The sequence below is a fragment of the Plodia interpunctella genome, chromosome 17 (genome assembly GCF_027563975.2).
Source record: "Plodia interpunctella isolate USDA-ARS_2022_Savannah chromosome 17, ilPloInte3.2, whole genome shotgun sequence".
Classification (NCBI taxonomy): domain Eukaryota; kingdom Metazoa; phylum Arthropoda; class Insecta; order Lepidoptera; family Pyralidae; genus Plodia; species Plodia interpunctella.
The window spans coordinates 4,737,043-4,881,221 of NC_071310.1; the positions used below are offsets into that span (position 1 = coordinate 4,737,043).

Below are 144,179 nucleotides of genomic sequence, written 5' to 3' on the forward strand. Positions count from 1 at the left end.
AGGTGTACTGTGAAGATTGTTTTACATGGTAGACACATTCTCAGTGTGATATTACTCGTCTCGGAAGTAAAAACGAACTTTAGGTGTGTGATGCGTTCTGTCGTTCATGGTTCTCGTGATGAGTGCAAAATATTAGATTGACGTAATGCCGGCTACACATTCTCGCGAATTAGTTCGACGAATTTTGGCGGATTGGGCATACATTGCTAGTTTTCATGGCGGTAAATAAAAGCTCTCACACAAACTACGCAATGTTCGTGCACTCGCGTCGGCACCTGTCCGAGTTACTAGTGCCTAACTTAGTATACTTATTTATATAGATAATTAAAGATTTTATTAGATAGTACTTACTTATTTTTAGTTTTTCATTATCTTACAAAATATAGTTATCGCATGTTGCAATTTACTAGTGTGTTTGAGGGTTGTTCAGGTGAAAACCTGCAATCAATTTTGAATCAATCTTCAACCAATTGAACTGAATTTTTTTATACACATATAGTTTGGATTATTATGCATTAATACGATATGCATCATGACATGCAAAAAAATATTCACTTTCTTATTTATTGATTCCGGTTTCAGTACAGCGTCCATGAAATGTTAGAAGGAAGAACCTTAAGAAGAACCGTAATACTTCATTGTAAGTATAGCTACTCTTCGAGTTTATTTCGTGATATTTGGAAATTATGACCTCCCTTCCAGCAGCATACATCTTCGTGGAAGCTATTGGCTATCTGGACATCTGTTGGCGCACACTGTTTGCTTTTCATCTCTCGTAGCAACAAACGCGCACAGGAGGCTGCGCGCGCACCGATCACGCGCAAGATAACTTTGAGCCGATCTTATCATGCGCTTGTGTGAAACCGCTTCGCTATGCACTCTTCAAGAACCCTCGCCAATGATTTTGAATGATATTCTCACGCTGGACTGAATACTCAGTCATATATACGCATAATTTGATATTGCAATAGTTTACTAGCTGTGACGTCATACGAGCCCTTCAGCATCATAGATAAATATTTCTTTTATCTATATTCAGCATGCAGGTGTAGGGCAAGCACGGCAAGAGAATATTGGGTGCCATTGTTATAACCTAATAGCAATATAGCTAAGATTTACAGCGCATCCTCTTTTTTGGAATGAGTAGGTCAATGTATTAACGTATTCAAACATATTTTCCAATAAAATATATGTAGAGATATGCGGTTTCGTTCGCATACACAAAATGACAGTAGGTGATAATTTTGAAGAAGAACCCAGATCAATCTTAAATTAAAATTAAATCAATTCTTAAATCTATCTAATCCAGCTAACAGTATAATAAAATGTAATAACTTGGATGTTTATCTATATATGTATTTGTTATAAAATATAGTATCATTGAGTTAGTATCCCATAACACAAGTCTCGAACTTACTTTGGGGCTAGCTCAATCTGTGTGATTTGTCCTAATATATTTATATTTATTTATATCTTTATTATAACTTATATTAAAATATTCACGATTTGATAGGAATTATAAGAATTGCTGGAATATGTTATGTTTAACAACACTATATTTTAATTACTACGTACTATTTATTTGTACCTATCTTATAAAAATGCTTGTATGAGAAATTATGGGTTTATGTCTATATTGTATACCAATTTATTGATAAGTTAGCGCATTTAAACTGGGAAAATATTAGATGTAAATCCATCTCTAGTCATATGTAATTTAGGTCTCATATGTCCATTCTATACAAGTCAGTAAAACCGGTGCATACTACACTAAACAGCATGAAGTGACCGTTGCAAGCACGCATGCATTTTATAAGGATACTTACCAAGGGCCTTATTTTAATGTCGTTATATTAAATGACAATAACTATGATGAATCCTAAAGTATTTTCGATATGTAGCGATTTTCTGTGTCGTTGATTTTGAGTTAACCTGACCAAATTAAATATTTGAAATTATTAAGTAAGTTATTAAATAATTTACTTAACCGAATTGTTTAAATAGGTATGTAACTAAGTGCTTACATTATAGTTTTTCATATACTATTTACATATAGATAGGATATCATGGAATCCTTAAAACTGAAACTACCAGTTAAAATTATACATTTTTTGTACATTCAGTTCACATGTTTTTTATACATTATTACTTAGCACCTGTCTTGACTGTCTGTTATCAATCTGGCAAGTTAATTTAAAGTCAAATAGAGGCGAAATTTGTAACGTTGATTATATTTCAATGCATTATTATGATAAGCACGACCTGATGATGCTTCCAGCATTGGCAGCGACGAGAGAACGTCTCAATTTCCTTGACCTAAAAAAGCCATTTTTTTTTTTGTAAAAAGAAATTTATTTTAAGGAATGAAGAAGAAGTGAAGAAATAAAAAAACATTAACAGAATCGGTAGCTATATAATATCATTACTTATATATCGAAAAGTTATTTTTATTTATACAACACAAACAAAACCAAACTATCGCTAACACCTCCCTCACATATAGCATGAGATTCTGTAGACATTAAATTATTTTATGGAACTTATTATCAGGACTTCAACAATTTTTTTCAAAATGTCGTTAGGGTTTTCTTTATATTTGTTTTTTGTAAATATAACTTTATTAAACCAACCGGAGAGGCATTTTAAGCATACCCTAGACGAACAAATTGCTCATTATAACGTATTTTGCACGATTTTATAATTTTAGGTTCATATTGAAAAGACTGCACAATTAATGTACCATATATACTCTTTCAAACAGCAACAATATATCATATCGGACACAAATACGAGACGTGAAAATAATAAAACAATCGCATGATATATTATTTTCACTTCAATAATAAATGGAAAAACTGGAATTCTATTTTAACTTATTAAAATGGAACTAACTCAAATGGAAAATGGTTCAAAAATATTGCACAATTTATATTATTAACCATTTGTATTTAATCGTTTGTATTCAAACTACCTATTTCAATCTTATTATGGAAAAAAATATGTACAATAAATTGTACGTCTACGGATAGCCTTACACACATTATTAGAGACTGTTGGACTTATTTTAAGAGTTGTGAATGTGTGCATAATATAAAAAATGTGTTATGCATTATTTGTGTGCGTGTGTATATATAATAATATTGTTAAACAATGCATTCATAGTTCAAATTGCGTGTTAATATTACTCAACAACGCATTAATAGTTCAATTGTATTGCCCCGCACTGTAAGTGACAGAGGTTTTGCATAAGAATCTGCGCTCGCGACCCATCCGGTTGGATTAATACTTCAAATTTATACTAATTTATTTACTTCATTTCTTTTATACATTTTGTTAGAACCTTTAAAGTATTTTCATTTGCATCTTTACCAAACATCCTATGGACACAATCTTTGACATGACTCTGATAAATATGGGAACAAAGAGTTTCTTTTTCTTCGGGTCTGCCATAACTGTTCACCCTCTGATTGTTATTGACAGGGAAATGTTGGTAGTGACGTGTCGGGTGCACCGGGTATGCTATGCCATTGTTATTTCCATAAGGCGGTTGGTATCCATTTCTATCAGTGTAAAGTTCACTTCTTCTATTTTCATTCTTATGTTCACATCTCAGTAGAGGTGCTTTTAATAATTCAACAATTTTCAATTTATCATAAATATTTTTATCTAAATCATTACCACTGTCTTTTCTTGCGCTTCCAGGGTATATTTGGTTCGCGTGTAATTTGTTATGTTTAGATTTTGTATCGATCACAGCATTACTAATTTGGTTAAAAAACGAGGATTCTTTCAAAAACTTTTCAATATAACTTTGAAAAGGTTTTTTAATAAATTCTTGATTGTAATCATCGAGACCTTTCTGATGAGACTTTCCGAGGCCGTCGTGTGCACCGTGGACCACATTTATGATAGGAGTTCTGTGTTTTTGTTTCAAATACACAAATGACCTTTCATTGACATTGCTCTGGCCTGGGGTCACATCTTTCAGCACCAAATCATTGATTGAATCTTTTTTACTTTTGAGGTCATTAGCAAGTTTTTCAGTTAATTGAGTATTTAATGATCTGGTGTGAATGTTTCCCGTATGAGTCGACATTCCTTCAGATTTGTCAACAATACCATCGATTATGTAGGCGTTATCTTGACAGGACAACTGTAGATAAAAATTTACTATACATTTTATAAAAATCTATAAAAGTTTGAACTAATATCTTGAACTGCTGGAGCAAATAAAAGAAATAAATACTTATTTATAGTTACGTAAAAATATTTACATACCCACGCTTACAAATGCGGACTTCTGACTCCCGAAATGAATTAAATATTTTCAATAATGACGCAACAACCACATCATTTACTCACGTCAAAAAATTACTCATATATATATATATATGTATATAGCTAAGTAGGTATATAGATTGGTAGTGAATAAGGGACCTACTCGTAAACTTTAAATTATCACAAATGTTTTTAAATACAATATAAACTAAATAACTCACCTTCAATAATCCGGCAGGCACGAAAAATCCACAAGCTATACTAAAATATGTTAGGAATAAAATAATTAAACTTTTCATTTTTCCCATCACAAATGTCTGCTTCGACGTCTAGTTTCATTTATTATACGAACGCAATGCGGGCTTCTGCATTCAGACGAAAGATAGGAATGCAAAAATATTGTTGATATATTTCTGTTTATCATCAATATAAACAAGTAATTGAATGCGTATTGAAGTATGATTATGAACAATAGATGATGAGACGCTATACTATTTATGACTAAGACTAATAAAACACGCAAGCTGCTTGTTAAGCATACTGGAAATTATGTATTTAGGTACAAGATATATATGAACAATCCAGTCCGACATTACCGTGGCTCCAATCCGCTCCTATAGCCATATTCATCTTAGCTGAGGTCGTGGCTGTTATGCGCAATGTACATCTTCCTAAATGATATTTAATGGAGTGGTATGCCTTTTCCGATACTAGCTGATCATCAATTAGAAGTGGTTTCCTCACGATGTTTTCCTTCATTGAAAGCAAGTGGTCTATTTCAATTAGAATACATACTTACATACATAAAGGTACATGAATTATATTTACCAATCTCAAATGTGGCAAGAGTTGGAATCGAACCTGGGATCTTTCGGTTCAGTTTTACTTGATTTTGATCAGTCTTTACTAAAGACCCATGTTAGATTATTTTAAATACAAAAGTCTCACTGTAAGTCGATAAGCTCAAAAATGTTCATGGCTAAACCGTTGAAGTAGGTTTGTTCATGATGTGGGTGCCCATAACGGCATCGTACATAGATCAATGTTTTATGAAAAATACATGTACTTTGGAAGCCGACTTCCAATCCTGAAGAAGAATAAGAAGAGAATACAGATTCACGTCGAATTTATGATGAACCAGCGCACTACAATGAATCGTAAGAAAGTTTCAGATGGTAATTAACTTTGTATCCGTGTAGCATTACAGTTTCATGGCTCGTCAACTGAACAGTGCCCACTTGGCGACACTTCCTCGGGAGAAATTAATAAAGTATTCGACAATTCGAGGAACTTTGTCTCGCGAACTTTTGGGTCACAAGTCTAATGAAGAAATGAATATTCTATTATCTACCAATTATGTTATTTATCAACTTTTTATCTTTAAATTACTTTCGTCAGTCATATGCACAATTGAGAAAATTATTAACTACTTAATAGATTTTTCGTTTTTGAAATCCAAAGCATTTACAGATCATCAGGGCTGCGATGCTGTGAAGCCCGGAACAATCATATTTTTTACTAAATCAATCTTTTTCAGTCTCATATCATTCATGGAAGAGCAGTTCCCGCGCGGGCAACAACTACTTAGTCAGTATTTACAAAATTAAAAGAAAACGCGTTTCAATAATTACAAAACTTTACTCGTCACAAACAAGTTAGTTCTGTCCGAAGACAGCTATCAACTCGTTGAGTAGAGCGTGGATATGGATGCCATGTTGACCCAGTGTGGCGATTTCGGCTTGGAAGACCGAGCTCTTCCACAGGGCATCGTAAATGGCGAACCATTCTTCACTGTTCAGGTTCTCGATAGCAGTCCTGAATTCCTCGTCTTCATTCAACTTTTGTTCAAAGAGCGCTGCCAGTTTGTCTTTGGGGAAAAATTCTACGCAGTCGTTGATGAAAGCGCTGAAGTCCTCGCCACTGAGCTGGTGGCGGGTCTTCTTCACACCTTCAAGACCGCTTTCTGAAATAATACGAGTACATACATATTATACGAGACACACCTGCAATCAATCGTTATGCATGCATACATATTTATCACACCTATGTCCCATGGCAGAGACTAGTGATTTCTACTTTCCATGATCCTCATATCCTCGCTATACCTACTCATCTCTCTCTTCGTGCATGTGTATGTATGCCTGTTTTTTAAACTAAAAAGTAATGATTCGAGTTCTTTTTCATAAATATAACTAACTTCAACTAACTTTTTTATAAATATAAGTAATACTGTCGAATTATGAAAAAATATTATTGTAGTAGCAACCTGACACGGCTTTGCACGGGGTCATTTATAAAACCTTCAGGAGTATCGAGATCCGATGCGTTGTGCTTAGAAAGAGATGCGGAGGGCGACTTTATTTATACTATGTAGTGATTAGTGTAAATTATGTCATTCGACGTTATTTGAGTTTGGGTACTCACCGATGACGGAGTTGAAAAGATCGATGAAGTACAAGATATCGATGTTGTCTTTCTCCAAGAAATCGATCACCTGAAACACAAAACACCATGATGCTATAAGAATTTTCTGAAGCAACGAGAGAGACTCATCCTCGCGTGTACCTGATAGATTTATCGACTGTGAGTCTATAAATTTGGAAAATCCGGCCGCCTGCCTGACTTCAAACCTCTTTAGGGATGCTGTTGTTGCCTCTCTGTTGTTGTCAAGGCTTTGTTATATTAAAGTACTCACTTTAAAAATATATATACTTACAGCTCTAAACTCGGGCAGCGATTCCATTTCATAGATGAGGTTCCTGAAGTCAGCAGTCCTCAAATAGTCGAGAGCCACCCAGAAGGCATCGAACTCAATGTAGTGCTCAAACAGCTCTTCCAAGTCTTGTCCAGCCTCCTCATTGATGAGCTCCAGGAAATCTTCAACATGCTCGTGGAAGAGCTTCCTCGGCTGAGGAGCCGCGAAGCCCACAGCTATGAGAGCCAAAAATACCACTGCGACTTTCATGGTTTTAGGAATAGATACCAGAGTTATGTGATACTCGTCTCAATTTCACTTTACATTTTATACCAAACATATATCAATGATAAGATAGATCCCATCAACTTATTACTCATATGTCATACAGAATAAAGATTATTCGGTTTCTTGCGAAAATACTTTTTTTATTATCTAATACAGATGTCTCTGCGAGCGTATTCAAGGCAACAAGATTACCGTATCTCCCCGTAAATTCACGGTAATATCGTTCATAAGTCGTACGTGCACGAGTTATTATCGTATAAACAGAAATGAAGGGTTCGTTAGACACTTATGTTATAGTACGCGTATTTTATATCTCCTGGTATAACCCGATTATCACATGGAATATGTGACGTAACGTTTAGGTACAATGTCCGATGTTATTCCGTACATATTTTATTACTAAAATCCTTCTTAAATAATAAACGCAAACGAAAATTAATAGATTAAAAAAATAATAGTATTTGTGCGAGAGATAAAGTCTTGAAAACTATTCATTGAAAGCATTCATACTAGCTAGAAGGGTAAGTACTTAACTACTAATGTATAAGAAACTAGACCTACGAATTGATACTAGATAGGCTCGAATTCGAAAATTTAATCAGAAGGAAACTAGCATTTGTTCCGAAATCTGTGTCAATGAATAATCTCGGAAAATCCAACTATACTTATCTATAACGAAGGCGGGGGCGTCGTTATGAAAAGAATATTCTGATAAATAAAACCGGAGAAATAATACAAAGGAAAATATTAAACCTAACAAAATATGTCGAATGACTAACAATTATTCATTTTGACAAATTTAAGTCACAAATTTACAATTCGAATAGCTGTTTATGAAGGTAGGCGACGAAAAATAATTGACACTTTTAACGTAATCTTGATCTAAACGTTGAATTAAGAAGTGTTATTGTCAATTGGTGCACAATATTAGCAATAAATAGTGAACAAAAATAAACTTAGACGCATTGTAAGTGAAACTGTTACAACATATGAAAAAGAAAAATGGATTCTCAGAAAAATATTACGGATTCGGACAAAGACAGCAATACTTCAAGTGCGCCAAACGAAGCAAGCACTTCGCAATTCTTCATAGACGATTATTCGCATCTCAGGCTTTCCTATCATCGAGTACAGTCGAATGAGGAAACAAGTGATCTATCCACATCGATGCCGGATACTTGTGAGACATTCGAGACCGTCTTGAGTGACGTCGAAGATGAAAGGGAAAAAATGCGGCAATATTATATATCTCAGATCCCAGATCTACCCCATCCAGCTTTCACTGTGGCATCGATAATCGCAAACGCGAGCAGGAATATGGGAACGCAGTTTAGGTACAATGACAGAATCGAACAAAGCGGAATCGGTAAAGATTTGGAGTTTTCGCCGAAAAGAAGATCCACGTTGAACGGCAAACGGCTTCCTTGAGTTTTAATTACTTCCCAAAAATGTTCTTAGTATATTATTATGTGTAATTTCTTTTTAATAATTTATAGATCTTATTAAACAATTGCTCTGGTTTTCAAACAAATGTTTTTTTTATAAGATCTGTTAATGTTACATAGACTGCACTGAGATCGATTTTGCCTTACGAAGTATGCCACACAATTGAAGTTCAAATTTCGTCAATTGTTTTCAAGTTATAAAACATAATAATATAATAGTATCGAAGAATCTTTAACTATAATCGTATTTATCTTTTTTGCTTTCTACAGACATCGGGCAAAAATCCCCAAGGAAATGAATTCAATAACTAAATTTGCGTTCTCGGCACATTTCCTGATCCATGCGATTTTCTACCTCTGCGGGTACCCCGGGAATTGTCATTCATCAAGGCGTTCCATAGACAAGATTAAAAAAAACGTAATTAACACTGCTATTTATTTCCCGCGAGGCGTTGCGAGGCACTAATGATTTCCGCGTCATCTGTGGTGGGAAAAGGCAGCCTCCTTGTTTTTGTTTCAAACACGGCTTAATATTTTCCTATACCTAGGTGCATATTATTAGCTACTTAGAGCATATAAAAATATTGGAAATATTTTGGATGCGCTAACCGAACTAGGAACTACCGAGATATATATACTACTATACGTATACTTAGTTACATAATGCATATAAAAATACTTAGTTTAAGTTTTTTGGCCGCATTAACGAGAGCAGCAAAATTACTATGTTCATAATAGCCATATTTTTTTATACGCTAATCTCGAAATATGTCATGTCCGGTGCTAGGAGTTTGTCAAATAAATACAGTAATTACATAAGTACATACGTAGATTTAGTATGAATAGCTTTCACAGAAGTAGGTATAAATTCTTATTTTTGGTTTTGGCTGTTTGAGACTACCACTTCTGGAAATAAATTCTTCAACACTATAGTAATAACATTTGACATGTTATTATAGTGTTAAAGAATTTAAAGTACAGTTATATATGTATAATGTATATACAACAGATTTGGGTAAAATGTATATGACAAAACCATCGGAAAGAGAGACATATAACTGGGATTTTTATTTAAAAGGTCTTCGACAAAGTTATATAATTGCATGTTAGCATGCATGTAGCTGCGTAGAAATAGATAAACCCAAACCCATACCTACTATGTGTCACAAGACGCGGCACTCGAGTGGCACACTCGAGATGTCACGTTGTAAGACTCAGATAAGCTGAACTGTAACGCCGCAAAGCCTTCAGGTAACGACTCGTTACATTTAGCTAGACATCTGTTGTGTGTTTTCTCTTATTTCCAAGTCGGCCAAAATGAATGATGCCAGTGATAAGATAGCGAGTATCTGCTAGCATGTTTTTGTCATAGAACTAGTAATTCACCATTAGACCACAAACAAATTTTCGAACGAAAATCCATCTTCGGTAACTTAATATTACTACTAGTAATTTAATATTTGAGATTGATTTGACAGAAATGATAGAATAGATTGACTGGTAGTAAAAGCCATAAGCCCTAAAGAAAATGGAAATCCTTGACAAAACACTACTTTCTCCAGACAAAAAAATTGTCTCACGATGGACATGGCAAAAATATATAAGCTATTATAATCTACTATGGTATCATAAAATCAAGTTGATTTACTTCAGGAATTAGGGCGTAGTACAGTCCACCGCATGTCAAGCTACCCGAATTCATTGCAAACTCACCTTTATTATCACCGCATAGTGTCATGCAGGGTAACTTGACATGCAGTCGACAAGAATAACGACGCAACACGCTTTGGGGCCCCGCGTGAATTAATAGGACCCTACGAGTACATGACAGCGAAAATAAAATGACCCTACTCGAGACCTCTATGAGCACCAATTTCACCTACACTTCAAAAGAATATTAGAAGACTTGCATCCAGCGTGATTAGATTGACAAGAGATTTGCTCTTTCAGATAACTGTGGCATGGCTCATGCAGACACTCACGCACCAACTCCAAGGTTATATGTTTATTATTATATTATATATTATTATATACGTATGTTTATTGTTATATTATATACTCATTTATTAGTAGCTGTTGCATTATAAGTAACTGCTGCATTAAAAATAAAAATACTGTGCAATTTCGTCTGAAAATATTCATACGAATTAGTTTACTAATCTAAAACTAATTTCATCCAATTATATACCTCACCTCAATTTTCACATCTGAAAATAACTGTAGGTACATTAAAATGTCCATTGGGATCTCTATTTATAAGTCCAACTTAAAACTAAAACAAACTGTCAAACTAGTTCCAGAACGAAGTTCCGCGTGGTTGCTAACTTTGTAACATGTCTTTATTTATCTGATTTTAACTGGACGCCCCGCCATTACGACCACTGTGCAGTGTCCACTGCGAATGCAAAAAGAGGAATTAAATACTGTTGTTATGACAGAGAACTGAAATAAAAAGTGTAGTGCAATAAATTTAAAGATAAATTTTATTTCGCATAACCCATCATGTATTGGATCAACTATGGTGCAATATTAGTGAACAGTCGACTGCAAACCAACCTATCCAAATTCACTACAAAGAGAACATACATGCTAGGTATCTTGACAAGCTGAATGTACCCACATAATCCATAATATATTTCTAACCCAGCGTCCTCACTGAGCGACTGAGCGCTGCAGAACGCTACACTACGCGTCTCTCTCTCTCTCACCTCAGCGCTGTCGCGGTTTTCTCCAGTCATTGAGCGTCACGTCTAAGGTTCGCTTTCCTACAATTTCTTCTTCACTTCGCACGGACATCGACTTCCTTAGTTGTAACTTTATTTACGTATGCAACGCTACGCGAGTACAGAAGGATTACGGCCATAACACAGGTCACACGTATATAATTATACTACATAATATAAAATACATTCATTTGATATTGTCGAATTAGGTACAATGCTTCTCTGCCTTACCGCATTTGTAGCTCAGCTGGGACGCCCCGGTTATAGTTTGTCGACGCCGCCGTCAAAGCTGGCAATATTACGGCATATTAATTGATGCTCGTCGTGCGTTACTTACGATCCGATGGACGCCGAGTTGAACTATTTTAATTAGGCACCCACCTAATTACTTGCCTATAGCTACAGATGAAGCCTCCACTGGCGTCATTTCAGAATCCTGAGTTCCTGTGAATTGTGATCCGCACCGTCACCGCAATATTTTTAAATTTAAGCACCTAAAACTATCCCCTCAAATTAGCTTTTCCATGGTTACTTCTGCAGCCATAGAGCGTCGGAGCACAAGGTCCGCTGTCATATTTTTTTCTCTCCACTTCTCACGTTCGGTAGGTATTATAGTTGTCAGTCAGTAGGTACAGTCATGTAAGTAGATAAAACACTAATCCCACCCACCTATCATTAGCTTCATACACATACAAAACAAAATAGATACTTGTATGCGTAAACTAAAACAAGTAATACCAGTATGAAATCTCATGTTAAATTTATCCATCAATAAGACGAGTACACGTGGAGCGGTAAATTTAAACAATATTGCACTCCAAGCGTACAGGTGTACCGCTTCAGAACCCGCGAAATTAACATCTGGCAGATGTGAAATTTAATAAAGGAGGTTTATATGCAATCCAATAATATATCAGTAATGTGACTCGGTCGACTGATTATTATGAGTATAATCAAGTATCCTAGCGTCTTGACCGTGCCCTCTCTCCAGCATTTTGATGTCTCGTGAAAGGATCAAGAGCCACTTTACTTAATTTTTCCTCAATATCGTGTGTCGTATCTTTGTATTGATGTTTGCCTTGATCTACGTTTTATTTATAAGTAGGTAACTACCTGTGGTAGGTACTTGTAGGTACCTACCACAGGTAGGTAAGTTTTCTAAATAGGAGAACAAGATTTTCAGTTTCTGGGGTTTTGATTACTACTAATAAACGACTAGGTACCTACTACAAATCGTAGTAAATAATATTTAAACACTATGCGAAAAAAAAAGGTTTTTGTAAGAGTTCATAAATCTATTCAGTTACTTTTGATCAGTTTGCACGAAGGAGTTCTGATTAATTTATAAATCAATAAATCGCAATATGCATGCGTAGGCGAAACTCGTAAACTGTGGAGAATTTACACGCGCCCGCATTTCCCAATTTGTTCCCAATTTGTTGCTCACCCGTTCCCGCCAAAACAAGAGCAACCCGCCAACGCTCCATTGCTTCCCGACACGATCCGTCGGCTTCCTAGCTATCCCAACAGCCCAAATTAACACCTCGATTGCTACACGCACATTTCATGCCGGTTATACACTATCGTAAAACGTTCGGCAACCGTTAGTGGAATCGGCATACATTGCTGGTTTTTCATTGGGGTGAATAAAATCTCTCACACAAACCACGTATTTCAAACTGTTCATTCATTCGCGTTGGCGTCTGTTTTAGTACGCCGATAGTTTAGCTACCTACTTTGCTGGAAGCAGGAAGCTAATTCAGCTGCATTATAAGACATAGATATCACGAGAAGGATATCATAGACCACCACTTGCTTCCTGTGAAAGAAAACATCGTGAGGAAACCTACACGCTGGTTGATAGTTTACGTGCACTAGCATGTATTCGACTACACGCCACTAGACACGGTAGGGCGTCGTGAAAGACATGTTAGACGACTTGAATAAAATCAGACAGCAATGTCCCACTGGAAAAAAAAAGAAAGAAAGAAAGCTATCGTGAATAGATTAAAGGAACCGCTGGTTTAGTTCAGCTATAATTTCAAAGCCGCCAGTGTGCAGTGCGCCCTACGTATGTAATTACACATACGCGCCCCATTCGAATTAAACGGTTAACTCGGAGGCAAGACGAGCGTTTCAGGTAATATCTAGTCGTTCGACGACGAGTGCGAATTATTGCCTAGTGATTACAGCTGGGTGTATTCTGCTAATGTTAATCCAAAGTCGTGTCTCGCAGGTCTATATGTTTATCTTATTGAAGAAAAGGCAGCGGTGTTGCGACGCTTTTAAGACCCGTCCGTCCATACCATCAATACTATTCAATTTCATTATTCCATACCAATCATATTCTGTAGTACCAACGAGCGCATGTTAATGAGCGGGCTTACTTTCAGCTAAAGTGCACATATTAATTTCGGCGGATTTCGAACAATTTCGACGCAAATTGCCGGTTCTGTAGCACGCCGTCGAAACATTTTAATCCGCGGCACTTTGTGGCAGGTTGATTAAATGAAACTACTAAATTAAAGCTCAAGCCATTTTTTAATACTTTAAAAAAATATATATATACTTCGTTTTGAATTTGTGTTACAATACAATTCTCACTAACAATTACTATAGTAAAAACTATTGTATAAGAAAATGTGATTAACGAAATAAAACGCCGGCTACACACTATCGCTGAGCTCACATTGCGTAGTTTGTATGAGAACTTTTATTTACCGAAAGGAAAAACCAATGAAATTAAATAAAATACTCGGATACCGAATCTGGCATTCGGTATACGAGTATATTACGCGAACTAAGTTACGCGAACTGTTTCGTGATAATAAAAGGCACACTTTTACCAATTTATTGTGCTTATTGGTGAAAAATAAAATCTTAAATAACTATGCTACACTAAAAACCAACTGTGACTCATCATACTCAACATATAACACATCAACTCAGTCTATTATTTCTAATCTTATCAATAATAGGCGAAACTTTAAAACTGTCTCTTATCATCTGTGACTATGACTACATTGTGTAATGAAAAACTATAATACTTTCTAAGAAAATCCCTAGTGTAGCATAATTTATTAAGATTATTTTTCACTAATAGATAAAGAAAGTGATCAAAATATGTATAATGGTGGCGCTAGTGCGTATGTAGCCTCTTAAATCGAGCACCTATCATATCACAACATATTAATATTTAAAAAATTAATGAAAACTTTACTTGTATTTATCAAGTATGTAAATTAATACTTAGATAACAGGTAGGTGATAAAAGTCATGACTATTGTTTATAAAAAGAAAATAAATAAATTAATCTATGGTAAAGTTATTTAATGATACATGGCACACAGATGAAATGGACTAGACACACAAATGAAATTGGAATATGAGTAGTTCTTAGTTATGTTGCCAAAAATGTAACAAAAATACATAGGGTGAGTTGAACCGTCAATTTTGACGTTGATTTTAACCGGCGCGCTGCTGACGTAAAGATAAAATAACGTACTTAACGTTTTTCTGCGTAGGTTAAAGTTAACGTCAAAATTGACTCTCTTAGTAATAATCTATAGTTGACAGATGGGAATCATATTTAATAATACTATCATAGTACATGTTACTATCCTTGATCGCCAGAGCCCTTTGCCACTGTGTCTCTTGTTTCGGTCAGCAGTGCTTGCAATTCTGAATATATCACCTCCAGCATCACCAGCCGGGGTTTTGTGTACTGGAATAGATTAAATACAGTTTGTAAGCACTGTGTGAAACAGTAAATATATGTTTGATTTTAACAGTTAAAATAAATGGTCTTCTTCAACCCTAATGTCATTTGACTTGGGGTCGGTTCTCTTTATACTTCACCTGCCATGTGCCAGTATCACTGACTTCAAAATAAATTGTGATTTATTTTATTTCTAATTTAGTCACCCTGTGAAATCTGTTTACTTAGAAATCAAATGACACCTGCATAACATACTAGACTTCACTTTTTGAGTTTGTCCTTTTCACTAGAACTAGGAAGAAACAGCACAGGTTAAGCCCCCTGATACCTACACAGATATACAGGAAGAATTACAAGACACCAATATAAACAGGAAAGAATTACATGAATTCAACTGTTAGTTCAGTGCCTTCAAACTACCAACCAAACATTATTTATAGCTATGTTAGTTAACTTAAAACTCACCTTGAATAATGGTATTAATTTGATTGGCTCCGAATGCTCGGAATTTTGAGTGTTTGGTTTAACTAATACTGTGAGGTAGTACAGCACACGATGCTGAAATTGAAAACATAACAATTATTATTTATTTAATGTACCTTTCTTATATTAAATAATATACCAAATATAAACTTGAAACTATTTCTATCAATTTGAAAATTACATAGAATAGAAGCAGATTTTTCTTACTAATTTTATAACTTCATTTATAACAACATCATCCACACTCGACCAGGGTATAAAGTTGTCTTCTCTTCCATATACATATTTGACTGAACTTTGTATGCCCACAGTAGGAATAACTAATAAACTCTCTGAAAAATAGGAAGATGGCAGTAATGAATCTTCAATAGAATTAGATGAGTATTTTTTGGGCACAGAATCAGGGCCCCAAGGGCACAGTCGTACGGCCTAAGGATATATTTTACTGTATATGACTAATATAAAACTTTTTTAAAACAACCTTTCATACAGAAAAGTCACTTACCTGATTGAACACTATGAGTTACCCAAAAGAAAAGTAGGAACGATAACACAATAAAAATAACAGAAATTGCAGTAAAACTTATCCTAGTATAAAAGAGAGCTAAAATATTTAACAAAATAGCCATAAACAGCGAGGCTTTTGGCCAAGACCTCTTGTTTTCTTTATTTTTGTAAGAGATTGTGAAGAGTCGCGAATTTGGCGACCCACTTCTTGTATCTATCGAAAGCACCAAACCAATTCCATTAACATTGTCGTGTTCGATAATTCTATCGGTACAAGTCATGGTAGATTTTAATTTTATTAACTTTAATTCAATTTCATTCAAAATTATTATGTAGGTAGCTACACAATCGATGATACTCTACACAAGTAGGTATTACTATTTTGTTTGTCAGTGTCATATCTGTCACTGTCAGTGACTATTTTTATGGGTGAAGCAAAGATAGCACCTAGGTACCAAAAAATATAACGAATGCCCTTTTTGCATATACAGACATATAGGTACAATACAGTTGTAAAAAATATTACTTAAATTTATCGTTTAAGTTATTGCTAAACACTGGTGTTAGATTGTTTTCAAATAACAATAAGCATCATGACTTTTTGACTACATGTCGTCTTCGACTGTGTACCGCCATCTAGTAGCTTATAGTCACATACATAGTTGTGTGAGTCAACCAGGTTCCCTGTTACCTACATTATTTTACACTTTGTAACCAGGTTTCCTCGCGATGGTTACGAATGAACGGCATCAACGAGTTGGCTCTTGCCGTCCTCTTAATTCGCCGAAGTCAGACACTATTATAAAGTGTACCAACTAGTAGTACCTACTATCTACTACTACTAGAAGTATAGTTAGTATCCTAGTATTATAACATTATTATCCTAAACTCATTTACCTATAGAAAACAAAGGAGATGTGGAAAAATGTGTACTTACGCTTATTAGTTAGTTGCCATAACAACCTGAGGCGCAAATAGACGTCAGATAGATACTCTTCTGTGGACGTCAGACAGGAATCGGTTTTGTTTACAGTTTAGGGCTGCTAAGTAACTCTCAGCAGTCAATAAAAGTGGATTATCTATTCGTTAATATCTTGTTTCATCTCTGAGCACAATGGATAATTTGGACGGTAACGCCTGGGTGTTTGACTCCCTTGTGGGTTTCCTCCACGGGCCCGTGTGGAACGTGCCTCTGCAAACCTTCATTGAAGAAAAATCACTTCGTATGTAAAATCTATTTAGATCTATTTCGTGAATTGTTAATAATAGCTACCTAACCTATGGAAACCCAGTATTTAGGTACGTAGCGTACTATATGATTCAGAATGATACATTCCATTCACGTCACTTCCACTTCTAACATTTTAGTACAATCTCATGGCGAAAGCAATCTTCGGATTCACGACACGAACTTTGTTGGTTCAGTGAGTAAAACGCCCGTCTGTGATCAACAAATTCGAGGTTCGAATTTTTCTCGTGCCACATGTAGGATTCGTATTGTTCACTATTAAGAATTGTATATACCTATACGACTACTTGCTTCTAATGGCGATAGTAGCTTAAGAGTAAAGAGGTCAGATGGCTTTAGGTGACGACTTGAATGAAATCTGAAAAGACAGGGGTGTGAGCAATAACACATTCAAAAGACTGTTCTAATTTTTACTAAAATTCTTTCTTGCTGTTATTTAGCGTTTGAACCCACGGAAAATGGAGATGTTCCTGATAGGCCAGAATACAAGAAGATTCACGACGAATATCGCAACTTGGTAAGTCAGCGATTCGACTTTTGCATACTTCGTGGTGGTGCTTACACTTACTGCAGTCTAACACTATCAATAATAGTATCCATTCATATATTGAAATCACCGAATATGTGACACATCTGAATTATTTTTATTTCCACTCGGTAGTGTAGGTACCTACTTGGTTATTATATTTTCCCTAGTTTCTATGTCATAATTTCTGTTTTTGCTGATCGGATCTATCTACCTAAACTTACCGATTTCTTACTCCATTAGGTGGATGTAATGTTGGGCTCGTTCATGGAAGACATTGGAATATCAGCAGACCAATTCGAAGCAGCATGCAGACTGTCGGCGCGCGACTTGGCAGGACTGCCCGCGCATTTTCACAGGAGACTTTTTGAACAAATCTGGGCGGCAAATGACTACGAAATGTTTGTCAAGATGATGACCCATAAGAACGTGGAACTACAGCTACAGGTATACATAATGCCATCTCTTTCAGTCTGTCCAAAAAGTGAAGAAATAAAATGAAGAGGGCGCGGGCGCTGTCTCCTGTTGGCTGGAAACATTTGGTGTTTATCAACCAATCTTGACCGTTATATTTGATATAGGAATGGCAAAAAAGGACTTTTTGGACACAGTCTACTACCAGATTCTCGTGAAGAAAAACGTTTCTTGGCTGATTATTCAGTTATCTAGTATGTATGATACTGCCACTAGATGGCGCTAGAAGTCATCTGAGATAACGTAACGTACAAAATATAATTGTAATTAAAAAATATTTCAGGCTTTGGAACTGATTGAAAGGCGTTTTGGGACTATGCCATTATTTTCTTCGGACGTAGAGGATTTAGACTCGTCAAGAAGTGACGAAAGTGAAGGATGGCCCGATACTGATGATGTGATGACTGAAATAAAGAAGTAAGATTCGTCTTGTACTCTTATATAAGCACTGCAGTAATAATAATAGGTATACTTATTCTTTTTTTTGTTATAGGCTGCAACTAGAAGATTTCCAAGGTGGTGACAGTAATGTGAGCGTGCCTCCAGAAGAGGTAGTGACTGAAAAGCAGACTCTACTTTCCAAACTGCACAGTTTTGATAAGAAGGAAAAGATAGAGAAGATAGAGAAAATTGAAGAAAAAAAAACACCGGCACCGCCCGTTGAACTGCCGAAACCACCTCCAAAGAAACCAGAGGTAAGCACAAACCTTCGTAATATTAATCACTTGTGTAGAAAATATCCTTGTTTATTGCCTATAAAGAAAAGAACTAAAGAGCTTTTGTGAACGATTTAGGGGTGGTTCGCAGAGCGTTTCGACAACTGCGGCTGTGCGGTCATTACAATCCGTCAATTTTCTTGAGGAAGGAATCATTTCCAAAATCAATCATTCATAAAATTGACATTACTTATGTACCTAGTTTCTGTACTGTAGTTACTAGCTGTGTATTACTCTGGTAATTAATGTAAAAACTCATTCTTGTCTATGCTAAAATTTAAAAAATTGTAATGACAGCGCGACCGCAGCAGTCGAAACGCTCTGCGAACCACCTTTAAGGGTCGCAAACAATGTTAAGTCCCATCAGTTTGTGAAAAAACTGAAACGGCCGGATGATTTATGCAATACTTTAGTCACGAAATTTAAAATTATTTCTGCAAGTATCTAGTTAAGAATATATAGTTATATAATATATGTATATATTAACCATAGATTATTTAATACTTCCAGTAATATTTATTTACTTAAGTTATTTTAGGTAAGCGATGAAGAAGTGAAGGCTCGCCAGGAATACTTGAAGCAACAGAGGGACAAATTGCTGGCCCTGAAGAAGCAGGTCCGTGAGCGCAGACTGGACGCTGCTGAAAACAGTGTTGAAACTGAAGGTAACCATCCCAAAAAATATTATATTTGAGTCTCTTATGCTATTTTTCTACCAAAACAACGCGAATAAGACTTGGAAATGTGCGGGAGATTACTAATAGGATAAAGCTATCCTATTGGTTAATCTTTCCGTATCTACTCTGTCCAGACAAAAATCAACATAACATTAGAGTGATAAACGACATTGCGCTACCAAAGGAATTTCGAGTTTCGGAAAATATTTCTATAAACGCAGAATTTCTTAAATCGTATCAATATGTTCAGTCCAAAGGGTCCAGATTTCGTTCAAACTTTTCAGCTTTATTTAAATTAGTATTATAATTATTCAACAAACAGACGCAAGACCGGGCAAACCAAGAACCAGATACCGCAAAAACTGAACAACTACAACACAGGACAATGGAAATAGAGGGAGGGTTTTGCCCTGCAGTGGGACATCTGATGGCTCTAAATAATTAATATGTTTTCAGATGGGGAAGGCACCAAAAAAGCTCTTAGTAGGCCTCGTTCGGCGCGTGTGGCGCAAGCAGCACTCGCCGGCGCCCCTCCCCCGCCGCCCCCCGACGCAATGCAACTCCGCCGAGCTCTCGCCTCCAAACTGAAGACTGAAGTCGTTGATACTCAACTGTGAATGGCTTGATAAGATAATAGTGTATTGGCACCTTTATTTGTTCATATTTACTGCATATTATATGTCTCTCGTATTACGATAAATTTGTGTTATTGTTACTACAAATCTACATGTCACTTTTTTTTTGCTATAACGACCAATATTTTTATTTTTCTTACTAGATTATTTCATTTTACGGCTCTAACAAGAGTATCGAAATTTGAAACTGTTATGATATTGAAATTATCTCCAAAAAAATAATTATAAATTTGTTGTAAAAAAATGTAAAGACTAAGACCGACGATCTCAAAATTCCCACGGGAGCGAAGCCCCAGGCAACATCTAGTAATAAATATTGCAATAGCGACGTATTTTGTAGCAGCGATCCTTTCTAAAACTAATAAAAATATCCAAGGGGTTGACAAAAATAATTGAAAAACAATGATTTTCGTATTACCTTATATTTATATTGCTTACTTAACTAGTGACATCATAATAATAGCATTATAGTAAACTTATTTATTTTACACAACTTGCCAATAGGTAATCTATTTTAATTTTAATCTGTGTATAAATTAGTTTATGATGGTCATCCACCTAGACAGATAAAAAATAGTCGTCATTACAGTCTACTTTTACCTAGAACGTATTTAATTAACGGGGAAGTTATTTCAAGGAATATATGTATGTATCGTATAAATCTAATTGACAGCTCGATGCTATTATATACGTGGATGTTGGCAGATTTAAAAATAAAATTATTACATAAAACGGTGTATATTTACAATATATTCTGACAAATTCATCGCACGTATGTAATAATTCGCCTCGCCAATGACTGAACTTACGGATGCCCAAAATAATAAAAAAGTTAGCTAGACGTGTGCGTGATGTGACCACTGACCATCATTGAAAATGTGGCGGGATGGTTATCAAACGATAAACGACAGAGGTGTCCACTGTGTCATGTGCCTGATTCAGCCATGGGGAGTGAGACTGAGTCTGACTACACAAGTGTTAAGACTACGCGTAACACAGTGGACACCCTGAAAGAGATCAAATGTTTCATCGTCAGATTTACGCGATAGCTGATATGTATTTTTAACAATAGCTATTAAATAGTTAACTCAGTTCCAGAACATGAACGAACTCGCAAAAGATCTGTGCAATTCCGCAAATAAAACACTGCTAATGGTATATCATAGAAACAAAAACAAATTATTTAGGCCTGAAAATAAGGAGATGATTTTATCAAAAACATATTTTGGAGTTTTTGTAACGAAAGAAAATTTCCAAGTTAAAATTTTAACCCTGTTAATTTATATGGCAGAAATTCGTCCCGATGTGATTGCTCTTTTCATTTCGTCAATCGTATATTTTTAATAATATGACAGATCGTATATAAACGAAGTCGCGAAAAGTCACCGATATCGAGCAGTTTATACTAGAGTAGTTTTTAGGATTAAATAGATAATACAGAAAGTACGTAATTACTACAATATTCAATTTGAAAAAAGGTAATTTCTACATATATACTATATTTGCATCAATTGCAGTTAAAAAAAGAAAAAAATTATCAGTTGGGCTAAAATATTCCTAAAACCACAAAAAAAAAATTATAAAGTTATTTTTTAAAGATCACATGGAAAATATTATACTGCTGAATATTAATTCAATAAGAAAGTACTTCTTTAAAACTACATACACAACGAAACATGTTTTTCCATATAATCCAATTTCTTAGCTATAATACGCTCCGCATTTACCTACTCTGCATGTTTCGGTCCTGATACTGACAGACTTGCATATCTGATAACAACTATATATGACATTCGCTATTGAATAAGGAAACATCATAATATTTATATTATGTTTTGTATTGTGTAAATGCAAACACAAACCTATAATACGACAAATACGCTGACACGACACCTATTAGGAAGAGCGAAATAAAGGGCCACTTTAAGTCTATTGAATACCACATATCTGGTGACAAGAGGAATTTAATTTTATTTTGTCCATACAAGAAATATATGGAAAATATGTTGAAATATAAGCGCGTAAATAATTATTTAAATGTAATTTCTTTAAAATCGTCACAGTCTTTATATGTGCCTGTGGTTTCAAACATAACCAAGTAGATTTTAGAAAAAGCGTTCAGATATTGTCATATTGTTCCATATATTTCTTTCTTTGGGAATATACAGATTTGTGTACTTAACATCACCAGATTAAATATACTTTATAAAATCTAATATTATTTACAAAGTACGAACGATAAAACTAGGGTTAACAGTAATAAAATAAAATGGATCTTACTCAGATACGTTTATCACATACACATTACTTTGCAGTAAAAAGCCACATTCATAAGCAGTCGACGAATCTTTGATTTGTTGAAAGTAAAGGAATACCTAATACGGACTTAAGACATGTTGAAATAAACCTGATGGTTTAATCTTCATAACATTGAATAGCTCTCATCCTATGACAGCCCTATCGCAATGCTTGTGGCCCTAAACGACGACGTATTCGTTCTAGTGAATGTTTTGCACGAAATGTCACGTGGTTCTCTTATTTTAAAAGATTTTCACAGCGGATAAATGAACATTGCGCGTTACACGAAATATTCGTACGAACCGTTATACGCAATAGCGTGGTCCGAGTGTTATACGACATACCACCATAAAACCAATAATAAAGAATCATCTTACGCATGCAATAAAAATGTCTTACTTAAATGATTCACTAAACACATCGGGGTATTTTCCGATCTTTGAATAAAATGGCATTACGTTTATGAATAAACATTATACGAGAACTCAACACCTGCGAGAGGTCATGCATGGCAGGAGAATATGTATTTACATAATTTACTTAAAATCCCATTATGATTTATTCTCTACTTTCAACAAAACTTAAACAGCAGATTACTCTATTTAAAATAAATAAAACATGTATTGTTATATTCTGCATTAATAAACAAGACAAGTATTGTCTTGTGTCGTGTCATCATGTACAACTTTAGTTGTGTCGATAACGCGGTCGACAGAAGCCACGACAAATGCCGAATAACTAATAATTTCTACATATTCGTATGACATAAATACAGGGTGGCATAGTGTAGACAGTTGATACGTATACCACCAATAATTATCACAATTAATATTCAACTGATATTGATGATTTTTTTCATAATCAATTTTTAAGCCCCGATTGGCCGGTGCGGCACTGTTCGTCACTCGGACAGCTGATAATGTAAAAATTGAAATATACCAGGACTTTTTAATAAAAAAATATATAATATGTATTTTCAGACTCTACTAATCATCTGATTTCAAGGATAAACACTGTTTACCCTATCACCCTGTATATGTGACGTTCCCCGAAAAAAGTGACTTTATGACGGAAGGGAAGTCGCTTATGACGTTTCACTTGTTCATATTATAGATGCGCACAATACATCGTAAGAAACTGCCTTCCATACGGTACCTTTTCTCGTTGAACATCACATATTTATATTTAATTGTTATCAAATGAACCAGACGAAATGTTCGAATAAAAACTTTGTACTAAGACCAAAAATACATACTTTGCTGATCCCTATAAAATTAGGATGGTAACGGAAATGAAAATAATAACAAATGAAAAAATATCTCGAGAGATCTTTAGACTAAGATACCGTTTGAGAAAACTACTATTTAAATAAAGTATTTAAATTTTTAAGTTCCATTTTATTGCATAAAAACAGATTATCAAGTATTTTGCGACAAAATTCAAATTGATAAATTAAACTATAGCCTAGGATATTTATCCTTTAGTTTATAAATTTGCTTTAAGTTTAATCGGGGCATTTTCAGGTGAAACTGTACACCTACTCACGTAATGATTAACTAAAAAACTCTATTCAAATGTACCATCATGGATATGTAATATAAAGCAACAGTTCTATTAACATGAATAATTTAAAATGAGAAGAGTTGTTGCAGGACAAATTATAAAATATAGAACAATAATTTTCATTTTTCAAGTAGTCCAAGGAATTATTCATATTAATAGAATTAGATCGGCAACAGATAAATAATATTCCCACGAAATTAAAGTCAGTATACAATTTTCTTTGTTTTTAATAAACTTGTGAAGAAATTCTTATACAATATTTACACTTTGTTTTGTGAACGGTTTCACAAAAAGCGAGGTAAATCAAAAGAAACCAATAAGACAAGGACGGGAAATTCTCGTTCGTCGTCTCCTTTCCATATAGCTTCTTCGCGAAAGTTATCAAATAATTATCATCGATTACATACATCACTTGTTAATATTTCCGACAAAGCATTGTTCGTAAAATAATACGAATCTCAATGAATTAATATATGAAATAATATACACAATTGCGAATTGTGTATCAAATAACTTTCCTATGACAGCTTGTAGACAAGGTTGATCCTTCTATTTTTCAACTATTTGTTTATTGCATAAATTTCCTGCTAATGTCTATTTATTTATTAATATTTAATTCCCATTCAAATCTTTGTACTTTCGCTATTACAAACCGCCAGCAAAGTAAACCTAGCCGTTAAAAATATTTCATATTAAATACACCTCATATCCAAAATTTGTTCTATATTCTGATACCATTGAAATTAACATTAAGCTACATTACGAAGCACTTTATACGCTTATTGAAGGAGAGTATACACTGAGTGTCGCCATTTATATTATTTACATAAAAAAGGATATCCCCATTCAGGGTTAAGTGGCTCTGCCTTGCGATGTTTATATTTGTCAACTTGTTGATTCACAGAATTTTGAACTTTTATTACTGAAAATAAAAACACTGATGATTGGTTTGTGTTCACTAGTACCTATACGAACCATTCATCAGTTTCTTAATTTCCGTACCGCCTATCAGTAAACAGACTGTTCGATTTGGTAACAAAAAGGGATGCAGATTTATAAACAAAAGAGAAGCTAGATTGCGTTCCTGTTCTATTAAATACGTGCATTCCTTTCTGGTCGCATCGTCTGTGACTAAAATTAGATATATTCTATGTCAAAACAATATAAATTGACACATTTGATGAGTTTATTCATGCACATGCATCCGCGTCTCACATTTATTGTAATCCATCACTGACAACTACGAGCGAAAGATAAACTAAAACCAACTTTATAGCAATAATAATAAAATTGATATTAGACTACAAACATTCAGCTACTGTCGTAGTAGTGGAACATCAAACCTAGTGTTATTGGTATAAAGAGGGTTTTAGTCAAGCTACTTGTAAAGAATAACAGATGATCTCGATGCCGCTATTATACGATCCTACTTTACTGACAAAAATTACTTCAAAAAGTCAATACCTTTGCACATTACAACTTATGCATTATATAAGTAACATATAATGTGCGAAGATATTAATTTTTAAAGTGTATAAAAAGGCTTATCAAAATTGTATTCCTTTTATAACATGATATAATGTAATCAAAATGTTACCAACAAATAGTGAGAGACGAATAATATTTTCTTTAAAAAAATTGCTGAAAATAAGTTGAAAATTCTGTGAATATTAGTATAAAACGCATTTTATGGCCGACATCCAATCGAAAATACAGTCGATACAACGTTATTTAAGTTTAGCCATATCCAAGTAAGAGAATGTTATGATTAAAACTACACATTAGTTGAACCAAAGCAAGTAAAAACTTGTGAAATTCCTCAAATTAATAAATAATTTAAATTCTTTTCGATTCTATTCCATAAATTGATAAACTTTAGACAAAGGTGTCATAGTGCAATCTAAAAATATTTTATATACCAATTAAATTCAGCTACATTACAGCGTTTACTCACTTTTATAATAGTCACAATTAACACACAACACATACGATTTTTGTAATAAATTAAAATGTACATACTTTTTCTTACAATGTTCATAAACACGAAATTATACCCAACAAGAACGAAATACCCCAATCATATCGGAACAGGGCACGAGTGAGGCGCCATTTTGTAAACACAACAATATTAAAGGTTAAACACAATCGCCGCATCCTTCAGCGAGACGAACATGTGAAACTAAGACGGATATTCTGCTGTATAATTTGGTATATTTATACAATAATTAATTTATCTAAACCATCTAATGGGTTGTACCGACGACGAATGACCCCGAAGGCGCACACAAGTGTCTCACCATATGAAGTCACGTGTAATTGTACACCCGCCATAACAATTCACCACCGAGCCCGCTCCTATACTACGCGGTGCTCGTCACTCCATACGATTGAAATTAACGGTCCCGTCAAGAAATAGGCGGAGCGTGTACCAAAACGTTATGCCGTTCAAAAACTGTCTACCAATGAAAAAGCTATTGTCAGGTCGACTCACGCGATTCATTATGCGTCGCTACACGCCATATAACTTCTCGGCTACGTCAAGCGACACGTTTTTGTCTCATCACATAACAGGCTTTTATCATTTCTATCATAACATTATTTTAAATATATAAAGTTTTCGAAATCAATTACAAGATATTTACAATTTCAAGAAAGAACATTAGGCAATGAGACGTTTCGCCCACGCAGCCGCAAAGGATCCACTACCTAATCGTAAAACCAAGAAACAGATCGCATATCAAGAGATAATTTTGAAACAGATTATGTGATGACGTCACGTCTAAACCATCCATAAGATCGTACGCTAGCTTACATCCACTGGATCCGGCTATATTCCTAGTTAGCAACGGAAAAAATTTGAGAACTTTTGTGATGAGACGTTCTTACTTACTTCAACGAGCGTTCGATAGCTTACGTCCACAACGCTGGATCATTTCAAGATTATGAGATTGTGATGAGAAGTTCCCAACATTCTCATGTTAACTGACTTCCACATCGTTGGACGTTCACGCTTTCCACATTATCCACATCGCTGGATCTACTGATGGATTTCTAGATAGTATGTGATGAGACGTCCCCAACGTTCACGTGTTCAAACAAACAGTTCTCTTACATCACGTCACTGGGCGGTCGTTGCTGCGTCCCCGGCGCCGGCAGCGGCAGCACTACGCGAGCCGCGGCCGCTTCGCGTCGCGCTCGTCGGAGCTGCCGCTGTTGCCGGCGCCGGTCTCCTCCTCCTCGTCCGAATCGCCGTCGTAGTCCACCAAGCCCTGCCAATGTATTGTTGTTGTTAGATAAGGAATCAACCGGACACACACTCAGATGAGGGAGAGATAACATTTGGAGAAATAATAATAAGAGCATGATTTGCTGTTAGAGAACATTTACTCATGAAGAAATTACAAAACTTAAATCGAATTAAACAATTCTAAAGCTGGTGGCGTGATCTTGTGTTGGAAGCCAAGACTAATTTTGTGCGCCCTGAGCTCAGATAGTAAATAGATCATTCTAAAAATATTTGTTTAAGGCACATAAACAAAATGTCATGCAGAGTGACAGTCTAGTGTGAATGCAACATTTTAATAGAAATCATACAATATAGTTTAAAACATATTATTTATTTATACTATGCATGTTGTCTATGAGGAGAAATTTGCATACCTACGTCTAACCACCACCAAAACCACTAGCAATACATAACCCATGTAATAATGAAATGGTTGCATGCTACAAAAAGTAAATTAAAGCATGTAAATTATATGTAGATGTATTATGAAATATTGTTACCCAAATGAGTATTGCCATAATAAGATATTCGTTATAAATATAAATGACTGATAAAATACAATTCATTAATGATAATAAATGGATATATAAATACCAGTAGGTGCGCAAGTTTAATACAATAAATTATAAACATTTGGTTACGAATTCAATTTATATCTTCGTTGTTCGTATCTATCAAATGAGTAAAAACAATCCATAGATGTTTATACTATGAGCATCGTTTTATCTAATTAGAAAAAGAAATATTGAGATGACGAGATGTTAAAAGTGGAGAAGGAAAAGTAGAAAAGCGAGCTTAGGTTTCCGACACTCTATGAAAGGAACTTATATACGTTATAGAAGGTAAAAGAGAAGACATTTATTAAGACAATAATTTCGTTTTAAATTTTGTCATTTCATGAATGGTCTGAGAAGTCTTCACGCTATAAGCTCTATGATATATTAAACTCACGCGCATACAATCGCCCTGACATGGATTTACACCCAATATTTTGCCAGTATATCGCGTATACGCGCGTCTTTATGTAAATGACATAGCAGACTTCAAAAGTGCATTGGTACGGCCACGTTTTACGCAAACAGACAATTACGTAGGGCATAACAAATTAATAAACCGGGAAAACACATGAGATTTTCCCAGAATATTCTCAAAAAGGACTTATTTGAAAAAAAAAAGGAAAATATTGGGCATAAACAGCAATTACCTAAACCGCATACATAAGCATGCTATATATATATATATATATATTCGGACAGACAATGGCGATGGGTCCCAGGAAGCTAGAAGGTTCTGGAACTAAGGTTTACCTTATTGAGTAAACTGGGCTCGGATACCTGAACGTCGGCGAGCGGCGGCTTGCTGTTGGAGCTCGCCGTGAGGAGAACCCGACTCGGGCCATTCACTGTTTCCGCCGCGCCGCACACTTTTTTCTCTACTATTTTACCTGCAAATTAAACGGTAACTATTTGAATGGGAAATAAAATTGACATTGATGGGGGGTTATTTGAACTACTTCCAGTATATAACTAAAAGTAAATTTAAATAGTACTGTCACTGTATAATAAATAGTACTAGCGTAAAATACGACTCATCTTTGCCTTCCGCTGAAATCAGCAGTTTTATTCAAGCATAATTCATGCAGATGAAAGTGATCACTTTAGTTTATGATTCAACAACTAGGGTGAAAAATGGAAAAAACAAAAAAGAAACGCAAAATTTAATTCAATTAGAATTTTGAAGATCTTTAATTTTAAAACCGGCCGCCTGCCTGACGTCAACCCTTCTTGTGAACGCTGTTGCCTATCAGCATCAGGGTGGAATGCATCATCCAGAGGATATGGAATGGAATTTATGAAAGGACGGAACCCCACGCCGCAGAGCATTAGACTACTTTGGGTGTACTGACCGATGGCGTCAAGCGCATGGTGCGCGTGCTGCGTGGCCGGAGCGTCGATGGGCGCGTCGTCGTCGAGCTCGTCGTCGTCGTTGAACCACATCTCCTCCTCGTCGTCCGGCGCGCGCGCCTCGCGCCGGTAGCGCGTGCGCAGCAGCGACGGCACCACCGCCTCCGCCACGCCCACGCCCACGCCCACGCCCACGCCCACGCTGCCGCTCACTGCAGATTACATTTATGAATTTACACAACTGCCCAAAAAAATAGTGCCACTTTAAGAGCCATAGCCCATTCATGCTCAGTCGACGATGATGCGTTGTTTTGTATAGGTTTTGACACTGACGTGCGTTGACGAACAACGTAACTACCATACAATTTCGAATTGTTTTGCGTTGTCAGTCGACGGACGTCAAAATGACAGAGCGCGACTGAGCGAAGACATTTTTTATTTAGTGCACTATGTTCATATTGTCATGTGCAATTTAGTAAATTCAAGATCAGTAAATGTCACTATTTCTAAGTGTTTTAAATCTTAATATAATAATCAGAGAACTCAATGAAATGTTGACAAAATGGTTGTACCCCAACATAGACTCTCACTTTACCATAAACATTTGAGATTCGATACATAATTTTTGCCTTTTTTTGTAATTTAATACCAACCACCAGTTGTTTCCATTAAAATTTATAATGAAACTGATGTTACCTCTCTCCCGCTCCTTTAATTTATCCTGATGCTGATCATATCGCATTTTTAAACTTCTGAAAGTCTGTACATACTCCACATCCTCCAAAATCTTGCCGTAGTTCTCTACTACATGCGAACATAATGATTTAATGTCTTCCAGTTTGATGAATTCAAATAATTCTAGGACGGCAGAGTCAAGTAAATTATATCTGGAAAAATTTAAGAATGAAATTAGTTTTCTTCTAGAAATTTTTAAATACAAACCATTTCTTGATGTCGAACTTAATAGTTAAAACACAAGACCTATTTATAATTACAATAGCAGTCTTCGTAAATGTTATATTCATCCATAAAAAAGTTAAAGAACACTTAAGCTAAAGTATGTTTTGTCAATATAGCACTTTACAAAATTTGGTATTGATAGAAAGAAACAAAACATACTTTAGCTTTAAAGTATGTTTTATCTTTTTTATAAATAACAGCGATGACCATTAGAGCAACAAATGTAACAAGTTTACACAAAAAACTCATCTGTTAAATACCCACCTGCCATTATTCCTCAAGAATGCATCAACAACTGGAGCAAATAGGTTCCCTTTTATTATGTACCGGTTATAGTATTCATCTTTAAGTGCAATGATCTTCCTCATGAACCTTAAGGCCCCGAGGACCAGGAACGTGTGTGTAGATCTCATCAGCACCAAGATGCGACGTAGGAGGTCCTGTAAGCAGGCAATTTTCTAAATACGTATTAGGCTCAATTTATTTAGAACAGCTTTTGAAAGTCAAACATTTGTAGTATCAAATATATATTTTATCTGCACTGAAGACAAACATAACTTTTTTCTTTAACAGTAGTCTGTTAAGACACAATAAAATAGTTTAGGCAAACATTTTAGAATTACTACTAAGTAATTCTAAAATGCTAGTAATTTGCAGTTTTGATATATATATATATAATGAAATTATATATATATTCAATTTCAAATTAAATTTTTAAATGAATAATTATTTGACTTTGACTTTAACTCATATGAAAACTATTTAAAAAAAAGTTTATTAATGAAACTCACCTTATTTAGTATACAGGTTTTGATATGGTATGTGTGATGTTCAACACAGAATGATAGGAGCTCCAAGACTAGCCCTAATAGCTGCACAGTGTGGTAGTCCTCCTTCAAGGGCTTCTCACCAGTTGTGTTCTCTAGTAACGGAGCTGTGGAATAAATAATAGATAATACATCAAAATAGCAAAGTATAGAGTTTTAGATTAGGCATAATTAATAACTATCCTATAGATAATTTTACTTTTATACTCTAAAAGTTAAAATCTAATTTAGGCATTTTTCATACTTATAATTTCAAATCAGTCAGAGCATGAGTAGTAAATCCTTTATTTTAAACACAATATAAGGACAGACAGAAACTACTAGTTATCACCACAAACATTTAAACTAGGAAAAATTGTAACCAGTATCAACTCAAGTCTCAAGTAATCTTTGTGTGAAACTCCCTAAGTATTGCAACTTTTGGAGTGGACACATTTTCACATGCCCATAATTTTAGACTTGGAATGCAAAAGTTTAAGTCTCAGCTTCCATAGACATTAAACTTTTACTGATGTATGTATTCAATAGGATATGTCAGAATAATATGAAACCTCATGAAATCAGATAGGGTTCTATTTAGTTTCACACAAATATCCAGAATGACATAAAAAACTGCTCATAAGTTGAATTACCTGTAAGAGTTTGTATACTGTGTTTATAGAAGAAATTGAGAAAGTCTGCTTTTTCACTTTTATTAACAGATGCCAGCATACTCTCGGGATCTAGCAGAATACGTAACACTCCCATTAGCTGCACCGCTCCACCCAGTTCCGGATCTCGATCCCGAAGCATCTGTTCTATCACAATATTTAACAGCATATGTTCCTGGAAATATTACATTGAAAAGGTTATATATACTAATAAAAAACACAATATCTAGGTTAAATTCTAAAGTCAAAACTATACATACCTCTTCTGTATTATTAGCATGTTGTAATGTATAATCCCTTACAACTGATGGTGAAAACTCAACTATATAAGTTAAAATATCTATAGATGCAGTCTTCGTCTTTTGATCATCTATACTTAGTGTAATTTCTAATGCTGGCAGGATCCCCAGGGATACCAGGGTTTTATAGAATGCATCCTTATCTTGAGGTTGTAGATTTTGTGAAAAATTACAAAACTCTTTTAAAAATAGTACTAAATCTCGTCTTTTAGTGTCCAATGTCTTATCATCCATTAGCAACTTAAATAAGTCAGTTAAAAACTTATCATCCTCCTCGATGAGCTTCACTATTTCTACCTTATTGAAAAATATAAAACTAGACAGTGTGCTTAGCAAATTATCCTCAAAAACTGTAGGAGTAGGTAGGACAATGTCCTGAATGTACTGTACTCTGTATGTTTGATGTATTTTAGCTAGCAAGTCCTGATTTTTTATGGGAATGGCTTCACGGAATTTAGCAAGCTCTCTGAGATACTCTCTGTGTTTTTTGGGCTGAGGAAGGCTTGGGTCATACTCCAGACAGCCAACTACATCAAATATAGTGTCATCTGCAAACATTGTATCAAATAGAGTGTTTTTGTTCAAAAGAAATATACTTTTGAAAATTTCATATAGATGATGCAATCCCTCAATATTTTCAATATCCTCGCACATATGGAAGAGATTTAGTAGTTTCTTTATGTAGTGTTGGGTCTCCAGTGCGGCTGCCAACTTGTCTTTGCGGGCTTGAGAGACTAGGCAACTGTTAACCAATTCACTGATGTCCTCTAAACGACCCATTTCACAAGCGGGCAACTCCACAGGCTGCACACTGTCTGACATTTCATCAAAACGTTCATCTTCAGATTCCTCCACTATGTCTTGCGTGATTTCAACTGATGGATCTTTGCCTTGTACCTAAAAATGTTATTTATTACAATTTAATATTTTTGGTTCAGAGACAGCTATATTTTGTCCAAGAATGATATTGTTACTATATTTTCTTGAAAAATGCCTGGTTTAGATTAACCTAAACATAATAATGTACTGCTACTGACTAACATTAAACCAGCAAACAATTTAAAGCCAAGCTAAGCCATTCATTTCACATTTCTGCGAAATCAATACTTCACTTGTTGATTTTTGTACTTAACACTAAGTTATTCAAATATATTTATGTATATACCCAGAATGTCATGCTCTCTCAATTTAGACAAATTATAAAAGACAAGCAGCATGTGATTTGAGTAAATCATTACTATAAATACAATAATAAAATTAATATGGCCCTAAAAACTTTTGAAAAAATTAATTCCTAGCTCTCTAGTGACTGTTTTTCTATCTTTCACCAAATGCAAATAAACAGTATGAATTGCATGCTTAAAAAATTTAGATTTCTATAAAGAATCCAGCTTATAGGTTAAGACTCTTGATAAATATTATTTATACAGGAACCTTTGCAAGTTACTGAACAAAATTTTCCTTATGTGTGAAGAATAATAACCTAAATAGGGAGATTTAAAAAAAAAACCATAACATTTGTTAAAAGTATAACCCATTGTACTAAGATGCAAGTTTGTCATAAATAAATCATAAACTTAAACGAATACTATACATACCTGACATATCTTTTCCCATATTTCATCACAACCAGCTTTCTCTTGAAAACTCAATGCCAAATCAAAGTTGTCGCCTTCAGACCACACGATCAAGGTGTCCTGCTGCTTCTGATATGCCGTATCTGGCTGTATTTTACTCTCCAAGAGAAGAGATCCATCTGATTCCGCACGAACAAGCAACGATGTGCCCTTCAGCCTCTCCACGTAACATGAAGACACATGGCCTGTACCTCTGTCGTCCCATTGCCGGTCAGCATTCAGAGCATAAAGCTTTACTCTTCGTCTTGTGTCTGTCATGATCGTCAGCGCTCTAACGATTATGTACTCAAATATTGAATCAATTATTACGGCGCTATTCTATTGCACCCAAGTAAAATATTATTTAACTCCCATTTGTATAAAAGCATGTGCACTTCTGAAACAAAAATCGTTCTTTCTTTACTAATTCAACCCAAGTTATTCACGATCGTAATTACAGTAATTACATTCAATCTTGTTTTCGGGTTTGCTCAAAATCCAACCAATCTACGAGTAGAAAGATATCATATATAGTCTCAGCTAACTATAACTTATATGTTTTTATGAACAACTATGAAAATGGTCCTCGAATTTTGTACAACAATGGAATAATCACAAAATTATCGGAAATCACAAACAAAACAATACAACTTGTTCGCCTTTCACTACACAGTTTTAACTTTATAAAATACAAAACATTTTAGGTCACTATTAATCTTATTTAATAAACGTTCAAGAAAATAAATATTTACCGGAATACACATTATACAATCGTCAAATTGACGTACCTTCAAAATAGTGTAACATGAATTATCGCCATATTTGATTCACAACAACGCTTGGAGAACGGGGTTTTCAAATCGAACAGAAAAAGCGCGGCAGATTTGAATCACGAAATATTTCATAGAATTTTCAAATTAATTATTTAATTATTGTGTGGTTTGTCAAATTTATTACATTTGGATTATTCCTAGTACCTATTAGTTATTTCTAGCATGCAATATTTACAACAAAATAATAGAAATTATGAAAAGCAGTATTTTTCGACTTGTCCTTTTTAGGGTTCCGTATCGTATCAGAAAAAGTAAAAACGTAACCCCGATAGGGCAAGATCGTGGACACGAATACGTCAAGTATAGCACAGAATATATTTCGTGCGACGAGCGAATATAAATAGGTCCCTTAAAATTTCCGAGAACATCACTCGTTAAATCTGTAGTTATTTTCCTAGTTTGCTTACAAAATAATCTAAATATTTATATAGAAAAGTTATGTTTTTGTACTGAAGCAATATTGCCAATTTTGCCGGCAAAATGGCATCCAGCAACGGCAAGATTGGAAATATAGCCGGCAACGAAGAGATTGCCAACACATCTCTAGTTAAGTTTAGTTATGGCTCTCCATTCCATCAGTACCTACTTATTACTCCCTATTACTTATTCAGGTCTTAGGTACTACCATTAATTTCCTTTTTTTGCCGATTATGATTGGCCGCTAGACAAGAAGTACTAAAAATCAAAATAAAATAGGTAATTGATCTAGGGGGTTCCCATGCAACAAATGTGTTTGTTATTAAGTGATGTGAGAGTCCCTTCATGTGAGAGTCCGACTCGCACTTGGCCAGTTTTTTTTCATAACAAATGAAAGAGATAACAATAATTTCGTCGTAGCGTAGCACATACCTATGTTGGCCATTCGGACATTCCATTGGCCACTTACTAAATCCATAGGCCACAAATACTTACTAAATATCCATGGGCCACATACAACCACTAAGCACAACCAACGTGCAAATTTGCTCGCGACGCGACAACACTAAATACTGAGGTGAAGGCACAGCAATTTGCTGTGCCTTCACCTCAGTATTCAATGTTGACAGCGGTGGTTGACAGTTAAATGTGTGGTTGACACAATGAGTTGACAGCACAAAGCAATAGGTAGCAGGAACTAAGAGCAGGACGTTCATAACGATCGACACGCGGACGAGTTAAGCATTCTTTTCGGTTTCAGAACGAGTTGGTAGCTTTCTGTTGTGTTTTATCTGTGGTATTGGCTGCCATTTGCTGTGTTCTGTCATTATTTTAATGTTATTGGCTAAAAGGGTGTTTTATTTCAAGGATTCTTCTTCATTTATTGAACAAAACAATTTGATTTTGTTAATAATAGCGAATAAAATTACATTAAATAACGTACAAGATCAAAATGTGCCGGATACAGTCAACTATATCATGTGAGTTTTCTTCTTCAATGACCAAAATTAATTGTTTGTAACTGATTAAAATAGTAATTAAACAGAGGTTGATATAAATTTTTTTTCTTGTTTATAAATGTCGAAGGTGTTAAAACTTTTAAGAGAGATTAAATACTATGTGCAATAAATAACTACTATTTCATTATTGACAGATGTCACTGACTGTCAATTGTGGTCTGGAAATCTTATCTCAACAAGCAAAATATTTGTATTTTTATGGTGAAAACTGTTATTATATGCGCATTTTTTATTTATGTTTACATATGGCTAATTATCATGTTTTGCTTTACACTTAGTGAAGCTAATTAAAACCGCCAACATTTCCTTGTTACAGAATTATTTGTAATAACAAGTTGTAAAATGAACACAGTATGTCTTATTTGAGTACACCGGAAAATGTTGGGTAACTATATATTTAGTTAGTCTATATTAAGTATAAAAGCTTGCAGATTATTCCTTAAGCATCTAATGGCGAAAACAATAAATCCTAGTTGACTCGAACAAGTATTTGTTAGGTGCCTGTTGTCTATCTGATATTCTTGTGTTGTTCAATGTATATAAAGTACGAAAGATGTTTGACTATGTGTTTAAATGTTGTGCTGTAGTGAATGTACAAGTGATGTACTTATTAGAATTAGTTAATTTATTGTTGCATACAAATGTTATTTCTGTTTTATTTTAAACTTTAGAAAAATATTCAACAGTGTTATATATGGATTATTATTTTCAGTTTTAGTGGCATTCCACAAAATATATCTGATGCAAGTTGCGCCACGCAGTATAAAATGGCAGTGGAGAGCGTGCCAAACAACTGTGGCAGTGAAGTCAATATGTTCATTCATGACAGCTCTGGTGATGAGCAGACATATATAACACACCTCAATGACAACTTCTTCCATACCAAATTTAAAATTGATCCCAACGAATTATACACGTTCCATGACTCTGATGTCATAGCAAGTGAGATAACTGTTAGTCACACTGAAGATGCTTTTTTCTTTCCCGAAAATGCAGATGTTAAGGGTAAAGTACTAGACAGCCCAAGCAAGGAAATAGATCTCATAAGTACCCTCACAAATGGAGAGATTAAAGAAGAAATAAAGCAAGAAGTGATCCCTAATGGTCACTATTCATCAATCCCAAAAACTTTTGTGACTCAAACCTTTAAAGATACAAAAAACACTAATACCAAAGTTCAAAAAAGTAAGACTCATCCTGTAATTGAAGTTGTTAAAGAGCCACATGTCAATAAAGTGAGTGAGACTCGTAGGTCAAGTGTTCATAGCCCTAAAGTCCATATTGTTCCCAATTCTCCCCCATCATTAAAGAACAGTATTAATAGCGTTAGTACTAATAACAAGACTGCGCCGGCTACAAAACAGTCAGGATCAGAGACATTTTTAGATGTATTCAAAAGAGAACAAGGACTGGTTGAAAATAAGATGGTAGTTGTAAAAACAGAGCCAACAGAGCCTGTTATTAAAGTTCCACCAGAACCCGCAATGAAAATTCCAGCTCCTGTCAAGAAAACTCCCTCTGCAGGTAATATTTACATTTACATTGTCTTGGTTGTTGATTTTTGTATGAGATATCAAACAGAATAAAATGTCATACATATAGTTTTTTGTGTGTATTATAATGTATAATTACTTTAGGGCAATCTTAATTTTGATATTTATTTTGTAACAATTTCAAGTTGAGTGCAAAATATTTTAGGAAAATCAACTCCATCGAAGCCCCGCAAAGGTCGCGGGCCGGCTGTACATGAGGCTTTACAGCGGATATGGGCCCAGCGTCGAGCTATTCCGGTTCCAAATCGTGCATGGCATGCGCCTGGAGAAGAGCTGTTCCAATGCGGGCCACTTGATGGACATAAGTCTTCCTTTATTAAACTTGAGAGCAGTAGTAGTGACGAGGACTACATGCCTGACTTTGGTAATTATCTATGGCTTAATTGATTTTTGAATATATTAATAATACAATGGTAAACATGGTTACTGTATGACATTACAAAATAATATTTATCAGTGGCATTGTATAGTCAAAATTACGTTAGTAGATATGCAAAAAAATAATACTATTTTTAACATCTGTAGTGCTTTAATATCAAGCTAATTTTGTCTTATATAAAGTCATGGGGATTGTGAGAGTAAATCCAAGAAAGTGTAATTGCAATCCTATAGATATTATCAATTAGATTTAATTTAAAAACTTTCATATTGTAATAAAAAGGTATATTCTTCCTCTCAGAGTCGGGCACGGGTCCAGTATGCGTGGAAGAGACGGCTGCGGAGTCCCGCGGAGCGCGGTTGGCTATGAGAAGGAGCGCGTTGCGGAGACATGTGGCCAGAGCTCATTCTACCCTAAGGCTTGTCGGGGACCATAAGAAGCATTTAGCGCTCACTAGCCTTATCAAGGTGAAACCGTCTTTATAGTTTGCCTGTTCGCCCCTATACCCTGCTTCGCACGGGTAAAAAGATAACAAATTATACACCTAAATCTTTTCACATACACGTTATTTATTAGCATTTAAGAACAAACCTGTCTAGCCACAAAAATAGCGTGACTCGACACAACAACCCTTGTAATAAATGGATAGGATAACATGTCTGTAATGTACGTACGACAACCTGAAAATTTCCTACTAAGTATTATTTTTGCTTTGTGATTTCAGAAACAAGTGAGCAAACAGGGTCCGTCTTGCAGATTGCCGCAGCAAACAATAAATTACTTGCTAACAACGCACGATATGACATCATTGCTCACGTCACAGGAGCGAAGACAACTCAGGTTTGTATCTATTTATTTTCGCAACAAAATCTTTTTAGGAATTTAAATGCTACTTTCATATCTTATACTGATGGCCAGAGTTTAACCCCATACACATAGTTTGAAACCATTGTCATTAAAGACCTCAAGTATTGACGTACTATTTTCCTGTCGTAAACCCAGTGTTAAGCCTCATCGATAAAGGCTCCAACACAATATATAATCATTACATAACCGGCCGTTTGTGTATGCCGGCTTTACTAGGACATCGGCATTTAACCGCTAAACTGAATCGGAATAATTATTTGTTTTATGTAGCAAACTAGTCACTAATCCGTCGGGCATGTTGTTGGCAAGTAGGCAGTGTCCCTATAGGTAGCGTGTAGGAGCCTTAATAAGTACTTTTTTAAACCTAATTTGGTTATTCGTATTACTGCCACCAAAGGGACAGAGATTAAAACCGTTTACACCATAGCTCTTACATAAACTTAACAGCCCTATTCCTCATGACTAAAGGGAAATTAAACAACTTTCTTGGCAATATTAATGGATTGGTTTGTCATTGCCTTCTACATTTCATACATTAGATGATGCAATATCAACTAGAGTGTAGGTTTCATCACGTTCGCACTAAGTATATTTATTTACCACAGGGAAAATGGTTGGTCAGGCGGCGAGAACGGTTCACTAGATAACCTGTCAAGCAGTACATGCGCTGAAGAAAGATGCACGGAGTCACCCGTGCCGTGTGGGCGGTATTGTATGAAGCACGTGACGCTGGCGCCAGAACAGCGGCTTTACGCCGCTTGCGCCGCTGTATTCGCTGGCGGCGCGCGCTGCAAGCAGCCGCTGTTGCCGCTGCAGGATCAGACGCCGCTGTGCGCTGAACACGCGTGGAAGAGAGTGAGTTATGACTGCTTGAGTTTATTTCGTGTAGATTTTAGTCGATGGTCTTATTCATCATTACTTCAGTGTCCGAATAACGATATAAAATATTGATGTATTAATGCACAGTGTATATGCGCAAGACGCCGCTCTTACATAACAAATTGGGTAGTTGCCTAGGTATAAAATAAAATGTATGAATGCATTCACATAATGAAACGCGACGGAGTGCGACTGAGCAATCGGGACGGGCTTTTAAATCTAATAGCAAGACAGTGTTGAACCTTATAATGATCCTACGCCTAGGTGATTGTATATTCGATGTGCTCAATGTTTCGAAAATGTAATTTAAATTTTAGACATTTTAAAACAAGCTAGTACATTTTTTTTGCCATTACAATACCAAATAGATCAGTGTTGCCAGCCAAGTGGATACAGCGTCCTCATTTATTCCCTTCACTTTATCGAAACACTGTATATTATAACTTTTTATTTTAAAGCTTATCCCCTAAAATATTATATTTCATTTTCAAAAAATTAATTAATTAATTTTTTAATTAAATAAATATAAAATTAAATTTTTTTCTAAAAAATAACCTGATTCAATTGACATCAGGACAACTACGACAAGCTGAACCGCGAGTGCCGGCCCAAGAAGCCAGCTGTGCGCGCGCGGCTGTGGGCGCCCCCCACCCGGCCGCCGCGGCCCCGCGCCAAGCGCCGCCGCCGCGCGCCGCCCCGCGCCCGCCCGCACGCGCCGCCCAACGCTGACCACAAGCTGTCAGGTAAAGTTACCATCACTTGCAAACACTGAACAATTTATATTGAGGATGGAAACTTATTACATGAGAAAGAGAGCGTCTTGGGAAGCATCTGCTTTTTCATCAGAAAAGCAATGTGGAATGGTGGAGCCCAGTCTAGTTTCCTCTATTTTTATGGTCTTCGGCATCCTTTATGTTGTTACACCAGCACTTCTTGGGTATTCTTCTTCTGTCAGACCCGGGCAGATACGACATTGATTGTGTTGCGAAATTACATATAATTTGGCAGATATATAAATAATTTGTCGGTTTATGCAAGCCATGCTCGTGTCAGCACAGCATCATTAGAAATAATCTCCTGTAATAAGTTTATATTTTACCAAATCGATCCATCCATGATTATTAAACAAATCAGAAATCGCCTATTAATTTCATTTAAAAAAATCTTCCTACGATTCAAGCAACAATACAATAGTTACATCATTCCATGTGGTCATGAAAATCACTAATTTATTTTTACATCTATTCCAGAAATCAATGTGTGCTCGAATTCGTCGGCTTACGACAGTTCAGAGGAGACGGCGATGGGCGCTATGAGCGAGAACGAATACATCACAGTGCCGCATCATTCGCAAGAACTAGGTATTTAAAAAAAAGTTCAAGCAAAATATATAAATCTAGCTGTTGCTCTGGGAGTATAAATTTGAAAAGAAAGTAACTAATAATTTAATCTTGGGTCTGTCTATATGCATACCAAATTTTATCAAATAGGTTCAGCAGTTTAGCTGTGAAAGCGTAACAGACTTTCGCATTTATAATATTGAGTGTGAGTGATTTAAAATACTTGCAACCTTTGATTTACATGGCTAGTGTATTTTTGGCAGGCTACCCAACATATTGGCCACCATATACACGAGGACTTTACGAAATACTAGCTACCCTCTGGGGCCTCGCTCCGGTGGGAATTTTGGGATAAAAAGTACATATTTGTTATTCCAGGTTGTATTTTACCCGTGTACCAAATTTCATTCCAGTAGATTTTGCGTGAAAGAGTGACAAACACATACACACATACATCCTCACAAACTTTCGCATTTATAATATTAGTAGGATTGACTGCACGACATATTGATAAATAACATTAATGTGATAAATACACTGTTGTGTTTTCAGAAGTGGAAGTGGAGCAGGTTCCGCACGACGACATCTTGGATCCAGCTGTTCTCAGCCAGATACCTGATGAGGCCTTTACGGAGTTTTTCAATCAAGGTATAATATCTTACCTTCCACACACGTACAGTCAACAGCACATCGACCTACCCAAGTTCATAGATCACCTAGTAGATTTTTATGACGGCTCCACGTTGTTGCCGCTGTGGCTGCGGACTAATCCGTTGAACTTCGCGGATTCGAATTCAAGTCATTTATTCAAAAATTAGATAGAAATTAGAAATTAGGCATACATTGTTCGTTTTTCATTATTATGGTAAATAAAAGCACTCGTACAAACTAAAGCGTTCTTCACACACAAAACTTCTTCTTTAATAAAGCTTTTAATTGCCTTTAAAAATGGAATAACGCGTGCGCTATACGTTACCACATTATCAACGGGAATTATTTATTTTTAACCCCTGACTACTGGGGTATTATGTAATCTGTGCCCCGACGCAAAAAGAGCGTTTAAACTTATAAGTTTAACTGCTAAGTGTGTCTGTCTGTGCACGTGGCACCGTAGTTGATCAACGGGTGAACCGATTTGGTTGAGTTTTTATATATATTTTTATGCCGTGGTTCTTAGATAATGTTTGATCAAAATCAGAAGTTGTGGCGAAATGAATATTTAAAGTCGGGTTTTTTTTTTAATTCGTCTAACACAAATTATCTTGTAATACTTAAAAATACCGTCTATCACTCGAGCCAAGTAGTTTCGGCTGGCCCTTTGGCGGTGTACTCGTAACAGTCGCGATCGCATGTCCTGTGCAGCGGAGGGCGGCGCCCCGTTCGCGGAGAGCTCGGAGCTGGCGGCGGCGCTCGAGGCCGTGCTGGACGAGAGGGCGCTGGACGACTGCTTCTCCGACCATCTAGCCAACAACAAGGTGAACAGATATTTCCAACTTTATTCTCTATGCGGTAAAGATCATAATCGTTTGCCTTTGCAATTTTGAATAATTATGTAAATTACGTAAATTATAATGTCTGCTGCCTACACTCCATTGTAACACGTTGGGAGCTAAATCGGAGGTTTAAATTTTGAAAAATAAGAATACAAATACAGTACTTACGTCGCCTTTAGACAGTCGGATAAATGTATGTTAAACTGTGGTCTCGATGATTATATGTTTATTTGTGAACTTCCAGATGCAAGTACCAACGTCGGGCCCCATGGAGTTGTCGTCGCGAGCGCCGTCATAACGTAGTTATAATCACTATTCTAAGCTAAACTATGTACTTTATTTTTAGGAACAAATTCGACATTCATAGTCAAAGAGTTGAAATATTTTTCTTCGTGCTTTAAGTTTTTTATGTGTAGGAATGAGTAGTGCTTGTGAGGTGATGTGTTTGGTGAGATTGATGGATAGTCAACATTTTCTGTTCATTCTCTATAAATAAGCCATAACTGCAACTTGGTAGGTGCTTTTATATTTGTTTGTCGTGTTATGTCGTGAGACGCTGTGAAGGGCGATGGCGATGTTGTGATACATGGCAATAGATAGCATCAGCCAAAAGTAAATATCTCCATATTATTACAAATAAGCTATACCGTTTAGACAAAACACCACGCAATACGTCAAACAAATCAAAACCACCTTTAAACTTAGCATTTTTCGAAGGAAAAAAGTTTAAGTCCATTATTCAGAGGAACTTCAAAGTATGTCTGGACATTTATTTCGGTCATATTATAGGTACTTTTAAAAATCGTTGGCTATTAGTTGGTTCGGAGTGAAATGTGTTGGAAAGCGGATGCTGATGGTCTAGTTACATTTCTATTCCGGTGCGTTTTTGATAATGGTGGTTCTTAATTTTTTTTAAATTTCCAAATTGAAAATGCAAATTCAGGGTTGGCAATGCGCCTGTGACACCGCTATTGTTGCAGGCGTGCATAGGTTGCGGTAACCACTTTCCGTTAAGAAGGCCGCATGCCTGTTTGCCTGCTTAGTAAAATAAAACTTAGAATAAAAATAACATGAAAATCATTTAGTTCCAAATTGACTCCTTTTATATATAGCGAAAGTATAGACAGGAAAAGATGAATTTTATAATAGGAGTGAAATTTTCCAATGTTTGCAAAGGAATTTACTTTTAAGCTGTTGAAAAAATCGACTAATATTAACAAAGCCACTGCCGAGTACTACGCAAGGAACGTGGTAAACATAGGTATATTGTAAAATGTGTTAATCGCTTTAAAATGTGTTAAAAGTGAATATCGAAACGCACCAAGATCTGTCTTATTTGTAAATGTAAACGAATACAAGCAATACACGGATCAAATTGTAACCAGAGTTATTTTATTATTGCTTTAATTAGGGAAGCGTAGATTATATTTTAATAGCATGTATTGGGTAATAGCTGATAGCTGATTTTTTTTCTCTTTCGTACGTTAGTACTTGCCTATAGTATAAGTGAGATAAGTTGCGGATTTTTAGTTTTGTATTAACGATTGCGAATTTGTTGAATTTGTAATAGTTGTGACTGCCATTTTAATAATAGTTCCAACATTTTGCAATGACATCACGGGGAATAGTTTTATTACTAGTTTACCGAAATCCTAATAATGATGATACATTGGTATGTTGTATGTGCCTTAGGGTTGTCACAAATTCTTAAAAGCTGAAAGCCATATTTTATTATCCTATGGTGTCCTACTGCTAGATATAGGCCTTTACTTCGACATTAAAAACAGGTTGATGATAAAGTATCTGATAGTCTATATGTCACATATCGAACGACGTAAAAAATTGTGTTTCAAAAGTCCAATCACAAAAGATTACAATATGATGTTTTAGCAGAAAGTGATGAAAATAATCCTTATTCTTTTTAGGAGTTTTTAGAAAGTTATGATATCAATCAAAACAATCAAATTTTAAAATTTTAATGCTGATATGCAAGAATTATATTGATAAAAAAAATTCAAAACATCTTCGCAATTGTTAGTACAAGTTTATATACCATGTCTTATGAGTATGATATCATATGAGCATCATATTTTGCTGACTAAATAATTAAATATAATAGAAATAGTGTCAAATAAAGGAAATATTTTTGTAAAAGCTTTAGGTTCCTAAAACAAATCTTAATGTGATTTATTTATGGTTGAATTTTTTAATTCATTTCTAGTATTCATTGGTTTAAGATTTCGTATTATTTATTTTGGTAATTCACGCAAGTACATAGAAGCATTTTATTGGATATAGAACATTACGTTGTTGACCCTAACATCCAAAAATAACTATTTTATCTAGCTCGGTGAATTTAATACATGCAGTTTTAAGTCTTAATCTCTTGGTCTTTCCCCTATCAGATGGCGTAACGTATTGGTATGATCAAGAAGCGCGCGTAGATAAGTTTGCTATTTATTGACTTATAAGCTCCGATGGGGCGATCAGTATCCAGTATTCAGAAAACCATATATTCTATTTTATAACGCATATCATTATATACTTATCTGATTTCATTACCGAGCTAAAGAGTATATAATTTTCTGAAATATTATCGTGCTAATTGGTGTCTCCTATTTGGGCGTATAGTAACAACGAACACCAATACATGAATGTAGATTATACAGGATTGGACCAAAAGTGAAAATATAGCTGTTAGATGTAAAGGAAGTTGTATACTAAAATAGACTTTAGTCATGTATCTCCTGTTATAAAATATCACGATCTAAAAGACTATTATTGTATTAAAGTCTATTTTAGCCTGATTTTATAACTGTACAATCACCATGTATTGTATTTGAATTTCTGTAAAATTATCAGTTTTTTTTTCTGAATTTTTTAGTTACGCAACACGCATTCGTACCGTAATAGTTTTAATTTGGAGGCGATTAGACATGTTTTTATTTTAGTATCCTGAAACCGATCGAATGAGCGTCACCGTTTTATGTCACAATTTTTTTTATTGTGCTTTCTCCCAAGGCTCTGTGGTAATTTCTCTAAATCCTATTTAAGCGCCAAATTTTTTTTTATTTAGTTGACAGTGGCGCGGCCGTGTCTCAATGGTAGTAATAAATTTATCGGATACGCTTAATACACTTATTCGGTACCTGCACTTGGTTTTATAACAATATACAAACAGCAATAGTTTTAGGAACTTGTAATAAATGTATGTATGTAATATTACGCGCTAGTAATTTATTGTTTGTACTTTTGTAGATCAATTCGAATTGACTGCGCATAGGGAGATTAACGTAATGTAAGTATCGCACCTTAGATTTAAGGTTATATCGTAAGAAAGTTATCGTCACGCTGATCACGTGATAATTTCCCGTTGTACCCGTAGTTCTACCGATTTGTCCTACTGGTACCTCGTGATATCATCATGTACCTGTAGTCCTACCACGAAATGATACAATTCATGTACAGTCAACCGCATGTGGTACAATGATTTCTTGATATGATGTTCTGTATTGAAACTAACATTACTAGATATTAAAATGGTAGGACGGGGTGGTATCTCGTGGTCCTACCAGTAGGGCACATCGGTAGGACGGGTACAACAGGGATAATTTAACATCGTCAATGCGTCATTGTACATGTACTTTTATTGGTATAATTGTTACGGCTATACATTTTCGAGTATATTTTCGTAGAGAAAAGAAATGCTTAAGGGTTTGGTAGTATCCAATGAAATATATCAACATTTACTACTTGTAGTTCGAAAGTACTTTTGTATCTAGCAAAAATAAATCGACATAAATTGGTTACAATATATGTCATTTTTTAATTTATTATTATTAAATTATTGTAACTTCCGTGAAGTTATGCAATTAACATTCATTTATACTCAATTGTGCTGACGATATCTCTTATGCAATACAAATAATTATATGTAGTATTAAATTTACAGCCCGTTGCTATTACGAGCATGCACGTGTCGCACCATGAAAATATTCGCGCATGAGTTTTATGTATTTCCATGTGGGTTTGTAATTAATTTGTCACTATTAAAGCGAGACGCAGTCAACCAATCACAATGCGGCATTGTGACGCGAAGACAACCATACCGCAATGTTATTGGTTGGCTGCCTTTCACCGAGAAAATATTCTATACTGAACTTCGAAAAAGCTTTCTTAGTTTTCTCACGGAAATTCGATATAGTATAGCCGCTCTTATTTTTAGGAATGTTAGACAAGCACGAGTGGGATATAAAATCATAATGGGCTAGAAAATAATTTGTCACATTGGGACTCATTTACATTGTTATTTAAGTTTTATCAGTCGAGCAACATTTTAAATTAACAAACTTTAGGTTCCTTTCTAGGTGAATAATAATAAATAGCATAGTCTATGCATTTGTAGATGTAATTATTTTTTACATAACATGATGTAAATATTTTTTTTAAATTATAAAATGTATTGTTACAATTTACCCCCTCGTGCAGTCTTGTAGGGCCGAGTTTAAATTAGATGGCAATAAGTGTGTTGTAAATGAATTGTCATTGGTCAAAATTACTGATCTATTAAATTTTAGCGGTGACAAGTCTTGAATGTGTGAGATGGCAGTGGTGGTCGTGCCTGTCAGAATTTACTTCATATCTCGATAGGACCACATTTGTCATCTGAATTTATCGGAATAAGCACTTGATGGTTTGGACTGTTTAAATTGTGGGTCATAGAGTTGATACGTGAATTATTGGTGTCTTAGCAGTCTGAATGTGGTACCAAATGTGTATTGTTAATGTGAATTCGTTTTGTAAATACGCGATCTGTTTTTGGTGTTTAGATTAAGAGATATGTCCACAAGGACAGTTCGTGTATTGCGAAATGGCGGACATAATCGCTCGTGATATAAAGAAAGAAACTGCTACCTCTTTGAATGCCTGAAATTATTCACAGTTTATTGTCCAATGCGTGTAACATGATGATGTTAAAAAGTGAAATAAACATGAAGAAATTTTGACTCTTATATTATTATTTTTTATGTATTCTCCTGCGTGCCTAATGTTATCAAATAGTAATGTACACTCGGGCGCTTTCTAAGTGGCGAAATAGAACATAAGAGTATTCGTGTATCTGTATCTATGTTCAATAACAGCGATTTTTATCGCCTTTTGAGGCTGTTCGTTGGTCGGTAATTTAAATGTCAAACGTCATAATTCGAAAACGATAAAATGTGCTAACGTCAAGATATTTTGTTTTGAAATTAATCAATCTCGATAACGAAATCTGATTAATTTCAACAGGTATAGCGGCTCGTAGGCTCGTGTGCGTAGGGCCTAACCTGTGTTAAGCCTTTCTCAGTCTAAATTAGGTTAATGGGTTACTTGTGTGAGAGACACGCTGAATATGATACTATTGTTTCCTCTTTAGACGTTTTTGAAAATCTTATTTTATCTGGGTTTATTAGATACCTACTAAAATAAAATATCAGGCAGGTTTATAATTTTATTTATTGTCATGACATCGATTGAATCATGTAGGAACATTAAAAAAAAATATGTACAATAAATAAAAAATGTGTTATACAAGTGTTTTAGGAAGCAGATACATGTAAATTATCAGAATGTTTGTCTGTCTTAGCAAATAAAGTTCATTGTGTATGTACTATTTCCAAATAGCGGTATTCGTATGTCACGTCATATCCCTTCAGGCGTCTGGAAAACAATGTGACACATTTATGCCATCTACAGACTATCAGTAGTTCACCAAACTTGTCAATTTAGATCTACATTCATGGTGTTTCCTTGCGATAGATAATAGAGAGCTCACATACAAATTCGGCGTCTGTTGAGTTAGGCGACACTCACACTATAGAATAATGGGCTTCAGTCTCAAGATCCTTTTCAGATCAGCAGGCCTACCATGAACTTTTACAGAACGATTCCAATGCAACTCAGTTCAATTTAGGAACCTAAACTGAATCGTATTCATATAAAAAATTAAGTCGATGGTACGAATTTGCGATGCAGTTCAGTTTAGGTCGTAAAATGGATCGCGTTAAGAGATGATGGTAAGCCCCCTGGTCTCTCTCTCATTTGAGAGTTTTACCGGTTACTTTATGTTCCTATGTCTATTCGGGTGGATTCTTGTAACTCAATTTTAAAGAAGATATCTTCAACCGATTGAGTTTGTATGACAATACATTATTATGATCAGCATGACCTGATGGTGCACCCAGGAACGGCTCCAGACGAGGTTTATTGCACGGACATGATTTTATGTCACATAGCAGAATGCTATAAGATCTTTTTGACAACAATAAAAGCTTGTGTCAAAAATGACATTTAGGTAAAAAACTTAATCGTGTCAAGTTAGTAGGTTCTAAATCCATGGGCATCCCTAGTTATCAGACCATGTCGTGAAATTGTAGAAAAAATAGTGTTACGATTTAACTCGTAAATAATTTATTATTTATTGATATCGAGCAGTTGATAGTTTATTTTGAACAAGTAACAAAGCTCATGACTAATAATTTTTAATTTCTCATGTATATACATGTGTAATACATGCATACCTATCCTACTCTTCTATTTGCATATATCGACAGGTAGCAGTAGATGCAGCTAGTAAACAACAATTTAAAGTAGGTAGGTACCTAGCTCAGTATGTGTAGTCAAACACGCGTTCATACAAGCAAACATTTGGCGTTTGTCCCATAAACTACACGCGTAATGCAATTTTATGTCATTAGCTTGCCAGTGACACGATTTAAGAGGTTATTAATAAAACGAGTATTGTATGTGGTACTAGTTTTAATTTATGTATTGAGCATGGAATTAGTAGGTACTCCGTACAAAGTAGGTAGGTACTTACTAACTCCATGGTATTGAAAGTTAATCTTCTACACACAATGAGTCCTGACTGGTCACTACGTCATGTTCAAACTGAAACTTGCCCCCAAAGTAGGATTTATATTTATATCATGGAGCATAGAAGCGGAATGGAGTTTGGAAGCAGAATTTATGAAATATGTGTGCCTGCAACTTGTAGGGTTCTAAATTCTGTTCTTGTAATATTGAACCGCGTATTATGTATGGAGTTATATTCTGTTGCGGTTGCGCTTGAGTAGGTACCTATGGCCAAGAGCCACAGGTTTTAATTGCAACACAAGGACACAACGGACCCCGCTGCACGCTGCAATATTATTGTTCCGCCATGCACGCCTCATCGCCTACAATCGTATGTTCACCTACTGCTTAGTAGTAGATCATCTCGTGTGTGAATATGGGGAAGGCAAGTGGCAAAACCAAAGGAAAGCCGTTACCTATTGGTATGATGGGTTAGGGTGGAAGGTAACGGTGAAAATAGTGAAGACACATTGTGATTTATTAAAAACATATCAATATCAAATATAAAATTATTAAATCACAAAATACGTTAAAACTCTAAAATAATTATTTAGTTATACATTTAAAGTTACATATAAATGGAGTAATCTACGTGCGGCTGAAAAATCTTCTATTATTGATGCAAGTATATGATGCTGTCTTCACACGGTGCAAGTATTGGGCGCACGCAGGGGCAGTGTCGCTAGTGGCTGTTGTAGTGGAAACACAACCAGCTAACCACACTGCCAACGCGGTCTACCCTAACGTCTTTGTCTTCGTCTTCAGCTCTTCAAATCCGTACGTCTCCGTATGGCTGCTGTATTATGTCGGATTTTATTCTTGTTGCACGAACGTGTACGAAAATCAGCGTTGTCTCCAACAAATCAGAGTTAATATACACTATCGGAACTAAAAGGATAATGCCGGCTATACACTATCGGCAAACAGTTCGCACAACTTTGGCGGTTCGGCATACATTGCTGGTTTTTCATTGCGGTAAAAAAAAGCTCTCATAAAAACTACGCAATGTTTGTTTATTCTCGTCTGGCGATAGTTTATTGCCGGCATAATATTATATCTCTTTTTTAAATATTTTCACCGACATGAAATACCACGTTGAAATACAGAAATATAGTATGGCAATGAAGCAATTTATAACAATATTTAGATGAAAATATAATAATATGATGTAGGAAAATTATAAAATACAGATGAACCTGCTAATTTATTACACTATCTATACTATATTATATATATAGATACTAGTTGCGGCATGGGAAATTTGTGATAATAAGCACCTAATGGTTATTGACGGTTTCTCTGTCTGTATTTAGACTACATATAACTATATAGGTACTGGTACATATTAACGGGACTTAGCACGACCCTTTCTTATTTGTTGTAGCTGACGTTTCACCTTCAGTCGTTGTGAGCGCAACCGGACTGGAGTATCTGGAGTATTTTAAAACTAAATTCGATCAAAATCCGTAGTAGCAACAGAAGAAGATAGCAATGTGATAAAATTATATAGATCGTCTCAACAAAAACGTTGATCCATACGTTTACTAATACTCTAATCTGCGACGATTTATCAATCTATGTACTGAGCCAGATCATGGACAAGACGTAAGTACTAGGATCCTGAAGACCTGATGCTGTGGCTGGCCCCTGAAAAAAATAAAATTAATTAAAGTTAAAATCGCTGGATAATTAAGTACCTACCTACATTTTGGTAGGTAGTCTATCCTAGTCCGGTACAAATCATGTAGGTACGTCATTATCTATTTTCTATATATTTTCTGATATATTTGTTAGTTCCATTCTTAGCTACTCTGTATGTCTTCCTAAATTTATTGTATAGAAAATTCTAGAAATAATAGAAATTTATAGTTTCCAGGCTCGTAGTAGCAGCAATCGCATTACTCATTCAGCTTCCAGTGAAGGGAAATATCGTGATTTCGTATCTGAGTAAATCTCTCTCAGCATTTGACCCTATTTTTTACTAAATATTATTTATACCTATATTTTTTATTCCGATCCCATATAGCACACACTTGAAAATTAAAGAAGTCATTGCGTATGCGCATAGTTTTCCGAATGTATTTGAATTGTGATAGGTATTAGAAGTGATTATTTGAACAAGTGAATGCGCATGAGGGAATTTATTTTTTCAGGCATGCCACCAGGTTTGTCTACATTAGGCTTCTGCTATTTGCTGTTTTCGTCAATATAATAAGAGCTAAATTGTATTGATTGATTCGAAAATTTGACAAATTGGTGAGTACTTCGCTTATTTTGTTACATGCAATTATCGAACTACATTACTCAGTTTCTAATGTAACTCAAACTTCTATAATTATTTATTTACACATTATATGTGAAATATTTTCTCATATCATATTTGTTGCTTTATGTCATGGTAGTTCTTCCTGTCTCCCTCATCCTCTGGTGATTGATAGTTTCATTAAGCGGAGACGCTCGATATCTAAAATACTTTTCTCTGATTTTATGAACGGCCGCCTGCTTGGCGTCAACTCTCGGTTGTTGCCTCTTAGCTGTCAAGCCTTTATTTATATCTTGGTCGCTTAATACGACATCCACGGGAGAACCAATTATGGTAGTGAAAATGATGTACCTAACTATTCCAAGAGAATTTAAAACTTGTTTTATATGAATTCTATTTATTACAGTATGATTTATTTATATAGTGTAGTGTTAATGAGGACCGCCATATCTAAAGTTGCACGTCTGTGTTGATGACGCAGTCGTCGTTAGAATATGATAAGTAGGTATGTAGTCAAGGCGTTACAGGTGTCCGTGCCAATTCTCATTATTGAGGTTTATATGGTATGCCAGGAATGCTTGTCATTCAATCAATACTCACCGTAGATAGGTACTTGTGAATAAATTTAAGATTAGAATTAAGTATGTCCTTATAGATTGTCCAATGTGTCCAATTGATTCGTTTAGTGTAGGAATGGGAATCTATATTGATATCTAGTTCCATTTGGTTTTTTTTCTTCTTGCAAGAACACAAACTTGAAGTGCCTCCTTCGATTGGATGTAATTTTAATACAAATTCTACTTTACCTTATAATTAGTCTATTCATTAAATTTGCTACTTTAAAACCATAATTTTGGGGCGTCGCAGCCAAGAATACAATAGGCAGTATTATATAATCTGTCCTACAGGTAACACGCTCAGATGAGAGTTCACCCCTCGGATCTATCTACTAACACCTACTACCATCTCATGATGGTTAATTTATTCTAGCTTTTGTTAGGAACAGAAATAAAACTATGTATAACACTAGCTGTGCTCTGTGTCTCCACACCATAGATAAAAGAAATATCTCCTCACCCTTTGGAAATGCAATGAAACTATTTTTCTTGTTCATATTATTTTTTTGTTATTTGAGTGAATAGTAGGTACTGAAACTTTCGCTTTTATATAGTTGCCGTGGTGTTTATAATGATATGGTAATATTTCTGGATCGGTTTGGTTACCTACCTAAGTTGTTACTTTTGTAGCCGCCTGTACTACGACATTGATAAATCACGACTCCTCTTTAAAATAAGTTCCTGTTCTACTTATCACATTTCTAATTGCTTACACACCTTATTTATCATGACATATCTTATGTCCATTTGCGTATAGAGTAAACAGAGGTGTCTCTGTTACATTCTACATGTCTACATTTTGTTTATTATCTACGCATAGGCACATATGATGTGTAACTAACACGTAATAAAGTAGATGAAATACACAATAATGTAGAATTTACTACAATATACTTACTACATATTATGATTGCTACAGAACTCTAATACTACAAAAACCTGAAAAGTATTTTTTTCGTAGTGAGTGATGAATTTTGATCTAAGTTTATATTAATTTATGGCTTCTTCCAGACATAAGACGATCCCCTGCCCAGGAGATTTGTAGGATTTTAGTCCAAAAATCCCCTGCGCATCCTAGACAGGGGATTTCTGGACGGTTTACGTCAGAATTCCCCTACGATTATTTTTTGCCTTTATTTACAAATCCCTTGATCAGATTGATCTAAAAGCATTTCTGTAAGTATCCATGTTATTATTAGATACCATTTGATCAAATTATAAATGAGCAAGATTGGGCTTATATTATTTCCTTCCCAAAGGTCCCTTCCATAGAACATTGTTTATAAACATTTATACTTTTACATATTTACAATTAAACATTTCAATGATTACAAAATCGTTACTTTCCCATTTATAATCGCCTTAATATATTTAAATATTTCACTTTTCACCAAGGTTGTTCGACAGATGTTTTGGACAGACAGTTAGGTATTAAACGTAAAAAAAATAAAACAACACAAAAATAATAGCTTTATTAAAATCATCAGACATAAAAATAATAAATTGTATCTTTAGATAATGTGATTTTTATGTCATCAATATAAAAAACAAGGACAAAATAAAATGACCACTTGACCGGCAATATAAATTACAATCATGTATGCATATATAACTATGATAATAACAACTAGTAGTATAAACAACGGCCTATAAAAAGAAAGGCCTAAACTTATTTTTTTAAAACACCTCTCTCAACTTTTGGTGCCAACTAGTGAACAAAGAAACGGTACGGTAAACATTAAACATTTGTAAAAAAGGTATACTATAAAATCAATAAAATCACTGACATATCTCAAGATTAGTATAAAAAAGTGTGAACACATTAGGAAAATGAGATTACTACGCAAGGCTGTGAGTTTGTCTGTGTACGGCTTCAGCTGTGCTCGGAAACACACTTGACCTACTGACTTTATTTATATTACTAGTTGTGCTCCAGTGCTTTGCTCCTGGGGGAAATCTGAACTTCTGGATAATCTAATGTCGTCCTCATGAATGTGGTTATCATACAAAGAAATAATTTTTCAAATGGGACTGGTAGTTCAAAAGACTTTGATTTTTTGGAGAAACTGATATAACTCATCATAATAAAAATATATCTTTTTTATGCATTTTTCATACCTACGTAAAAACAAAATTCTAACAAAGTAAATTTATATTTTTTAATATTTAGAGCAGATTCTAGTAGTGATGTCCTCCTGACGATGATTTTACCAATAACTATTTTTGGCGGTTTTTTATTTCGCACAAATATAGGTTATATTCTAAATAGAATAATCAATCAGTTACACCATATTTTTGTCGGATTTTGTAAACACGATAATTTAAATTTTCTACGTAGGCACTAGATGGTCTTCATAAAATACAAAGAGAATTTTATGACTGATTAATTCAATGAGTCTTATTCTGAATATGTAAAATACCGGATGACGGAACATAAATAACTGCCTACGACACGCTAATTACGATACGATTGTTCAAAATAGCTTAGCATCCGAGAAAATCATTTTCGTCTAGGTGTGCCTATACCTGTTATTACGTTCCGTATCAGGGTTACATCATAATGTCGATGTTTTAGGTAGATGTATTTATCATAAATAGGTACCCAAAGAAGATAAAAGTCAAGCTCGATCAACATGTTCAGTATTAGGACGAAAAAATTACAAGTACATAGGTAACTTTTTGTATACTATATTATTATTAATTATTCTAAAGATATAAAAGAATCTTTCTATTTGCCTGCAATATTTTAAATGAGACAACATTTTAAATAGAAATCAGAGTCCAAGAGCTATGTGAATTGGAACGAATTTAATTCATACAAAACTTTCTCGCAATTATCTGTGCAACAATGTGGTTATAAGTTACAGCTAACAAGTAAACGCTGAAGGCCGTGCGAGAATAGTTCAATTCTATGAATACAGAGCAAGCGTGTTTGTTACTATTTCAACGTGCCTCTAATAATATCTGGACCAATATGTTGCCGCGGCCATGTGGAACAGTACAGCTGACAGATGTCAAAAGCGCGCGGTCAATTGGTGCCAGCAGAATTCATCATTCCACGCTTCTCATGTGTCTTCTATATGACACGATATTTATACGCAAAATATAGCTGTTAAGATCGAATAAATTGTAAACATCGTGAAGAATACTACTTATATTTTATTAGGCCAAGCTTTTTTAATACTTTTTTGAGGTCACATTATTCGATAAAACCTGCTGTTATCATTTGAAAGTAAACCAATATTACTTGAAGGAAATGAAGCAATCAATCACAAAGTCTATTAAAACTAAGATACTATCATGACTTTATCAATAAATCAATGTCTAATTTCTTGAATAATCAATTATTTCTGTAGTATACATTAAATCGATGTCTATAAAATTTGTAACTTTTAAATAACTTCATCGCTAATACTTTTAATATGAGATAATAATATTACTTTTTTAATATTGGTGTTTCATTTTTAGCAAATAGAACTGGGAAATGTACTACAAAAAATGGTGAGTCGGTCCTGTTTGCGCGGCCTGCACTAGTAGCAAGGCTATAATTACCGACGAAGGCTAAACGAGGGAACTAGCCACAATGGCTTCCTACCATTATTGTCTTTGTCTGCCTAACAAATGATACGATACTTTGTCACTAAAGCCGAGATACTCACTAAAATGTATGTGCATATTTAAACTAACTATACAAGGAATTTATATCTTTAAACTGATTTGCATAAAGAGAAAATGGATTTGGAAATAAAACAAGAAGTAGTCTAAAATAATGTAATAACAACAACTACAAGAAAAAGACACAATCATAATTGGTTACATAAAATTAAGCAGGGAAACGAAATCTTAACAATATACGTAGATAAAATATGGAAATTACACAAAATAATATCAGATAAATAATCAATAAGACAAAAGGCATAATAATAGTCAAATAAAAAGCACACAATTGATACATTGTATATGACAATATTGTATATGAGATCTTTATATCAATAATATTTAGTTCACATAATGCTGAATCTTTAAGTAGTTATTTTAATTTATGTATGTATAGTTTATTTGTCTTAGATTTAAGCCAATCATGTTAAGATTTTTATAATCTAGGCTTTTTAACTTAGCTTATAAAAACCTTTCACATGCAAAATAAATATCTCATATACCAAAATAAAACACAAATCTAACAAAATAAAAAGCATAAGTCTGGGGGGCAAATGATAGTTCATAGGATTAGCACTGACAGTTCATTGGTTCTCGTTTATTTTCTTTCGGTGGCAGGTCAGGAGCGTTGCAAGTCGCCCCGGAGTGTCGTACCAGATAGTGCATTTACAGAATCAGTTTTGCCAAAACGCAAACTAGCGCGTGCTTTGCAAACGCACTCCTGGCACGAACCCCGGGGCGGATCAATACGTCGATATCGATACACGAAACCCTTGGCGTGTCACTAAGTCTATGCACTTTACGGAACGTCTCTGCCGTTTCACTAAGGTCCCTAATATCACTTATTCATTTCAAGTTGTTATTATGGCGTGCAGTAGCGTTAGTAATGATTTAATGATATTCATTAAGCGTAAGTGTCGACTCTCGGGAATATTAAGGACTCATCGATATTCTACCTTTATGCTTAGACGATTGTCTGATTGACACTAAGGATGTGTACCACAACCACTATGTCGAAAGATAAAGGCATATTTACAGTATGTGAATCTTACCTAGAATGAATTTGTATGTTAAGAAGTGAAATTTATAAAAGCGTTACGGCAATATAAACAAAGACATTAATTGTGACTTAAATTACCGAGCTAACATAATTTTACGTTTTGCGAAGTGAAAATTAATGAGTTTTGCCCTAAAGGTAATGTAGAAACGATGTTTTACATAAGATATGTTTACGTACATTCGTGTCTCCCACGGTTTTCGAAAGCCAGATTTTTAATACGAACGAAAGTGTGAGGTGAAAGCGTGACATTTGCAAGTGAGCTCATAATATATGTACATGTTTGAATTACGGTGATAATTCAATTTATTCAAAGCACTTGTTGCTTACCGAAATATGTTACGTACATTTTTTTTTCAGTATCAGAGATTTGGAAAGGAATATATACCCATAATTCTCTTTTCTCTAAATTTGGCACAGAGACAGACGAAACCATTCAGGAACTACATAGGCTACTATTTGTGATCTACCTATATGGTTTTACTCGAGCGAAGCCGGGACTGGACGCTAATATTTTATAATTATATATTTTTCGATTAATGTTATATTTTTAAAGATGAACAAGTGAATAATATAAAAAAAAAACGAAACAAAACATTATAAATATTCCGATATCCAAGGAATTTTTAATGAAACTGCACAATTATGCTGACTTCATAACTAGTGTCGTCGTTATTAGATATGCTAACGTCAACGACGACGTGGATCAAGGCAATAACTCATTGCAATCGATTATCAATATAGGTAGTATATTCATTAATTCTCGATCGAATTTTATTTATTTACCTGCATTGTCATTATAATTTTATTCTAAATGACAAAAATAAGTTCGAAGTTTTTATTAGGCATATACATCACGAAAATTTGTTTAAATTTAAGTTTATTTAGTTTTATTTAGTTGTTTTTAGAGTCCCATTCCTCAAAAGGTAAATGCGGAACCCTTATAAATCATTCATGGGTGTTCTTGTCTCGTCCGATCTTCAGTTAGTTTTGTTAATAAATCAAAAAGTTAAGACCTAAACTAACTTTCAAATTAACTATAAAATTTAAAGAAAAGCTATAAGCGGAAAAACTAAATCAGATATTGAATTGCTAATCAAAATTGCGTAAATAGAAATCTGTACTTGAGTGATGAGTTAGACCTTGTGATCGGGACACGTGGCACTATAACTATAGCTACTTATAGTCGTATACATTATACATTTATTTATACTAGCTGTTTAACCGCGACTTCGTCAGCGCAGAAAAGTTACTTCTGATAGCATAATAATATTTTTTGTGATTAATGTGTTAATTAATGTCAGATTACAAATTTCCCAATAACCGATATTTTTGTGTGATAGTCAATTACGTCATCTTTGGTCAACTTTTCGACATGATTTTTATATAATCTTTCGCCCCCATTATAGTCTTTTGAGGCTTGATTTTTGAAGAAATGGCCCATGTTTGTATGTTGAAAGAAAATGTTAACCTTTAAATTATAATATTTATTTTAATATTAGTAAGTATGGAGTACGGATATTATACTACCACTGCGGGATGTTATTGCACGTATTTTATACTCGATGAGATTCCTTTTTATTGATTATAAATTTGTTTATACAGTTTATATGGTGACATATTTTATGTAAATTAGTTTCATAAGAACTATCAAACGTTATTATTAATGAAAACGACTGGAAGGAAATACTATAGTGTTAGTAGCAAATATAGGTATACACATAATATTGGATGGAGTTAAAGCATGAAAAATTATAATGAAAAAGCTAAAGAATATGTGACTGAAACAAAACTTTTATGAATAGGACGAAGAATGGTTCAGGGCCTTCTACGCAAACACTAGTGAATATGTATTAAGTTTAGTAATAATCATTTACTGTAGTAAAAAATATGACCGAATAATTTTGCATTATATAAAATGTTTTCAAAGATTTCCTTCGATCATTGCAACTGATCATTTTAGAATTACTTTAGATTTGTACTACCGCAAGGAATAAAATCTGTTGCTTTTAATGCGATAAAGTGCATATTAGCCTGGCAGGCTGTAAAACAAAGGTGATTGCAAGTGGGTCATACGCGTGGCCTTGCGCAGGCGCAGACGTAGTCTCCCATCCGCAAGATAAAATTATAACTCGATCTATTGATTGCAAAAAAAAATTAACATACGATTTAACTACTGGCGCATATTTATGTTCATTCACTAATTTACTATTTGAATTCGATATCATTTAATATGTAATCAAACTTTAATAATTGAATTTTTAGCCGTCTAATTGACACTCTTTTATCAGTATTGATTATGAATGATTCTCAATATAGTAATTAAAGAACTCTTGACGATTATCTACTAGGTATTTCTGCAATCCGTCTTTGGTTACTCTTACTAACTTAAAATACAAGTAGTGATATTATGTAAACGCGATATTATTAAGTAAAAACAATAAAAACATCTTATAGACACGTACATTTTAGTATTAATTTCATTTAAAAGCTGTTTTTCCTTTGAATGGCTGGGAGACTACGTGGGCGGGACTGCAGAGTCCATAGATTTCCACCGCCCACTGGCGGCTAGATGCAGCTCTGACGTAATAGTATGCAACGATGCAGCCGGCCCAGTGCGCATTACTCACAATTATTTTTTATTTATGAGCGGAACTCTAACTTCTGCCGGTCTTTAACTGCAAGGTCGATTGTGTGTTTGGATTTCTAAAATTCTTGAATCGATTAATAAATTACGAGAGCCTGATTGTGAATCAGTTTCGAATTTCAATGCTTTTCGTGTGTTGTTGGCGGCCAGTCATATGTCAGTCAGTATTATTTAAAAGTGCGGAAAAGCTTAACATCTAGTGATAGCATCTGTCTTAACCTGTATCCATTGATAAATGGTTTTCCAAAGTTCTATTCCGTAGAACCTCACCCTTTAATGTTCGCTTTCAAAAAGTGAACGTAACTTGCTTCAAACGTTATGTCACGACAATCCGTCGCTTGAAAGTGCACCGATGTAATCGTCAGATCGCCTTTAAGAAAGTGGGACAAGTAATAGACGGCTCTTATGCGCCAGATAAGCTGCATTGTGCAACTACATGGGACTCGCATGATTAATGTGTCCGCTAGTGCTCGTTTACACGGTATTAATATGTCCTTGAGGGCATGGGCTCGGAAGGAGCCGCTTCTACTGGGAATGTGAATGGACACGAGGCTTCGTGTGGCGCAGTATCTAACCGCTCGCCGCAGAGATTGTTACTTTTACTAAACACTTCTAGCGCTGCTCACTTCTAAGGCATTCCACCTTGAGGAACCAGCTTGTTGCACCCGACACTTTCCCCGACAATCACATCCGACTGTAATCACATTTATTTCATAATTGAAAGTCGAAATCGAGTTTTCGCTACACAGACCTGACGCGGCGGAGTCCGGACTCCGTTTCTAAAATGAAAGCACTTGACAAGTCTGCCAGTGGAAAATTATCTCGGGTCTCACCGGGCCGGCACACGGACGGTTTACACATTGCTATTTTCATGCCTTGAACCACTTAAGCGTTGACACTGATTTCGAAATGATGGGCGATATCAAATTATAGTGATAAATTCTTGTGTTTTGATACTAACGTGCGATTTATACGAAGATGAAAGCAAATATGTATGAAAAGCGGGAGATATTTTTCACACCGATTAAAGAATGCACATGCACACAGTTTAATGCGATCAGAGATACAGAATATAGGTTGCACACGTGATATTCATATGATTCCGCACTCGCGCAGTGTACGCAAGATGGCAGGGGGTTGCGACTCGGACTTGGGCCGAGGTCGTGGCCTGCTAATTATCTAGTTTAAAATAATCCCGCTGTAGGCGGAGGACTTGCGCAACACAATTCCAACGTTCTAGAAGCGACACTGTCACGACACTGAGGACACTTCACTGGAGCCGCGTGTAGAGGCGGCGCGCGCGGCCGCACCACTGCGCCGCGTTCCACTTTTCCTTCCGGCGGAGCGCGAGCAGCCGCGAGTTGGCAGCGGCACGCCTTGCATAACCGATGGTTTCGCAAAGCGCGGTGCAGCGCGGCCCGGCTTGAAATACGCGCCTGCTGCCAAAGGGGCCGCGCGGGCCGCGGTTGTCGCAACCTGCCCGCCGCCGCCGCAGCCTATGTGCCATCTCGACGACCCGCCGAGGTCCACCTGTCCCCTCCACATAGCTGCCGACTGATTTCACGCATATCACTTTCGCTGGTGCGAGCTCGCTTTCAACCTTAGCGCATCCAAACAATATCGACTCCATTGAAAAGTTTTCTCATGTGTAGAGAGCGGGCGAAGGTACGATGCGAATTACGGTGCCGCGGTGGACGCGAGCGGGAGATAAGAACGCGCCAGATGCATCGGTAACTAGGCCACGTACTCTGCCATCTGTTTGCATGTATGCACTCTACCTACATATGAGTTTTAGCCTCTACCTAGAGTTTCGCGGTTATATTAGACGAGTTATTTATGCGAACGGTGCGAAAATTAGATAGTTAACAGCAATAACTGTTAACCGTCGCGCGTAGGTTTCGTGTGTCGCTACAATATTGTCGCGGCAGGCCTCGACGCCGCAAATAGACGCTCCATTTGGACGGCGACTCACGGCGACGTGCGAAAACACTGCGACACGTTCGTAATTTATATCCAGGTTCGAAAGTAAACAACATCTCCCTCAGGAATACATCAATGACGATAAATTATGGTAGTCTTCTTTCCCGAATACCTTATCTAGGTTTGTCTATTTCTTAGGTTAGTACACTGACTAACTAATCATTTTTTATACGGTTGCGTCCTTGTTTGGCAAATCACGTGTTTCTGAAATCATTTTCCTCCGAACGTTTTTCTCATAAATAAAATTCGTAATAATCTCGTGGTATAGTTAAGCTGTTGTTTATTCTAGTGATAAACTCGGGTACTGATAGCTATAATATTAGAGCGGGCACAGTTCTGCGCGTGTTGTGCGCAAGGCCGGCTGACTCATGCGCAGCTCTATACACGAGGTACTCTGACTAATCCACACGTGTGCTCACATAATGCCCATCATAAAAATGGCACCCAGATGCATTTTTAAGAAACATCCTTGGCAGGTCGATTGCCTTGACCTAGTACAGTACTAGTTACGATGTGCCAAAAAACGTATACATAAATTTTGGTTTTTCGGTGAAATAATCCGTGACGCATTTTATCCGGCAACGTCATTTACTATCATTTCAGCGAACTCGTTATTTTACCAATTCATGTATCATTCTGTTGTTTTCATTTTTCAGTACATTTTTTATGGATAAAGTTTTTAAGAGAACTCTTAAAAACTTCAATTGTTACTATAAAATATTTTGTCAAGGATTTTACCAATGAGACTTATTTTAGTACTTACTTAGTTTTAGTTTACATATTTTCAATGAGATATGCGAATGTTTCAAAAAGTCAATTTGTGATAAGTTTTCGTTTATCATGTCTATTGCCTGAAATAAACGCACTATATTTATTTATTATTTAGTGGGTTTGGCATACAAAGTAACCAATCAATTAGGGCTCCGAGAACTGACCTACAAACGTCGGAGGTGCGAGGGAGTCGCCGGTTTATTTTCAGCCTCAGGTCTCAGAAGCCCAGTGTCATTCGGCTTTAGGTACGTTAAAATATAAATAGAAAGAATAATAAACCATGTTATTATTTTTACATTCTTTCTATAATAATACTTTCAGTTTCGCTGTAGTCGGGTAAAAACTTCATACTTTGTACGTTTCTTTTCGACAGCTAAGTTAACAAGTTGTATTCAATCAAGGTAACTACTCCACTTATAAGAATTAGCGAATCGAAGATTTTGGTGTTCTTGATGAATAAGGATGATGAATAAGGAAAATGACCAATTGACGAAAATGTCGAACCAATGAAAATGGCGAGTGGCACAACTCTTTTATATAACAAATCTTTGACATGTTGATTTTAGTGATTGCTAGGCCTGGGATAAGTATAACGAACACAGTAATTGAATTATTAATAAAGAGTGGAATGAATACCGGTTGTAGCAAAAGTATGGAGAAATTTATTTTCCGGGAGACATATTTTTTGGAGAAAGTTTAAATTTAAACTTACAAGCCTAAATAGAAACAACGTGGCTTTGTTTAAACTTTTACTTTTCAAATAAAATGCTAAGAATGTATTTGATATTCAGTGAGTGGACTGTCACCATGATGTAGGCGCGTCACGTTGCGTGTGTACCATAAAATGGAGTGCCGTGTTACAAATGCTAATTGATTGAATAAAATGCGGCTTAAACATTATCTAATGAATGCAGGTCAGCGCTAGTCTGCTGACAGATGTCAATCAGAAAAACATATTACTATAGGTTTTGTAATAATAAATAACATTATATTAATTATAATATAGCTATTTAAAAGATGGCAACGGGAGCATTCACTAAAATAGTGTTTTAAAAAAGAGTGATCGTACGCGAGAAAATAGCTATGTTTGTATGATTTAACCACTCGTTTTCGTAACAATTCGCAAAGTTTACTATATTTTTATTTTAGTCATCGATTATGAATTGAGAAAATATTTTATTCGTGAAAATTTTTAGTGACTTTCAAGAAGAGTCTGTGTAAAATTTTAACAAATCTGTGTTTTACGTTCATAACTTTTCATTTACCGTTCAGTTTCACATTTGATTTCAATGACACCTGTATGTCACCACTTTTTTCTTCAGCATTTTATGGGTATGTTAATATACATACATATATTCCATTACTTGGAGTCGTCAACAAATATTTTCAAATAAAAAATAATATGGTCACTTCACTAACAACTGATCTCACATCTTTACTCTCTTTTTCGGTGTTGTTATTTTTCATTTTGTCCCCGATTAATCTGAAATTATTTTTAATTCACTCCTTTGATAATAAAATAATGATCACAGCCACTCAATTAATCGAATTATTAATGATTGTTTTAAATAAGAACAGTTATTTTTTAATTCGTTCTCAGTTTGAAATGTTCAAGGGAAGAAACTAGACTCCATTATTGACTGGCTATTGGTAATATCAGTGCTTCCTGTGCTTGCGCGCGCGTCCCGGCCGAGGGAGAGGGCGGGAGGTGTTGGCCCGGTGCCCAAGGGCGTTTTCTAGGTAACCTAGGACTTGCGGTCAGGGTCAGCATGGCGTGATTAAGCGGCTAAGGTCGTTTATGATGGCTAACCTACGTTTAAACTTGTTATAATTTATTTAAATGTAGTAATATGTTATTTTAAAGCAACTGTCAAGAAAATGTTATCAAGATTTTATTTCATTATTTTTGCCACATTTCTTTGACGAATAAAGAAGAAATTATAAAGAGAGCGCGGGGATTATAAAGATGCGTAAATATGTGTTACTCCGCAAAATAAAGCCTTTTATGTCGACTTTCTACAGATTTGCGAAAACGCTACAAAAAATTGGTTCGCGTGTCTCGTCGAGGCGTATCGTGAATTACAATGGGCGAGCGATCACCGACGTTACGACATTTAGAAAGTGGAGCCACGGTCAATGGTCTCGCAGCGAAAGTTTCCAACGTGTGTGCCTGCCTTTACACGAGTTTCGCAATCTGAGACTAGCTAGGGCTGACCATCAATAAAGATTGCAATGTAAACGTTATTTTTTTCCACGGATATGTTTGTTGTATAAGACATTTTATTAATTCGTTCGGAAAGCGTTGAATCAGATATTGTGATTTACGTTAAATTCTGATATTTGGGTGCAAAGCTTTGCACAACTGAACTCCGAAAATCTCATCAATATTTTAGGAAATCTCAATAAGATAAAACTTAAAATTTCGGGAATACAAGGACAACGTCGTAGCACTGTCGTAGGCGTCGTAGCGAACCCGTAGCAAACGTAGCATTTGCGTAGCACTTTTCTTTTTTATTTTTCTTTTTTTTAAATAGTTTGTTTTAGATCCGAAAGTGCTTCAGTTTTATTCGTATAGCCCTACACTAGTGACGTATGCATTACGTTTGATTGAGATGAAAGTGATAGCATGATAGCCATTCGACGTCCATTGTAATGACTATGTTACTTACTTTTATGTAACTTAACATTATTATTTGTAAAGTAACTGTTCAAGCACAAATATAATAGCATAAATAAGTGTATGTATATGTATATGCCAGCATCATATAAGTTAATTAATAAAATGTATGTAACTAAGTTTGCAATCCACTGAATAGTAGTTAAAATTATAAAGAAATTTTATGATAGGATTTTAAAGAAAATATTTATATGTATTTCCCCGGCTGTTACCATGGAAATATGAGACCTAGATCTGACCTAGATATCTGAATTGGGATCACCGATCAATACATTGTATGTTGCATATCGGAAATAATTCTATATAGACGGAGACATTTAAAATAGCTTACAATAGCTGAATCTTTCACAATGAAATTGAATGATAAAAAAGTTAATTGTTTATTAATACTTGACTCAATTTCAAAGCACATTTTTTAATTAAAAAGTGTTGCGTTAAAGCGTTTCATTAGAATAATTAATTACTAATGATTATTATTATCGGCCAATGCACCAAACAATGTGGTCACTTCGAAATCGGCCATCGCGCCTAGCAACTATTAACCGATACGACCATTGTGACAACAGATTGATAGCAATGCATCTATCACTGTCACTCTTATAGCATAGCCTAATGATAGAGCGAGAGAATCATTAGTTAACGTTACGACTGGGACCTGGTTCCTTTCACAAGTCATTACTGATTTTAAATAACAGCTATGTTAAACATGCTCATTAGTAGGCGCGTTACATCGTAAATGTTTTATTTATATATTGCATTTTCTATTTATTTTTACTAAAATATATATTTAATGTATTTTTTTATTTGATTTATTTATTTGAGAGTAGATCAAATAAATTTAAGATATTACTTTATGGTTGGATATTAATCTTGAAAATTTTTACAAATCTCTATAATAATTTGATGACAACTACCAATCAATGACACTTGGCCGCTATGCAATGAACTCAAAGCAGCTACTCTAACATCTAACTTACCCTAAAAATCTCACTTAAAAAAATGCACTTGCAACCCGAGAGACGGGTGTCCGGAAGGGCTGTCGATTTCGAAGTAAGCATAAATCTAGGCTCAATCCAGGTCCCGGATGCACCTGCGCCGTAAGCTTGCAAATAATTGCTTGCACCCCTTCCCCCACTGACCCACCACTCGGCCCCGCGCATATCCACCCTGACCTTGAAAGCTGCATCCCTGGCCGAATGCCAACTGTTGCATGCTCAGCTCCAGGGTCCCATCTACTTATTTTCCTTTTTGTTCATAATTAAATGTCAATCTTCAACAGCCAGTAATAAAATAATTTTCCAGAAAATCATGAATATTTATGATACAACATAAACATTGAAACAAGTACTGAATCAATACTGTGCGGTGCGGGGTGCGCGGGACGAAGGTCGGGGGATGTAGTATACCTAGGCATTTCCCGGGCCGTTACCATGGATATTTGTGCCCTAGATTTGTCCTAGATATTTGGCTGAGGAACATCGATCAATACATTGTATGACCTATATAGACCTATATGACCTATTATATAAGATTCTTATATTTATCGCACAGCGAAATGAGAGTTTGTATATTTAATTTTTCATGCTTTTGCTAAATGTTTAAAAGGTGATAATGGAAAATCCTAATGATTTCAATATTGTGTTCAATGATTGTAATGATATAATGAAAGGAAACATAGAGTAGCAAACGTAAAGGAGAGAATACAAGCTAAGACAGTAAAATATATGACATTGATAAACACATACATTTGAGTAGGTAATTCAAAGAAAGTATACAAACACTAAGTCTAAGAAATAATATATATGACATAAAAATAGAAACATAGATTTTAAAGATTAGGTATGCGTTAGTTCCACATAGGTAAGCCATATCGCCTCTAAGAGTAACTAACACAATCATCTCAATAATCGTGATGCTAAAGTAAAAAACCTCATTTCAGCGCTCGCGTTTACGTCTTCAATTTATCAGTCGTGGCTAATCGAAATCACATTTAGAGTTAAACGTAACAAACATTGAAAGATTGCGAAGTCAGGTTGGCGCAACAGCCCGCTGCAATCTTGGAATGTGAGCGGTGAAAGTAGACGCGTCCGCTACCAAGAAAAAGAGTTTTCCAAGCGGTTTCTCCGCGCGAGAGTGCTTGTGCAACAGGTGGCAGGAACAACACTGGCATTAAAGAAGTAAAACACGATTTGAAATTGGAGCGTTTTTAAGACGGTTACCGATGCAGTTGTTGAAAGCGCGCGCGCTAGCGGAGGCGCGAGGAACGACTGTGGGCAAGCAGCTGCACCGAAATAACTGCTCGGTGCAGCCGGGCCGCTCGATGCAGGCCCTCTTCCCTCCCCCCTCCTGCTTCTCCCTCACTCCAGGTCACGGCTGCAGGTCGTCATGACAATGTGAGAGCCTCTATCGATCCAGCTGTTGCTCCAAGGATCCAGGTGGAGGCCGTGAAACCGAGGCCTCCAATTTAGGGGTACAAATTGTGTACTTATACGGAAAATGAAGGTAAAACGATTTCTACGTTCTCCTTTCTAATAAATTTCTGTATGACTAGAACGGATAAAATCTTTTATTCGTCACAAAGCTAAAACATCATTTAGTGATCTAACTGATTTTATATCTTTCGAGAAATCTCAAGAAAAGTTCTGGAGACGAAAACTACTCCTGCAAATTCGAAGTTAAACTATCAAAATCAAGAGTCCGGAGCCTGTCTTCATCTTACATTCAATTTGTTGAGAAATAATTGATTGTATTAACTATTTAGAAGTCAAACTAAAAAGGAAAAACTACTGACGACTCTTTACGTCACAAAACTTGAAGTAGGGTTAGTATTAGCGCATTCGTTACCTAGGTGCGGGCTATACATTTGTGCAACCTTAGAGCTATGAGTACTACAACACATTCCAGTCCCCTAGACCTTAGTCTACCTAGACATTATCTCTACTGAGCAGTAGTGAGTTAACGGAAGAAAGTAAAAAGTAATTCAAAATCAAGAGGCGCCTCCATAACAACCCGAACGCCCCCTAGTATACAGTTGCCCATGAATTGGTGTTCAAGCAATGTGAAAAGCCAGTAACTTTTCGGGTGGTTCGCCCTCGTTACCATATTCCGCCAGTTAATACGATGGATGCATACGCAATCTGTTTTGATTTATCGACATATTTACGGTGAAAATTGCAAGGAAAGTTGGAACTAGTGGGCGAAACACGTTCATTGTTCATTTACATTTTTATTGGACTATCGTTAGTTTAAATGTATAGTTTATTCAAATCATGTAGTGGTTCGTTAGGTTTATTTCACCCCATTTCACGGAATTATTGTGTTGCATTTTTATGTATGTTCGGCATTATTAGATAACAAATTGTTTTATTAAGTGACAGGCAACATACGAGTGTAGTCTATTTAAATGAAAAAAAATATATAATTGTGTTTATGTTGTGTATGTTTTCAAAATTACTCAAATAAGATATATTCTATTCTCACGTAGAAAAGGTTCAATCTATTTGCGGAAGAAAAGTCCTCGAAAGAAGAAGTAAAAAATTACATATATTTTCCTAAGAACTTTTTTTTATTGTGATCAGGAACTTGGACTAATACAGTTCGAAACTAGAGAAATATTTACACGCAACGCAATCACGTATTGGAACATTTGGAATTGAATTTAATGACTTTCCACTAGATGTTGATACGATGAAAGTGTATTATCAATTTTCTTCACTCCTACGTGTTGAAGGCAAGAAATAAAATTTCAATACAATAGCATTCGATGTGTTGTAGCGAAGCGAGTAGAAATACATACTTACACATATTTTCTTTGCATTTGTGTTAACGTTTTACTAACTTGTTATTGCGTATGATATTTGCAAATTTTTACTCTTTTTAGCTTAATTTCCAGTAACCAATAACAAAAATAATCTCCAAGCATGAGTTATAAAAATAACTACATACTCGATTGTCATCCAATAAACAGCATACCTAAGTTAAAAAAAAATTAGACACTCAATTGTTATTTAAACATGCCCCAAAAATAATACACATTATTTTCTAAGTATCATTCAACCTATTCTGCTAATTAGATAGTATTTTTACAACGCTATTTTATTGATAGTCTGCTGCAGTTCCAACAATACACAATAGATAGTTACGCGACTGCCCTTGGTGTTTATGCAACTAGGGGTGCCAGGGTTCTTGGCACGGGTGTTTGGCGGTGCTCCGGCAGCGGTCCGCCAGATATTTAGACTGGTTGACGCCAACACCAGTATGGAGTGACAAGGTCAATGCTGTTTTTTCAACGGTAATTACGTAAAACTAATAAAACGCCTTGAACTAATACCTATCTTCATATTCCTCATGGCTGAAGGTCGTGGTCATTATGAGGAATATAAAGTAACACCATCGATGTGTAACACACACTGACATGACTTTTGGCACAATTTATGTATGCTTTCCCATAGTCAAGGAAGCAAGTGGTCTTTGAAAATTACTAAACACGAGTAAGATTGATATAAAAAAATCTAATGAATCTAATTTCAAAATCTAATTAATAACGTTTAAATAACAAATTAGAACATTGTTGACTATCATTTTTAATTTTTAATCTCCCGATAGAATAAGTACTATATACTAGATATTGTGCCAAACACATTATGTCTTAATGTCAAGGTAAGAACATAATAAAGACAGTTTAATATTTATGCCTCATTGAACAGACGTGAACATTCTCCAAGCTAATGTTCATAGTCGTAGATGATTGCATGCTACACATTAAAATTTAATATCGATAACACTGCATTATTTAAATTTAAATCTTATTCCTGCACGTTAAGTTTGATATTGTAATAAATGAAATGCGGGGGAGTCCGGATGTTGTCAATAGGTAGAACAACCGGTTAGCAAGTACAGCCGACAGCACATCAACTTGCAAATTCATTGCTATTTCGTCGCATTACCACCGTATAGAGCTTAATATAGGGTATGGTATACCCTACAACACGTGTAGTCGATTGTACCTACTAGTATTGCTTATAATTACGAAACCACAGTAGTCAACACTTGAAAGTGTCTATCATTGCCAGTAATAATTATTGATAAGTATTTGTAATTACAATCCAATGTAGAAACACGCGGAATGAAAACTTGCGCCGACATGACTGGTGGAAATTCATTGACTTTGGTTAATTAATTACATGTGTCGACTATTTCATATAGCCAAACTAAAGTCTTTTGTATAATGAAAAAAAAAACATGAAACAGATTTTCAGATTATCCTACTATTTGGGCTAAACAATTATTTTCTCAGAACAAATGTCAAAAGGAATGATTGACTTATCAAGTTATGAGCTACTGAAAATGAAAAATTAAACAAAGAAAACTTTTGTTCTTGATTCTTTGTTGGAGCAAGATTCTGTATCAAAGTTCCTTCAGTATAACTTAAAAAGTAAATACTCACCGCATTTAATATTGGGAAATTATAAAATGTACATATTATATGCTTTAAAGCTAAATGATATTGTTAAAAACTTTAAAGCTATATAATGCAAATTTAAGGTTAAAATCTAGGCTTCCACAGAATGACCTATTTTCGATTGGGTCAGTTCAGTGCATAACAACCTGATTCCTTGATGTGCAACAAGGGTTTCCGGGACGCGGGAGGGCCGTGTCAGGGACGCCGTAACCGGGCCGGGCCAGGATTTCGCTAGGTGAAATAGGCTACAGGTCAGCGTAACTACCTAGATACAGACATGCCCTGGAAAAAATAATGACCACCCTAAAGGTTGAATAGGTAATAAATAGGTGCAAAAGTGATTTGATTGAACTGTTGAAGTTATATTATTTGAAATTGTGAGTGCGACTTAGTAAATGGTCGTGAACAGGGTCCGAGGTACCCTGAGTTTTGGAGCCTCGGTGCATGATACTACTGGAAGTTTCACATAATCTGTGACGATACGCAATTTAGCGTGTTCTCGCTCGTAAAAACAAATTTTAAAATTTTGAAGATACGGCTACGATTCCACGGGCCACCGTCCTCCTTGAGAAGCATTCTCACGGAGGACGGTGGCCCGTGGAAGTGTTGTCTGAAAACTGAAAAGCTAAATCAAGAGATTAAGTTTCCTCGTGTGACATTCACGGGAGGATACGGAATGGTCATATTATAGGTGGTAGGTAGCTACGCCCCGGCTTCAGATCAATAGGTAACACAGTCCCTGGAGCCTATCTAGAACACAGCTGAGATGTACTATTTGTACAGATTTATTTGGCCGACCTGATGTAAGTGGGTCATGGATATATGTGCATCTGGGTCATTGGAAGAAAGGGAATTAAATGCAACATTCGGACACCTATTTTACAGTGCGGTGCACTTATGTTATGTAATTTTATTTTACTGTAATATCTACTTACGATTTCTGTAATCTTTCCGTCTTGTTTATAATCTAGATATTTTGACAATAGCATAACATGCTATTGTACATACCAAAAATAAGGTTGTGAAAGGTACAAAAGTACACTAGACACTAGACATAACTGTTATGATGGATTTTTGCTCATCAGATTATACATACATTTCACATGTATTTCTTCTGAAATGTTAAGTACCTATGCTATAAACTAAGTTGCATAGTACTCTTGTATACCCCGAAAAAAGATGTATTACTGTATCTGAGCAGAGGTTTTAGTGCGAATGTTAATTAGTAAAGATAATGTGTTCACCTAGTGGCAAACAAGACGATTACTCCGATGCCATACAAGTTACACATACAAATATATTTACAATCAAAACTCGCACTATAGCCTCTGTATCTGAAATGTTGGAAAAATATTAAATAGGAAAATCGACGGAAGGCCTAATAGAGCGGGAGAACAGCGAACTATGTAGGTTTTCCCGGGAGAGGCGAGGTCAGGAGCGGGCCGGATGCTGTACATTCGCATGTACTTATAACGTTGTATACACTAGTTGTGCAAGTGTTGCAAGCCTAATTTTCATTACGATATTAGTGGCACGAAAATAGTTCCATGAAAATTCACCAAAAAGTATGTGTGCATGCATGCACTGACTTCACGGTGAAACTTGACAATCAACACGTGAAAATTTTGCCGAAATTAACCTCACGATATGCGTTTACTTGCGGAAACTCGGGTATTTTTTTTTCAATTTCGTTGATCTATAGCACAAACCCATCTATAAGCTAGATGTTCGCCGGACTTTTTGGGAATAAACTGAGAAAATACTATTTCGTGAACTTAAATTGGTTTTTTTTTTCAAAAATGTTTTATTCGCTAAGTAGTAGCTATATTGTTAACAATAGACTCGTTGTTGAAATCCACTTTTAAACATTGTGTTACTAGGCTTAAGATACTCTTATTTAAAGTTAATGTCACATTGAAAAAGTGTGCTGTCATTGTCACCTTTTGGTGTAAATAAGCGTCAGCATAAATTCTTGAGATCGTCAAGTACCTACATAGTAAGAAAAAATTCTTAGCAAAGGTTACCAAAACTGGAGAAAAATTTTCCTCTAAGATTGAGGTTGGTGGTGTGGTGTGGATTTTAAAGGTCTTCTACGTATTAAACAATTACTACAATTAACGATAAGAAAAGTAAAGATATAAATGTTGTAAGAAACATTTGCGGGCAATTTTAAAATACTTGAATAATCTTGGAAATTTAAAATGTAGGTATTTGTTTCTTATAAGTTTTGATTTCTTATTATTCCCATTCCCACATAATCGCTTTATATTTTATATTGTTGATATAGTTCATTAAAAACTACACCAGACTTGCCACAGAAGTTTGTTTTTGATAATTAACATATTAAAAAATATATAATATTTAGTTTAATATCCACCACTGAAGTTTTTCTTATTCTATCCTGTCAGTGTAAATCTCATGAAAGCGAAAATGATATGAAAACACAAAATCTAAGGTGAAAATGATACAATAAATGAAAATAAGCTGAATGAAATGAAAACAGTTCTAATTAGAATATGTACATAATTTTATACAATAGGTTTACACACGTATAATAACATATCATCAGAAATTCACAATTTAAAAAACATTGATTCTCATTGTTTGTCTTAATTACATAAAACATGATGGGAATAATGAAATTAATGTATAACTAATAAAACAAAACAAATCTATCGTAAGATACATACAACAACGCAATACAAAAATTTGGCTGTACATAAAAAATACTACAACATTTTCATGTTATACCTATGTAAATTGATGGGACTGCCAATTTTGTAAATATTTTAGTATATATTATATTATTTATTTTACTATACTTTGAATTTGTAAACTTAAAGAATATGATTGTGAATAAAATTAAAATGTAAATTTAAATTTAAAAGAATTTAATAATTCAGATTGTAACAGCAGTAAATAGTTTTCATTGTAAATCTGAATTATTGAAGTAGGTAGTTTGTTAATTACTTTTACTTGTTTACATTTATGGAAGCAACATTAGTGAAAGTGAAAAGTGAAGTATTTATTTAGTTTTGAGATTTTCTTATTCTCCCCGACACAAGTTTTTATGTTGACAAACAGGATCTCTTCAATGAGTTCCGAAGAGAAAGCTTACGAGCAAGAGTCAGATTTAATGTTCATTCATGGCGTCTCGGTACATATTTTACAGTATTCTTTACCTAAGTAATAGGTATTACTTGCATATTTAATATTTTCACATTTTTATGACAATTTATACTTATTAGCCAGACCAGCCTAATTTTTGAGCAGCCTAAGAAAAAAGAGAATGCAAATTCAATTATTGACTGTAACTTGTTCTATTGTGTATGTTATAAATTATTTATTTAAAAACATATAGTTTTATAGAATAGTGATATTTTCTTCATTAGTGATATTAATGTGAAACTAAAATACAGGAGCCATGAGGCTCTTTAAACAAATCTACACTTTCACCGTGCCCAAATTATGTGTTTCATGCGTGTGAAGAAAAATTCTGGTAGGTGTACGCATCGCACCAGTTCGACACGCACTATGAAATTTGTTAGCGATTTGATTACATGCTCTTTGGAAATTGAGGAAAACTACGCATGGATAGAAACATAATACCTATACAAACGTTACATAGTGCTAATAGTAGAGGATACGAATAGGAAAAAATCACAAATGGATTTCACCAATGCAAAATTTTATATAGCCATCTGAACTACAAAACTTTTTCGAAATTCGATCCTCTACTACAAGTCAATCTAATAAAAATATCATCTTCAGGTTGAGCAACAAAATCTTCGTAATCTTCACGTTCTTGTTACGATGTTGTGTGGAGAACATGTGGAAGAACTAGGGAACAACTGAGATACCACCAGCTGTGTTCACTCGCCCCAAATCCCGAGAGAGCACAGCGTGGCACCCGGTCGTTCGATAGCCCGTGCTGAGAAGAATTCTTCTTTCTTCTTATTCCGTTTCTTCATTATTGAAAATGTTTCTTGACATCCACGCAAAATAGGCTTCTTATTTATTTGTACAGTACTGTTACGTATTCGATTCTGATTGTAAAACGCGAATACTTTTCTAAAGATCGACTTCCTAGAAACTTCCAACTCATTTCTTGACGATTTGACTTATTTCGTCTACCTACCTTTTATAATTAAAAATGAAAAGAACATATGACTAACGCCATCTATGAGGAGTCTTCAATACGAGATGTTAACTAAATAGCAGCATACGAGATACAGCGATGTGCTTCAGTTGCACATTGTCAGTTAAATGCAACGTCAACAGATGGCACTACTAAAAATAAATTTGCATTCGTAAGGCCCTGAATTAATTCATGAATATACGAAAAGATACCTTTTGAAGATTAGTTAGCCATTCTGAAAGAATGTTGTAATAAATAAAATTCAAAAAGCCATAACTGGCTTCTCATAGATAACTTAGCATTACATAAATGATTGGTGGCTTTGAATTAAACTTCGGAAAATCCAAAACGTATTACACGCGTGCTACCTTGATTTATTATTACCAAGTCACCAACAGTGCCCCTCGTGTCTATTTACATAGAACATGTATCACTAATTAGGTAAATAACTATGTAGGTACGTTTAAAAATAAATATTTTTGCATTCCAGCACACGTTTAATAATAAAAGCAAGAAATCAAAACTTTTTACTTTTTCAATAGGACCTTTATACGAATGGAGTAAAAAAAAGTGAATGGTGAAAGCATAGGGATAGGGGGGAGGGAGCGCCCCATGGCCCGCCCCTACCCCACCCGCGCCACTTGATAACCTTGACTTTCGCACACAACATTCCCCATACCATATTATGTACTATTACCAGTATTTGGGACTTTAAAAATTTGTAGATATTTTTGATAAAGAAATAGAGAAATTTGGCTCAAAAACATCAGATAATGGACGGGAGTCAAAACAGTCGAACAATTATTCTGACTGGCTCTGGATTAGACAAAATTTAAGGAGCTGATGGCCACCATTCAGTAATGAATAGACACATAAAGAAGAAAAATTTGTAGATCAATAGTTTGAACATTGTACGAAGATATTTAGATATTTACTATAGATATATATTTTAGATATTTTACGATATCGGTTAAAATAAATAAATTAGGATATACATTTGTGTTCATTAGTGTATTGTCGTGTGATATTTTGCACGTTGTATTTGTGGTTGCCTCTTTCCGTTTGTCTCACATTAGGTACCTAAAGCTGCGAACGATTCCTTCAGAGGGAATTTCAACACGTAATTTATTTATTGTGAGAGTTGTAACATATACACAAATAGCATATAAAATTAATGGTATCAAGTAAATACAAAAAATAGTTGTACTTAATATAAATTATTTACTGAATTCAGTATGTACTTAAGAATTCCTTGTAACCATAAACCTGCCTTATAAGGAAATTTCATAATGTCATATCATTTGAAACCCAGGTGTTATAAAGGTCATAAAAAAAAGTTATTACGTAGGTATTTATAATTTTGCCTTTTCAGGTACAGCAAATACACAATTAGGTATAATATTTAAATATATTTTCGCTTTATATCTAAGTAAATATATTTAAAGTGAAAATAAATTTAAACATAAAATTAAATTTTAATAGTAATCGTATTATTTTACAAGCGTTGTCGTTTAATAGCATTAGCATTATGGCATTACATGAAATGTAGTACCTATGCATTATCTATTTCGTGATCGCGTGGGCGTCCATGTGCATATCATCATGTCGCGATAACCTGCAAACAGGTCGCTCTTGTCTAGCCATGTCCTGGTCTAGTGCAGTTCTAGATTATCTTTAAGCTATTATAATCCGTTTTGTTTGAGAAAGAGTTGAATATATACTGAACAAATAAATTGAAAAACAAATAAATCGTTACTTAAATTACTTTTTCGACATCAGTAAATTAATTATAAAAGTGGTACGAACAACTTCGAGAAATAAGTGAAATATTTAAATAAAATACTAAAGTTTAAGATAAAAAAACGCATGGACAATAAAACGTAGCAAACAATAATTTAACATAATATAAACAGCTCAAAATAGTAGATACTTTAAATTAATATTTACTTATTTTGTACTTACCTATGCTGGTTGGTATCGTAGCGTTTCAGGATGCATTACAACTGAATCTGAAATAAAAAAATATAATGATTAGACAAATATAACTTTTAGTTACAAACTTTTAGTAACTGACAAGCCCTGTTATCTTTGGACCAGATGGCTATGTAAAGTCGCGTAGACGTAACTTGTTTTTTGTACTTCGCACCAGAGTGTGAGAAGTGCTTAAAGTGACGAAATGGGAACGGGAAGGATTTTCACGTAATCGTCAGGTCCAGAGTTAATTCAGTTCAGCCCAGTGCATAGTCACGTACATACAAGTCACGAGCGTGTGACGTCACGATTTTTTATGAACACTGGAAATGTTTATTTACGTTATATAGATACTTTTATGCCGGCTACATACTATCGTCGAACTCAGACAGATGCCGACGCGAATGCACGAACATTGCATAGTTTGTATGCAAGCTTTTACTTACCGTTATGAAAACCCAGCAATGTACGCCGAATCCGCCAAATTTCGGCACACCGTGTCGCGTTGATGTATATCTAGCATTATATGCAAAACTAGATAACAAACATGTTTTTGGCACATAATTGTAGGCATACGTGACGCTAAATACGCGTAAGATATTGTCCACACTACTGAATGGACTTTATTCAGGTTTTTTTTCATGATTGTTCGTTGAAAAACCTTGAGATGATCTCCGCGCGGAAAACAAGACCTGACTCACGTCACAAATTAAAAACACTGCAGTAGTTTAATAACTTTACTGTGATGTTAAAAGACACCATTTATTTCATTTATGTCATAAAAGTTATTTATGTATATATTGTTTAACTAAAAATAAGTTTTAAAAAAGTTCTATGTTATATCTAACTTAACATTATAAGTAATGGGATTACATGTAAGTATGCAATATAGGTTAAGATATTTTTACTATGAATTGAACTATAACTTTTTTATTAAGTTTGTTTTACATTTTTATCTTAAATTGTTGTAATATACATTATCAAAGATTGGTATTTATTTTTTTATCTGTTTTCTCATTATTTTGTGTTAAGTCATTTGTGTGGTGTACGTGTGTGACGATGTCGCCCATTGTACTAACAAGGATATATATACTGTATGTTTATGTAACACACATGATATGATCAAGTCTAAACGCGAACATCTCAATATTCCAAATGTTTGAATGTACACATAAAAACGCTTTTTTTCACGCAGCGCTGTAGTGATGTTTATTGACCTGAGAATAGTACCCATTCTGATAAGTCGCAAGAATTGCGTATTAGGGTCACCCATACAATCAAAATTCGCAATTGGTGTTATCACTGATACTATAATATTTTGCTTTTTGTTTTTGTGATTTTCTGCTAGAGTCGGCGTCAGACAGCATTATCGGTAGCAAAATGCGTAATCTCCGTTTTTTTTTCTTACCACACTGTCGAAGATAAGTTTGTCGAACTTTGACGGCGTATAAACTACGCGATGTTCATGCATCCGCCTCGTCGTTCGATGATATTGTGGATAGCCGCATAGCCGTAATGCCGACATTACAATTACTATAAACAATAATGACATGTAAACATTCTTCATAGTACTTATTGTTGAATTTTGTTGAAAATTTAAAGAAAAATTAAACAATTATAAAACAAGAAAGTAATTTCCTAAAAGTCTTAATATTGATGTTAAATTATTGAAAGACGTGCCATAATGTTTCCCTTTAATTAACCAAATGTTCAGACAATCATTTCTCAAATCTCGCAACAGTTTCCTAGAGTTTGGTAAGCAAATTCCGCTTCTAAAAATAGAATTGATCATGGATTCAGAGTTTTGCGTCATCTGCCCACGCGAGGGGGTAGGGCGGGTGAGCTTAGGGTGTGTTGAGAGGGAGAGGGGGTGGGGGGAGGGTGTTACGCAGGCGCGAGATGCCGCCTACACGGTACATTGTCAAAGGCGTAGCTTTATCGTAGCTTTATCCATAACCCCAGTGCATAAAAAATCTAGGGGCCCACGCAATGCAAATTTTGTTATATTCTAATCTGTATGAAATATTGAGTACGTCACCAAAAGCCTTTTCGCAAAAAATATGATGGACACCATCCCAACTAATGTATTCCAATTAAGCTCTTTAAATGTTTTGTAGTATTTTATAACGAATACAGATCGCTGGTCAAAAACTGAGAGCCCATTGAATTTGTATACCCCGGTTTGCAGCACCGCAGCTACGCCACTGCCCGGGAGCCTGGAAGCCTAGAACTCCAGCCAGAATTGATTTAAAGCCTCGAATATAGGTCACTGCGTAGTTGATAAATATCAACCTTTTATATCTGTCTATAGCGAGTTTGTACACATTACTTTGGCATTTAAAGAGCTTTCTATTAGGGTGTGGTAAAATAAACTACATACTGTTGCCTACATACAAGGAGGCCTATGCCCAGCAGTGGGTCGGAGGGCTGCAGATGATGATGATGGAAATAACACTAAATAATAAAACTTACTTAAAAGGTCAAAGGTTTCTAATAACTTTTTGTTTGCTGTTTAATAAAAACGTCAAAGCACTGTAACGTCTTAATTAGAAAAAGTGAATTGTTAGATAAATTATTTTATTGTTTCAGTTTATTGGTAAGAACATTTCTTGTAGTTTGACTAGTAAAACTACGTGGTAAGTACTGAATAGCAGAGTCATTTACAATGATACCATTCTAGGAGGCACTTTTGTCGTCTGTCTATTTAGGCACTGGAAAGTTTTATAAGTATATTGCAAATAACTTCTATCTTAGGAATCACTTAATATTTTGTTTTTCTTACATAATTAAAAAGTCTCGACAATTTTTTTTTAAAGAATGAAGAATATAGAAAGATTCAAACATTCAAAATATTTTGAACAAAAATGTTTTTAAAAATCCCAAATTTTACCAAAAATGTGTATGTTTAATCAATATAACATTCAGTAATAAAAACCACCACGCAAATTGTGTTGCATTCAATGCTTTGTTATTTATGACTCAATAATACAATCAGAGTAATAGGTATCTCTATGTAAGTCAATTGCCTGTAATGAATATAGAGGCAATCCGACCCTGGTGACTTGATACCTTGCGGTCTTCATGTAAGGACGCGGGAACATACGCGTAGATTGTAATTAATATGTGATATGATAACAAAAATAATTGAGTATTGCCATTAGAGCCATAATACCTCATTGCCCAGAGTGACGCCGCAGCGCAGCACGTTGTGGCTCCGTTGTGTTGTGCTCCATTTTCTATAGGTTTTGACACTGACTTGCGTTAACGTACGTTGAAACTTCGTACAATTTCTATATTCTTCTGCGTTGATCCGTCGATGGACGTAACGTCATTGAATTATTTTGCACAGATATATAAACATTACATTGAAGCTATTTTGACAAGAGTATGATCAAATGAAGGGAAAGGAAAAGCGTTTTTTTTTTTAGCTATTCTACGATCTGCTTGTGCCACAGAAATTTGACCGACCCGCTACGACCTACGACCTGCTACGCTGAACGCTACGGTCGCTATGCTACAGACGTAGCTTTCTAATTGCTACGATCGGCTAAGATTAATAAAAATTCGGAAGCAAAAACCTAAAAATATAAATATATCTATAATAATAATTTAATTGGAATCAAATAATTAAAGTATATGAATGTTAAAATGTAGTTATTGTATATTAAAAATAAGCAAGTGTTAAAAAGACGACCTTCAGCAATGGGGTATGACTGTAAGAAGGAATGTATGAATACTATAAAGGTCACATTTTCGTTGACACCGAGAAAAACTAACAAAATATAACATAACTATATAAACTTTCAAAAATAAACCGGGAACCGAAAAACGATAAGAGTGACAGCTGTTCTGATTATTAATAGTAATAAGCCGCAGGAGTGGACTTGACACCTAACCGTATGAAGGCACGTGGTTGTGAGAAAAACGTAATTGTTTTTGTAAACTATTATTTTATGATTCGTTGGAGAATACAAATATAAAATGAAGAGGAAAAATCAAGCTTTTCATACTTGGCGAGGTTTGGCTAGGATGAAGACACTTATTTTTTGATACATGTCATTTAGGTACACTGCATTTTCGCACTGCAAACGGTATAATACAAAAACGGATTCAAGTTTGCTAGAGCAGCTGATCTTCCATAGACGAAACTTGTTCCATTTGACTCTTTACAAATAAGACTAGACACGTAAATACAATAGTAGTCTATGGACTAGACCGGGTTCTTGTACAATGCCGTGCTTGCACTAAGGGCGGAGATTCACATGCAAGTACAACGGGCAAGTAACTGGACTGACATGCCACATTACTTATGCAAGTGTGCAAATACTGGCATCTGTATTTCTGCCATCATTATTGCACACAAAACCTATATTTTGTATCATATATTTAACATGTAATTTTTAAATTGTCTACAATTCGATAATATTCATTCTTCACTTATCATAAATGTATACGGATATCCTTATCTAATCGAGTGATAGTCAATAAATAAAAGTTACTACGAAGTGTGTTTACCATCGATTTCTTCTGATGATTCATTTACTATATTAGACTAGACCGTTTTTATTTTCTGTAATTTTATTTCAAACCATATTTCATCAAATCAGACTAAAAATCCAAGGGAATAATTTATGGCATAGTATAATGGATCCAAATATTTATATTTGTATAAATATTTGGATCTATCTGTGGTATTTACAGAAATGACACAAAAATCTAACGTGTTAATCGTAATCATTATAGCATATTCAAGGAACTCCTTGTGTTTATGTTTTGACGCATGATAATCGTTATCTTTCACATACTTTGGTATATATTTAATCAGACGATGTATGACGATGTACCGAAGACATAAACATGTTATTTTCTTGTATTTTTAATACAATTAAAAAAAAAATACTTTTTATTACTTACTTTTTATTGCCACTGTTGGGCAAAGACCTCCCCTAACATTATGTACCTATGTGGATAAACGCCTAAATCAGTACTGAGAAGAAAAAATACAGATCCATACACGTGCATTCTATAGCTAAGGGCAACATGTGTACAACAAAAAGTAGGCGAACCCATATCGGGGTAGCCATAAAGATTAAGAGGATACGCGTGTAACGTCTGACAAACCCAAGGTTACATTCCACCGGTCTCCGGTGCTCTCATTATCAACAAAGTCTGGATCTATTAATAGGCTTCTCAGTATGCTTACACGGGGAAAGCGTTAACTTTGTAACAACTTAGTTTTAGTAATTCGATGGGTACATAGTTTGAAAACAGCTATGCCTCGTCTTGTGTAAACTGACAAATTAAGTAGAGAACAATTGTCTGGCCATGCTGGTCCTACGAGATCCTGGAAAACCAAAAAAGTGCTGGCTTGATGTCGTCAAGGAGGCGTGACGATGGCTAGACAACAAAGGATGCCGAAGACCGTGTGAAGTGGAAAAGAAAAATGAAGTGAGAAAGGAACTGAGAGAGAGTTTTATAACTTAACTGGCTTACACGATTATTAGGTTTATTCACTTGATGGGAAGTGGTTACCTTATTGTGTTTATGCTATATTCCAGTATGATAAGTCTATAATCTACCTTTACTCATAACCTAGCATTACTTTATATAGGAAATCCTGCAGAAATAATTGTTAAAGCGACCGGAAAGGATTTCCACTCAATATATATCAGTCAGTATACACGTCTTCGTAAGTGTGCGACTAACACATATGTTTTTTTTTATAACCAAAGTGATTTTCAAAACGCTTATATTCAGAATACAAGCAACATCAAAGAAATATAGTGCTTATAGAAAATACCGAATACAATTCGAAATAGTATAATTAATCAATGGTACACAATCGTTTTAACATCACGTTTATGCAATTATTATGTATACACGGGTGACACACGCCGCCGCTATGTACTCCATTGAACATTACATACATGCAAAAACGTTTACGTCATTGAACAGGAAAACTCTGCTTTGATTTTGTATCTGGGTGGGGTTTTCTCCAACTTAAGAGCCATGTAGTTTTACCGATATGATAAATTGACACAGCTCTGATGGAAATCGTATGTTTACCATAGAGACAATGGAAAATATTTAAAATTCACTTTTTTTATAATTATAGTAGGTACCTAAACTAGAAACCGGATAGCCCGATGATAAACAAACGCCAAAAATAGGTCTTTGCTGATGAGTTTTGGAAATTTTCCGTTTCCTATGTTTATTTTTATAACGCATAATTAATTTAAACAAAACTCAAAAAAATCTAATGTATATTAATATATATACATAGGTATGTCCTGCATGCAATGAGACAAACCCTCATCTCATAAGAATAAGTACTTCCATGGTACAAAGTACCTAATATAATAAAATGTATTCCTTTTCAAAAGTCATAGAAGACTTTTATCGTCTTCCATCCCTGTTATACGTATACAACCGTGTACCCGGACATGTGGGACTGGGAACCCTACATACAAGACAGAAATAAGCGTGCGTCTCGGCTGTTGCTAGGCGCGTCCAAGGTCTCGGTGGCCATGGCCGTGCCCCCCTGCCCCCACCCCGCGCATGTGCATCGCGAAGCAAGCTGCATTCGCCAACACACACAACCAAACCCTACTGCCCGCACACTTATATATTCCATTATTATCTCACATATGTGTGCAACCGTGTGTGTTTAACGACGAACAAGTTGATTAATGATGGTGTATACAGATTGATGTATGTGTGTTACCGCACCATTTGTACTAAATGTGGAAAACGCCTTGCGAGATGCATTTGCAGTGCTCGTTTAGGAATTCCATTGTATAGGAGTAGGTATTTAAAAATATTTTTTGTTTCACTTTTGAATTAGCCATAGTTGGACAAAATAATAATAAATTAGCGACATTACGCAACAGCCATTTTAAGAACCGAAAATGAAAATACGATATAATATAGCAATCATAAATTATTTTGATCAATAAATATTATTCAAAAACGATATCTTAACTTAGAGTATTGTAAACAATTTTAACGCTCTTGGAACAAGATGTTCTCAATATTGTTTTACTTTTACAGTGAATTTCGATGTAGATTTGCATTTTGTTTTGAGAACAAATGAGAAGTAATATTTTAATTGAACTCGTTCACATTGAAATGTCACAACAAATTGTTATCAATTTATAATAAAACTAACGGCGCCCCGGGGCTTCGGTTACGTGGGAATTTCGGAATAAAAAGTATCCTATGTGTTATTCCAGATTACATTCTACCCGTGTACCAAACTTCGTAACAATCCGTTAGTCAGTTCACAATACAATACTCTTTATTGCACCAAAATCGAAATACTTATACAAAAAAAAAGAAATAGCACCATAAAGGCACAAAGGCGGACTTATCGCTAAAGCGATCTCTTCCAGTCAACCTTGGGGTGGGCGAAGATGTCATGTAGTCGATGGAAATAATGGAATTCAAATCTAGAACTTACTTTGGGGCTAGCTCAATCTGTGTAGTCCTAATATATTTATATTTATATATTTAATTAGTAGGTAGGTACTACGAAGTACCTACTAATTCCATGATGGAAATACATAAAAAAAGCAAACCGTCTGCGTTTGCTTTTTTATGTACCGTACGATATATACTTAAAAACGTTAATTTTGACCCATTGGACACAGAATAATAATATACATATATTTCGATCTGTATACTTTAGTTATTTGGAATTAAATATTCATATGCCACTTGGTTTGTTGTGTTACTAACGAATCGTTAAAGATAATCCATTTGAATCATGTTCCAAATTATTTTAACTGAAAGTAAGTGTTAAATAAGTCAATTTCGGTAACTATTCTTAGATCAATATTATAGAAAAAAGCTATTGCTCGTTCTAATGTCTCTGGTCAGAATCTAGGTATTTGATTTGTATTCATTTCAAATCGATCTAAGAATTAGCGTTACTACTTGAGTTGATAATGAAAAAAATGTTTCATATTTCATGAAATTCACGCGTCAGTATCAGCTGCTCAGTCGTCGCGTCGCGATTAGTTCACAGCAAGCGACGTCATAACATGGCGTCCAAAATGGCCGCGCATTTGTTTATTTACAACGCCTACTTTTAGTCATACGAAGTTTTGCGGTCAGATAAGAATTCTGACTAATATCCTAACAAGACGAAGAAAAAGTAGGCAACTGGGCTTCAACGCAAATCGGGTAAGGAACCGAGAAAACGATCAGTAGAGAGATACAAAAATAATCTATTAAAATGAAAAGATTAAACAAGCTTTGACATAAATGGAAAAGTACCCACTTACTAAATGAAAAGACAGGCGAAAAATTCATGACATCTTCTTTCAGAAGTCGGTAAAAAATGCCAACACGTGCTGATAATATTGTTGTGTACTGATAAAACGCTACATATTATCAACTGGTATGTATGTGACAGACAGCGAGACATAATTTTATTAAATAAACAATACGGTTTGCCAAAGCGTGTGTGCAGTCGACACGTGTCGCTTGCAATTAATACTTACACTTATATTTATATTGAATATAATGTAATTGCATGTTTAAGGCGATAGATGAATGGCTAGCTGCAATTCCTCATTGTATGATGAAACTTGAGGTAATTAACATAACACGTGCTAATTAGATGTTCTGCTAGTTTTCATTGGACCTATAAGATAAACAAAACACTAATTGAGCAATTACTACAATTTAAAAGAAAGAAGGTGTAAGATGTGCAAAAAATAGTGTGAGTGCATACAAGATGAATATTTGTCTTATTAATATTAGATAAATTCTATAATTAAATGGAAATATCGTAACTTTACATAATATTTTCTACAGTCACGCCAACATTTTTGGAAGTGGTAAATTAACAATCCAGTAACATTCGATATTCATTCGATTGATCTAAAATCGTCGACATACAGCAGCACAAATGAAATCGATTTTAAGCGTAACAACACGTTTGTTTTGGCTCCTAAAATGCCGATCGATATTTCTTTAATAAATTGGTATTCTGGAAACGATCGATTAGTCATTTATTGCCGATCACGAATCCTATTGTAAAGACTGCTAGAGGCTGATGAGGATTGGTATTTCTTGTGATAAACTCAAAGCGGTTACCGAGAAATATGAAGATGCCAGTTTCATGTAACGGTAGAGGAGTAGGCTGTAAACTGTACCTATGTTAAAAGTTTTTATTATTTTTCTATGAGGATGTTTTATCAACAATTTATAATAAGTACCTACTCATTTCTGCGTACGTTCAGTTCTTGCAGGGAAATGCCCCTGAAGACGCATGGACTCGATTACTATACTGGAGTGACGAAAATATTTTTCTTTTATCACACTTTTCTCACACGGGGTGATTTGAACAGCTTTGTAATAAGTGAATATGAAATAAAGCCCAACGAAATATATATATATAAAATTATAATTGAGCCATCGTAATAAGATGCACTATAAAGCTACAAAACTATGGAACAATTCAATGTCTACTTAATTACCTAGGCAATTTTTGTGCCAGCAATCTTACAAAGATTGCCTGGTAATTATTTTGTATGGCTGAATCCAATGCCATTTTGCATATTAGCAATAGTATGAGATGTGTCACATTTTTTTTTATTTTAACAGAGTTTGATATTACGACTGTTTTAAATTTATATTTCTTCATGATGTTTTCAGACATTTATCAGTCAATATTTTAGAAGCAAGATGGTACATATCGAGTCAGGCTTGGCTACATGACTCAGCTAAAGAATGTATTCTACAAATACCGCTTTAAAAAAGGTATGTATACCATAGCTCTTCAAAATTACTAGGTACCTACCGATCGATTACTTTAGTCACCAAAAAAATTGAGCGACATCGAGTTTAAGATATATTTATATGGCTTCTAAAATGCATGTATTGCATATATTTATTTTGCTTTTGAACAATGCCTCCAATGTACGGACATAAAGGTATCAGTTATATTTATATGCATAAATAAATATTATCATTAACGTTAAATTGGACACCATTTATATTTAGACTTGTATCGCCTATATCAATTTAGATTTGTGTGTCAAAAATCACAAAAATGTAACAAAAAGCTATAGCGAAACATTAAAATTAGCTAAGTTATTGTTATTGAGGCTTAGCGTCCACGGGTTCAAGGTTAGCTATGTGGGAGGCCCCATCAGACGTCCATATGTTCATGTAGCAAGTGCTTGGTCGTGCCATAGATAGGGTGAACCTGCTGGTTTACGATCAGTTAGTCGATGTCTCGACTTTAAAATGTCATAACTTAAAAAAATGTTGCATTAGAAACTAGATGTTGTGTTTTACGCGTAAAAAAACTATTCAACTATTTAATAAACCTATCTTCATAAATAATCCTATTTATCTGTTATTTTTAAATTTAAAAATAATCAAAAAGTGTGTTTTGTTTAGTTCACGATCTTTTTTCGTCAGTTTACGTTCACACATTTGCGCCTGTTTACGATCATTAAAAACCACTGAAAAAGGAACTCTAGGGCAATGAATTGAAAGTCGAAATTGTATTGTATTATTTGTTGAAAAAAAATTTTTTTTCCGTTTGACAAAATGAACATTATAGGGCGTTAGTGCTGCTTCAGAATAAGATATTTCGCGCATTTCTGTGCATTTTAAGTGCAACTAGGGAATGCATACATCGCAGGCTATATTTTTTTCCAAATCTTCTTCAAAATCACTAATTAATTCTTCAGCACATTCACTGTATAACAAGGTATCTTTTTTATTACTATTCTTTTTTATAAAATCTTCTTTTTCTTTTCCTCTGCTTTCTTGTGTCATATAAAACTAATATTTTTCTATAGAAAAAATAAATTATCGGTAACAGGCCGTTTCCCGACCACTTGGTTTGTCATTAGTAAAAAGCATTTAATTTTATGATTATTTTTCATTTTAAGCCGATCGCCATCTGATCTATAAAGTAAACATGTTACGATGGAACAAAGTAAATATTAATATTCCCGACAACACCATGCAAGATACTACAAAAGCTTAACAAAGATAAGGCCAAAACCGCCCCCTTACGATCACCTAATCGTAAACTGAAGGAAGCTTAGTTTTGTAACGTCTCATGGCGATCACCTTATTTTATAGTAAATTATTAACTTTTTTATTAAATTTCCACGTAAGAAGGAAATATAACTCTTTTTCAACACCACACACATTAAAGTAAAGGTTAAACCGTATGAAAAACATGTTTTACTGACGATTCAATGTTCACGTCCCACTATTTTTTTCTTAAGATTTGGCGGTAATATTCACGCAAACGCATTGGATAGATTTCGTCAGCTCACTGATCGAAAAATAACATATTTGGCTACCGAGACAACTGATACAAATGAAAAGGATAGATGGATCAACCCTTTTTATGCAAAATTAACACTTCACGCGCGGTAATACGGTTATTTTAGAGGTTTTTTGTAAAAGTGATCGAGAGCGGGTGGTGATCGGTGAACCGGTCGATTCACCCTATCAGCAATTTAATATTGGGTTAAGACACTATGTCTATTTCTTAGGTTATGAGAAATTCGTTATCGTGCCTCGCAAATTATTTTTACACAAAAAACACGTACATTTTAAAGTAATAGTAACAAGAAATGATTTATTAGTCATCCAGACCACATAATTCGTGTGAAATATTTGTTATATTATAATGGTAAGAAAAAACTAATGTTGAATCAGTGTTATTCAAATGCAATACATGATAACTACAACCACCGATGTCCACCAAGGGTATGCACGTTGCAGTATTGGAACCTTGCCAGACTCCAAAATGTTTCTTTACATGACGTCATTGCTTTCCAGGTCTAACTCGAATTCTGCAATGCTGTTATTGAGATAAAACATGATCTGGACCGATGCCTTAAAAATATAACAAACTATAATCTAGTTTGGATTCATAATGGCACACTAACTGGTAGGTTTGTATACTAATTTCTAATTTTATCATTTTCGTAGGGCCATTTCGAGTTCTTAATGCACTACAGCCTACAGAAATAGGTATTATGCAAATCAGATTACGCTATTGCATTTTGATTGTTCCAATAATGAGTCTTGGCTCCAGGGAAGATACAAGTGTAGTTACTATGAGGGTGTCCGGTGAAATATTTTGCAAAACTTACAAAAAAATATTAATCTTTATCATTTTTATCAAGATTCATAGTTTTACGCCGCATCTTTAAAGACATCCTCTATAATTTCTGCAATTCATCTACTATCGTATTAAAATCTAAAAATTACAGTAACTTTTGTTTAGATCTTGAGTATTCTTACCGATGTCACTGATGACCATTCGAAAATAGTACCTACTCAACAAAAAACACAAATTTTCCCAGGGGAGCGACGAGCAATTTCCACGAAGAATCAAAGTACAAAACAATATATAGCCTATACACAAATAATTTATTTGCTGCGGAACTCAGCAGGCATCATCTTTAATCTTAGTCAATGTGATTGGTGCACTCGCACTTTGAAGTGTCGTGTACGAGTAATGATCAAATTGCTAAGATTTTAATTTGAAGCGGCCAAAAAGCCCGCTCGTCTACTGGATGAGTGGCTCGCCTTGAACTCTCCGATCGACATTTTTTGCAACAGCTACAACAGGATACGTCGCTGGGCCCTTAGTGGTATAGTGGCTGCCCTTGATAGCCCTTAGAAATGTTGGAGAACATCCGACAGGCGCAGGTATTTTTTTTTTCAAAAATTTCACCACACAATTTTTCATTCCTTCGTATAGGTGTATCGAGTATTGGTCTGGATTTCTGGAAACTATTTGTGGCGTCTCGGGAATACGAAGTGCAGATTTTACGATTACAGTTTTTGTTGCAAATGTGAGGTGGGCAAGAACTAGTTTAGTTTATATATAGAAAACTTCTTAAGGTGTTTGAGGATCACAAATTCTTTAGTTAGTGTTTGGAGATGTGAATAAAAAAAGTATTTCTTCAGATTTGTATCTTTTACAACATGAGTAATTTCTTAAAAATAGAATATGTACTCAACAAAAATGTTAAGAACTTTGAGATATATTAGTAACTCCAAAAATAAGTAACATAATATACAATATTCGACTAATTAATCTAAATATTCATCGATTTAAGTCGCTATGAATATCCAACAAGATTGCCGATCATCGACACAATGGAAAAAATGTAAGGCGTCACATTTTATGTGGTGATATCAGCAAAACAGCTGAGGAAGTTGCAAAGTTTTATGATGTTTTATAAATAACCAAGTGAAACAGTGATAACGAAGCCTTCGGTCGATTTAAGTCGCACAGAGGACGTTCTTACATAGTTGATGTTGACTCTAATGTCTAGAACAAATATGGCCGCAACTACACGTAATCTAATGCTCTAGGCTAATGCAGAGCTAATGTTTGATCCTATTGCGATACCATCTAAAGAATAATTGTAATCCCATTCTAGTGATTTTTTAAGAATTGAATCAATCAAGGTGAAGAAAATATATGTAGAACAGTAAATGAAAATATACTTACAGGTAAGCAAATTATATGTGATGTTGCATAATTGGTACACGCTGGTTTCCTAGACCGTCGTCAAAGGCACAAGATGGACACCGCAGAAATTCACGATCATCACGGCACGTTAGATCTCAAGCTGCTAGTCTTAATATCAAGTCGGAGGGAGGAGCTCCTGGGATACACAACAGAGTCAGGTGATAAGTTGGACGCGTGGAAAATTGCGATGCGGTGTGCTGCGCGGTGGTCGATGAGGCACTGACGGTGAGCCGGCCGCCTGCCGCCGGCGCTCCTGCATTGCGGCGCGCAGTCGCAGTCGGCCGCGCATGACCTTGGCATTGAACTTGGCAATGGGCCGGTGCGGTGCGGGGGGCCAAGGGGGCCTGCGAGGGGGCCGAGGGGGAGAGGGAGCGGGTCTGGGGATGGAGATGCACTCACAGCTGCACCGCCCCTCTCCTGTCGCCTTCCGTCATCGAGCCCAGCCCCATCAGCAATCACCCTTTTCATTTTACTGTCCAATGGCAAATGATATGGGTTATTTAGGATTTCGTCTTTGATTGTATCCGTCCGTTGGACATTTCATATTGTAGTGTCGTTTTGGGACTTAGGTAGTTCATTGTGACTACTATCGTTAAATCTCAAAAGTTTGCTCTCATGGAGTTTTAGTTTAGTAATGTATACATTATTATTTACAGTACCTACAACGTAGTGAGTAAGTGAAGTGCTTGTTATAACATACCATGCTTATATTAATATTTTAAATAATCACTAATAAATCAGGGTCCAGATGTTGGCATTGCTTAGACATGAGGATACTGACATTACTGACAAAGAAGGCATCACAATCGCTATCCCAGGCTTTGTCACTATTTATCAGAAAGTTAACAATTTCATCTAGCTGTATAATATACTAACTTATAATAACTTTATGAAGTACGCAGATCACGTGCAACATTGACCAAACATCCGAGCCGAAGAGCTACTGAAGTACTGACACACAGTGACTCGAAATCGCGTTGCGAACATCTGATGTAATCCAGCAAAAAGTAGTCGCTCTTGAATTTTGGTTACCAACTGCTCAGTTTATCATAGCGAGCGATGATGGTCAATTATAAAACCTATGGTAAAAAGCGGCTACGTAATAGTTTACGCAGAAGATAGGTAACACGATGTAATACTTCCAGATTGTTTCAAAATTAGTTTATCCGGTTGACGTGGCGTCTTTTTACACGTGTCGAGGAGATGGCTGTGAGGTGAGAGCGGGAGGTGAGCGAGGGGGGGTAGTTCGGAGATCGATGTGGCGCACGGCGCATGCGCCAGGTCCCAGGCTTGCGTGGTGTTCAGGTTCCGCCATCCCGGGCTTCCTAGGCTATAAGCTTATTCGCCACAACGTCACACCTTCCCACGTATATTATACGTAAATTTAAATTAGCATTTTGTACCTTAGATGACGCTCGAGATTTTATGCTCATTAGTTTCTGTACCTACCAAACTTTGTTGTTTTCAACATTCTTCTTATTTTTGTCTGAGTAAGTGTATTCATACAGACAAAAATAAATAAATTAGACGTGATGTTATTGTATTATGTGGTTATTGTATATAGTCAGCTCCAACATTCTATCATTGAGAATGGTGTTAATTTCTTAATTTCTTTCTGTCTGGAAGTAAGTCAACTTTTCGTTTATACATAAGTATAATACGTAAGGCATATGTTAACAAAATATTGAGACGATAGAATATGATGCACGTGAAACTTTAAATCTGGTACTTATGTAGAAGTGCCTGAGAATTTCTGCCGGACCTGTGAGCTATTTGGCCTGAAACGTTCAGGCGGCTTTCAGACATTTTGTTGAGTCTGTTTCTCACAGTTTAGTTAGGACATATTATAAAGATCGATAAAATAGCGATCCTAGACCTACAGCATATCTCATATTCTATAGACAACCGATATAAATTATTACTAAACAAAAAGTTCGCATAGGTACTTACCTAAATAAAATTATCTAGGTATTTTCAACCAATTATCTCACTATTTTAAGAAAAACAACGCAAGGTGCGTTTATTTCTTATAAAGAGTGATAGAGTGAGTGTCATATTTATAAATATATCTCCATTTCGTTCAGAGTTCAGAGGATGTAAAAAGGCAGTTACTTTTCCGACAAGCTATAATATTTTAGCTCTCGCAAAAGGTCAAAGGTAACGAAACGATACGGGGCTATTCAATTATGTCTTATACCTAAGTAGGCACTTATAAAAGTTCAAGTAAGCAATTAAAATTATAAGGAGAGTGGAACAAATTATAACTTGTTAATATTAATTATTTTTTCAATGTATAATAATAATAGATAAACATGCCATGGACAACTATAAAGTAACTTATGCAGTTTATGTTATATTTATTGTGTAGTTGGTAGGTTGTCATTGTTTTATTTAGTTTTATCCTTTAATCTTCGCGCAACTTTCTCTATATCACTGTCGGTTGACTGGTAGAAAAAGCCATAGGCGTAAGTCCGTTTTTGTAATAAAATTTAAAATTATTTAAATAAAACAGCATAAAAATAATATACGAAGACAAATTAAACTCAAAGTAGTCTCAATCATATGAAGTTCACTGCTGGACTTCATACACAATTTATATTTATAACGCTGGCAATAAATAATTAGTGTTCACTATAATAAAGTATTCAACAAAGAAAATACTGGCGTTATTTAATGCTACAATAGGATAATCACAATAAAAGCCTTTTATAGTGGATTCAAGTCGGAAAATGGTGTCGTAAAAGTTTCTTTGTAAGGAATAAAAAGTAAAATAATTTTTGAGTCTAGAAGAAGTATTTCGATGTAATTTGGTAAGTACTCAGGTTTAAGTTTCATAATGATTTACAATTTTCATTAACGTCCAGATGTTTGATCGAGATAATTTTTTTTCATGCATTTACTTTCAGCCTAGAAGTAAAGACATGAAAAAATAAACCATTTTGACGAATTTACGCGGACATAACCAAATTATAGATAGGTACAAGCAAACAGCTAAAAGTTAAACAGTATCAACAATCTGTCATGTATGAAATACTGGGAATGATCGCACGGTGAGTGGGTGGCCACACCAGGGTGGGAGGCCTTGCCCTTGTGGAAATCGATAGGCGCGCGCCCCACAGCTGAGCGGGCTGTTTTACATTCTCAATTGATGTGTTTTGTCTGTGGTACATTTCCGTTTCCTAATTACAAATTCAAATTGTGGAATAGTTTTAAACTAAATCTTTTTGACTTCTATGTCTTTGTAGAAGTCGACAAGCGGGAGACTTTTTGCCAGCAAGTGGGATAAGTTTAAAAAAAATGTGATGTCAAAAATTATTAAAGCACAATATTTGAAATAATTTCTGCAAAAATAATATAGACCAAATTTATATAAAAATCGAAATACCGATGAAATATATGTATTATAATTTGTGCTTGGATTAACCCCCAGAAAAGCGCTTAATTTGACTTTAGTTATCTATGTAATGTTTATGATAAAAAAATCGTTATTTTATGTGCAAAATGTTTTCTTCTTCTCTGATTTCTTTGACTGAGCAATGGGGAATAGCTTTAACGCGTATGCAGCACGTACGCAACACGATTATAAAACTTTAACGCAGGCGTGCATACGAGCGAATACACGTGTGTTAAAATTGCATAAAATCATGCTGCACGCATTTGGTGTGCTCTTGCAGCACACAGGTCGCAAATGAAATACGATTTCGCGCAAAACAAAATATCAACTATATGAAGCATCTATAAAATAGCTGACTATAAATAAATAATAAATAATTAAAATCTTTATTCAAGTATCTTAATAGCTATGTTACAATAGTACATGTATAACAAAAAGTATTAAAATAAATGTTTCCTGAGCTGGGGTGAAAATCACCCTGTGTTTCAGGAGTTTAAAAGCTAAAACATGAGTAATAAACAATTATTAAAAGCAATAAAAAAAAATAACATACTGATTTAAATAATATAAAAACGTAAAAGGAAATTTAGAGAAATGCAGGTATACTTAAGATATATAACTGTTAATTTTCCTCTGTATCTTCATACGACATATTCTGGAGGGCTTCTTGGAGAACTTTCTTAGTCACACTAAGAGTGCATGGATAAGTCAAGTTGTTTGTTAAGTCTATTGTACAGGAGAGGGCCAAGGGATATGAAAAAACTTGAGAAGGCAAGTTTTGAAAGTACGTTTTTGGACCAAGCACCTAAAAGCAATAAACAAGAGATAATAACGAAAATGAATATATCGGAAAGCTTAATATAAATATTAGTAAATTAAATAAGAAGTACAACAATTGTTAAAATGAGTTTTGTGTAAGTGTTAATTAGGTAGGTACTTTATTAGTCTACTGTTAATTTGAACTAGTTATGAAACCGTGAATGAAATTTTCTTTTTTTATAATAAACAAATTAGGTACTTAATTAAAATTGATTAGTTTATTTCAGGCAACTGACAGGGTCTGAAAGGGTTATTAATTAACTTCGCATTTAGGATCTACCCAAGGTGCCTTTTTAGAAGTCTTCGCAAAAAGGATATACCAGTTACGCAAAATTTTAAGATCTTACCGAAGATAAATTTTACCACTTCAGATGTATAGTACAATTTTTTTTCTAATCCGTTATGTTTAGACGTCAACATATATTTTTATAGCGCGGACGCCCGGGCGGGATCGATAGAGGCGAGCGACAAAGATGAGACACCCCCGACGCCCACTCTACACCACGACACCCCCACCCCCGCGCAGCTTCCCCTGACCTACATAGAAGGGATGAGTATTACGCACAAGGGTTTGCACACTACAGGGTACAATTGATACTGTTTACACTTATTTTTTTTTGTGTATGTAGGGTGTCCATTCAACGTTGTAAAATGTGAAAAAATAGCCGTTTTATGTTTTGTTTAAAGGCACTGCACTGTATCTTATTTGAAACTAGCGGTCTTGGTACACCCAAAATTTTTTCAGGAATCTATATATTTAAAAACCCGTATCAAAATCTGTTGCGTAGTTTTAATGATTTAAGCATACATAGGGACAGATAGAGAGCGGAAAGAGAATTTGTTTTATACTATATAGTGATGGGGATCGTTGACTGGATCGAAAAAATAGATATATAAATCTATATCTAAAAATAGAAATAAATGTTTGTAGTAGTATACCCTGAATTTTAAGTGATTAATTTTTTGATAAAAGCTATGGCTATTTTTTAAGTTATTTTATTTAATTTATTGGAACTAGCACATACGTAAGTAGGATTTATATATGTATAAATCCTACTTACGTATACATGTCTAAATAAATATTTGGCAGGTTATCAACAATGAATAATTTTAATTTATTTCTGTTACCCTTACCCATAGTCGCCCAGAGTAACCCGGGGTCGTTATAACACGGTCTGAAAAGTCAGAGGAATAAAAAGGTACATAGATACGTGCCCATTTTCATACTTATTTTAAGAATATTTAATATCCATAAAATCAAGAAAACATATTTCAGAAAGTATTATCTGTGATGAGAATAGAAATGTATTAATACTATGCGGAAACATACAATGTAATGTAATGTACACAAGATATCATCTGATCGTATCTAGGTACGTAGCTTTAGCAGGTATATCTATTTGCTACTAAAGCATGTAAATAAATTATTAATAACTGCGTGATAGGTAAAAAATCGATTATATATAATTAGTATATGTTTTATATGTGTTTAAAGAACATTATTTTTATATTACATCTTATTAATTAAATAGCAAACTATAAAAAAAACTACGTATAATTCAGAAATATTATTTTCATTACTCAAAAAAGAGTAGGTATGTCTAAGTATGCCGAGTCTATCTAGGTAGGTATTATACAGCTTACTGTAAATTATGAAGCTGTGTTCGGTAGGTACATGTAAAATAAACCATATATTTTGTTCAACTATTTTATTTAGCTATTACAGTCCCAGTTCCAACGCTGGACGTTGTTTTGATCCCAGTTAATTATATGTGGAAAATTAAACAAATGAGATGTTATAACTTCTGTAACATGTTCAAAATTGTTTGTTCAGTCGATTAGCGGTCGCGATGACGTGAGATGATGTAGGTAAGAACTGCGCAAGGTGAGGTGACCAATTTTGCTATATACTTGCTTACCTATGTAATGGACTATTTTGTTACTTCTATTTCAGACGATGTAAGTTGTATAGCTAGCTATTCGAGTAGTTTGTTTGCCTTTCCTATTACGAATGCAGAAGTTGGTCGACAAAAACAAGAGCAATCACTAACGTATGTACCTACTTAGGTATACCTACGTGCTATGATTACAAACATAACACAGCGGAATCGATCGGTGTTTTGTGAGCTCGTATCTACTGCCACGGCGGCGACGGCGGATGAGAAATGAGGAAATACCTGAGGTGGATGTCGGCCGAAGATGCTGGGTACAGGTACCACTCGCGGCGTCAATTGCGCATAAGTATTTCCCTCAGTTTCCAGAAAGAGGGCGAGAGGAACCAGCCGACGCGGCGGCGCGCGGCAGAATCGCGCGGCCTCGACCTTGGCCGTCAAACGCGCGCATGCGTCCCGCGCGGCTGCCCCCCGTCCCCTTCACTCCGCTCCTCAGCCCCTCGCCAATTATGTCATTATGTGCCGGAGTCGGCTGCTGTTATGTTGCCAAACACAGTCGCGCTCGGCTGGAGCTGGAGCCAGATTTTTGTCCTTATACAAAGCCACACATGCCGTGGTTTCATTTTATTCAACAACACAGACTTTCAATATTGAAAAATCCTCCATGCTCGAAGACTTATAGTGGGCATACCTACCTCCTATGTTATTTCAACTATCGCACACGCGATCGAAAGCACAAACATTACTCAAGGTAATGCCATCATAAAAACCAAATCAAATATATTCCTATGTTCGTCATCGTTATCGCGTTGTTTCGGACAAGAATATGGGGAATAGATATTTTCTTTTACTTTTCACTTCACATGCAGTTTCCAAATGCATTATATATTTTAATTATATATTATAATATATTACGCACTTGGAAACTGCAAATATATTTAATGCACTAAAATTATTTAAAATGTACCTATAACAAGAATATCCGGCAAACTTCAGAAAGGACTGTCACCTTAAAATAATAATAATATATTTTATAAATTTTAAATAAATTAAATATCAAACGTTAATTATAAGGTGTTTCATGATTAAGAAGTAGATAATCTTTGTGACAGAAATACCTTGATGCCTTGACCATTGATATTTTTGTTTAGGTACATTTGGAAGATTTAGTCTTATTTTAGCTAAATATTTCAGATCATACATGGTTTAATTTATTATATTGGTATAGTTACTACTAGCTACTATATAACCCGATACCAATTCATTAGTAATAACTAATATAGTATAGGCTAGAAGTACAATTTCAAAGTTCAAACGACTATAAAAATATTTCCATAGAAGTATGTAATATGTTATTTCGTACTTTACACTATAACGCCATCTAATGGAAATATAACACACCCGCTAGTGAAGTTGTAGCAGCTCGCAGTGTGTAGCCATAGCGTGGATGTCTTGCTCTGTACTTCAATATTTATTTATTTTATTCTGAGGTGGACGGATAGATGACGCAAACTAAAGTTGTACATTAGTATTTAAAGCATTTTTTGTATTTTTCATTTGTTCTAAAAATATGTTTAAACTTATAAGTAGGTATATTAATTAGTATTGAGTACTAATATATTATTTATAAATAATTTCAGCAAAGTAATCTTTCGATGTGCTAAAGTCACATATATAATCACTAGAAAATAATTTATTTCAAATATGATAAACAGATTCCAACTTCACATCTTTGAAAAACATACGACGGTTGGCAGGTTGTCCCGAAGATTTCCCGAGCTGTTTGATATTGTGGTAGCACTAGTATTTTGTGTGCCATTTTCATTTTCTTCTCTTTTAGGAGTTTCCTTCAATCTGAAATTTTAAATAGGTAGGTTTAGTTATTTAAAATTAAAATTGAAAAATATTGTATGTGTTGCCTTTGTGCAATAAAGAGTTCATAGACAAACAAAAATATTCATACGTTTTTTTCTATTTCGAATTTATTTTAAATTTATTTTGAATAGAAAATAAATGAATACTGTCCAAATACAACACGATATACAAAATATACGAAAGAGTAGAAATATAACGTTTTGAATACTATTTTGGTTTGTATGGGAAATGAGGAAATCACCTAATTTTACAAGCTTTTATAGCTATATAAGTATGCCTCTATGTTAATTCGGGTGGAATCTTTTAACTTAATTTTGAAGCAAATATATTCAACCGATTGAGCTGAAATTTTGTACACAATTTTAGTTTGGATGACAATGAATTAATATGCTGGCGTTACCAGGAACAGCTCCAGACTTGGTAATTCGTCAATGGATTACTGCACGAACATGATTTTTATGTCACACATTTAAAGCAATAAGACAATCTGACAACAATACAATTTGGTGTCAAATTGCCATTTTCGTAAAAACGTATTTTTATTGATTGTTAAAAACACTGAAATGACAAAATGTATGAGAAAAAAGAAGGTAGTAAGGAAGGAAAACATGTCAGTTACTTAGCAAAGAAGAACCGCAAGAGGTTGTTGGCGGGCGCCTCGGCCAGCAGCCACAGCGCCAGTGCGCTCGCACAGCCCCAAAAGATGACGCCGGTACCCACCGTCACCTGGAACCAGGGAAAACATGTACTTTTAATATATAATTTATAAATAACTAAAAAAATCTATCTTAGGCTAAGTAAGGTGTCCATCATACAGACAGCACTCCCGTGCTGAATTGCAATGGAAATTATCTGTGCGAGAGAGAGATATGTGTGACGGCAACATTTTTTAAAATAAAAATATATATTTATGAAGTAAATTAACTATATAAATTTCAACGCTGTCTGATTTAGTCGCCAGCTGATGCATGAAACTTTAAAATTGCCTGGGTGATAAGGAAAATTTTGTTCTTTTTCAGATTATATATAAACAAATAAAAACCTTATTCCAGGTTATATTCTACCTGTGTATTAAATTTCATGACAATCCATCCAGTAGATTTTGCGTGAAAAGTAACAAACATATAAATACTAGCTTTTGCCCGTAGCTTCGCACGTGTGAATTTCTCACGGGAACATTTATTTTTCCGGGTATATAATAGATAGTACAATAGAAGATATTTTACCACATTCAGGTCATCATGGTACACAGAGTTGCGAGTGGTGTAGATGTGTCTCGTTATGAAGAGAGTATGTGTGAGGTAGAGACCGTACGCCAGCCGGCTGAGCGGGACCCACGGGTACCACGAGAGAAAGCCTTCCACTAGTGCTGGAAATATACGTTTTTTTTTACAAATTTCAAGGTTTTAACACTATCGTTACAACATAATGGCGCCAGGATAAACAAAATGGCAGACAGATAGTGTGCTATTACCCTATTATAGATAAGTTTGTCCATATACGTTTATTAGTTAACTTACGAACTGTTCCGAAGGCGAGACAGAAGAACACGAGCGCCAGGCCGCATGTCCACACGGGCCGGTTGAAGGCGGCGTACAGCGCGCCTTCGGCCGGCGCGTACGCGCGCCACAGGAACGACACGCCGTCCGCCATCACGCAGAACATCACCAACAGGCCCGACACGCAACCCACTATGGACCACGGCTGGAATTCAACATCCCTACTGAGCCTTTCATCCGGTAATAAATGTAATTATAAGCTATCCGAATTATTTTACGACAAAATGTGAAATGATTTAATTTCTATTCTTTATGAATAATGTAATCTGTTGTATTCGTAATTTAATTTTTATGTTAAGCGCATCTAGTTGCCCTCTATCCAACCTCAAAATCTTGTGACTTGTAATAATATCTGAATATAAATATTCAGCTATTTTGATTTAATACTGTACTACTGCTGTCAAGTAATAAAGTTAATTAAGCCTGGATCTCCACAGATCGGAGTATTGTAGTGACTTTAATACCATCTGAGAGTGTATTTCGTCCCCACCTGAGATATTCTCTTAGCAGAGTTCTTGAGCCGCACGAAGGCGAAGCCACACAGGAATCCTATGAGGTACGGGGGGTAGCGGGTGTGGCTCTTGATGTACGTCAAGTTGAACTGCTCGTTGCCGCGGATGTCAGTTACGAATCTGTAAAAGATATTAAGGACATCAAGTCAGTCATCAATACAGTTGTGTGTGATATAAAGTTAAATAAAATAGGACAGCTGCATCTCGTTGAATAACAGAGCAACATAATATTAATTTTGTTATATAATCTCGAAAAACTATATTTCACTACATAAACTAAGCGTGTTACCGAACTTACCAAGCAGAGCATTTTCGACCTATACGACTATACCTTAGTCGCCGCGTTGTCCTATATATTGTAGGCAAAAGCCACGCAATGAAAACGCACTATATATGTATTTAAATAATAGTTTTCCTAACAAGATTCGCAATACTCCATATTACTTACGCGACTTCATAATCTTGACCACGCAAGGAAGCTAATTTTAAATTGAATGATACTGAGATAATGAACAATGGAATATTTATCACGTTATTGTAAGAGAGATGATTACATTGATCGCACAAGCGTTATAACTTGTATTTTTACAAATATATTTAAGAATATTATTACTTCCAATCTCCCAGACACAAAATGGAAACACCCAATCGTTCAGCACATTTCTTTGTCCCCAAATACTATTATGATTTTTAATCATTTCTGTGCCACTAACTTACTGGTATGTAAAAAGTTGTACTGGTGATAAATTGTTCATGTAATTGATGACACTGGTCGCTGCCATAGATGCTGTGAACAGTGTTACACCCAAGGTGATGCCGATTTTAGGGTAGTGTTTGTAGATCCAGTAGATCAGCAGAGTAACAATGAAGAAGTGGAAGTCACTGGCGATGTACCAGGACACGATCAGGCACTGAAATATTAAAAAGTAAAAAAATGGACACTAATCAAGTTACTAAAAACCAAGGTAATTACATTATTGGTACCGTGATTAAAATTATACAATCGTGTCTTTAATTTTTTATTCCATTAATTTAGTAACGAAATATCAGAATTTTGTCTACACGTGTATCCATACGTGTAGAAAATATCGACAGCAACCCGAGGAATATTCGAATATTGCACTTGTTGCACAATATTTCACTTTATCTAATTTGTATACCATCATCATCAGAGAGCCTGCTGACTCAAGCATCAAAATATCCACATTCAATGGTCTTCTTTGGAAAAAGGCTGCGGTGAAGTTTATTACGCTGCTTTTTTCACCTGCGCTTTGGAATTCGGGCAGTAGATTTAGTTATAAGCATGGAATTAATAGGTACTCTAACTCCATGGTTATAAGTAATTTTTTGATGTCAATACATCAAAAAATTACTTATAATAACCTATTGAGGTTATTATATCATCCTAAAATTTAGAATTGTTTTACGGTTTTCTACTATAAAAAATACTTACAATATTTTCAGTGTCGATATAGTTGTTGAGCATCAGCAAACTGATCCACCACGTCTTCTTGCATTTGCCCGTGTCTGCTTCTATGGCCCTGTTCCAGAGAGGACCAGAGCCAGTGTACGGGAATACAGCGCAGATGTAAAATATTACCAGCGCGAATGCTACTATTAATCTGAAAAAGAAACTAACATTTACACTGGACTCAACACTCGCAGTTTTACTCCTGACTGAGAAGGCACTGAACTCACTAATATTTTAAAAATATAATAAACTGTAAATGGGCTATGTCTGTGCATAGAAGATATTAAAGAAAAATAATTATTAGATCTGAGTCTTTACGGGACTAATAGAAGCCAAAAAAATATTTTTAGAGTTATAGTCTTCTTTGTCCGTTTGCTCGCGCATCAAGCAAAACATTTTGGATGGGATTTGATGCAATTTTACAGTTGCATAACAGACCTAGCAAACCTATACCCACTATGTGTATAGGTTTCATTGCGATACGTTGCTTAGAACCCGATATATTGACAAAAGTAATTTATGAGCGCGGACACACATAATAAACGTGATTAAAAGCTAGTTCAAAAAATTTGCCAATATATAACCACCATTTAAGAACTATGAAGCAATGGGCGTAATACCTGACATATCTTTTGAGAAACATGATAAAGAGATTCGGGAGGCTTTTGGCCACTGCGGTGGCCAGCAGGAACCCCGACAGGAAGAAGAAGGTGTCCACGAACAGGTCGTCATGAAGCAATAGCATGGCTTTGAAAGAGTTGATTTCCTGAAAATAAATTGTAAATATATATCATTTTTATTACACATATTAAAAAACGTTTAATTGTAATTTATAATAATAGCCATGTTACTCAACAAGATGCTATAAGTAATAAAATTTCAAATTTGTGATTGTTCTATTTTTTGTTGGGAGAAAGTACTGATTATATGAGTATGTTATTTACTAGGAATACAATTTACAATACTTAGGGTCTGTTTCCTCGCTTGCTGATAAAGTATCTGATAGTCTGTATATATAACATATTGAACATATAGCATTAAAAATTGTATTTCACAATTGTTGAATCGGCCTAACTGGCCAATCATGTTAGTCAGATTACAATATGATACTTTATCATAAAGTTTAAAAACATAAAAACGATTCATAACGACCAATGAAGGAAAATATTTATGAAAATATTACATTTTCTTTAAACTTTGAGTACATCTAGTGATGAGATATATGAAAAATAAATCTTACGCCGTCTACATAGAGTCCATTGCTTATTGGTCCCCCGTACTGGATGCCAACCAGGTGATCCAACACTATCAGGCAGATGGTCAAGAAGCGAACGCCATACAACACTTCAGCTCCACCCTCCTTGTTGACTTTTAACAAATTTTCACCATTTTCTTTCACACAGAACGCCTTGATTATTGCATTGGCTGCAATGATATTAAAATAATTGCATATCTTTGTTATGAATCAATACTTTCATAATAAATAATGTATGGGAAACACTGTAATATCCAAACAGACAGATGTGAAATTTGTCACGGATATTACAACCAGAGGTCAATATAGCTTCTTTATACATTAGGATATTTATCTTTACAATCAACTCTCTAAAAAGTGTTAAAGTTTGTATGAAGACAGATAAGATTATTTATTATTGATACTTTTTGTTGCGAACGGATTCGCGAGCAATGTCTAAATAAATTGTGTAAATTTACTTACTTACTTTCTTGATTAGATTTTTGGTTTCTACAATTGATGTATGTACACACCAAGCAGATAACAGTTAGGGTTGCACTCATGATCCTGAAAGGAAAATATATATTAATGTCTATTTTTTCCACAATAAATTCATTTAGATGCACTCTACGACCAAATTGGTTTACTTTTGATATCATTTGTTATACCCAATTACAATATTTCTGCGTGAAATCAACATCATTCTAATGCCGGCTCCACACTATCGCGGACCAATTCACTTAATTTTACGGATTTGGCATAGGCACATTGCTGGATTATCCTTGCGTTAAAAAAGGCTCAGACACAAACATAGCAATATACGTTCATCCGCGTCAGTTTCTGTCCGAGTTCGCAGTGTACATCCCGCATTACAGACACATCTACCATCCGTAATAAGGTCTGTTTCAGTCACACAAATCTCTAATTTCAATTTTAATATACATATAAAAAAAAACAAACAACAATACTTACATAAAAGCATAAAAAAGTCCGTCATACTCCATCGGCTCGGCCGTTTGGCACTTCTCATTGACGGATATCCTGGGCCTCATGCCCGCAGCAGCGAGATGGCTGCGGGACAGCATGGTGGACAGCAATCTCTCCACTGAGAGCGGGGAGCAGACGGCTGGCACACACACTCCCCATGTCAACTCGTTTATGGGCCGCGAATGGCTGACCTGGTGCTGAAATGTTGGTTAATAGCTGGTTTTTCACATTCCTTAGCATTAAATATTAAAAATAGATGGGCGTCGCTAGTACATAACTAACGCAGCCCGCGTTAGTTATGTACTAGCGGCGCGTCCCAGCTTTGCTATCTTACTAATTCCTGAAATAAATGATTTAGTATACTCATATAAAATATGATATGACTAGCTGAGCCAGGCGGCTAAGCTTCTAGAAAATCAGTTAATTACTGAAAAAAATATTCATAAAATGCAAATAAAGGGGAAGGGGGTTAAGATAACACAATTTTCCCAAAACCTAAAATCCTGTTTAGATTTTCGGTTTTAGGAAAATCTGGTTTAGAATTATTTTATTAGATATTAGTAATAGTAATAACTATTGTTTTGTTCTTTCGCCACCCTTATAATTTGAAGAAAACCACCACTTACCATGAGATGGTCGATCGCAGATGCATATGGTTCTGGATTTTTCTCGAAACTCTTATTTCTCTTTCTAACAGGATGGTCGGTCCTCTCGAGTACAATCTCAGAGAGGCAGTATTGGGTCTTCAGTTCCGGATTCGATTCCGCCCAGGTCGGCTGGAGACATTCGTCGAAGTTCCCCAGTTGATAACGGTTTCCGTATAGAAGTCCTAGTGGCTCTGATGCTATGGAGTCCCAATCTGCAGAAACATATTTGGAAAATGGTTCATAAAAAGTATTTGTTTTGTAAGTAATATAGGTACATAAGTCAAATACAAATAAAGAAAGAAATATAGAATATACATTAAAATAAAATTTTACCATCATTCCGCACTTTCATTTTCTGTACTCGAATTTCATTCTTTTGTTTTTTTGTAATAAATTTAAATAATACTAAGTAATAATACTCTTTGGCGCTTGAACTAATTTATAACAAAAATACTTTGATGAGACATGACACAACAAAATTAGTTTAAATACATATATGTACCTAAATGTTGCATGTTACAAATAATTATGTCTGTCTATTGAACTTGTCTAAACGCCATATATTTAAATATTTCTTTTTTTTTGTCGCAAATTTCATGTTTTTTATAATACACACATTTTAATTGGGTTTTCATCAGGCTGAAGCAAATGGCAAAATTACCCATTTAGAATACCTACCCTAACTTTTTTTCAGGGGATTTTCTACTTTTTGAGATTTGCTTTATAGAGTAATGAAATCTTTGGCAGTTAAAGTTAATAATGGTAATGGTTGTACATTGTTTTTCCCAAAAACTCACCCCAAACAGCCCACAGCGTGAAGTTCTGAAGGCTGTGAATCAAGCGCAACGTCTGATTCAGACATGGCTCCTCCTCCTCCGTCCAGTTCTGGTGTTTCAACGCAAACAAAACATTCTCTAAATAAACATATTCTTTATTATCTTTCACAACTTTATGAGTCCTTTCCGTCACTTCTTTCCTGTCTACAGGAGCACTATTCTCATTAGTTGAAAACCTTGTTGTAGTCTCAAAGTCTTTTACCCTATTTGTAACATTACATTTAAAGGATTTTAAGACTAGTAAAATCACTATAACTGTAAGGATCTTCATGTTTGCTGGTCGACTTATGTTGTAAAACTAAAGCTATGAAAAGAATCTATTGTCTTTAATGCACTGTTTCATGTTAATTGGCACGCAATCAATTGCAAATTGCAATTATATGAGGTATTGTTATGGCTTTAATCCCTATTGATGCAGCAATGATGTATATCGAACATTTGCGTCATGGTGTAAATTTTAAATTACATGAATGATAAATTAATAGTTTAAAAAACACTAGAAAAACACGCTTTTATAAGTGCACGTAAAACTTAATCGTGATCAAAGTTCATTACGACATCTTTCTAACAAGTCCAAACACGCCTATGATACGATATTATATCATGGAATGCCAGTGCCTATCTTCCGGCTTCATTATCAGATCAGTTCGACAGTATATTGTCATCAGAACTACATACAGATGCCAATTTTTATGACGCTACGATCCTTGGAAGATGGTTGAATTAGTTACCTTAGATTCCATTACATAGAGTCTTCCATACATACAGGTCGACCTAATAAAAGCGTGTTGAAGATTAGCGTTTGTATCGATTATTTTTCAAGATTGGTTTGTCATAAAATTTTGTTTAAACAAATTTAAAATATTATAAAATTAAATTAAATCTCATTGTAAAGTGAAAAACTAAATATGATCTAAATAGAGTTCTATATTTATTATTTTCAAAATTTAAACTTATATTTAATATCCTATTATTAGATTAACAATTCTGTTTTGAACATTGAAAAGGGAATACCTGATAGATCGGCGCCATCTACTGATTTTATCCGGAAACATTTTCACCCTCAAACGACGCAGTAACCCTGTTGCACCCCTAGTCACATTCTGCTTTTAATTCTTTTGAACCAGAAAGTTTTGTGTCGAATACTAAAAAAATGGCGACTAAGTAAAAAGATGGCGACTAGTGTCCCATTTTGTTAGGTCAGAGCCATGCCCCATTGCTCAGTCGTGCTCTCGTTCTCGCTTTGATGTCCGTCGACTGACATCAAAACGCAGAACAACGTAGATTTTGTGTGAAGTTTCGACGTATATCAACGTATGTCAGTGTCAAAACAAATATTGATGAATTGACATCATGATGTAAATTCGTCCTCCTAATTTTAATATATGTATAAGACCTACATTTTTGTAATTGATGTCTTTGGAGAAATGGCCGCGGTTTTGCGCCGCTTCTTCTTCACCTGCGCTTTGGGAGTCGGCAGTAGACGTCTACTGTGAAAATTACTTAAACTAAGTAGTTTAAGTAATTTTTTGACGTCAATAAATGATGTAGCTACATATTTATCTAAATCATCCTAAATTGAATAAAGAATTTTGAATTTGAATTTGAATCCTTGCCAGTCGTCTTGTTAATTTCTTTTAATTCGCACTGGCTGTTCAGAAGACAACAGCATTTTCGTTTTTTATTTTTTTTCTTAATAATGCCAAGTTGTTCGATGCTTACCATCATAAATGAATTCTATTTTTAAAATTTTCTTCCCGCCCTTAGTCGGGACATAATTAGGTATAATGAGTTTTTCCAGACTTTCCTGGATTTCGCAGCTCCCGCCCCACGTTCGGATAAAATATACACTACTTCGAATATGAGAAATGGATTTGGAAACGAGCGGCATCAATTATTATTTCAGAAAACGTAGGTAAGGTGGCCGTGTAAAAGCAACATTGAATACACACATATATACGTCCAATTCACCACATTCATCGGATTATTTCACCATCGATATAAACTTGTAAGTACCTACTCAATGAGCAGCAGGATTTATACATAAAATTTGCTTGAGAAGCAACCGATGATTATTTTACTACGCAAATAGTATTACTAAATGATGGGGAAACGCAATTGCTCATTTATTTGGCAGTTATGTTCGAAGTAATTAACTTCCTTGTTGTCGATTTTGTGAAATCGTGTAACTAACAGTATATAAATAACTTGATGGACCCTCCAGATCGGGTGGTAGTTGCGTCTGAATGCACAAATTGATAGTCCACTATCTGTGGCCATGATAAAGGGTCACGCAAATTTGAAAACACATTTGAATAGATGTCTTTTATTACTTTTAATTGCATTCTAATAAATATTCATACACAATACTTTAAATATATTTTAAAATAAATATCTACATAATACACATTGCCTAAAACTAATCAAATAAATGCTAAACGTAACTATTTAGGTTTTACCAGTGCATTTCTAACAATTTCTAAAGTATTTTTCAGAAATCGACTACTCTAAAATAGTTTAATTAGTAGTATAATATTTCATTAAAGATACGAAGTTAATTCAGTAGGCTTAAATTCTAATTTCATAAATTAATAATTGAAAATGTGCAATTTTATTACAATTCAATTGTGAATAACAAAAAAATCTATTTTTGTGAGATTTGAGAAAAAAATTATAATTGTTTTATTTTCCACCATTGCATAAGTTGCTATAATTTTTATATTTTATAAATTACAACGAATATTTACAAATGTGATGTGAAATTTTTATAAGCTTAAAATAAAAACACAAACACAAAATTAAAAGTCAAAGAAACTTTTTAAATTAAATTAAATCAAAATATATTAAAACTGGCAATATTTTAGTGACAAAATAATAAAAATAGAATAATCATATTTTATTTAGGTATAGTATATGTAAAATAAATATAAATAGCGTCTCTTCATATACAAATCTTTGGAACGCGTTGCAAAGAACACACTGACTAGATTCCACTCAATAAGTATATATCTATGGATATATCGTTTAAAATTAACTTTTACTCTACATTAAAATAAATTTATTTACATATTAATTGTTTCTAAATTATTAAACTACGCTCTAAGTAGCGACATACAGTTCTGACTCATCATACAAATTTACAGTCCATACTGTTATATTTATTCTGAGCTCGGGCTTCGCGACGTCACATCACCCTATCGCAACAGGAAACACGTGGAAATGCCAGAATGAAATAGTATGATAACATTATTAATATTAATAATAATGTTATCATTTATAGTATTGTTAATTATTAGAAACAGGTAATACACAAAATATTTTGTGTTAACAGATTAGATCGCTTTAAAACTACTACTAGAATATAGTAAAGTCATACCATCAGTGCTGTTTATGTACTCAAGTGTATTTTATTAAATAATACATGAATTTTCACACAACACAAAATCCGCCTTGTCTGGATACAATTGGAAATTATTTCCAGCATATTTTAAGTCATCGCAATTTTTAACTAATAAAAAATTTAATTAAATATCTTGCAAATTGACTAGAAATTTTATTAAGTGCTCCATTGATTTATAAAGGAAACATATATATGATGAGATCAAATCGACTAGTATAGTAGCCTCGTAAATAAAAATATTTTTAGGATTACGAAAAATTTAAAAGTTTTGGTTACGTTTTTAATGCACGCAATATTTTTCCAATATCATATGGCACAATTTGATATTTTCTTGTCGTGCGATCTTGTATTTTGTTGATATTGAAAAAGGTGACATTTGAAAAAATACTGTACGAGTAGGTATTTCTATAAGTAGTTTACTTTTTGTAAATCAAGTTTTGACCTAAATGCCATTTATATGACTAAGTTATGACTACAATCAGTTCATTAATATAAATGACTAGATTTTATTTAGTATTTTAAGAATCTATAATTTGACTAGTTACAGTTACTATAAGAATTGATAAAGTTAAAATATGAGATTTTATGACTAGTATATAGCTTGACTAGATTTATTATATCAACTTCAACAACTGAATTGATTTAAAAAATAATCTATTGAATATTAAAGACTTTGACTGCATTATGACTACACTAAGTTAATAATATTACAATGGTCGTGTCGAAACAAAGATAAAAAAGACTAGAAAAAAAATTGTAAATATAATTTTAATATACTTGATTATGTATATGTAAATGACTAGCATTGAGACCATGATATCGTTTTATTCAAAAGAATAAAATCTGAGTAAATATTCTATGAAAATATTATAAAATTTAGTTCACCATGACTAGGTATATTTTATGACTAGATTATACATGCTTGCGACATAACTACATATATTGAGATCTTTAAATTATTTTATTTTCATTCATACTTAGGTAAAAATATTTTAAAGGGGAAATTTTCTTGACTAAAATTAAATAAGATTGGCTTAGACAGCCCGGCCTACTTTACTGTCTCAATTCCGATGAATGGCCTCGTGCAATATTCAACGTACGGTGGCGTGGCGTGCATCTAAAAATATGCAGTGCTTCCGATCGATTGCGATGACCCTTCGCGCCAAGACAATCGAAATCAAGACGGACATATGTTGAAAAGCGAAGTTTTGAGAAAAATGTTTATTATTTATTTTTTAATCTAATTAGCCAGACATTTGTATAAAAAATAAATTTTGCAGACGTTTCTGAATTTTTTAGAGAGGTGTGTGTCAACCAGCACTGACGGTAGGCTTACTTAGCTAACACTAAAATAATAAGCGTTTTCGCTTGAACACTAGGTACAAATAGCAAACCTATACATTATAATTAGTATGAATAAGTTAAACCTAAGCCTAATGTATTCACGTGACATGTTTAACAAATCCGTGAAAAATTTTGGAATGTTGCTGTAGGAGATCAAAATACGTATTTACAATTTATAATCAAGTATGCTAAATTCAATTACTTATTCTACATGCTAAGTAAATTAATTAAAATACGGTATTTACACTACTTTATAGATTTGAAATGGACCCTAGGATCCGACGCTAACGCTAATGGGGAAAACGCTGAGATGAGATAGAAAATTGAAATCATAACACGAAACAGCGTTGGGTTTCAAACCGAAGTTTTTCTACACTACACTATGTAGTACCTATCTCTAAAGTGTATAATGTCTTTATATTTCGGTTTATATATGATGCTGATAATGAGTTTACCCATCTATAATAGGTCGTTAAATGTTTTTTTAAGAAAAGTACAAGTGAGCAGTATCATGGCTGTAAGAGGTTGTGTAAGGGTACAGAGCATTCGTGAGGGGGTTGTAAGGGGGGAATCGCGGCACCGGCCGCAGCACGCGTCGTCAGCCATCCCCAACCCCTCCCCCCTCATCTTCTGACCCCGTAACGTCCAGACTTCTGGAATCTTCCGACGAGCAAGACGACTGACAGCGCGTGCGCATCTCCTCCCAGTTCAACTCGTGAGGCGGCGGGGGGATTTTATTCCAGAATGTGTTGAAGTTCGTATCGCGAACTGGCTCCTGTTTCCGTTAATAAAATGTTATATTTATGTATAAATATAAAAATGCAGTTAACAGCTTGCTAGTTCTTGATTCATAAAGAACCCAAGAAATGTTTTTCTCCAGTACAGTTACTCTACCCGCTAAGTCTCGCTGTAATGACGATAATGCAATTTCATAATTTAACACAATTCTCGGCAGTGATGGATTTCAAATTAATACAGAAAAAAAAAACTTGATGGAATGTGCATAAAGTGAGGAATACTCAGTAAAATGAAGTTCTTGTTACGTCCCAATCAATAATTAAACAAAAATTAAAAAATGTCAGAAATAATTACAGCAAAGCAAAACATAAACAGGTTCCTCTGTATAATTAATTGAACGGTGGAATACTTAATAGCGTTCGATCATTTTCCACTCAGTCACAACAAGAATAGATAACAACTTGCATGCATTTAAAATCGATGTCAGGTTCTTTTACACCAGATTTTATAAATCTTCTTGTAATTCAAATCGATGGTATAATTCATAGATCAATAAAAAAGAAAAAAATATACCATCGTATAATGAGAAGAAAAATTCAAAGAAAATGTTCTGAAATTTTAAAACGTCTTACCGGTTGATAGGTGGGATATTCCGCTTGCACCTGCCTAAAGGCCGAGGGTTCCTTCTCCTCATTGTCCGTTGCCTCATGCGCCGTCATGTGCTTCCTCAGATACGCTTGTCTCCGGAACAGCTTGCCGCACTGCTGGCAAGGAAACCGGCCGGCTTCGGAGGCCGGCGGGTCGCGGCGCTTCGTGGCCCCGGGGACTCGGGGCTTGTGCCAACGACGGTGCGAGGCCAAGTTTGCTGGGCAGTTGAACACCTGACAATACACATGTACCTTTATAACGTATTACCAATTTTAAACAACATTAATTCTATTAAAATAAATTGCAAAACCCTTGTAAAATGGGTGTTTCTCAAAGCGTTTCGGCCGCTGCGGCCGCGTTGTCAATATCCAAACATTGATATTTCTATAGATCATTTATTTAATTAATAGACTTTTTGGAGTACATTTTTTACATTTGTTTTGAAAATGCTTATATTATTGTATTTATATTATTTGTTGTGTCAATTTCATCCTCAACTGTTTTAAAGATCGAAACATATACAAGGCACAAAGCTTTTCGACACAAAATGAAGGTTGGAAAATGACGTCAATGTTACTGACTCGGTGCGAGTCAATACCTTCCATTGTGTCTGTAAAATCTCAATGCGTACTATTGTAAGTATAGTAAGTATATTGAGTAACTAACAACTGTTTCCGTATTTCCTCAACCTACGATTACATTATGTGGGGTATTAATTGTTGCGATATACAACATCAGTGATAATGGTAATTTTATCCCACTGAAAGATCAATGCTATCTCGTCACGCACCAAATAACGTAGCAATTATAGCAAATAAATATTGAACTCGCTGTTTTAGACTGTTCCCATGGAAATATGCCAAGTGTTGTGTTAGCCCCCTAGTTTTGTGGCCACAGGTAGGGTTGCCAAACTTCCAGTTATGAATGAGCTTTTTTCAAGGGACATCATAGAGCCGGGCCGAGCGATTTTTACGAATGAGCTATTTTTTATTAGGTCACGGAAAATTAATCGCCTGACCGCCAGGGTCAGGCGAGAAGGGGCAAATCCAAGAAGTGCTGGCTTGATGTCGTGAAGGATGATTTGCGTGCCAATAGTTTGACAACTAAGGATGCGAAGTGGAGACGAAAAAGTAGGAAAGGGTTGGGTTCCGACACGCAGGAAGAAGCTGGGATATATATTAGATGAGATAGAGAGTCCGTAATTCGTGACAGTTTCATATAAATTGGACGTATGTCAACCCTACTCTCGTGCGCTCTGTTCCCACACAATAACACCAAATGCAATGTTTTGGGTGGCACGTTATCGAAAACTCTAAAATTGAGAAGGGTAGATACTATTGATGATACAAATTGGTTTATTGATATGTTTTTTATGACTTGCTTGTTATTTATCTTCGCGTGATGTTATTAAATAAATTATGTTGTAAAATATAGTTGGTATTGTATGCATTTTCTATTGTTATAAAATAAGGTAAAAAAAATAGTAAACAAGAAGTTGTTTTTATTGATTTTAGTTTTTTTGTGTTTTTTATATTTGAATAACTATTTCATTATTTATTTATACCTCCAAATGAGGACTTATGCTTTGCTTTCGGAAACATTTTCAGATCAAAAATAGTACATGTTCTTTTACTAGGTCTCATTATCCATTACTGTATAAATACCAGTATTTTTAATTTTTTTATTTAATAAGTAATTATAAATCAACATATTTATTATGAAATGCACTAATAAATGATTACCGTAGTTGAATAATGATTAAGTTTGCAGATGTGTATCCGCCACATGCTTCGTCTAAAAGTGTACCTACAACAGAAGAATCCGCAATAGGTATGCTTTGTCAAAATGTTTACATGAAGGACTCTGCAACATGCTTCGTCAGAAAGTTAATTGAAAATTAATGGAATACTTAATCGATGGGAAAAATCAGACCAAACCAATTAGATGAATAGAAATATTCATCTGATTTAAAGAACTAGGTACTACTGGGTTTTAGGTGTCTTAATCGGACTCTAAAGACCTAAATTCGTATAAACATCATGAATAAGGGTCTAAATTACCTTATCACACTCCGGACAGCGGTACTCAATGTGCACGATCCTGGAGCACCGATGCTGCGCAAGCGCAAACGCGTCTCCGTACAGCCGCCGACACAGCCGGCAGATGTACCGGCCCAGGCGGTTCTCGATGCCGGCTATCAGGGCCTTCGCTTCTTCGGTTACTTCCACCACATTGAATGCTGGGTCTATATCGCCCTGGATGAAAATACTTTCTATATTAAAATGTCACGAATCATGAGTAATTTTCGACTTATTGCTTGTTTATATCTATATATTTAAATGTTACGTTACGGGGAGCAATTAACTGTAATAGGTGAATAAACATTCTTTGAGTGATTCATGTTTCTCTTCCCTATACTAAAGTTCATTTGATATCGTTGGATGCGTCCACGTTTTCATAGAACTAGACATATGAGAAATGTACTAGTAGGTATTAATATCTTCGCTACTAGATTACAGATAATAAAAATAAAAAGTAGTAATACTCTAATAAACACGCAATCTCAAAAAATGAAACTCCCACTAAAAGCGACGATTAAGTAATGGCTCGTTATTAACTCCATTTTTATTACGTTTAAATTGAACGTTACAGCTCACTATCTCAATTCAAAGAAAAGGCATTGAGGTGAAAGCATTGAAACAATAATTTATTTCGTAGTTAATGTCCCGCGAGCCACCCCTTCAGCAAGCGTTGCGGCTCGCCTTTAGACCTGTTATTAGCACAAAAACACAACATATTATGCGATTTCATACCCGTTTAATTGCGCAAGCGATAAGGAAAGTCGCCGCGCTACCCTCAGTAATGGCATGGTAAGAACGTCTAATTAATAGTTCCTGTGCAGTTTTACCATTTATTAATGAAATATCTGATTCAAACTTTGTTTACCATTGAAGTGTTTTAGAATTTCGATGTACTTATTTATGAGCTTCCCCTTATAGTATTACGGTAAATAAAGGGTTCATAACGATTTACATAAGAATTTACATGTGTAACTGATTATTATCTAATCTATGTATCTAATGAATGTCTCACCTTTCGGACCACTAGCGTCTCGTCATCAGCAAGATCTCTAATGATTGTTCCAGAAACAGGAGATGTTTTATCTTCGTCAAACATAAGTCGTCTGACTGCTTTGCTCTTCTTAACTGGCTGTGTTGTCGGTTTAGGAGACTTCTTAGGTCTTTCTTCAACATCTTTGATTTCGACAATATCTGGAGAACTTCTTTCGCTCTTAGAAGGAGTCTCGGCTTCAGATGGGAGACAAGTTTTGAGTTCATCAAAGAATTGTTTGGTAAATTTAAGTTTTTTGACTTCTGGACTTTCACTATCATTAGAATTACAATCGTCTCTCTCTCTCTTTTCTGATTTGTGTTCTAAATCTGACTTATCATCTGGATCTTCGAAATGACGAAATATTTTAGGAGACTTTGCAATTTTATCTTCATTTGATCTTTTTCTTTGAGAGGGTGGTGGTGTACATGGTGGGGTTATAGGTATAGTAGATTTTATGGAAAGGTCTAAAGGTACTAACGGTTCATTATAATAAGCTAAATATTGCTGGAGGAGTGTCGGAGGATGTTGCGGGACGAGTTCATGAAGATAATCATTGGTAATTCTAAGAGGAGGAGACGCATAATGCTGGTAGAATCGCGAAGTGTTCAATCGTTGAAAATGTGGTAAAGCTGCTTCCATTTTAAAAGGTTCTCTTTATTTTTCAGTCATTTTGTTTCTTTGTTGTGCTGCTTTTGTATCGACCCTGTAGACAATCACAATTATTTTGTTGAAAATAGTATTTCGAAATATTGCACAAGTAGAAAGTGAGAAAATAAAATATAAAAAGAGGGAGTTGAATGCGTGGGGCGTTGATTCAATAGCACTAGAGTAGCCCATTGCTGTGATTGTTACAACAGTTTTCTCGTCCACAAATTGCTCTTTTCTCGTTGATTTGTTTGAGTACTGCACGCTGGGTGTTAAAAGAAATGTAATTTCTTAACTTAGATATTTGCTAACTCTATGTAAGTTATCATATTTATATTATATAAGACAAAATCTGATTCTAACAAGCTCCAATCGGTAAAAGTATAATCCATTGATACATCGGTTGCAGGAAGAAACATAATTTAAGGCGTAATGTCAAAGCATTAACGGTACAGAAAATAATCTATTATAGTGAGCGCACCGCACCGCATATGTCGATTATTTTGTCTTTAACACTCGATTTTACAATATTTTTTTCTATAATATGGATAAACACTCTAGTTAGGCCACACATTATCGTGATTAAACCATAAATAAAGCCATTATTTAATTACTATTGTTTTTGTTTTTAAATAAGTACTCTGTGTTGTCCCTGTCGATACGAATATAATCTGTGACGGTCCACATGAGCACTGCTAACTGTTAGGTACACTCTGTACCTAACAGTTAGCAGTGCTCATGTGGAGAACCCGAGCAGACAATGTCTCACCTTCTGAACTGAACATCCTTAGCCAAGTCTATTGGTCATAATTATTTATTAGATAATCTAATAAATTAGTGAAACCAACACAAAGAAGAGACATTTATGATTAAATTATCGTAGGTGAAATAAATCGTACCTACTTGTAGGCTATCACTGTTTGGTATTATGGTTGACTGGTAGACAATGCCATATAGCGTCAAATCCACCATAGGTTGTAATATTGTGCAATAAATTTTGAAATAAATGAATAAAAAATTGAAATAAATGAATAAATAAAATTTTGAAAAAATACATTTTGAAATAATAAACAACCTTTATTTCCCAACACTCGTTGATTCCTCTCGCCTAATTACAGCCGCGGAGATCGCTCCCACGCTCCCCCACCTAGCACCCTCGCGACATGATGTTTGCTTTGAGTTTCGGTAAATAAAAGAGTATTTCACTTCGGTTAACCGTTTAAAATTTGCATTTACAATGAATATATAGCTCTTTGTTTAACTGCGCGAGCTTTTACTCCGGCGAGAATGTTTGGTTTCGGTTACACGTTTCGGTGAGCGATATAGAATTGATTAACTTTTAAAATTTAATTAGAATTCAAAAGTGATTTTAGTAGCCATTTTAACGTTAATAAGGCAGTTATCTGCGGCCTAGGACTTCACTTTCGTGGGAATTTCGGGATTAAAAGTACTCTAAGTGTTATTCCAAGTTATATTCTACCTGTGTACCAAATTTCATAAAAATCGGTGCGGTAGATTTTATGTAACAAACATACATACATACATCCTCACAAACGTTCACATGTATAATATTAGTAGGATATATTAATATATATGGAAATAATAATGTACCTAATCCGCGTACGAATTATCATTTTATTTATTCACGAACACTGTAATCACTAGCGAGTTACATACCCATTAACTTGCCTCCATGTACAAGAGCAATGATATAATCCGCCCAAAAGCCGAGAGTAGGGCGGATTGAATAATTTACATAATTCGGGGTTGGCTGGTGGGCGGGCGGCTTTTGTCTTTGCTTTGTACATCGGTCATTCGTTTTTACCGTTATATTTGATAAAGTTCGGAGTTCGTTATATTTGATAAGTTTGTATTATTCTTATTTTTTGTAATTAAAACTTGTATATTTCTAGTTATAGTCAATTCTTCGCACAAAGAGTAAATTTCGCATTACAATCCTGCCATCCTTCTAGGTATATTTCCGCGGGGACACGACTTGTGGGGGATTTTTAATTTATGATTGGATGGATATTTTTTTACATCAAAATACATAGGATGTATTTTGATTAAAAAAAATACGATAATGATTGCCTATAAAATAATTTCTAATATTATTTTCATTGGCTAAAATATTTAGAAAAAATATATTCGTTTACCACCAGCTAAGAAGAATGAGTAATAATTTCAATTATTATGAGTAATATTATCAAAGGTTTACACTGAAAGCGGGTACTTACAGAATTCTAAAATTACGACAATTAACTGGAAACTAGTGTGACGCGCAAATAGCTGCTAATGCAAAAGAGCTAAGTAATTATGTTTCGCTAGAAATAGCTTAAAACTATACTTTTACAAACCATTAAACGTGAAATGTTAAGGTAACTTGAAGTCCAATTTGTGAATGTCCTTGAATAATACTATACCATAAAGTAAACTGAATATTGTTACATTGTAAACGTTTAAGACATGAAGTATTTTTTATTATAATGCGACAATCACCGTCGTCGTATGACGCGCCTTGGATCCAGTCAAACATTTAAATGTCATACACAGAAGTCATTTGGTGTTCTGATAAACTCCCAGGGAAGCATCTTATGGGGCTAAGTTCGTGATCGTAAGCGGCCAGAAATGTAACCAAAATTGGCTACCTTCTGGATACACCGGACGGCCGCAAATAAGAGATAGACCGAGAAGGAGATTGCGGAACGATATTGGCAAATTACTTTCAAAATTCTGTCTGAATGTATGGAATGACTTTATAATAGAAAGGGATGAGTGGGAGTTCCTGCTGAGTAGTTCCACAATTGGATTCAGGAGAATGTTTAAGGCCCCATTATTGTGAAAGTTTTAAAGTTAAAATTATTTTGACTGTATGTTTTACGAACAAAATAAAATAGGTTCTGCCAATATCAACCTCGGGCTTTGAAGCGTCACATCTTCGAATGTAACCAGGAACATGCGAATATTAGAGAAAGTTTTGGATCACCCATGATTATCAGTAAAAAATAACATAAGATTTTGACAATTTCTTATTGCCTTTTCAATTAACTTGCAAATAAGAAACATAATAAAATATGACCCAGTCGTTTATCGCAAAGCAGTATAAGTAATGTGAATATTTCGATTGTGAATATTATAAACAGGCTTAATTCAATTCTTTCATAAGGTGTTATTAGATGGATACTACACCTATAATCATATAATTTAAAGTGTAAATGAAACTTATTGTTTAATAGTCATAGAATAATGATGTTCGACCGATGTCGTTTTTTAACTTGAAATGGAGAACTTGAAATTTTGAAAAGTTTAAAATCGACCCAATATCAAAAAATACAATTTGAAAATTAAATTTATAAAGTTATTATTTGAAATAACAATTTAACCTATAAAAAATTAATTAATAAACCTATTTCATAGGTCAAAATTACAGACACGGTATTAGTAAAGCATGGTTATTAGAGAAGAGAATAACTAATATTTAATTTACATGTTTCAGAGGGTGTAAGGGTGACATAAGTGGTAATTACACAGCTAGGTACGAAATTAAATCTTCAGCTTTTGACGCGCCACCTCCTATTGAAGTCCTACAATTTAAACTGATTTTATTACCCGCGGAGTTCAACCCTTAGACTGATTTTTTTAATCGGCTATTTGCCTTATTTAGAAAACAATTTTTTAATTAGCAATTTTTTTTTATTGTACTGATTCTTTTACGTAGGTCAACGAAGTTTAGCTCTATCTACCACATTAATAAAGATATGCACTTTATATATATAATCAAAATATACAGTCACATAGGGATACTAACAAAATACGTGTAAATTGTTAAACATAAAATCGACTTCCAGAGATCTAAAGTGTAGTTCAAACAAACAAATCTTCAGCTTTTATCAAAATGAAGGGCTATGAAGGAAAAAATCACACGTAAACGAAGTAGCGATCAAAGCTAGTCATTTATAAAGAGCAACTAATATTTCCAAGAAGCTACTATTAATTATGTCTGCATAAATTGAGGAAACATGAGATCAGGAAAGCCATCTTAACTAACAAATTGTATACGATGCAACAGTGTCCGGCTTCCTCAAACTTGGTCCACAAGTAACTGATCCTTCACGGATACCGTCTAACAACAAACTGTACCAAACTCTCCAGAACTACTAGCCTCTCTTTACTTAATATGAAAGCTATCACAAGCAGCATAATAAATTTTCCACTCTCGGTGTAAAGTAAAAGGTTTTTTTTATTTACCTAAGTATGTCTATGCAAGCACTATTATATAGATAGCTATAGACGCGAGAATTAACGGTATTGTAGTCGCATAATTTAAAGGCCTCTAGAAATCTGAATAATAACATCAGAATTTTATCACAGGTCATAATGAAAATTTGAAGTCTCAAGAAGCTCGAATATTTTTTTTGTTCACACACTGGAGTGAATGAGGACCTCACAATAAAAACAATTTCTACAACATAATTCACAATACATATATGAATGACTAGCTTTTTGCCCGCGGCTTTGCCAACGTTTTTCCACGGGAAGTTTTCCGGGATTAATGGTACCTTAGTTCTTCTCCACACTTCAAACTTGGTTGAATAGATAGAGTGATGTAAGTTTATTTGTTACCTACAAACAAACTTTCTTTCGCATTTATAATATAGTTAGGATTAGGATTTTGCAGTGAAACTAGAAAAACATGTCCCTATTTTCATTGCATAGTTCTCATCGAAGTTTCAAATCAAGGAGGTTATTCGCATTGTGAGTGCAGGTGCGTAGCGAAGGGCGTTACTATGGCGAGAGGAGTTAAATGACTCATACCATACCTGTGCTTGGTCCACTGCTGACTCAGCCGGCGACACCCCTTTTGCTGCTGCACCGAAAATATTTAAAATAAAAATTTAAACTCGAAATAACTGGCAACTGTTGTAAAAAATAAAATATAACTGGCTGAAAAATGGTTCGATTTTTAAAATGTAGAGTCGGAATGTAAAGTTTGTTGTCGAGTAGTTGTTAGGGGTGCGCGGTGGTCCGCTCGGCAGGGCGGTCGACACAGGACTGGCGGGTTGGGACAGGGTGCGCACCCTGGCTCGTGCCACCGCACGGGCCGCACAAACCCTACTATACAGGCTGTTTAAAATTTCAGCCAATAACCGTGAAAATGATCGGAATGATAGGTACTTCTGAGATCTCTTGTTTTTCGAATGTTTTATGAGATCAGATGAATGGAATGAATAGAATGAATGGAATAAATGAAACATAATGCAAAAGTTTGGTTTATTATATTTGGAGTACCTATCATAATATCAAACCGGTTGAATGGAATGAGATATTGCACTTCATTAGAGTAAATTAAAGGAAAGTTCCTTGTTTAAATTACTTCTACCATTGGTAAAATAACAGGGTAGAATTCATCCTAAATTAATTTAGTATGACAAATATAATGTATGTTATATTTTAAATTTTATTACAACTACATGATATTACTATTTTTGCCTATCAGCTGCAGTATCCCTTAGTCGCCTCGTACGACATTTACGGGGGGATATGGAGTGATCCAAATTTAGGGCAGAACCACACGCCAACTTCATATAGTAAATTATATGATAAATTTTGCTAAAATAACAAAAAGTAAATCATTGGTATTTCTCCATTTAAGAAATCACTCTGTAGAGTCCACCCAAGCGTGTTACGTGCGGCGGCATCATCGGACCCCCATACACGCGCCACAAGTGTCCGCCACGATTTGCACCACGCTGTACTTGCGTTCGATGACATCACGTAAAGATGTAGTGAGATAACACCCGCACTTTATGTGTTCAGGTGAAGGACTCAGGAGTCCCTTCTAAATGTTCTTTGATCTGACGTGCTTGTTTTGTTTGGGAAACATATATAATCTTGTATTTCTTAAATATGTTTTGTTTAAAAATATTGGCATTGGCTTCATTCGTGTTTCTCCTCAGAAGCAATTATCAGGGTACTTTTGCAAAGGACACATAGTAGGCAACGCGCGAGCGGCTACGGTGACCCTCAGGTGGACCACATGCCCGGTTGCCTTCATAGTATAAACAATAGCTTTAAAATGTTCAATTACTTCAAACAAAATTTAATTGACATGGGTTTGGTTTGGGTTTGATCCAAAGATTAATTTGGTTATATTGTTATTAGTATTTAACTAAGCTTTGACTTTACCTATGGTTCTAAGACCGCAGGTGGTATATAGGGCGTCAATATAAACAGCTTGCTATTCTGGGTTTTGAGCGTTTTGAGCTTCACACAAAACTTTACATACCTATTTAATATTAAAACTTATCTGTTAAAATGCTAGCATTAATTAACATTTTCCCGTAATAACTTATTAGAAGTATAGAAGTAATAACTTATTAGAAGTATAGAAGTAGTAACAGCTTGCTATTCTGGGTTTTGAGCGTTTTGAGCTTCACACAAAACTTTACATACCTATTTAATATTAAAACTTATCTGTTAAAATGCTAGCATTAATTAATAACTTATTAGAAGTATAGAAGTAGTAACAGCTTGCTATTCTGGGTTTTGAGCGTTTTGAGCTTCACACAAAACTTTACATACCTATTTAATATTAAAACTTATCTGTTAAAATGCTAGCATTAATTAACATTTTCCCGTAATAACTTATTAGTAATAACTACGAAGCACGACTCTGTGACATTGTTTTACATTAGGTACCCGTATAAATACTGAGTTGAACTTAGCCGTGTTCAAGGTTACTGTTTTACAAAACTAAAAAAACATTATATTGTTAATTTACACAGTTATCAAATGTGAAGAAGCTTATAAAGCGGTGATACTGTGCATTTATTCATACTTCAATATTACTTTTATAAAATACATTTTGTAACAATGTAGGTCAAATATAGGGCACGCAAGGGGGTGGTGGATGTTTGTATGAAAAATACACATGGTACTTTTTGTGTGCAACAGCTAGTGTTATATTATATGTTGGATTACTAATAATGATGCATCGTGTTTTCTAGTACTTTGTGAGATAAATAAATAAGGAAACTGTCCTTTTCTATTTTGGACTTGACACAGCTTTTCGCTCTTCCTGCTTTCCCCTAAATTATTAGTTACATCAGTAAGGAAGGGTGCAGATAATACATAAATCTTAGTTGTAATATTGTTATCTTTAATTTGTAGACATCAACATAACTGCCACATAAATAAATATATTTTTGACGACAACAATATTATACTTCACGTTTACTGATCATCTGCAATCAGTACAATGCAAAAATTTCTATAACATTAAGTTCAAAAGTTTATTTAATATTATTATGGAAATAACTTATTCAAACAAATACATTTCGAAGTTTGGAATTCGCGGGAAAGGCTGGGCGGCGCAGAGTGCCGCCCGCCCTGGCGCGCCGCCCAATCGACTCGCGCCCCGCCCACACCACCGCCCACCGAATAATTGGTTTAATCGAATCAGCACTAGAGTATTCAATTAGCTCGTAATCAGTGCAATTGTTTGTAACGCAGATGAATCTGTATTCATGTACTTTTCATGTCTCATTTGTTTCCATGCAACTTGGTAATCAAGTTTTGTTGTACGCATTTTGTATGCGTACTTTAATTTTTTTTCTGTCGGATACGTATCATATTTTCATTTTCTAGAAAAATATACTGACTTTAATTAATGGTCGCATCATGAAAATACCAAAATACTGACGTCGCAATATTGTTCTTATATATATATATATATATATATTGTTGTCTTAAAAAGTTTCTATAATACAACAACAACAAGGAGTAGGTACAATGAGTGATGATTCAAGTATTTAATTAATAAAAATATTGAAATAAAAACATGACTAATAAAAATGTATTTTTTTTTCATTCATACCTATTTTGCCTACAAAATATACATGAAAAACAATGCGTTAAAATAGGTATTCAACTTAATTTCCTGTATCTAGGTATCTATCACTGTACTCGGAACATGTGTCAACACGACATACCACTACAGAAGGTCATTAAATCCTTCGTAACGTCCGGCTTCCAGTCAGCAGTTTCTCCCCTACGACTTGACCCTATTACCAAGTCCATAAAGGTCATATTGGGCCGCTGTGCACAACGGAACAGCGAAGCCCCACTCACGCACGCGCCGGAAGAGCTGCGTCGGCGCATCCTCCTGGTGTCACTTACTTACTCTATCGAGAGCCCTACGTAATCGAATAAGTGTACTTACACCATTGTATCGATTACTCATAGTCGGGCCGTGTTAATATTGTCTAAAATTAAATTCAAGTCTTCAAAAATCCCATGTCAGATGCTTTCACGAGACTTGAATCAAAATCTCACACCAGTGTTAGCAACTTGATAATAGAGAATATTTTTTCAATTTTTCTTTCGTGGGTCTACTAAAAGAAATTTCTCTCGAATTAAGAAGTAGTATTGTATATACTTATGTTTCCTATTATTCACTTTTATACCGTATTTACACTGTACATGTTGTGTTATGTAATAAATTATGATGATAAATTATATCAATAAAATTAAGTCATATTGGGTAATGTACTTATAGAGTTATTGTTTTGGCAGTGTGCAGATTGTTGTCTCTAATCATTGACAACGTACACTATAAAACTAAAAAAACTATTAACTGTATATTTAGAGTACATGAATTGATGAAATATATACCCCGAATTGGGAAACATCAAAATTCCCACGGAAGAGATACCCGTGGTTCTGTAATTACATAACATAGCTTCTGTAATGGCACCCTACAGCTGATCAGTTGTTTTATTCTCACACTAATAATGATAACACACGTACGGTAGGACCGTGAAATTCCAATGTCATCCTGTAATTAAAGTATGGGAAATTGTGCAGGTTGCATCAACACGCCATATCTGTCAATAACATGATGAACTCATTCAGTGTATGAATTATGATGAGATAAATGATGGGGCATACATCATCAGACAGTAAAATAAAACAACAAACATTAATGGTTAGTTTACTTAAAAATTGTTTAACTTTTCTTTGAACTAGCCAAAAATCAGTACCTTTTTGTTAATTAGTTACTAGGAATTTTATAATACTACTTCAATGGATAACATCCGGTTGTTCTCTATATTTAATTAATATTTTAACAATTAATTTATACACCTCTCTCTCACTCATCGAGCACAGACCTGCATTCCTAGATTCTCTTCTCCGCTTCACACGTTTATGGCTACCTGACTCAGGCATTGTTCTGTCCGCTTTGTTTAGGTATTGCTATCGGTTTAAATGTAAGTTGGAGAGAAAATTAAAGATTTCTTTTTATTGTTTCATTGGCATCTCTTCTTTATTTGTCATACATTTGCATGCCCATCATCATTGTCTTCAAGTCAGTCCTTTTTGGTCTTACTCCTTCTGTGCACACCTATGTGCCTGCTATAAGGAAAGGGGGAAACTAGTACATAGTTTGAAGTAGTTTTTTCTGATATTGTTATCGTCTAGATAGGCAATATCTGAGTGACCAAGCTCTTCACGCACACTTCATTCCCTCTCCTCTCATTACCATCGTGGGAGCCGATCAAGGGAGGTAAACACTAGAGTCACGTGGGAACAGAGGCCACTCGGAAGGATGTGCGAGTGGCGGCCAGCGCACCTTTGTAATTGTTTCCTCTTTGTTTCTATTGATGTTCGATGGGGTTATAATGAGGGACTATGGGAAAATTAACTGTTAGACACATTTTATAATAATAATAGTCGGTTACATGTTAATATTTTATAGTAAGTTCTTTGAGATGAATTAAGATTTATTCAAAAAACAAATTGATAAAGAGACATTTGTTGCAGGTATAATGTAGGACGTTAACAACTAAATCTGATGTATAGCATACTTCAGATTTAGTAATTTCTTGGATATTGTATACATACAGTATTTCCGGACTCGAAGATTTCTTTGAAAACCTTTACAGTTTGAAGATGCAGTATCAGTACCGGTGATGATACTACCGACAGCATTTTACGTCTCTGGTACCGTATATTACTAATTTGTTTTGTACATATTCAATCGTTAGTATACAACCAGACTAAATCAGATACAGCCACGGTAAGGTTACAAACTCTAACCAACGGTCACACTACGTCATACTTACACACGCCATTCTACCGTTATCGAGTTTCGGTATCGATTCGTACGATATCATTTAAATCTGAGGGTGCGCGGTCGCACTTACCGCCGACCAATCACGGGGCGGCCTGTGACAGATGCGCGCACAGCACTATTGTTGTCCGTGTATTGTGAGGGACAGGGGTGCCTGAGAGCCAACATGTGAGTTCAACATTACTGTACTGCAAATGCCGGCAGATTCATTTATTTTATAGCAGATGATAAAGTAGCTTTGTTTTTTTATAACTGACCTAAAAATAGGGTGGTATGAATGATTCAACAGCATTTCCATTCAGTATCTACTTTATATGTCAACCATGGTTTTATGCAATTTTTAAAGATCATGAAAAGTATTTTTATTTTTCATCTTATATTAAGTTGCAGCAAAAATTGTTTACTATAGAGTCATGGTCATGAACTTTTGGTTAGTAATAATAGGCACAATTAACTACATTTCATTCAAATGTCATCGCAACAAAAGCATTTTCATATAAAATACCTTGCCAAGACTCCTTCATTTGCCATCTCATTTCGATCCAATATCCCAACTCTACAAGCCCTAATTTTCTAAATAAAAACTATAATCGATCTTAGATCTTATGTACATATAGAGGCTTGTTATACAGTCAACCGCATATAAAGCAAATTACGGAAATTTATGTGACACGGTAATACGGACGAATTTTCAATGATTTTGGACAGTTTGATGTTCTTATGATTACATCGTAGTCAAAACATATAGTTAATCTTTTCGTCATCACCACATTCAATATTCATTACTTTTTAATTTTCGTTTCATCGGTAACAAACTTTGATGTAGTCTCATTCGACCAAATGTGAGATACTTATATAGGACAGTTGGATGTTAAAACACGAGAATGACCAGTATTTTCATTAATAATTTAATTATTACATTAAAATTCACCGCTCTAAAAATAAATCATTTTGAAGTATGAAATCAAACTATCGCTAACTATCGCAACTCAAAGATATCTTAAAGATAAACGTCCGCGTAATCTGGTAATAATAGCGAAGCCCCAAACATTGGGTTCAAAAAATTGTTTATCAGGCGTTGCCCGGCGACCCCCTGCCCCACCGTGGGGCATCCGCAGGTGTGCTCCTGGACTTAATCTACTGATTGAAACTGACAATATGGGGCTACCGTTATTTTCGAGGCACCTTAATTAAGAGTGCAACTAATTTTTACAAAGTCAAAAGACTGGGCATGCTAAATTGAATATATTAATTACATACTCGTTCTGCTTGTTCTTCTGTAAGATTTGAAAAATAAAGCAATAGAAATCCAAAACTGTTCATTTTGTGTTTCATATATATTTTTCTACATAGTACGTATTTATTTTAAATAGGTAAGACTTTGCATACAGTTTAAGTACTTTTCCAACAAAATATATTTCCCAAATTAAATTTCGCCCTAAGCAGTAATAAAATACTTCATGTAAACATGAATGAGCTCCTTTCTTTGTGACCCTCGTGAATTTTGGCACAATAGTGAAGCAATTTACGGCGCATAGTCGATTGCGCGAAAAAAATAGAAATCCGTGGAAATGTCCGCCATGACAGTGCAGAAACGCGACGCTAGGCAGCGCGGCGCGTGCGCACGTGCCCGCCACGCGCCGCGCTCTCCCGTGCACCTTGACTGACACTGGCTGCAAAAAAATTTGAAAGAAAATATATTCTTTATTAAATTTTCTCGAAGCGTCATGATAGAGGTTTCATTTCAGATGCCATATTACGATACGAAAACTTGAGATTTGTAATGTAGGTAGTTTAAATATTATATACATTATATATTCATTATTTTATTATATTACTTATATTAATTACCTAAGTAATACAGGGAACCATAAATATACCTATAGCTACTAACTTCTAATAAATATAAATGTTTATGCTGTCGGTACAAGGTATTACGAACAAAGCTTGGGATTATTTTATTGTGTTTTTCGGCGCACGGCACCGCTCCGCGCCGCACCGCGCGGCTCAAAGGGGATACTACCGCACTCACCTATGCTCCACTTCCAGTAATGTATTGGATGTTTTATTATTATTATTATTTCCTAACTGCTATCCTTTATAGAATTATTCGAGAAGTATAGCTAGGTTAGCTGCTTATTCCAACATTGATATTGTTCAATATATCCGGTCACTTCGTGCAATTTGTGAGTATTTATGTTATATTAAAATTGTTGTCTTTTTTAATAAATCTTCAATATGACAGACTCTAATTTATAGGTTATGATAAGATTAGCTTGTTATATACTTGATACAATTTGAAGAAACGACTCTACTCCTATCTTGAAGAACTAATAAACCCATTTAGTTCATATGTATGAAAAATCTTATTTGAAAAATCTAAATCATCAAGTAAAACCAAGAATATATCTATAGTGTTGATTATATATCAAAATCTTTACGAAACCAAACAAACTACATTATCCACACTACTACTAATTTCAATAATCAGTGTAGGTACAGTTCAACACAATCAAGCCCACATCTCCTCACTGCAGAAGCTCAGAATGAAATGTTATTTTTTTGTTCAGCCGAATAAAGTATTGTTCCTCAACTCTTACAATACAAATACACCTTTATAGTCTGGATTGCGCCCCCATGCCAGAACTGGTTGATAGGAGATAAATAGCGAGCTGACAGTTGAAGTTGTTGTGTGAGCAGCTGCGCCCGCGCCGCGCCCGTGCCGAATACGGGCAGGTGGTGTGCTGTACCGAGCAGCCCTTATCAATCGACAGTACAATGAACTTAAGGTGTTCAGATGACAAGATCTTCAGATGCACGTAGAAAATAAATAACTTATTATAAACAATGAACTACAGAAATCGTGTAGATAGACAGATAAACTTATGATAATGAATGTACACCGTGAATGGCGGACATATTTTACAATATTTCAATATGGTTATTTAAATTATACCTTTTACATTGATCATTTTAATAATAGTTATAGGACGTTTATCTATTTAAGTAAATACTTACCTGACTCCGTCGTCGTAGAAATTTATTGAAAAAATAGAAGACATTATTTATCCAAATTTTTCAAATCAAAAATACCTATTTGTTTTCAAGAAAAAAATTCATCTTATAAAACTAGGTTTGGTACATAAATTGCGTGTCAAATATTCTTTGCTAGTTCTAATTCGTGTACCATTTTATATGGTACTTTTCCAGTTTCAAACACCATCAGCTCCATGCCCTCAGTATCAGTGTACATACCCATAGCGTACCTAACATGACATAATAGCACTTATCTCTGAAGTACTAGACGGTATGCGGGCTCTCCATATGTAAACGAGCATTGTCATTTTATTCTATACAATGGTTTTTATTTCATGGGTACAATAGTATTAAATGTGTGTTTGAGTATTGGAATCCAATCATGTTTTATATATTTCACCAGAAAAACACGACGTTTCCTCCAGTTTTATAGATTATTGCCTGTTGTAGAATTATAAATTATAGTTTGTGGGACGTGCTTTTAGTGTCTCCTATTAAAATTCATAAATTCTGACCATATTAGGATTTATTTTTTATAGTTTACTAATATTGAGTATAATTGAACAGTATTTGTTTAGCTAAAGCAAATGAATTGATACCATTAAGATTAATTATGACCAAATCACTTATAGATTGAAATAATTCTAGACAAATTTCGGAAACCAGTTTACACAGTCATGTAACACATTTTAATATTTCCATATCACTATCACAAACCAAACAAGCTATCAATCATTCACTTCAACAGGCCCATTCAACTTGACTCGAAGTCATAACATTGAAAAACTCCTCAATGAAGTAGTAAGGAGGCCCCTAATTTCTTGAAGGGCGCAACAGGTGGCGGCGTGACCTGTTTCTTGAGGGGCCGAGCCCTGCACATGTTCGCTGAAGGTGCAAACTTACGAAGAAAGGAAATAAATTGATGACGTTCACCCCTTCTGGTTTTACGTTTACGTATAGTGCAATGCGTAATAGATAATGGTGAGAAATTGTATTTCTTAATACTCAGTAAATAATTTTTAACATTTTTTATACACTTGTTTTGTTTGTGTCTTTATTTAGTTTGTTGTTCTTTTTGTGAAAATATTACACACTTTTACACTTATTGAAACCTACAATTGGACTTCAATAAGCTACAGATACAGTGTCACGTCTATATCCCTTACGGGCCAAATATTTGGCTAATTGGTCAAAAACTTTAAAACAAGTTTAAAAAAATAAAAAGTAAAATCAATAAAAAAATATTTTCATACATAAACCAGGATGTCATGTTTTTCATATTTTATACATAACTCACTCTAGCTAACCATGTGTCTAACTAATTAACGCGCACAAAATGTCGCGATCTCAAGAGCACGCGACAAATTAATTAATACTGACATTAGCATACGTGTTTGTTTCCGAACGGGCATACAAACACACGGCATTTGTGGCAGGAATGTATTGTAATGTAATGTACCACTCGCAGGAAACCCTGGAAATTAGCCTATTACCATAATTAGACACGCAGCTGGCTATTTTTCGAAAATGAACCATGTTCGTAAAATAATTATCGATACTGCCACAGGGATATTGAATGTAGCGGTGATTTTGAAAATTTGTCTCGTTTTGTTTGACAACAAAGGATTTTTTTATTTGTAACTTAGGCTCTAGGGTTGCCAAATCCGTCTTTTCCTAGACATGTTTTGGACCACGAACGAAATCAGTTTCGGTGTCCGATCCGTATTATAAACTACCTAGAACCATTGACTATTATGCAAATAATAATTATTGTTTATTATCTTCAACAGTTCTACATAGATGTACCTATTTAATATGTTTATTTTATATTAACGCTAAGCATTTATGTATTTATCCCTGCTCATTAAAAATATTATTCCTTCTATGAATAATAAGGTAATCATTATGTTATTGAGTTTGTAGATGACATTTTCCACGGATTTAGAATTATATAACATCAATTAACTTTTTGCTTTCAAATTCCAAAATTTATATTTATAGTTGTATTGTGATTCAATTATGATATTTTATTATTTTTATTACAATACCTTTCTAAATTGACTTAATTCTTAACATCTTATAAAGTAGGGACGTTGATGTCACCTTGAACTGAATGGAGGACAATTTGCATACAATGGCGGATATCAAGGCATACAAATGTTGACATCAAAGCGCCCATCTTTTTTATTATTTATTACTCAACTATGCAATTTATTAAAGGTTCCATATAATATTCAACGAGAATAATAAAATCAAAATACAGTAATTCTTCGATTAGGCCAAGCATTATCTTCCCTTACCGCCATAGATACAGTATATAAATCATATCCAGGCTTAGTCGTTGCTAAATCAAAGAAAAAAAAAACACTTTTCTGCAAAAAACCGTAACTTTCGAAGCTTGCACCATTAAACATCTGACGAGGTGAATGAATCCTTATGTTAGGGTGCGTACCGAATGATATAAAATGTAAAGTTACGGCAACAATTACATTCCGGCACACATCTGTCGACGTTTAGACAATCACGATACGTCACGCGATTTGTAAACGTGGCCGTAATAGTTTTGATACTTACCACCACAAAAAAGAACATTGTTTTAAGAAAAGGTGGAGTAAATTCTATTGTTTTTAATCAATTTCTTAAATTAGCAGAACAATATATTGTTAGTTAGTTTGTTAGTTTAATTTAAGTAAAACATTTTAAAGAGTTATAACTCTTTAAAATGTTTTACTTAAATTAAACTTCATCTGTGGCTAAACTATAAGACCTTGTTGATCTGCGTCGCTATTGCGACATGAGCCTATTGTCTACGTAATCTTTTTTATTTAAAAAGTTTTTTCTTTTTTTATCAATAAGGTTCAATCAGGTAACAGGCGTCCTTTATCATGTAAATTATTCCCATATGTGATATTATTTTTGAATACAGAAATCAGTCATATGTTGTTCTATTTATAGACCATGTATATCAAAAACTAAACATCCATATGGCTTATAACAGTATTTGCGGTACTTTTTGCATTATAATTAAAGTCAGTGGCCACCCACCAAGTATCAAAAATGTTGTTCCGGCCAAAAGAGCGACAGCTGCGCCACGCACCCGCCACGTATTCATACGGCAATGCCGCCTTTTAATTAGGGCTTTGATAAATCTGCGCGCGCGCGTGCCGTGCCGCTAGTGTGGACACCGCCTAATAATAATTTTGAACATTACTTTTGTTGTCAAAACACTAAAGTAGGAATATATCACTGCGATTGTTTCTTCATTTATTTTCAGTTCATAGTAAAAAAAAAATAATCCTTACAGTCGAGTTAAAAGATAGTTATTTTCATGTTACCATTCAAAAACTTGGCAAACATTATAATCTTTGTTAACTAAAGGGAAATAGGACAATAGTTCTACTTTGTGAATTAAATTGAATATTTGAAAAATGTGCAAATCAAGGAAACTGTGTATAATTAAATACATTGTAATAACATGTTCAAATCTAATTAATTCACAAAGTAGAACCATTATCCTACTCCTACTTAATACAGAAGGCGCAATCTCACGGAACCGCGTCACATCTTAACATTTACCTACTACTTGATAAATCAAGAATTATCTTATTAAGTCATTACGCAGAACAAACGGGGGGTTTCATCATCAGATGTTGACCAATGGCGTCCTCGGTGTATTTTATAAACAATGATATGTGATCAAGTTTTGAAATTGTATTTGTTTTGATAGTCTGAATAAGCTGTGCACTTTTTTGTCCATGATAACTTAAGCATCATTGGAGTAAAAATTTTTGATGTGAAGATAGTTACGAGAGCTGAAGAGTGACATTGGTTCGGCTATTTTTTGTACCGGCTAAAGCTAGTAGAGCTAGTTTTGATTTTTATAAACTAACTGTTATAACTTATAACTGGAGTCCTAAAATATGGCTGGAGTGCCTGCCTATAATCAAAATGTTACTACAAAATAATTGCGCAAGGGGAGGTATTTTCCATCGGCGAACGCACGTGTCATAATTGCGGTGACATTCCACTCATTTCATTATTATGATTTTTTTACTTCACTTGTTTGTTGACTTATTATCTACAAAATGCCGCAATAAACCAGAACAATGGAATGTATCTGTATGTCTGATAGAATCTAGCCTATAATGATTTATAGGCTAGATTCTATTAGAAACTTTAATAAACACTTTGAATTTTCTGTGTGTTCAAGTTCATCCGTTAACTGTGCATTCGCAGAGTTTTAAAATAGTCATAATAAACTCCATAAGTTCTTCATTTGTGTATATAATGATAGAAATATATAAGAATATATTTTATAAGGATGTAAACTTCTATTCTATATTTTTAAAAGCTTTATCCGATTTAGGTAGGTAATATTCTCAAATCCCTCAACATTCCACCTGGATCCACAGTCCACCACATGTCTGTATCTTAGGATAATTATTTCTCAAATACTATTGTTTCCTCTTGAATACAGCGATGGATCATTGGATACTTTATTTCGTCTTGAGTCCGAAGGTGATTCATCCAATATATATCGTGGATTCCAAATACTATATCGAGATTTAAGAATTTCCTAAATGTAATCTATCAAAAACCATCAATCATAATTACATTGGTGCTCTAGTTTAGTTATAAAAGCAAATATATTATAACAATGAAATACCTATGACTGTTTATGAATCTATATTTTTAAAATATTTTTATGGCCCATTATGGCTTTCATGAATGTTCTCCAAAGGATATAACTTCCAATTAATCGCCGGACATCTGTTACTAATGCATTATCAGCATTTGATAGCGATCGATGGGGTGCTCACAGTATTGTATTTAAAACACATTTACACATTTTTTGTCTGTAATAATAAAAGATTTTGGAAAACGATATGATGATTTCGCATCGTAATCTTATGTAAAAGTAGTAATCACTACTATGAATTTACTACAGGTATTATATAAATAACCAGAAATTACTGTAAAAAAACTTAAATAATAAATTTTACTAACATTCTTTCATTTTTGAAGCGGTGGTGGTAAGTAATTAAGACCGTCCGCCTGTGATCGAAAGGTCCCAGGTTCGAACCCTACCCGCCACATGAGTTTGTTACCAATATGACTGTTACAGTAGTTTTCTAAGACCACTTGCTTCCGGTGAAGGAAAACATCGTGACAAAACCTATACACTAATTGACAGTTCACCAGTGTGTATGCGACTACGTGCCACTAGACGTTGGCATGTAAAAGTCATATCAGATGCCTTAATGCGACTTGAAAAAATCTGGCACCATAACACACTCGATAAGAAGACTAACATTCAAAAGACAAGAGTCGCAAGTAAAATTGCAAATTTATACAAATTTAATTTCAAAGAAAAAAAAAAATTATAATCCATTGCAGCTAACATATCAAAGAAATATCTGATCAAACACGTCAAAAACAAATGGATTGTTGGTTTTAATCTCGAATCCATCGATGACTCAATACTGTTGATAGAATAAATATGAAATGTCCAAGAGCGAGTCCGGCCGAAGGCTATTAATCTGGTCCCTGCTGACTGCGGATTAGGTTCACCACATAATACATTCAGAAGGGGACAAAGATTAGTAAAAAGATTAGGATACTTAAGGACGAATAGGGAAAGTAAATAATTGATTCGTTAATGGATAGGCATTTAGCAACCGTTATTAAAGGGTTGTTTTGTTTTTAATAAATAAATCAATTGTTTCAGAAAAAGATAATTGTTGCTCTTTGTTTGTCGGTAATAGATTTTAAGTTTAAAATGTTGACATAAATAAGATCAAAAAACATAATTTAAAAAAGAAATATCTCTATTTTCATATGCCAAAAAATAGAAATTAATTCATATCAATTCAAATCTATATTTTAAAAATACAAACATCAGAATCTTAGCTACTGGACTTCGAGTTATAATTTTAATATATTCGCTATGGCCTTAATTTTATAGACTTCATACATATTTGATCGAAAATGAACCTTCGGATATTTGCTTACAAGATTTTCACGAATTGATTATATAAAACTAATAAATATTATTTTCAGCGCATAGGGCGATAGATAGCGGATGTTATACGAGGCGACTAAGGGACTTAGCCTTAACAGCTGAAAGGCAACAAAAACATCCCTAAAGAGTGTTGACGCCAGAATGGTGGCCGATTGTAAAATCATAGCATCATCAAAATTTAATTTTTATTATTTATATCTATATTTATATTATTTATATTTAATCATCAAATAGATATTTTTACGCAAATGCTGAGTTTTGGAGCGTCACAACTCCGAATGTAACCGAAAATGAGAGAGAGAAATCTCAAAAAATTGTTTTCATTTGGTCACCCTAAATATTATACCTATAAAGTATTTGAAAATTGTGTACATGGTCAGCGGAAGTGGTCCTTCTATCCGGTCAGACCCTGACATGTAATTGCTTGTTGTGGCTCCTTGAAATCAGGGGTTCTTTAATGCAGTCTAACGCAGACGTTGCGGTAAACGCTTATCTTAAATTCATATTTCTGGAATTAATATAGGAGTAGCACTGAGCGATAAAGAAGAATCTCAATAAATATAATGCATTTTATTGGTTATCTTTATGTTTCCTTCTGTTATAGTTTGTAGTAGTTTGTAGGTTTGGTAAATATCATTTAATTTAGAATATGACGTGAAAAATGCCTGTGAAGGCCTAATTTCTAAATAAATGTTTTAATATTGATTTATATATACCTAATCAAACTTCTTAAAGCAGACTACAGTCTTGGTCTGATTGCTTCTTCAGTCAATAATTCACCCAACACGTGGATGTTCTGAATCTGTCGTTGTAATATCATGCATAGGTACCTACAGTCTGTCTACAAAAAGTAGAAAATGAAGGGCGCTGTGTCTTCTTAGCTCTATAACAGCCAATCATGAAGCCTTTGAAATCCATTTTCGACTCTATATAACTGTAACATAGCCAGCTGATAAGGTTCCGTTAGAAAACACATAACAATAAATAAAAAATGCACATAAATAAAACAATCAACATATTTTTTGTCATTAGGACAGATGCAATAAAACGTAGATCAGTGCGGAAGCACATCACCGTTATTCTAACTAAAAGTTCGTTGATCTCCATAGAAACAAGGTAAAAAGCAAGGTGACAACGTTCACACACTCCGGAAGAGCAAGCTGCAAAGTGGCCCACACCCCCACAGCAACTAATGTATGTTACAACTATTCTCGTGCTGACCGAAAACTTTATAAAATACCTTATTACCGTGTAGTAAGGTTGTAAATTGGGGATTTCAAGTGTATTACCATCTTGGCATGTGAGTAGGGGTGTACGTAAGTGTAAATGTCAGTGAATGGTTCCGTCGGCGTTTGGTTACAATGTGATCGCTACGCATGATTGCTTGCTGAAAGGTTTTGTTCCGGTCAAATATTTAACAAGTTGAAATAATTTAAATAAATTAGGTTTTGGAATATCCAGATTGGCTCCACTAATTTACAAATATAACATTGCATTGATGAGAGATTTTATACTAGGTGCAAAATAAGAATAGGCTGACACGGCGACACCGCGGAAGGAAATGATATTTACAAAAATAATGACAGATCCAGTTGTAAAGTGACACCAAATAATGTACTTCGATTATGAACCACAATATAGATACAACAGTAATATTTTATAATAGTAATATATGTTTGCCGTAATAAAAATTCAAAATGTTATAGCTATTATGTCATTGTGCCGACGTTCGTCTGTGCAATTCCATTCCAGAAAATATCTTACATTTAATATATTGTGAGTGTTTCATTCCACGTAATGACCACAACCCCCAGAGATGTGCACGCAAAGTTCGCTGTTTAGACAGTTCCATCGTCCAAACTTTTGACGGTAGATATGAACAAATGTCCTTAAGCTTCGGTCCGATTTTTCTCGGACAGATCCGGTGAGACATGAACATCATGGGCAAATAGCCTTTTTTGATATTGTTTTAAAATTTGATCTCAATTAACTTACATAGAAATGCATTCCTAATTAACTTTTCACTTCACCAACCCCAGGTTCACTTTATAATAAAATCCAATGATGGAAATGTACAGATTCGGTTGCAACACAGGGAGAGGGCGCTAGTGCGCTCCGGGCGAACATTATGGTGTTGGGTTACTTACGTTGCAGTGTAATAACTTACAGAATATGTTTGTTGCCTGCAGCACAGGGCACAATATATTAGAATACACAATTTTGTGCCTTTGAAAATGAGCTATTTCAGAAGCAGCGTTAGTAATAATGAGACAATTAATGTACACTGAAATTATAAAGATGAAGTCTTTAGTAAGTTTCTGTAGAAACTACTCAACTAATTTACAAAATCTTTCATGGGACAATTCTGCCATTGTATATAAGTGCTTAGTACTTACTTACTTTCAAATTGTGTTCTTTGTATAAAGTACAATAAAGATATTTACAAACTGTTAACCAAATACTCTACATTTACTTACTCCATTTCTCAAATAAAAACTTACAGTTTCAAATATTTTTTTATCTATCTAGTATGTATTAGTATGTATTTCTACTTGGATAGACGATGGCAACAAATAAATAGTAGGCAAAAATAGAAAAATATATGGTTGACATCAAGAGAAAAATTCTTATTTAGTAGATAGGTATTTTCATAATAGAAACGTTTTTCCTCTCCTAAAATATAACAACATTTTAAGAGTTTTCCCGCGTTGATTTCGTCTAATTGTTTGGCAAAGAGGGTGTTACCCGGTTTATTAAAGGCGAGCATAATTAAATTATGCTCGCTTCTTTGGCGCCGGCTAATATTTTTATTAACTGTTGTGCTTTATTAGGAAACAGGGCCTTAGTGTTGCAAATTGTCGATAAAAATTACGATACTTATACAAAAGTAATACAGAAGTAAGTACTCTCACTAATAACGCACTCTTTGCCTGTAACGGTCAGTTATTCAGCCGATCTTATTGTAGTATATGATGTGTCCATTCGACCAGAGCATATAAAAACCCCAGACTTCAGAGGCCGCAATACGAGTTTGCAATTCAATTTTCACTATCACCATTTTGCAGTCGTCACGATAATGATCGCGTCACAATGTCACATACTAGAGTTTTCATAATACAGAGTTTTGCAACAAGATTCAGTAATGAAAAGTGAGATGAAAACTCGCACTAAAGCTTCGGTTGTGCCTTTTGGAATATTGTACCAATATAAACCTTTCCAATAATTGTTTTTTCTCTTCATCAATTATTTCCAGAGACGAATTACACGAACAGTATTGAGATAGAGTATAATAACCCTATTATAGTTGTTATCGATATGATTTCATCATTATTTTATGATATCGATAACAATTGTTTTTGGCATGACTATTTTTTCATCTCAAGGTGATAATGTCGAAGTTCTAATTATACTTGGCCGCGTCTCACAAGTTCAGCTTCCGTGGATTCAAATAAGTGGAGTCAATAAACGGACAATTAACTACTCTGCCAAGTATTTCTGCAGGGTAATAAAAGGAGATTGTTTATTGTTAATTTATTTCTTGAGTACCTGGATAATTAATTTGTAGGGTAGCTCAAGTCAATACAAATTTGATACGAATGTTTCGCTATTCAGCGGTAAAGAATTCTGATTTGAGACGTAAATAAAAGATATCCTATTTATGATTAAATAAATAATAAGATAAATTTCCATAGAAATTTTAAATGAGCGACATATAATATGCAGAGGAAAGTTAAACGATAATTCGCGTATCAGTCTGATTTATATAATTGTCTTTAATTTGAACCAATATAATCTGTTTTCGTAATGATAATGTTCGAGTTCCTTTTTAACCCCCGACGACATAAAGAGGGAAGTTATAAGTATGAGGTGTCTGTGTATCTGTATGTCTGTCCGTGGCATGGTTGCAGCCAAACGGTTGATTAGATTTTCATCTAGTTTTTTTTTATTTGAAAGAGAATTTAATCAGTAGTGTTCTTAGCTACTACTACGAAAAATGTCAGTTCAGCCATTTGTTATAAGCATAAGCTCTTTTCTAGCGGATGAGGACGCTAGCTAGCAACTTCAGAGTCTTATTTTCCTATTCGAGTGCGTCCTCCTCGGTCCCATACCAATTGTTGTGCCCGACAGGGCTCACAAACATATTTTTATTTTATATATCAACTGTGTGGTGAAGTATTGAGTCAAGGGTATTTTAACTTTTTAATATATTTTTTTTATGAATAGGTAATAGGTATGTTATAGTTATAAATTGGGCACCTCTGATCTAGCGTGTCCGTGCTCATAACAAGCGGTTCACACGACAAACATAATTCTTTAAATGAGAGACCCGGTAAAAACGCGAATTTTTCACATCGCTACACTCACGCCACCTGGCGCGATCTAGCGTGGGCTGTGTCGCCATCTTTTGCAAGTGTAATTAAATATTATTTCATTATAATGGTTCCTACTGCACGCGATGTTAGGAATATTTAAAAATGTTAAACAACTTTGAAGGGCAGATTTTTTTAAATTAGTGCAATTTGCTATATATTTTTCCACGAATTTACAGAATATTTCAGTCCACTTAAAACTGGTATTGATATTGAAAATAAATCTCCATTATTTGCGATCATATTGCCTAACTATTTAATATTGCTTAATTTTTACATACCTCGTGTAAGTAGAGGTACGTACTATATTTTATTAACAGGTAAAAATCTATTAATGAATAAGTACCAATTTAATAATGCACATAACTTTATGAAATGTATTAAACGAGCATAATAACTTTGCACACAAACCACTTATAATATTCAAAAATCATAAGATTGAACGAAGACACAGTGAAGGAGCTAAAGGCGGGAAAAATATTATGATATGCTAATACTCAGACAAGCATAGGGCGGCGCGCCCTCGTCTGGCAAGGGCGGGCGGCGTGATTCCTAACAGGGCACAGAATATGGACAATACAGAATTAATAATACGTCCACTATGCTTGCGATATTTATAACTTGTAATTTTGGTTTTATTGTAATCAAATTTTAAGTTAAATAAAATATATGAAATTATTGTACGCAAAAGTACAAAGGACACAATATCCTAAAATTGTTGTACTTAAAAATGCAGAACCATGAACATTTAAAGATTACTAGACAACGATTAAAGATAATATTAAAGCGATTAATCTAGTCCTGGACACAAGCGCCACCTCATATTTTTATTAATTTATATTATTTCTTAGATAAAATTAAAAAAATATTTTAACAGATTACGCCACAAAACGTAAAGAATTTTAGTAGAAAGTATTACACTTTTCTAAAATATAACGTACAATGTCACAGTTAGATAAAAGCAATCTTTAAATGTGCAAGCCTAATGCCCTTAATTACCTTTTGTTAAATTATTATTTAATTATTGCGTTAAATATCATCGTAAGCTCCACGTGGCAGGACATAGTGAACTGTTAAATGTGTTTGTACCATCTTTTGTTAACCTATGATTCACAATGAAATAAATGAATTATCCAAATAAATAAATGCATTAAATTAAGTGGCCACGGTTTTCGATTTAGTCAACTGTGACTAAGTACATTATGCGATAAAAACTATTATTATATTTTCTACTAAAATTCTGTAATAATAATATATACACATAATAGGTGTTTCATATCTTGTGTTGGCTTTTTATTTTGTGTTCATTGGAAATTGGGTGCTAAATGGTGAATAAAGTTATTTGCCATGAATGCCTCCGGGCACAAATTTCAATTATTGTCGCATCCGAATAGTTTCGTAGGGTTCCGTGGTACATTCAGACAGAAGTGTAAAATTAACTTAAACACACTGGCTATTTGGTTTAACGTCATATTTTCACCGCCGGAAAATTTGATATCTTGCATCTATATTAAGTATGGTACACCTGGGAACACGATTCAGTTTGATTTCATAGGCACATATTCTAGGAAAATATGACCTATCATTTTCCATTTATTTATTCCATTTAAGACATTGTGCCGGAATCAACATTAGCACATAAGTCAAATACAAAATAAATCATAATTCAATAATAAATTACAATTTAACATTTAGCGATACCATGTTCACATAACACAATTGAAATTAAAAATTTTGTAATTTATTTATAAGTTATATTTAACCTTAAAGTCTAGTAGGTGTCTATGAAATTTGTGTCATCAAGTTAATTCATCATCCGCGTAAAAGCACTTGTCCAATAAATAAGTCCTCAGTCGCGCCTTAAATACATTAATATTTGTTATTATTTTAAAATTGCGCGGTAGTCTGTTAAAAAATCTTACTGCTTGGAATTGAACGCTTTGCTCAGTAATTTTTAAATGTGGTAAAATTTGATTTGGAATGTCTTTTCGTCTAGTATTTAAGCGCTCTTACTCTTTCATCTTCTGTTTCATATTTATCTAAATGTTTAACTAAACCGGTAAGTAAAATGAAGATCAAAGGTAAAATTGCACCAAACGGTTATTGCTTTTCGAAGAATCTTCAAAATTTGTGTTAGTATGAGAATTATAAAGTGTACATTTTAAAGCTATTAAGTGTTGTTACAATTTTATAATATTTTTTCATATTGTTTTAGATATAATTACGGTATTTAAACACTAAGGTATCCTATCAGCTCTCCTTTTTACAGAGTTTCGACTACACAAAGACAGTCAAAATACAACATTGAAATTCAATATTTACTCGACTGTACAACAAAGTGGGCGTATTCATCTCATAAAAGGGGTCAAAATATTTTATTAGCCTTGCGATTTTAACAGAGTCGTGGAGGGTCCAAACAAGATTAGGCCCCGAGGCGAACTGCGACAAATCGACTGACACTTCAACAGATTTTCACTTACTACTTCTATATGTGGAACTTCGCATCGTGTTCGATAAATTTTAAAATTGGAACACAGATTTTGTAACCCATTTATTCATAAAAAAAGTCAAACACATTTGACTTTTAGACCGATTATGTTAAATCAGCCTAGTCATGGTCACATAGGTACCTGTTTTTACTCATATATCCCTCTGGACGATTTCGTCATTTTGATGATATCATCCACCAAAACCTAAAAATAAGTATATAAGGTAATAGGTAACTATTTATCATACAGTCGATAGTCGGTTTTCGGGGAATTTAATAAAGTTTTACGTACTTTATTAAATTCCCCGAAAACCGACTATCGATTATACTGTTATTGAAAATTCTATGGGTTTTCCCCAATTATTTTGTATGAAATAAGTAACCGAATAGACACTTTATCCATTTAAGTATACATTCAAGTATACTAAGCCGTCATATTTAAAATTGTAGCATTAGATTATTGTAAAATCTATTTTCTAAGTTATGGTAAAATACTGTTACCGTATTACCATTATGTATCCAAAAAATAATAAAAATTTCATCCTTAAAATTTAAGCATGTTCTCGATTATTATTTTTATAATATTTGAGACGGACGTCAAATGCAGGTCGATAATTACGGGTGCTGAGCTCAACAACAATGCGGACGCCACGCGCACTCCGACGCCTGACGGGTGAATCGGGATAATGACTGGCTTGGAAGAAATGTTTTTTTTTAATGTTTGCTTATTCGATATTTAAAATAAATATTGCTCGATATAATTTTGAAAACCCAGTTTTAAAGCGTCTGTTCATATAATCGCGCAAACTTGTACTATGTAGGTTTATATGATGGAGACGTTAAAAGTTTGAGGGTAAACGGAAAAACAGACAAGTAAAATATTTATTCTTTTCTTTTTACTTTCTACCTTAAGATGTAATTATAAGTGAAATACAGAGTCATCATCATTATAAAATGTAGAGCTGGAAGCTATAACTATGCAAAGTATTTTTGTACAAAAAATTTGTTTCACTCACAAGGTGTAAGTATCAATATCTTAAAATCCTCTGGCGTGTCGCGATTCAATCACATGGCGTCGAGTTGAGAGGCTTACAGGCTACAGCTCCGCTCAAAGAGTTAGCATATATTTGTAGAGCGCGCGAGTTTCATTTCTTACATACATAAGAGGCTATTTACCTTTCTCTTCAAAACTTAATACCTGAGATAATAATAAGTAAGCTACTTCAAATTAATTTGAAGTAAGTAAGTACTTAGCTTAATATTATATCGCCAGTCTTCTTGTTCTAATTGGATAAGTCTGATAGATATGGCTATTAATATTCATACCTTGGTAGGTATATCGCAATATTCATAAGTGCATCATCAAATTTTATAATTTTAATTTTTCCTCTCACTCATTCTGCATCATATTCACACTCTACAGTTATTAGATACTCTCTGGTTTGCTCGTGGCTTCCTTGGGGAATCCCCCAACTCAATACTATCTCGGGCGACGGGATGAAATGTGAAATAGCTCATTACAGCGCGTTGAAAGGATTGTTTTATTTCACGCGCACGCCGAGAATGTGGAGATTTCGTGAAGGTATCTTTCACTGGGAAATTTTATATAATGGCGGTATGAATGGTGGTAAAAAAAGTATTCTATAAGTTTAGATAAACACAAGAATACATGTTATTAGCTCCACTATTTTATAAAAAACTATCTCGACTAAAATACTCACTCAGGTAAAATCATAATAAAAAAAAGTCTACGTTACTCCTGAAGGCTTCGTCAAGCCTTCAATGGACGCATCTCTGTGCCAATTTTTTTAAATTACAACAAAAACAAAAAAGCGAAATACAAATATGTTCTCTTTATAATATTAGTATGGATTAACTTAAAAAAAAAAACAATTTAGAACCGTACTGGCTAAATTGACACATGAGTAGTTAAAATTTTATTGTGATCGGTATATGACACGACGACTACAGTTTTAATGTCTTTACATGACACCAAATATCCGACAAAGCTACAACATTCAATATTGAAACAACATTACTTAAATACAGACTGCAATAAAATGCAAAGACATCGTAAGAGCCGGATGATTATTAAAAAATCATAGAGACAAAAATCCGTTCCCATCACGGGGGCGCATCGACCCTTAATGTTTTATTGTGAACGGGAAGAATTTCATCCCCCTGATAGTTATTTGATATGATTTATTCATACGCTACACCACGTCAAATGGAAGTTTACATAATAGAGAGTACTTTCAGAAATCTATTTATAAAACCATTATGTTCACATTTTTTACTTCAGCGCCGGTCGCTTACTATGCAAATTTATTGGGGCGCCCGTGCCGAGATGTTTATCCGACTAACTATAATGTTTACCGATATTTTTATTGCATGGTTAAGCTTTTGCTTATCCATATGGCACTGTTTTGTTTTTGGCTATTTAGGTGCTCTTTTTTTCCATATTTAAATTTGAAAGAGTAATCTCAACTTTAAATTTCACTTTGGAAGAGATAAAGGCAAGAACTGGTGCATCTTCTTTTTCACATATAATTTTATGTTTCATAGGTATGAATTAGTTCCTATCGTTCTGATATTTAAAATTTTGTGGTTTACGTCATCACAACTCGAATGCAGTCAGGAACACGTGAAGACGAGCCTTAGAAAGAAATTCTATTGTGTCTTATAAAAATCATCTAGGTACGTCGTAAATATTTCGCAATGCAAAATTTTCTTCAATATCTGTGTTTCTTATGAA

The 144,179-nt window shown here is 34.6% G+C and overlaps 8 protein-coding genes and 1 long non-coding RNA gene across 13 annotated transcripts; 2 read left to right on the plus strand and 7 right to left on the minus strand.

The window, feature by feature from the left end:
• Positions 1-2,393: 2,393 nt before the first annotated feature.
• On the minus strand, positions 2,394-4,691 carry LOC128677211 (uncharacterized). Its single transcript, XM_053757892.2, has 2 exons — positions 4,500-4,691; positions 2,394-4,153 (listed from the first exon to the last, which is right to left on the minus strand). Exons 1-2 carry the CDS (start codon positions 4,584-4,586, stop codon positions 3,308-3,310), a joined length of 933 nt encoding a protein of 310 aa, XP_053613867.1. The 5' UTR covers positions 4,587-4,691; the 3' UTR covers positions 2,394-3,307.
• Positions 4,692-5,896: 1,205 nt separating this feature from the next.
• jtb (jetboil) lies at positions 5,897-7,286 on the minus strand. Its single transcript, XM_053757893.2, has 3 exons — positions 6,995-7,286; positions 6,703-6,772; positions 5,897-6,241 (listed from the first exon to the last, which is right to left on the minus strand). Exons 1-3 carry the CDS (start codon positions 7,241-7,243, stop codon positions 5,934-5,936), a joined length of 627 nt encoding a protein of 208 aa, XP_053613868.1. The 5' UTR covers positions 7,244-7,286; the 3' UTR covers positions 5,897-5,933.
• A 6,665-nt stretch (positions 7,287-13,951) lies between these two features.
• On the minus strand, positions 13,952-16,526 carry LOC128676873 (phosphatidylinositol N-acetylglucosaminyltransferase subunit H-like). Its single transcript, XM_053757288.1, has 4 exons — positions 16,136-16,526; positions 15,838-15,962; positions 15,613-15,705; positions 13,952-15,153 (listed from the first exon to the last, which is right to left on the minus strand). Exons 1-4 carry the CDS (start codon positions 16,416-16,418, stop codon positions 15,046-15,048), a joined length of 609 nt encoding a protein of 202 aa, XP_053613263.1. The 5' UTR covers positions 16,419-16,526; the 3' UTR covers positions 13,952-15,045.
• Positions 16,527-16,708: 182 nt separating this feature from the next.
• Positions 16,709-20,479, plus strand: LOC128676872 (uncharacterized protein). Its single transcript, XM_053757287.2, has 7 exons — positions 16,709-17,360; positions 17,827-17,903; positions 18,156-18,359; positions 18,670-18,803; positions 18,880-19,081; positions 19,641-19,767; positions 20,236-20,479. Exons 1-7 carry the CDS (start codon positions 17,252-17,254, stop codon positions 20,394-20,396), a joined length of 1,014 nt encoding a protein of 337 aa, XP_053613262.1. The 5' UTR covers positions 16,709-17,251; the 3' UTR covers positions 20,397-20,479.
• Positions 20,480-20,820: 341 nt separating this feature from the next.
• flfl (falafel) lies at positions 20,821-34,665 on the minus strand. Of its 4 annotated transcripts, none has more exons than XM_053757284.1 (10): positions 34,606-34,665; positions 33,800-34,214; positions 32,163-33,098; positions 31,885-32,077; positions 31,217-31,359; positions 30,690-30,865; positions 30,162-30,352; positions 29,468-29,677; positions 28,869-29,005; positions 20,821-27,544 (listed from the first exon to the last, which is right to left on the minus strand). In XM_053757284.1, exons 2-10 carry the CDS (start codon positions 34,094-34,096, stop codon positions 27,440-27,442), a joined length of 2,388 nt encoding a protein of 795 aa, XP_053613259.1. In that variant the 5' UTR covers positions 34,097-34,214; positions 34,606-34,665; the 3' UTR covers positions 20,821-27,439. The 4 variants fall into 4 exon arrangements, with proteins under 4 accessions (XP_053613259.1, XP_064292566.1, XP_053613258.1 ...); XM_064436496.1 differs by having other exon boundaries at positions 28,896-29,005; positions 34,570-34,651; XM_053757283.1 differs by having other exon boundaries at positions 34,570-34,651.
• Positions 34,666-35,799: 1,134 nt separating this feature from the next.
• Positions 35,800-47,609, plus strand: LOC128677336 (uncharacterized). Its single transcript, XM_053758087.1, has 12 exons — positions 35,800-36,047; positions 36,403-36,471; positions 36,799-37,610; positions 37,785-38,003; positions 38,319-38,485; positions 38,743-38,858; positions 39,491-39,740; positions 40,339-40,507; positions 41,015-41,125; positions 41,657-41,752; positions 42,467-42,579; positions 42,842-47,609. The coding sequence occupies exons 2-12, from the start codon at positions 36,440-36,442 to the stop codon at positions 42,893-42,895; spliced, it is 2,139 nt and encodes a 712-aa protein (XP_053614062.1). The 5' UTR covers positions 35,800-36,047; positions 36,403-36,439; the 3' UTR covers positions 42,896-47,609.
• A 471-nt stretch (positions 47,610-48,080) lies between these two features.
• LOC135309881 (uncharacterized) lies at positions 48,081-90,527 on the minus strand. Its single transcript, XR_010370127.1, has 3 exons — positions 90,241-90,527; positions 76,722-76,768; positions 48,081-51,138 (listed from the first exon to the last, which is right to left on the minus strand). It is a non-coding gene; the product is annotated as an uncharacterized LOC135309881 (long non-coding RNA).
• Positions 90,528-97,891: 7,364 nt separating this feature from the next.
• LOC128677335 (nose resistant to fluoxetine protein 6-like) lies at positions 97,892-105,802 on the minus strand. Its single transcript, XM_053758086.2, has 13 exons — positions 105,449-105,802; positions 104,631-104,863; positions 103,990-104,201; positions 103,505-103,584; positions 103,024-103,208; positions 102,404-102,549; positions 101,766-101,934; positions 101,030-101,223; positions 100,291-100,432; positions 99,762-99,945; positions 99,468-99,610; positions 98,861-98,967; positions 97,892-98,220 (listed from the first exon to the last, which is right to left on the minus strand). Exons 1-13 carry the CDS (start codon positions 105,756-105,758, stop codon positions 98,091-98,093), a joined length of 2,235 nt encoding a protein of 744 aa, XP_053614061.1. The 5' UTR covers positions 105,759-105,802; the 3' UTR covers positions 97,892-98,090.
• Positions 105,803-107,816: 2,014 nt separating this feature from the next.
• On the minus strand, positions 107,817-120,414 carry LOC128677249 (B-cell CLL/lymphoma 6 member B protein-like). 2 transcript variants are annotated; one of them, XM_053757957.1, is made up of 5 exons: positions 120,197-120,414; positions 114,711-115,434; positions 113,678-113,872; positions 111,602-111,850; positions 107,817-111,006 (listed from the first exon to the last, which is right to left on the minus strand). In XM_053757957.1, the coding sequence occupies exons 2-5, from the start codon at positions 115,368-115,370 to the stop codon at positions 110,830-110,832; spliced, it is 1,281 nt and encodes a 426-aa protein (XP_053613932.1). In that variant the 5' UTR covers positions 115,371-115,434; positions 120,197-120,414; the 3' UTR covers positions 107,817-110,829. The 2 variants fall into 2 exon arrangements, with proteins under 2 accessions (XP_053613932.1, XP_053613933.1); XM_053757958.1 differs by having other exon boundaries at positions 120,192-120,414.
• Between the last annotated feature and the right edge of the window lie 23,765 nt (positions 120,415-144,179).

What these genes read in the sequence shown, in the direction of transcription:
- LOC128676872 (XM_053757287.2), top strand. Translation starts at nt 17,252, where the DNA reads ATGGATAATTTGGACGGTAACGCCTGGGTGTTTGACTCCCTTGTGGGT. An exon ending in ACGACGAATATCGCAACTTG is followed by an intron (nt 17,904 to 18,155) that starts GTAAGTCAGCGA and finishes TTACTCCATTAG; the next exon opens with GTGGATGTAATGTTGGGCTC. An exon ending in CACCTCCAAAGAAACCAGAG is followed by an intron (nt 19,082 to 19,640) that starts GTAAGCACAAAC and finishes AAGTTATTTTAG; the next exon opens with GTAAGCGATGAAGAAGTGAA.
- LOC128677335 (XM_053758086.2), bottom strand. Translation starts at nt 105,758, where the DNA reads ATGAAGATCCTTACAGTTATAGTGATTTTACTAGTCTTAAAATCCTTT. An exon ending in CTGCGATCGACCATCTCATG is followed by an intron (nt 104,202 to 104,630) that starts GTAAGTGGTGGT and finishes CCAACATTTCAG; the next exon opens with CACCAGGTCAGCCATTCGCG. An exon ending in ACCATGATGACCTGAATGTG is followed by an intron (nt 98,968 to 99,467) that starts GTAAAATATCTT and finishes CCCTGGTTCCAG; the next exon opens with GTGACGGTGGGTACCGGCGT.
- LOC128677336 (XM_053758087.1), top strand. Translation starts at nt 36,440, where the DNA reads ATGTCTTATTTGAGTACACCGGAAAATGTTGG. An exon ending in GCATCATTCGCAAGAACTAG is followed by an intron (nt 41,126 to 41,656) that starts GTATTTAAAAAA and finishes TTGTGTTTTCAG; the next exon opens with AAGTGGAAGTGGAGCAGGTT. An exon ending in ACCATCTAGCCAACAACAAG is followed by an intron (nt 42,580 to 42,841) that starts GTGAACAGATAT and finishes GTGAACTTCCAG; the next exon opens with ATGCAAGTACCAACGTCGGG.
- LOC128677211 (XM_053757892.2), bottom strand. Translation starts at nt 4,586, where the DNA reads ATGGGAAAAATGAAAAGTTTAATTATTTTATTCCTAACATATTTTAGT. An exon ending in TGCCTGCCGGATTATTGAAG is followed by an intron (nt 4,154 to 4,499) that starts GTGAGTTATTTA and finishes TTTTATCTACAG; the next exon opens with TTGTCCTGTCAAGATAACGC.
- LOC128677249 (XM_053757957.1), bottom strand. Translation starts at nt 115,370, where the DNA reads ATGGAAGCAGCTTTACCACATTTTCAACGATTGAACACTTCGCGATTC. An exon ending in AGACGCTAGTGGTCCGAAAG is followed by an intron (nt 113,873 to 114,710) that starts GTGAGACATTCA and finishes ATTTTCATCCAG; the next exon opens with GGCGATATAGACCCAGCATT. An exon ending in AATATCCCACCTATCAACCG is followed by an intron (nt 111,007 to 111,601) that starts GTAAGACGTTTT and finishes TAACGGAAACAG; the next exon opens with GAGCCAGTTCGCGATACGAA.
- jtb (XM_053757893.2), bottom strand. Translation starts at nt 7,243, where the DNA reads ATGAAAGTCGCAGTGGTATTTTTGGCTCTCATAGCTGTGGGCTTCGCG. An exon ending in CGCTGCCCGAGTTTAGAGCT is followed by an intron (nt 6,773 to 6,994) that starts GTAAGTATATAT and finishes TTTGTGTTTCAG; the next exon opens with GTGATCGATTTCTTGGAGAA. An exon ending in TCTTTTCAACTCCGTCATCG is followed by an intron (nt 6,242 to 6,702) that starts GTGAGTACCCAA and finishes GTATTATTTCAG; the next exon opens with AAAGCGGTCTTGAAGGTGTG.
- LOC128676873 (XM_053757288.1), bottom strand. Translation starts at nt 16,418, where the DNA reads ATGACTTGTACCGATAGAATTATCGAACACGACAATGTTAATGGAATT. An exon ending in TAAATGAAGTTATAAAATTA is followed by an intron (nt 15,706 to 15,837) that starts GTAAGAAAAATC and finishes TTTCAATTTCAG; the next exon opens with CATCGTGTGCTGTACTACCT. An exon ending in AATTAATACCATTATTCAAG is followed by an intron (nt 15,154 to 15,612) that starts GTGAGTTTTAAG and finishes AATCTATTCCAG; the next exon opens with TACACAAAACCCCGGCTGGT.
- flfl (XM_053757284.1), bottom strand. Translation starts at nt 34,096, where the DNA reads ATGACAGACACAAGACGAAGAGTAAAGCTTTATGCTCTGAATGCTGAC. An exon ending in CAGTATACAAACTCTTACAG is followed by an intron (nt 31,360 to 31,884) that starts GTAATTCAACTT and finishes TTTATTCCACAG; the next exon opens with CTCCGTTACTAGAGAACACA. An exon ending in AGCCCAGTTTACTCAATAAG is followed by an intron (nt 27,545 to 28,868) that starts GTAAACCTTAGT and finishes ATACATTGGCAG; the next exon opens with GGCTTGGTGGACTACGACGG.